Source organism: Eschrichtius robustus, chromosome 19 (assembly GCF_028021215.1).
Source record: "Eschrichtius robustus isolate mEscRob2 chromosome 19, mEscRob2.pri, whole genome shotgun sequence".
In the NCBI taxonomy this organism is placed as follows: Eukaryota; Metazoa; Chordata; class Mammalia; order Artiodactyla; family Eschrichtiidae; genus Eschrichtius; species Eschrichtius robustus.
This window is the reverse complement of record NC_090842.1, coordinates 34,178,998-34,320,799: the sequence shown is the minus strand read 5'-3', so window position 1 is coordinate 34,320,799 and position 141,802 is coordinate 34,178,998. Positions and strand designations below refer to the sequence as shown.

Sequence of the window (141,802 nt, the reverse complement as noted above, 5' to 3'; positions counted from 1 at the left end):
ATTCCAGAAAAAGTAGATAAGTGTCCAGTGTGTGAGAGAGGACCCAGGCCAGGTGGAAGACTGGGGGTTGGGGGGGGGCGGACAATGGCAGGTGAAGGGCTTCTAAGTACAGGAACGCCTAGTTTGGGGTTGTTTGCTGGGTGGTACTGTGATGTAACCCCCTCCATCATCATAAAACCGATCAAGGCTGATGTCCACAAAAAGTTTTGCATGAGTGATGCTAGAAGAGAGAGAGGGTATTCAAGAGAAATGGCTGGGGCTCCTGTCTGGGGCAGGGGCTGGACAGGATGTGGTGGGCAGGATGGTGACTGACCCATCACTGACCAGCTCAGATTAGGACATTGAGGGCAGGGGTGATGAGAAAACCTAAGAGATTCCCCAGAGATTGTGGGAGGGGAGGGGTTTCCCATTCCTAAGGCCCCAAGAGCTGGTGGAGAGATCAGCCTGGATGGTTGGTACCTCAACCAATACCCAAGTTATTTAGTTGAACCATGAGTGGAACCAGGAACCCAGGAAAAAGACAGCCCAGACCTCTTCCCATGTTCTACCTCCCCAAGGGGTCTGTGGGGAGTCTCAGGACTCCCGAGCCATGATCAGGACTCCGGATCACATTTTAAACATCACATATTTGGTCCATCCCTCCCCATTTTACAAAGGGGGAATCATAAAGAAAATGATTGTTGGTCATACAAATGCCCCAAATCCCCAAACCCCACAAACTCTTTTATGGCACAAAAATCACCTTTAGAATGGAAAAAAAGTAAAGTTGGAAAATATCTGCAATATATCTGAAAGGCAAAAGATGAATACCTCTAATATGCGAAAATAAATCCAGTATCCTCAGCAGAAAGAAAAATAGGCAAAAGGCGTGAACAGGCAACTTAGAAAAGAAGTATAGATGGCTAATTAATATGAAACAAGCTGTTCAATCTTACTAAAAAATGAAAGAAATGAAAACATATCTATAATAAGCTGTGATTTTTCACACATCAGTGTGGCCAAGACTGGCAATTCAGATAATTGATAGCATCCAGCTTTGGGAAGTATGGAAGGAAAATTGAACTTTTGTGCTGTTGGAGGGAGAATTAATTGGTCTAGTCGGATGGAGGGCAGCTAGAAAATGTGAATCAAGATGGAAAATGGGGGCTTCCCTGGTGGCGCAGTGGTTGAGAGTCTGCCTGCTAATGCAGGGGACACGGGCTCGAGCCCTGGTCTGGGAAGATCCCACATGCCGCGGAGCAGCTAGGCCCGTGAGCCACAACTGCTGAGCCTGCGCGTCTGGAGCCTGTGCTCCGCAACGAGAGGCCGCGATAGTGAGAGGCCCGCGCACCGCGATGAAGAGTGGCCCCCGCTTGCCGCAACTAGAGAAAGCCCTCGCACAGAAACGAGGACCCAACACAGCCAAAAATAAATAAATAAATAAATTAATTAAAGAAAAAAGAGGCGACTGTTGTAATGACTTAAAATTCTTAAAAAAAAAAAAAAAAAAAAGATGGAAAATGGACCTGCCCTTTGACTCCGCAGTCCCACTTCTGTAAAATGGGGACAATAAAAGTCTCTATTTCAGTTAATCATTGAGAGGCTCAAGTGAGCTAATCCACAAAAAGCATTTAATGCAGTGCCTGGCAGAAAGGGCCAGAAATGTTAGCTATTACTAGGAATTTATCCTAGAACATAAGCCCCCGCCAAGCAAAATTATGTGTATACAGGGGATTGTCCCTGTGGCTTTGTTTTCAACAGCAAAAAAATTGGAAACAAATTGATTTTTCATCGAGAATTAAGGAGGCTGATTCCACGAGGATAATGCTCTCTGTGATTGCAGGATGAACCAGAAAAAGATCTGAAGGTCTTCGACTGACACTGTTTCTTGAGCTGGATGCTGGTTAACAGCTATGTTCGCTTTGTGAAATTTATCAGCCTGCATCCTTGTGATTTGTGCCCTTTTCTGTTCTACTTCAACAAAGAGTAAAAAAACCCTGTCTGTATTAGACTCTGATCTCATCTAAATAAATATGTACATATATATGTATAGAAACAAGTCTAAAGGGACGTTTACTCCATTATATTTAAAATGGTTTCTGGGTGTTGGGAGTAGGAGTCATTTTTATTTTCCTTTGTGTGTTTATCGATATTTTCTGCTGATCTTCAACAAGTATGTATCACTTGTGTAATTAGGGAAAAACATAGCCACCATTACAGCTGTTCGGTTGTAATAGTCAGAAACCCAACTCAATCTTATTTAAAGAAAAAATGCAATTAATTGGCACCTGTGACTGAAAAATTTGGCCATGGATTTGGTTTCAGGCCTGGATGCAGGCTCATATGAGGTCATGGGGATCCCATTTCTCAGCCTTCTTGGACTTCTTGGCCAACAGGGAAGGTGAGAACCAGGGGGTGTGTATCCATAGGTCCAAGTAATCAGAGCTGCTGTACAATGCAGAAGAGGGAGACCCCTCCAAGGGCCTCTTGGAGGAGGAGGCCATTGAGTTGGGCCTTGAACGATGTGCAGGATTTTCATGGACAATTGGGGGAGAAAAGGGTTTCTTGGTAGAGCACAAAGCTCTACAAAGTGCTGGTTGCAGGATGGCATGATGAGCATCTCGACTGGCTGGAGTAAGAGGCTCATTATTAGAGACAAGACTGAAAATGTGGGCTGGGGTTTGATTGTAACGAGCCTTCAATCCTAGGGGCATTAATCAAGTTTCTCTAGGTTTATAGTTGCAGAACGCTTATTCAAATGGAACCATCCAGAAGAGTGGGTTTCAGGCAGCAGCTAGTTCCAGGTGCTCAAACTATATTTGTTATCAGGGGATTGTCCCTGTGGACAATCTGGAATAATGTACTGGATTAATAAGTATAATTAATTAATTAATAATATTAATTAATTATAATTAATTAATAATATTATTTAATTAATAATAAAGGACTGGAATAATGGATGTTATCAAGATCTGATTCTCTTGATCTTGGGTCCAGTTTCCTCTCTTTTGATTTTATTCTCAGAGTGCACCTCCCTGGCAGCATCAGGCCCAAATCCTACTTAGCAACCCCAGGAGACATCGTAACTTTCCCCCAGTAATTTCAGCAAAACTCCAGGATTGATGCTCACTGGTTTGCTTTGGTTTATGTGCTCATTCCTACACCAGCCACTATGGCTGGGGGGCATATTGTCTTGAGGAATCAGGTCTGGTCATGAGGTCACTCCTGGAACCAAGGGCTGGTTCACACAAGTGCTTCACACAAGTCACTCAGGAACAAGGAGCTACGATCAGATGAAGAGCAACACGCTCTCTGGGCAGGCACGACTGCAGTTGTCCAATAAAGGGATGACAATCTCCTCTGGAGGCAATGATTCAGGCTGCCCAGAAGGAAGACAGCCTTTCAATGTGGTGGGGCGCTAGGACAGGAAGTCCAGTTTACCCTTATGTCTCCTCTTCCCCATGAAGCCAGAAGCTCAAGAAGGCTGGGTGCCGTTCTTGACCACCCTTGCATTCGCCGTGCTGCCTGGCGCGTTACGGGTTTGTGTGGATTGCATTTCATGGAGTCCACGTAGTGACCTCTGTTTTAGCCAAATCTCTTTAAGTTGCAAGTGACAAACACTCGGTTCAAACCGACATAAACAAACACGGGGAATTTATTGCCTCTCATGTAATTAAAAGTCTTTGGGAGTATTTTTGCTTCAGGTATGGCTGGTTCAACTGCTTAACAGATGCCATCAGGTCTCTGTCTCTGTCTCTTGGCATCCTCCATCTTTTTTCCATGCTTTCTTCAATTTGGCCTCATTCTCAGGCAGACTCTTGTGAGTTGGCAAACATGGTCCCTCATGGCTCCAGGCTGACATCTTACCAGTTTAGCAACCCCAATGGAAAGCAGATGCCCATTTCCCTGTGATTCCATCCAGAGTCCTGGAACAGACGCTTATTTGTCCAGCATGGGTCACAGGACCAACTCTGATCCAAACACTGGCCAGGGGATAATGCTCTGATTGGACAGCCCAAAACATGGGCTCATCCCTAAAGCTACAGGTGGTTGAAGCTGGTTCCTTAAGGAAAATCAAAGTACTGAAATAATGGATATTATCCAAGGAAAACTAACATGCATCCACCCACACTGACATCAGACCTTTGGGCTTCCCTGGTGTTGGGGACCAGGCAGAGTCAGTAGCTCTGAGCCCACAGTTAACACCCTTTTTTGGAAGGACCCATGGCTCCCACCCCCAGAGGCTCACCCTGAGTGGGGCAATGAAAGGAAAGAACAGGGGAAAACCAGCCATCCCTCCCCTCTGGGGCTGCTGGTGCCAAGTTTCTGGCTGAACTTCTCTTAGAAGACTGGATCACAAAGCTCTGGAAATGGGTGTTTGGGATGGAAACATAGACACACAGTTAATTATGGCGTCCTGCTCGGCGCCACCCTAATTAAGGCAGTTCCCTGGTGGAGGCCAAGATTTAATGCTCTCTTTTATAGTGCTTGGTGGCAAGAGGGCGGCCCTGTCCTCTCCTCTCCCTCTGATGCATCCCCGTCTGGCTGGCCGAGAGCTGGGTGGAGACGGTGGCCTGGCTGGCTGGCAGGGAAATGAGAAGGCAGCCTAGGCTCCATTGGAGTGGCATAGCTGCCCTCCCAGAACAAGGGACAGGACAAGTGGGAGGCAATGTGAGGGGCAGAAATGTCAATCCTGGCTGTCTCCTGCTGGTAGGTGGTGACTGGGCAGGAGTGTCCCACGTTGAAGGCAAGTGTTAGGACTCTCTTGGCTCTGGGGCCCTCCAGGAAGTGGGAAATGGCTCCCAGAGGGCTGGCCAGGAGCACAGGCAGCTCCTGATGTCTGGCTTCATGACCCTCCCTGATACAAATAAAATAAGGAGGGCAGATCTACTGCCAAAAAAATATGTGAAAAAGTCCATAGAATTTCATTTGAAACCAACTGAATTTCCCTCTACTATCCACAATGTAGAATTTTCCAGGCTGCTATTATAGAATTCATTGGACCACAGAGCTGGCAGGGACACAAAAATCATTTCATATAATAGGTAAAGAAATTGAGGCCAAAAGAGAAGTGATTTTCTCAAGATCCCAGAGTTTGTTCGATCAGTGTAGGTGACAGCTGGCAAATAGCTCTCACCTTGCGTACCAGTGCTGAATGATTGGACAGCTGGAGGCTATGATGATATGATTCTGAGGCCTTCATGTGCAGTGGGGAACAGGCACTTGATCGATTAATGATGTCTGTCATGGGCACTGGTGGGAATGTGGTGGTGAATGTGCATAGTTTCTGCCATTCCTGCCTAGATGTCTGAGGGGTGCTCTGAGATGGACCCTGAAAGTAGGCCATCTTGGAGGGTTTTGGCTGGATTGAGAAGATGAAAGTCAAAACAGTTTTACTAAGAGAGACATGAAATTCGCAAAGCCCCTCAATGAACTACCTTCTAGTTACCATGAGGGATGGATGGTCAGGATTGAAAAATGGGAATTCCCAAGGTTTTTCACTCTAAGGAATCTTATGATGAGGCTTGGGCTATGTCTCTGGAGCGTTGGCTGGCCCCCAGAGCTGTGAGTACCCTAGTCCCTTTCCTTGAGGGGCTATGGGTCAGTGGTCTTGGTGGTAGATTCCAAGACCTTTGGAAAAACTGGGTCTTGTGTGGAGACATTGATCTGGGATACTGGTCACAGAGTACAGAGCTGAAAGGCCCGAGCTGAAGGCCCGAGTGTCTCGATACCTAAGTTCTTCTCCTGCCTCTGCTATCACCCCTCTGTACCTGGAACAAGCCCCTTTCTCCATTGGACTTCATCTACACAGTGAATGAAGGTCCCAGTGGTCTTATGGGTTCCTAGAAGCTCTCTCACTTGACCAAATAGTCTAGCTTTTTTTTTATTATGATAAAATACTCATAAAATTTACCATTTCAACCACTTTAAGTGTATAGTTCTGTGATATTCAATATATTCACATTATTGTGCAATCGTGCACCTCCAGAACTTTTTCATCTTACCCAACTTTAACTCTGTACACATCAAATAATAACTCTAGATTTTCACGTGCCCCTGGCCCCTGGAAACCACCATTCTACTTTCTGTCTCTCTGAATTTGCCTATTTTAGGCACCTCATATAAGTGGAATCGTATAGTTTTTACCTTTTTGTGACTGGTTTATTTCACTTAGCATAATATTTTTGAGGTCCGTCTGTGTTGTAACATCTGTCAGAATCCTTCTTTTTAAAGAAAAAAAGCCTGAATAATATTTAGTATATTTTTTAAAAATTTAATGTTTAATTTTTAAATGCTGAATAATATTCTTCTATATCTATCTACCATATTTTGTTCAACTCTTGAAGGATACTCGGGTCACTTCCACATTTTGGCTACTGTAAATAAGGTTGCTGTGAACATGGGTGTACAAATATCTGCTTGAGTCCCTGCATTCACTTCTTTTGTGAATATATACACCCAGAAGTAGAACTGCTGGATCATATGGTAATTCTGTGTTTAATTTTTGAGGACTCGCCATACCATCTTCCACTGCAGCCGCACCATTTTACATTGCCAACGGCAATGCACAAGGGTTCCAATTTTGCCACATCCTCGTCACACTTTTCTTTTTTGCTTTTCAATAATAGCCATCCTGATGGATGTTAAGTGGTATGCCATTGTGGTTTTGAATTTCGTTTCCCTCATGATTAGTGATGTTGAGCATTTTTCATGTGCTTATTGGCCATATGTATACCTTCTTTGGAAAAATATCTATTCAAGTCCTTTGCCCATTTTAAAATCAGATTGTTTGTTTCTAGCTTGGTTTTAATCTTCTAGCAGGGCCCTGAAAGATTGGTACTAAGGAATGGTAATTTTGTTTTCCAGGTTTATTGAGGTATAACTAACAAATAAAATTGTAATGTATCTAAAATGTACAATGTGATGATTTGATCTATGTATACATTGTGAAAAGAGTCCCACAATCAAGTTACTTAACACATCTATTACCTCACATGGTTACCTTGTGTGTGTGTGTGTGTGTGTGAGAATGTTTAAGATTTACTTTCTTAACAAATTCAAGTATATAATACAGTATTTCAACTATAATCATCATGCTGTACGTTAGATTTTCAGAACTGATTCATCTTATGACTGAAAATTTGTACACTTTCACCAACCTCTCCCCATTTCCCCCACCCCTAACCCCCCTGCAACCACCATTGTACTTTCTGTTTCTATGAGTTTGACTTTTTTTTTTAAAGATTCCAGATATAAGTGAGATCATACAGTATTTGTCTTTCTCTGTCTAGCTTATTTCACTTAGCAAAATGTCCTCTTGATTCATCCATGTTGTCACAAAAGGCAGGATTTCATTCATTTTTTTAAAAACTTTTGGGTTTATTTATTTATTTATTTATGGCTGTGTTGGGTCTTCGTTTCTGTGCGAGGGCTTTCTCTAGTTGCGGCGAGCGGGGGCCACTCTTCATCGCGGTGCGCGGGCCTCTCATTATCGTGGCCTCTCTTGTTGCGGAGCACAGGCTCCAGACGCACAGGCTCAGTAATTGTGGCTCACGGGCCTAGTGGCTCCGCGGCATGTGGGATCTTCCCAGACCAGGGCTCGAACCCGTGTCCCCCGCATTGGCAGGCAGATTCTCAACCACTGCGCCACCAGGGAAGCCCCATTTTTAAGGCTGAATAGTATTACATTATATATATGTACCACATTTTCTTTATCCATTCATCCACTCATGGACACTTAGGTTGTTTCCATGGCTTGGCTATTGCGATAATGCTGCTATCTCTTCAAAAATGATTTCATTCCCTTTGGATATATACCCAGAAGTGGAATTGCTGGATCATAAATAGTTCTATTTTTAATTTCTTGAGGAACCTCCATACTGTTTTCCATAGTGGCTACACCCATTTACATCCCCACCAACAGGGCAAAGTGTCAGGAAGGGTAATTTTTGATGGAAGAAGAAACACAGATGAAAAGGCTCAAGGCTGAAACGATATTCTAGACCTGACTTCTCTCTGTCTGAGCGGTCTCTTCATTCCTCTCTCCGTGGTGTTGGCTTCGTCCTTGGGCTTCCAGTGGTGTCTGTCCCTCCCCAGCCCTGGTTGCTCCAGGGCCTCCTCTTTTTTTCTTGGATTTTAAAAGTTTATTATTTAGAAATATAAGCCAACGTCTGCCCAGTAGCTTACAGAGCCCTCATGATCTAGCTCCCCGCTACCTTCCTGACTCTCTGTGTTACATCCGTTTCGCACACCATCCCAGGGCCTCCTCTCGTATCACCAAAATAGAGGGAGCAGCGGCTAGATGAACAGCTCACACACGCTCACTATAGAGCAGGTGTCTTTCCACAACTGGCCAGGCTCAGCCTGAGGCCTGGCTCTCACGGGACTCATCTAGAGGCAGGGGTGGGGCCTCAGGAGCATGCCTGCTCCTTGCAAGAGGCTGTTCATGCCACAGGGAATAGAGTCCCTCAAGTTATGTCGATAAAACTGTCCGAGACTCTAAGAGTAGGGCTGGTCACTGCTACGCCGAGCAGTAGGGGACTGAAAGGCGTTCAGAGTGCCCGGCGGCTGTCCCCAGAGGGCTGTCGGCATGGAGGGCAGGGTCCTCCGCTCAGAGGAAACTTCCAGAAGGTGACTCTCCTGTTGTCTCTCTACCTCGTGTCGGCTTTCTTCTAACTTCTGCCGACTCAAGGCCTCCACCCTCTCGTGGCCCCTGTGGCTCCGTGTCTGTCACAGCCTCTCAGCATTCAGTCCCCTCATGTTTCCCAGTCCAGAGAGGAGAATCAGACTGGCTCAGTGTATCTGACCCTGACCAGATGCATACGGCCCCATCTGCTCTCGGCCCTCGGCCCCTCGCTCTGTCCCCAGACAGAGTGGCCCCGCAATGGTTAGTGCTCTTCCTGCCGTCGGAAAGCCCTGTCTGCCATCTCTGTCACCTCATCTCTCAGCACTGCTGGCCACCTCAGCCTCCCTCGGGGCAAAGCTCCGGCTTCGGTATGGCCTCCACTGTACCTGCCCAGGTGGGAGAGGCCTTTGGGTTTGATCCGACGGGGCCCAGGGAGGCACTGGCTTCACCAGCGGCTGCCTGGAGGGGCTGAGTGATGCACGGACGAAGAGCGACCACCCGGTGAGGCAAACCTGGATGAGCGAGAGTCAGGAGATGAAGTTTCTCACCTGTCTTCCCTCTGACAGACCCTTCTGAGATGCAGCACTTCCCGTGTCCTCTGTGGAGGTGGTCCCACCACGCAGAGCTGGTCAACCCACTGGATCTTCTGGGCTGCTGGAGTCAGCTAGGTCATGCTTACATTTTTATTTTTTTTAATTTACATTTATTTATTTCGTTATTATTATTTTAAATTTTTTTAATTTTAAAAAAATTTTGATTTTTGTTTATTTTTTTATTTAAATAATTCATGCTTACGTTTGAATTGTGCTTTCCCCCTGTCCCTCTGGGTTCCCTGGGAAGCAGTGCCTGAGATGGAGCTCAGCACTCAGGGGGTTTATTGGGGGTGCTCCTGGGGTCACTGCTGGTGGACTGGCCAGATGGAAGCAGTGCTGGGCAGAGGGAGATGTGAGTTGTGATTTAGTTTCCTTGATGGGAGTCTGGAAGCTGGCATGACCTTCAGAGGTGTCCAAAGTTGGGGTGAGAGGTCCGGCTTTTAATGCCTCTGTGCTTATCAGACATTTGATGGGCTGCTCCAGGAAGGGGGCATGACCTGGGGCCAGGTGACTTCAGTGAAAACAACTCCAAAGAAGACTGGCAGCTGGGGGCCGTCTTCCAACAGCACTCCCAGGAGCTGGGGGAAGAAGTTCTTCACTTCTGAAGGGGGAGCCGCTGTGCCCTTCTTCCCTGCCTCACTTCCGGTTCCCCTCCTTCTTGCTCCACTGGGATTATATCTACCAAAGAAGCATTAGGAGATAAGTTTGACCCAGGTTCTGCTTTCTGGGGAATCTGGGGTAAGACATCCACTAAACCACCACCATTGCTATTGGGGGGATTTTTGCATCCAGATGTATCATAGGCTGTTGGCTAACCTATGACATAACTTCCCTTAGGTCAGGTGATCGATTCGACCAATCATCTCTGGTCAGAGGCAGGATGGGACAGACATTGGCCACCCGGGCTCCAGGGACAGTCTGTCCCCTCTTCCCTCAGTAGGGGTCTGTGAGCATGGCAGGCGCCAGCACTGACCCATCCAGTATAGCTGGGTGCCTGCTATTGGATGGACTTGACCAGGCAGGGGAGCAGGGAGAACAGGAGGACTTAGGCACGGTTTCTGTCCAGGATGTTCACAATCCAAGTGAAGTCACCCATCTTTTCTTCTCAGAGCCCTCACGGGGGAACCCTAAACAGTGGCGGAGGCAAACGCTCTTGGTTGCCCCCTTCCCCCTCATCAGCCGTTCCCACCTACCCTTGCAGTCTCAGAGGGTGACTTGTGAATGTTCTAAACTCATGGCAGCCGATGCTTGGTTTGGTTCTGGGTATGGGACTCAGCTTGGTCAGTGGCCCCGAGGCAAAGTCTCAAAAGTTAGATTTGGAGAAGGAGTTGCGGAACTGCGTGTGATTTTCTGAAAATGCTTCAAGTACAATGTGCCCGTCTGCGGGGTTGGTGAGACATGGTGGACGTGATAAAGACGGCATCTTTGATGATGTCGTTGAACCGCAGAACTAAGCCCCCAATAAGAGCTCTGGTCCTGGGCTTGTAGTTCTATGAGGTAATTGCATCCTTACTGGTGCAGCAGCCAAGACCAATGTCTCTGAAGCCTGACTACCTACAATTCACTAGCTGTGTGACCCTGGGCAGGATGCTTAACCTCTCTTGTCTCAGTTTCCTCATCTGTAAAACGGACATAAAATAAGACCCACCCCATAAGGCTGCTGTGAAGTGTAAATGTGTTTGTATACCTGAAGGACTTACAACAGTGCCTGGCACTCAGGAAATGGCATGTAAGTATTGACTGTTATTTAGACCCCCTTTAAAAATAGATCTAAGTTAAAGGGTAGACAGAATTGGATTAATCGTAAGCCTTGGTTCATGACATGCCACTGGTATATTTATTAAAATAACAAACATCTGTGGACCCATTGCTCAACTCAAAACTCAAGAACTAGAATATTACCAATCGTTGTTGCTCCTCCACTGGCCCCCTGACCATCCCACCCCTTACCTGCTCTCCCATTCCTGAATTCTACATTTATTATTCCCGTGTATGTGTGTGTGTATGTGTAGTTTCGTCACATATAAAGGTACATCCAAACAACATATTGCTTTGTTTTGCCTGCTTTTGAGCATTATAAAAAGGATATACACCACGTGGTCTTCTGGGAGTTTTTCTGCAAAGACACGTTTATTTTCTGCTCCACACAGCTGAAGGCAATCCAATCACATGGTGCCTTCTTGAAGGGAGAAAGAAAAGCCCACGTTCAACAGAAAGAAACAAAAGTTCAGTCTTTTCTTCTTTCTTGCCCTTCATTTGGCTGCGGAGGTGTACTGGTCCTCATAAGGGTCCTTCCAGAATTGCCTTCCTCCTGAATTAGTGTGTGAGGAGGTTCATGTCCTTCTGGCCTGGCTGCCCTGCTGGGCACAGGGTCCAGGTGTGAGGCACCAGGAGATGTGACTGCTCGGAGACCTGGTCCATGTGGAGAGAGGCTGTGGCCCCTGTGGAATTTTTCTGATGCTTCTGAATCCCCACTGGGAATCATTTTCCCTTTTCCATCCCAAATATGGGCTGGCTTCTGGAAGGCGTGGGAGAACTAATTTGAGGCGAGTATAAACACTTCCATGCCGGTGGAACCCTGGCCAGGAGGAATTCCAAGCCATTTGAGAAGTCTGCCAGCCTAGAGTTGGACTTTGGCTGGGACCCTCTGGTGTAGCTACTTTTAGCTGGGAACATTTTTTCCCAGACTCTGGAAGGCCACACTTGAAGGATTATGATTTACCCCAAACTGACCGGGAGCATTTCTCCATTGAGTTGGCCATTTACATGCCTGCTTCCCAAATTTTGCCTTTCTAGAGAGTGGAACCTACCTACTTGTTAAGACCCAGAGCTTGGGAGGCATATGAACCTGGCTGTACCTCTGGGTCTACCTCTTGTTGGCTTTGGACCAATTACCTAACATGTCTCAGTCTGCTTCTTCATCTGGAAAATGGCGATAATAATAATAGCTATTTCAAGAGTTGTGGTGAGGATCAAGTGAGATCATATGCATATGAAAATACTTATACATGACAGTGCTTGTACCAGTCAGTTATTGCTATGCTGCAATAACAAATATCCCCCCAGACTCAGCGACTTAACAAAGCAGAAGTTTATTTTTCACTCTTATAAAGTTTGTTGTTGGTCCAGGCCACTCCCCAGGGCAGCATTCCCCCACATGTGACACATGATCCAGAAGATCAAGTTCTGGTTCCACCATTTCAACAAGAAGCCCTCAGGTTCACTAGAGCAGAGGAAGAGATTAACTAAAGAACAAGGCAGAACACTTTTGATTCCCGTTTTAATTGACCAGAACTAGTCACATGGCTCCATCTAACAACAAGGGTGCTGAGATAACATAGTTTTCTATACGTCCAGGAAAGAAAAGCAAAACCCGATGTTGGGGAGCATTTGTAATATCTCCCACAGTGTTCAATAAACAATATTGTCCTGCCTTTATTTTCTACCTGCAGAGAGTTTAGAACTTGTTCAAGGTGACGAGGCAGAGATAGATGAAAAGATAAACGTATTTTCCTAATTCCTTAGAAGGATGCAGGCCTTTGCATTTTGTAGGAGGCTTTTTCAGCCTCATTTCCGTAGTCTCCTGGGGAGGGTTTTTCCTCCGGTGTATAAGGAGAAGGAAGCTGGGAAATAAAGGGCTGGGGGCCTGCTCAGTGACTGGACAGGCAGGTGTCAGAACCAGCTGGCTTTGCAGAGGAAATCCACTTGCACCAAGCCTCAAGGAGGGCAGAACATGAGGCTAAAAGAAAAGGACATCCCAAGTGCCAGGCATCAAGCCAAATGCTATATGTGCTCTCACTCATGTAGCTATAATTAGTGCTGCAATTTTACAGATGAGGAAACCGAAGCTCAGAGAGCCAGGCAGCAACGGCGCAAGGAGGAGGGAGGGATGACAGAGGCCTGGGACAGTCTCTGGCTTGAGGAGTGGACAGGGACGCCGGGGTCCTCCCGTGTCCCGTCTACTCACGCTATGGCTGAAGAGCAAAAAAAAGGAAGTTTTTGGCATAACACCAAATGTGACAACACCTGAGAGGCTCTTAGCAAAAATCCAGAGTGCTCACGGGGATTTCTTACAAATAAAAAATGAGTTAACTTTTCTGTAGTGTAGAAGCAACCAGTTGCCCCTTTTGGATAGAAGGGAGTTGGGGAAGGAGGGAGGGATTGTGCAGAGTGAGGGAGGGGGCTATTCTCCATGTTGGGGTCTTGGGTGGGCCGAGATCAGAATCAAAGTCTCCCTTCCTTATTTGGGGAAACTGAGCGCCAGAGAGGGGAAGGGTTTGTTCAGGGCCACAGAACCAGGAAGCAGCAGAGGCAGGTGAGAAGGCAGGTCTCCTGATGCCCTTTCCCTGCCACGGCCGCTCCATAGCTGCCTCAGGGCCAGAGGGAAAGGGAGGTGTGAGGGCCCCAAGTCCACAGCAGCTCCCAGCAAGCCCTGTATGCAGGCAGTGCTTGCCCAGACCCCCCTTCCAGCCTGGTCTGTCCCTGCAAGCCCACAACATTACAGATAGGAGGGAGCAGGGGAAAAGGCACCTCCACTCACTTCTTTCCCCCCAAGTACCCCATTTTCTATAAGAGTGATGGGGTTGTCATGGCATTTGTTAGGATTCTGATAAGATGGATGAAAACTCAAGGCCAAGAGGCATAAAGAGAAGGAGATCAAATGGGGGATCCTTTTGTTTCTGTGTTTACCAATCAATGCACCAACGAAGCAGGTCCCCCCACTAGCTCTGCTTTGGCCCTCGCCAGGCTTATGTTCCCTCTTCTGTATGTGACCTGCTCCCCAATCCCAGAACTTGGTTTTGCCGGGAGCTGAGATTTGGAACGTTCACACGTGTATAGGCTGCTTGCAGGCAGAGGTGGGGGGAGCTTCCCACCCCTGGGCGTGCACAAGCTGAGCGGGGCCCAGTGTGGCACTCTGCAGGGGTGTCCCGCGGTGGATGGCATGCCCATATGCCCCTCCAGATCCCGCTCTGTGCTCGGCCAGCTTCATCTCTCCATTGGCGCCTCCCTCTGGCTTTTGCTTGGGTTTGGCCAATGGGAGGCACTATCAGGGGATGAGAAGGCGGCAGGAGAGAGCAGTCATGCTGTTCATTCCCTGCTTCTCTCCCTGCCTGGCCACAGTGCCTACCGGGTGGCCTCTCCAGATGCCACCCTCTCTGGGTTCCGGTACCTGCTCCATCATCCCCTTGTTCTTTCAGGCCTAGTGGTAGTACCCACTCTCCACTGGTGCTCACTGTCTCCGGGACCTTTCTGGTTCCCCTTCCCCTGTAAATAGCCCCGTCATAAACTCCCCTCACTTTCCCTTTGGAGGATGCCATCTGTTTCCTGCAGGGATCAGACTGATACAAAGAGGAAGGATGGGACGTCGACCCCCTGGACTTAGTCTTTCCCAGAGGCCAAGGTTCACAGGTCCCACGGTCGCCTTGCCTGCCCACATTTCCGCCAACCCGGCCCCTCCGCGTGCCAGGTCTGCGCCGGGCTCCCGCCAGCCTTATTTATTTATTGAACAACATGCAAGCTCAGTTTCCTTTTGTGTTTAACGTGTCAGCGTTTCAGTGGATTCGGACTTCAAGGCTTGGATTTTGTTGACAATAATGAGATCACCCAGACAATTATCGTTTGATTTTTCAGTTTGCCAGAGAGGGGAAGATTAAAGAAAAGTTAAGAAGCTTTGGCTGTTTCCTGTTATCCATTTGCTGGGAGGGATGGGGGTGGGGTTGAAGGGCTGGGAAGAAGAGAAAATCTGCTTAAAAATGACCACATCGGGAGACATGCAGACTGTCTGCTCCCAGCAGGCTTCGTACGTCTGTGATGGTCCCACGTGGGGTGACCCAGGAGGCACCTGGAAGGCTCCTCAGTCCCCAGCTCCTTCACCACCTCAGGCCACAGGGTCTGAAAATCCATCGGCTCCAATAGGAGCCATAGGAGACTGGAATTCAACAAACATTTTTTACTGTTATGATTATTATTGATAGAATTTTGGTTATTGTTTCAGCTCACCACTCACTGGTCGACATGGGATGGCTTCATGCCTCTGGCCTCAGTTTCCCTTCTGCAGTGACGAATGCTCGAATGAGATGATCCAAACCTACCTCAGCCCTGAATTCACCACCCATTGCTACCTCTTATTTGTGTGGCTGGAGTTTTCAGATGGGGACACCCCGAGGAGAGGGTGCTAGGGTGCTGGAGGGGAGGAGGAGGGTGCTGGAGGGACAAACAGGTGCTGGAGGCTTCCTTCTTCCCATCATGCTCTCCTAACGGGATCCCAGCCCTGGAGGAGCACGCCCCTCAGCCGGGGACTTTCAGAGCACATGTCCCAAGGAATTCTGGAACAAGCAGCGGTGCTGGGAGGGCAGGGCAAGCTGGAGGGTCTGTTCCCTTCTTCCATCCCTCCATCTGGGGTTCCTAGGGGGACTCCTGCTGTGAACTAACCCCACTGACTGCCAGAACATGGCTTTTATGCTCAGAAAGGCCATCTAGAAAACGACTCTACCTCTGGAAATGTTCTCATGGCCCCGTCTACATCACGCCCCTTTCTAGAACACCGCAGAGACCCTCACCCCCAGTGGTTCCACCTTTCCCTCGCTTGTCACCTTCTCTCTTACTCCCTGCCGCCTCCCTGTCTAGCTCGGATGCCTCTGTGGCTTTGCCTCCCTGCCCCTTCTCGCCAGGCCTCACTGCCCTTCTGCTCCCAGGTTGTCACTCTGCTGGTCTGCCTTGGTGTTGGCACTTTCAAACAACCTGCTCTGTATGGGATGTTGGAAGATGACCACTGGGACAAAGCTGTTTGTCACCGAAAAAAAAAAAGAGAGAGAAAGAGAGAGAAATGATGGGGATGGGGTGGGGTTAAGGGGACTCGGAATCTTTGAGCAAGAAGAATGCTAGACAAATGGGAAAACTGAGGTCCAGAGAGAGGACAGAACCCGTGTCTCCTAGTCTGGCTGTGAACTGCAGGCCTTCATCTAGGGTTTGAATTCCCCACAGCCAAATAAGGCCAGTGAGGGCAGTATACTGAATTCTTCATAAAGCTTTTTATTCTGAGTCTGTCCTTCCTATTTTTTGGTGTTTCAATGTCTGTTCTTTTATGAAATCCTGGTGATAATGAATAATTGCCGATTTCCCTTTTCAATGGACTTGCTTGGCATAAGATTTAAATGAAAAAATTGGCAACATCAAATTGATAAGCCAAGTTTGGGGGAGATTTGACTGTTGCCCGACAGCCAATGTCTGCGAACGTATGCCTCCCAGCACTCTGAGAAAACGCAGACCAGCATTTGCTGAATTCCTCTCCTGACGGGGAGCTCCCTACCTCCCCTGCAATGTGGTTCCGAGGAGCACAGGCTTAGGGAAGCCAAGGCTCACAGCTCTCACTGGCCCAGACCCGGGCCCGCGGGTGCACCCAGAGCCCCACCGTGGGAGGGACTTCACAGTTGAGCCCCAGTCACTCTGATTCCCAAGGCCTTACATCACTGTGGGTCAGAAAAAGAAGGACCAGATTTTTCCAGCTCATTCAGTGATTGTGAATGATGTTTCACTTTCTTTGCTGTGTTTTACTATTGTCTGAATTTTACAAGGAGCAGAATAACTTTTACAGCCACCTCCGATAAATCATGTCTATATTGAAAAAACGTAAGTCCGTAAACCTTTGCTCTCCAATTTTAAAAGTAATAATTGCTCGTGGCACTGAACTGAAACACCCAGGGAAGGATGATGAGAATGACTCCCCCCGCCCTGCTCCCACCGGAGTAAATGGCCAGGATTTTGGGTCTCTCCTTTCCATCCTTAGGACCACTTAGAAATGGAGGACACAATTGGCTGTTCTGTGGACGGTCGTGCAGGGCAGGTAGCAAGCACCTTTGCTCTGGGAGGCCCCTGGTGCCGAGATTAAGTTTGCTCCCTCTGGGGGGCTCCCCTCTCTCTTCTGCTCGCCCACCTGTCCTCCACCGACCTCCCCAGACACCGATGCCAGCGTGGCAGGGAGCTCTCCTGCTAGATATTTGTGGAGCTGAATAAAGAAGCAGCAGAGAAGAGCTAGCCCCGCGAGGTGTGCCGCCACTCCCGGCCCCCAGGAGGACTCTGAAGGACTTTGACAGACAGGGGTTTGTTTCTTCACGTTGTTTAGCTCAAAACAGAGCTAAGACTCCTAATCGTCTCAAATGACCTGAAATGGTTTCCCAAGCAACCTGGGCAGACCCTGGGGGGTCCAGAGGGCATTCAGGGGCCCTGGGCCTCTGGGGCTGGAGGCCTGCCCGCCCCTGCTCAGCCTGACACAGATTCCAGAAGGGCAGCAGATGCCTGGTGCCGAAGGGCTGGGGGAGTGAGAGTGTGTGCTCCTTGGTGTGGGGAAGGGCTAGGCGGGGAGCAGGGGGTCCAGCCTGGGCCCAGGGCATTGTCTGCAGGGGCAGGCAGGAGGAAGTGGCCTGGGGTAGCTGGGGACAGCGATGAGCCAGAAGAATGGGGTCATTCTTCCAGAAAGCTGAATGCTCAGAGCTGGGGTAACTCCCAGGGGCGGGGGGTCCCGGCCACCATTTGCACCGGGCAGGGCAGGCTGGGGGTCAGCGCCAAAGCATGGCTGGGTGTGTCCTGCTGGAGCGGCCGGTCCCGGAGTGGAGGGGGAGCTGGTGCTGGCACCCCACGTTGTTCTGGGACCTGGGGCTTTAGGACCTGGGAGGCCTTGCAGTGGTCAACAGGGTGGGGAAGCTGAGCCCCAGGGAGGAACAAGGACTCTCCTCATCTCCCTTATGAGTTAGTGGCAGAGCTGGGACGTTAAGCCCGGAGATGCTGGAGATCTGGGTTTGAATCCCAGGTTGGTGGCTTATGAGGTGTGTGTGTGAACCATGGGGCCTCAACTTCTCTTTCTGCAAAACGGAGATAATTACAGTCCCCCAAGGAGCCGATGCAGGACGCAGGGCTAAGGTGTGCAAGAGAACTTCTCTGCGTGCTCTTTATAACTGATTCCTAAACCTAGTCTCCACGCTCCTGCTTGTCCTTCACGGCCCCTCACAAACGCTCTTTCCTCCTCCCGTCTCCTCCGTTCAGCTTTTCTTGGGGACACTGGTTCTTCCCCTGTTCTCAGTGGACGACTGGCTTTTCTCACCTCCATACTCACCTCCAGTCTTTGTGGTTGCCCTTTCAAAACGTATGGCTGGGACAGAAGCCTTTCTTCCAGTTCTGGGCAGGGCTGATCAGCTAGGGTGAGAAGCAGAGTGACTTCCCAGGGACCAAGGTGACTTGTCACCTGGGTTAATGGCTGCTGAGAGTGAGGGGAGTCTCCACAATGAAATCAGCATCTCTGTGCACCAACCATGTGCCTGCCACATTAGGGTCATTTAAGCCTCACAAAAGCCCTGTGATGTTCATGGTATGTATCCCCATTTTACAGATGAGGAAACTGAGGTCTGACTTGCCAGAATCACTTTCCTTTGGATGTTTTGCATCTATTTAGCCTGAGTCCTCCAGGCCTGGTGCTGGCGCTCTGTCCTGTGTCTCACCTTGACTGGGCAGGGCCTGAGTGCCCTCTTACTGGCCAGAACTGACACTAGGCCGGTTCAACACCAGTTATTGGTGAGAGAAACAGAATTGGCATGATGGATTTAGACTGGTCAAGATTCGTCCTGAAGATGAAGTCCAGTCTCCCTCTAAAATCTATTACCTTAGACCTCTACCTTGAGGAAGAAGAGAGAATTCTAGTAACAAGCAATCAAATGTGTCTCTCTTATATATATATTTATCTATCTCAGACACACACACACACACACACACACATTTGTTTGATTCATTTTTAAAGCACCTATTTAAAAATTATTTTAAAAATTCTGATTCTGGTGCCACCCCCGAGATTCTACTTAATTGGCTGGGTCTCACCTGGGCTTCAGGGTGATTAGCAGCTGCCCAGGAGATTCCAACATGCAGCTGGGTTGAGGATAGAACATAAGACACCTGGGCTTGTTCACATCCCCACTACTACGACAGCCAACGCTCAGTATTATTTTCACCTTTGCCAATGCGATGGATGAAAAACAGTACCTCCCTGCTGTTTTAATGGGCATTTCTCCGGTTACTTCTGAGGATGGGCATCCTGATGTCTCCCCCACCCCATGATTTTCTCCCCACACTCTTGCCCATCTCATCTCTCCCAGAGCCAGAGCCCTTCCATATTCCTGTTTCACTGGGTCTCCTGGGGTCCCTGGGGGACAGGCAGCAAGGGGTGTGGGTCCATTTCCCATTTTAGAGAAGTGGACATAAAAACCCAGGAAGGACCAAAGGTCACACAGGGGATAAGAGGCAGAGGTGCGTTCACACCAGCATCTTCACACTTAGGTCCGCCTCTGTTTTCAGGACGCTGATAGTTTCCAAAAATTTTTACGTAAGGAAGGAATTCTTTTTTGACATCTTACGTGTAACCCTAAGTAAAAACCAGAGAAAAGGCTGTCACTGGGGAGCATGGTTTAAAGTCTTGCCTCTCTGTCACTCTGATCCTTGAGGGCAGGGGCTGGGTCTTCCATGGCCCCCCTTTTGTTCTCCATGACGCCCAGGACAGGGCATGGGCTGGATGTAACTCGCGGTGCTGCTTTGTTTGGCCCACAGAGTGATTTTTATTTTATTTGCCATGTTTTATTAAGGTATATTGTTTTATAAGGTATAATTTTATTATACAATTTACATATAGTAAAATTCATATGGTATATAGTTCTGTGAATTTTGACAAACTACCGCCATAAGCAACGCATAGATCATCTCCATCACTCCCCAAAATCCCCCGCATGCCCATTTTAGTCTATTCCTGCCCCCATCCCCAACCCCTGGCAACCACTGATATGTTTTCTGTCCCTATACAGTTTTGCCTTTTCCAAAATGTCATGGAAATGGAAGCCTACATTAGGAATCTGTTGAGTCAGAGTTCTTTCACTTGGCAGAATGTGTATGAGATTCAGCAATTTTGTTGCATGTGTAGGTGGGTCATTCCTTTTATTGCTGATTAGTATACCACAGTTTGTTTATCCATTACCCAGTTGAGGGAACATTTGGATTGTTTCCAGTTTGGGCGATTACAAATAAAGCTGTTATAAACATACACTTACAGAGTTTTGTGTGAACATAAATTTTTATTTCTCGTGGGCAATACCTAGGAGTGGGATGTCTGGGTTGCATAGTAAGAATATGTTTAACTTTATAAAAAACTGCCAAATTGTTTCCAGTGTAGTGGCACCACTTTGCATTCCCATCAGCAATGTTAAGATTTCTAGTTGCTCCACATATCTGTCAGCACTTGGTATTGTCAGTTTTTTTATTTAGCCATTCTAGTGGGTGCATAGAGTTATCTTATTGTGGTTTTAATTTGCATTTCCCAAATGACTAATGATGTAGAACATCTTTTCACATGTTTATTTACCATCTGTATATCTTCTTTGGTGAGGTGTTCAGATCTTTTGTTTAATTTGTTTTTAATTAGATTTTGAGAGTAATTTATATATTTGGATACGATATAAAGCGTTTTTAAAAATCAAAATTTGTTTATAATATTTAAAAAGATTTCAAGAGATTTCATGTAAAAGTTGGATTTCCGGTTTAATAAAAAATTGGAAGATCTGGCAAGATTGAGCCCTGTATTCCATGAGGCAATAGTGGCTGCGGCTGGGTAGTGCCTGCATCTTTACATGGGCTGCATCCTTCAGTCTCCTGCCTCTTTTACTTGCCAGCCTGGTTCCTCTAGGTATTTGAGATTTGAGACCCTCTGAATAACATGGTCTTTTGTTTGACCTGTGATGTGTTGGCCACATAGACAGCGCCCCCTAGGGCTGAGTTCAGGTTTTGCACTGTTTTTCTTCTCATCTTCCCAATCACCCCTTGCCTGGGATGGAATCCCCAAAACCCACTTATTCAGATGACCACAAGACCCCTCCACATGCCCTCTGGTTCCTTGATGTTCCCACCTTGGTCACCATGTTTTGCCATTCAGGTGGTAGTTTATGTGCATGACGCCCTCTGGAGTTGTGCAGTGCACGACCCACACTGCCATACATGATAGCCAAGTCCTTTGTGCCCACCTAGCCCAAGACTCAGGTGTTTATTGTTTGCTCACCAGGTGGGAGGATGCTATGCAGCGAGACTAGAGCCTGACGTTGTCTCAAGACAGTCCCACCTTCTTGGGTTTTGGTTTTAAACTTATTAATTCACTGTAATGATTATACTGGACCAGTGGTTCTCAAACTTTAGCATCCATTAGCATCACCTGGAAGCCTTGTTGAAATGCAAATTGCTGATCTCCACTCCCAGAGAGTCTGATTCAGCAGGACTTGGAGGGGCCCAAGAATTTGCACTTCTATCAAATTCGCAGGTGATGTAGATGCTGCTGGCCTAGGACCACACTTTGAGAACAATTGTCCTAGATCATTCCAGAGTGAAGGAGTGGGAGGAGAGTGATTCTGAGTGGGGGAGGTTGATTTGGAGAGAGGAGGTGATTAGAGGAAAATTAAATTCCCTGAGGGAGGAAAGGGCTGTGTGGAATTCTCAGATCCTTAAAGTAACAGGACGGAACCTGGGGACAGGGGTATGGTAGCCCCTCCGAAGGAAATGGCCACAGCTTGGGCTGCCGGACTGAGAGACTCCAGACCTCAGCAAAGATCCCATGCCCAGGTGTGGCTGGAGGCATCCGAGCTGCAGTCTCTGAGGGAGTCTTTGGGGTTGTCCAGCTCTGCCTTGGGATGGGGACTGATCAACAGTGACCAGGGACAAATTTCTAGTCAGGCTGCTGGGAGTGTGCTTGGAATCATGTTTAATTTGATTTTAGAAGAATAAAATAAGAACTTTTTTTTACACATCTAAGATCACGGAGTAAACTTCACACCTGCTCTAGATGATTTAGTTGTAAGCACCTCTGTCTCCACGATTGTAGGGTTTTGCTACTGATAAATAATTCCGTCTTTCCTGAGCGTATGCAGAAACTGATGATGGAAAGACATCAGCGGACAATAAAAATTAATTTGTGGATACTCTGCAAAGTGGAATAGTCGGTAGTTGGTTGAAATTACTGCTTGTTCTCCTCATCACTAAAGATTTTTAATGTAAAATAACAACAATGATGATAAAAGCTCTGGCCAGGTGCTGGGGCTCTGCTGCATCAGGTCCTATGTACAAGGATCTCCAATTACATGATTTATTTTGAATCTCTGAAAAGCCCCATGAGGTAGGAATTTATTTCTCCCCCCTTATAAATAGGAGAAACTAAGGTTAATAACCTGTCTAAAAGCACACGGCCAGGGGCAAAGGCAGGATTAAAACCCAGCTCTGTCTTACTCTGTTTACCTGGGGGATTATATGGCTGTAAGGACAGATAATCTCTCAAATCACCTTAAATATAAAATGATGCTCCGCAGGAAGGATACAGGGTGATGTCAAAGGGCAAGGGGCGGGTGAGGCTGCAAGACCTGCACACAGAGAGTTGAGGCTCCTCCCTCGGCTCTCTGGGGCCATCTGGGCTCAGCATCTGTTTCTTTCTGCACACCAGCTTCATCCTTCTTTCCTTTCAGACATTTCATCATCTTGTTTGCCTGTGGTCCAGTTTTGGTCACCTCAGCACAGCTTTTCACAACTGGACTCCAATCTCCTCTCCCCAGGAGGAAGGAACTGATTGGCCCAGCGTGGGTCAGGTGTCCACTTCTGGCCCAATTGGCTGTTGCAAGGGAGGGCATAGTGTGGGGGAGATAAGCAAGGCTGTGGGTGCCTTGGGGGTAAGGAGGTCCAGTCCTGGGTGGAAGGGCTGTCCTCTGAGCAGGCGGCCCCCATGTTTTTTTTAAAAATTTTACTTATTTATTTATTTATTTATTTTTGGCTGTGTTGGGTCCCCGTTTCTGTGCGAGGGCTTTCTCCAGTTGTGGCGAGCGGGGGCCACTCTTCATCACGGGGCGCGGGCCTCTCACTATCGCGGCCTCTCTTGTTGTGGAGCACAGGCTCCAAACGCGCAGGCTCAGCAGTTGTGGCCCATGGGCTTAGTTGCTCCGCGGCATGTGGGATCCTCCCAGACCAGGGCTCGAACCCGTGTCCCCTGCATTGGCAGGCAGATTCTCAACCACTGTGCCACCAGGGAAGCCCCGGCCCCCATGTTTTATAGGAGAACCAGAGGCTCTGAGAAGTAACCACGCAGCTCATGGTGAACCCAGAACAGAACCACTCAGACAGGCAGACCGGGGTCTAACCCTTGTACCCACTGGCTAAACTTGGGCAAGTCCTTGAGCCTCCAAATACTCAGTTTTCTCAGTTGTGAAATGTAGAAACTATAACTCAGCTCATACAATTGTCGTGAAGAGTAGATGATGTCTACTCAGCTCCTTGCACAATAATACACCCCGTGTTAACCTCAAGCTTCCCTACATTACAGGAAGACACTTTCATTGTGCTTTTCTCTTCCAAAATAGTTATATTGGCCATAATATCAAAATAAGAGAGGACAAATAAGTGTTCATTCCCTTTGTCTTGTAAGTTCTACTTCTCAAGTCTATCATTACCCTCTGTGTGACCTCAGGCCAGTTATTTGAATGTCACGGGGCCTCAGTTTTCCCATCCGTAAAATGGGCACAACCGTTTCCCCACTACACCCTACCATCTCCACAGACAGGGCTTAGGTTCTGGTGGGCCCAGGGATACAAAAGCAGGAACTTCAGGGGAAACAGTAGTTTAAAGCAACAGTTTAAAAAAAAAAAAAGACACCTGAAATGCCCCATGGATGCCCCTAGGATGAGGGAAAAACCTTTAGAAAGCTGGTTAGCTCACTCCCTCTGCAGAGGCCCAGTATTGCCAGGTATTCTGATCTTTAAAAGAAAGGAAATAGAAGGGAACTACTCTATTTCTTTAAGAAATATTTAAGCATCTGCTATATTAAAACTTAAAAAAATATTTGAATTAAATATTTAAATAAAAAATCACCATGGGGGTCAAATAAGACCTTCACGGGGGGCTGCCAGTTTGAAAGCCCTCCTTGGAGGCAGGCAGGGAGGTTTGGGGTCTTATTCTGAAGGCCGTCCCCTACTCAAGCTCTGGTCCAAGCCTCTGGCCAGGCTACAGCAACCCCTCCCCAGACCCCCTCCCCTCCTGGTGCCAGGGATGACTTTAGCTGGAAGACAAAGGGGCCTTCATGTTCAAAGGCCGGCAAGACGGTTCATCCTCCGTCCTCCACAAACAAACAGGGCGGCTTTGATCTGGGCGGGGGTGGAGGCAGCAGCTCCAATTAGGAGATCAGCCCGTGACTGGGCTAAAGAATGTTTGTTATAAAATAAAAGATCTAAGTGGCGGTAATGAAGGGTAATAGAACAATGGTGTCACTCGGGATTCTCCCTGAGCTGTCCCATTTGAAGTGGATTAACCGACTGGTACAGGACAGGACAAGGGGCCAATGCCCAGAGTCCGTCCCAGGACTCCGCCTCACCCCTAGTCGGGGTGGGGTGGACCCTCCTGGGTGCATACGGAAGGGCACCCAGAGGAGCCTATTTTCTGAAGCATGCCTCTTCTCACCTTTGCAGAAACTGCCCCTTCCACCCAAGTGATCACCTTCCTTCCGTCAAAGCGTGGGAGTCCAGACCTTCCCTGGTGACCTTCCTGTAGGGAAGACACCTCTGCTGTCCCAGCCTTGTCCCCCCCCTCACCTGCTGTGGGTTGCTTCGCTCTGTGGGGCCTGACCCGTGGAGTTTGGTTCTGCGTTACAGCAGGACTCGGGCTATTTCCTGCTAGAAACGTTTGTTCCTTGAGAGCAGGAGCCCTCACAAATTGGAGATGGCCGTTCTTCCTCGGCGTTGGCATCCACCGTACTCATTACGGAGGAAGGTGCACAGGAAAGACTTTGAGTTCAGGCTGATGGTTTGGTAGGTAAGCTTACACAGACGGAGGCACATGGGTGGTATCTCCAACGGTCCAACTGTGTTACGTTCATCATCAGGGCTGCTGCAGACGGTTTTTCAGATTGTGCACTGCACAATCCTAGGGATGCCATTTACAGTCTAGGGATTGCCTGTTCCCATCATTCCATTTTTCTTCATGATAATGCTGCAAAGCAGTCATTTTGATTCTCAAATGAGGGAACTGAGGCTCAGAGGGGTTGAATGGTATCCCCCAAGCAAGATGACTGAGCTGGGAATGTGGGTCCTCCAGACCCTTGAAGTCCTTATGTTACCACATCAGGATACGACACTGAAGATGACAGCCTGGAATAGGTATTTATTTAGTAGACACTATTCTAGGACTCTATGCATATGAACCCACTGAATCCTTACACATCCTGACGAAGTGATTACAATGATTATCATCTTCATTTTATATATAAATGAGGAAGCTGAGGCAGGGGGTGGACTTGAAGTAACTTGGACATTTAGCAAACAGAGTTGCAGGTATTTGAACTCAAGGAGTTGGACCCTCAAGGTCTTTGATGTTACCCACTCCACCCTCTTGTCATCATTACTACCTTGCTTCTGGCTACTTGGTCTGATTTTCTGGTCTTGGTTATTTCCCCCTTTTAAATTGGTGATTCCATTCACCTGAGAAAGCCTTGGGGAGAATATTTCTTCTTCCCTAGACCAGGTTTCTCCCTTCCATGTGGGCAGGGACCCCTGGGCAGGAACATCCTGGGGTGAGGGGTCTTCCTCCTTCTTGGCACCCAAGCCATGAAGCGTGCCTCTCCCTGCTCTGTCCCTCTCCCCCTCCCTCCCTGAAAGAAGGTCCTACTTCTGGGGAAAATGTCCAAGGACAGTCTGGATTTATCTACAGTACATAAAATAGAAGACAATCCTTTCCTTGACACGGAATTCCTTTAGCTTTTATTTTATTTTTTCAGTTTCTAATTATTAACTTCAACTAATTTGGTATGACTTGATATCCACTGCGTTACCAGCGAGTAGATGTAATGGGGGTATTAACCTTGTTCCTGTCTCCTCCGTGACATGAAAAGCAACTCTTGAAGAGTTTAAGGCGGCTGTCTCCCATCCTCCTGGTGGTGGAGGAGGGAGAGGGCTCCAGGGAGACGGTTCTGGAGTTGTGACTCTGATCTAGCTCTTGAAACAGAGGAGATTTTTGAGCCTGTGTGGTCAAGCCAGTTCCTCTCTGAGCAAGCATAAGCAAATCCAGGAGGTCACTCTGGAGGCAGCTTCCGAAAGACACACATGTGTGTTTTTCTTCACGTTGGTCACAGACTTTTAAAATCCATCAAACTTTTGAGTTAGGTTCACAAAGTCATACCTCTGCCCACTCACACGCCAGCCACGTTGCTGAGCATAAATCCAAGCAGACTCGAAGCACAGTGAAGAGGGTCTCTGCCTTTTCTAGGATTCTGGGTGCATAAGGCTCCTTTGTTGGCAAATTCCATCTGGCATTCCCAGCCACATTAGGGAGGGCAATCTGCCTTACTCAGTTCCCCCGGTTCAGATGTTAATCTCATCCAGAGAGGTCCACACAGACACACCCAAGCTAGTGTTTGACCAGATGTCTGCACACCCTGGAGCCCCGTCAAGTTGACACATACAATTCACCATCACCACTGCCCACAGAAGCCAACTCTTTAAAAAAGAGATGGACATTTGTCCCTGTGCTCGCTGGCTTGGCATTGCTGACGGAAAGGTTTGTGCACAGGGAAAGACTTGAGCCACTCTGTGTGCCACCGTGGGGACTTTTGAGGGTCAACCCAATTTCACCAACCACTCATGAGACCTTAGCACCCCTGCACCCCTGGTTGTTGTGCTTTCCCCATCCCACCCCTCAGGCCTGCAAGTGTTCCCCCTTACCCTCACATCCAATCCCAGAGCCTCGATCCTGGGTGGTCCCAGCTGCCTATACCTCCCGGTTGACACCCCCCTCCCCTCTTGTCTCCCAGAGACCTCCTTCTCCTTAAACCTCCCTGGGCTGCTTGGGTGGCCTTCAAAATGCCCTTCTCCCATTCGTAGACCAGTGTGGTTATTGGAACTGGTAGGGTCTTTAGGGATGGTGTATCTTCTCCAATCCTCCTCTCCTTCCTTACAGCTGGGAAGCTGAGGCCCGGGGAGGGGAAGGGACTTGCTTGGGGTGGCGGCCCTGATCCCCGGGCCATGGTCTTCCTGTGTGTTCCCAGGAGGCAAATGGTGGAGTAGTGAGGAGAGGGTGGTGGGCCTGATGGGGAGAGAGGACGTAAGTAACGTGATTAGGGGTGGAGGTGGTGGAGGAGAGGGGAGTATGTGAGTGTGAGGCGGAGGTATGTGACAGATATACATGTGCCGTGTGCATGAGTCGGTATGTGAGTCCGTGCAACTCCTACAAAGTGACAGTGGATGCTGGTGCGGAAGGGAGATGGGCAAGGGCCAAGCAGTGTCAGCTAGTTAATAACTCAAACCGATTCTCTAGGAGGCTCATGATGGGAGTGAGATCTTCACCCCCTTCAGACACAACCCACTTCCACACATGCCTCACTGGGGGCTTCCAGGGGGGCTATTCTGCTCCCAGATCTCCCGGGAGGGATGGGGTGGGTGTAAGAACTTACCTGGGGTCCTCCTGCCAGTTGGTGCCTGTCTGGAGGCCAACCCAGGGTCCAGCCCCATTGAACCATGTTTAGCTGTGCCGCTGCTAGCACTCAGCCCTCTGGGGCGTAATTTCTCTCATCTGTACGAGAAGGGGTGTGTCAGGCTGGAGGCGGTTTCTAAACACCCGTCTTCTATGCCAACATCTGCCCCCTGGCCTTGGTCAAACCAGCAAAGTAAGGACAGCGCAGTGAGTTGTTCATAAATCTAAATGCATGGAGTTTAATGGGCTATCCTTTCTTCTGAGATGACGTCCTTCTTCTTTTTGATATTCAAATGCCCTTTTAAAAATCAAATGATAGAAGCTGTGAATGTGTGTGTGTGTGAGCGTGTGCGTGCACATTTGTATGCTTATGGAAAAAGGCACAATAGTGAAAGGCAGTGCGTATCAAAGTGTGGTCTGAGAATGCCTGGGTCCCTGTCAGGGAGTCTACAAGGTCAGGACTATTTTCATAATAATACTGAGATGCTATTTGCCCTTTTAACTGGGTGGACATTTGCACCGATTGTTCAAGAGCGAGGGTGGGTAAACCTCCTGGCGCTGGAGCATGAATCAGGCTGTGATGCACTCATGGTAAAACAAACAAACAAAACAGAAAAAGAGACAGTCATCATGTAAGAATGTCCTTGAAGCAGGAAAATTGATTGATTTGTTAATTTCTTGACCCTTGAGTACAAGCCATTTTCATATTCTGTGTGACCAAATGCATTTCTCCTGCTGAAGTACAGTAGTTGTCTTGAAAAGAAGTACTTGGGCAATGGTTTGAATTGTGAGCTGATCTAACTGAACACCATTTTTATTTGGGAAAAAACGACTAAGCGAGAAATTATGGTTATTCAGACTTGAGTATTGGAGACATTTTCCCAAAAAGGAATGAAGCGTGCCTGTCACTTCAAGGAAAAAAATGGACAGTATTTGTTGCCAATGATGTAATTCAAGCTTTCAAGATAATGGATGCCTGGACCAGAGTGGGTATGCAATAAGTGCTAGCTTTCCCTCTTCCCTGCCCCCAGTTCTCTCCTTCTTTTCCTCTCTTTTTGGTGGGGATTAGCTCCTCAGCCATGGCTGGCAAAGTGTCTGAGGATTTGGTATGAACTGGGGGAGGAGTTGTCAGTTAGGGCACAGGTTAGCGGCTGTAAGAACAGTTGCCCCCATATATGGCAACTTAAACTAGGTAGAAGGTTATTTCTCTCAGGTAAAACTCAAGTCAGGAGGTGGTCTGGGAGTGGAGGACAATTGCTCTCCATGAAGTGGGTCAGGGGCCTAAGCAACTTCCATCTTGTTCTCTGCCCATCCCCATGGCTGAAGCTGGATCTCTACCCCATGTCTATGTCCCAACCTGCAAAACAGAGGGAAGGACAAGGTGAAGGGCAAACACACATCCCCTCTGCTCATGTGCTGCTCACACAGGGCCATGCTTAGCTGCAAGGGGGGTGGGAAAATGGTGTCTGTAGCTGTGCAGCCACTCTCTTACTAAAGCAAGTAAGGGAGAGTGGATACTGGAGTAGAGATAACTCTTTCTGCTACAATGGGAATGGTGTAGGATCAGGAGAGAAGAATGTGGGAAGAGCAAGAATGTGGCACGTATAGGCTCTCAGACACCAAGAGATTCTCAAGTGAAAGCCCAGAGAGGCCTATGTAGACTCAACACCCTGGCATTAGTAACTCTCCTTACCTTGTCAGGCTCTTCACGTGATCTAGGCCAGGTGCATTCATGTTTGCCCCAAACATCTGAACCTGTTGGATTTAGAAGAGACCTCAGAGATACCCCCCATTCTATAAAAGGGGAGCTGAGCCCCAGAGGGGGAAGACTCTTGCCCAGTGACTCACAGCAGGTCAAGGGTGTCACTAGAACCAACTGTCCCCCTCCTGGCCCATGGCTTTCCTGCTGAGCCACTCAATTCTCTCTGCTCCCTCCTGGACACATCAGGTGACTCCCTACCTGAGCTGACCACCTGATTCCTCGTTCTGTGTTACCTTGCAAAGCACTGACATACTTTAAATAGGAAAGGAATGAAACAAACCTGTAGCACACAATCAAAAAGAACAAGCAGAGAGATGTAGCTGAAGGAAGGTCATCCACGGAAGGGGTTTTCCCATCCTGTTTCTCACATCTCTCAAGATCTGCTTGGCTGCAAGTGCAAAAATTTCACTCATACTTGCTTACATAACGAAGGGGCATTTATTGGCTTGTATACTTACCAATTCCATATTTTAATGGAAATTAAATTAGGTCCCTTTCAACACCCCACTCCTGGTACCAACTTCTATGTCACTCGAGGTGTCTTGTTGACAAAGTGGAGCAATGGGCTCCGACTAACCTGAGCCTTTTGGGGACTTTTATCGGAATAATCTTGGGGTAGCTCAGAGGATTGACGATGCGGCTGAACAGCTGGATCTGGAAGTTCTATCTCAGAGGATGTCAGCAACAGGAGTGTCTGTCACCTGATGTTTCTGCTGCAGCCACCTTCCACCCCTGAGTTCAAGGGCCAGGTCTGGGGAAAGGAATTCTGATTGTATGCCCACTTCTATCTGATACCAGAAAAAGATGGGGTGAAGAGGGGGAGCTATGCCTGACAGACAAAAGCAATCACCATCACACCTTCCATCTCCCATAGATGTGCCTTGTTATCCATGTTTGTTTAATGGATTGGTTATGGCTTTTTTTCTCAAGTTTAACTTACAGATATGTGTCTAGACCCTACTGATGGCATCTTTCTAATGGAAGGCAGTACATATAGCAGTTAGAAAACCTTGCTCAACACTTATTAACGATATAACCTTGGGCAAGTTACTTAACTTCTCTGAGACTCAATTTCTTCATCTTTAAAATGGGGACAAAGATTCCTTGCAAGGTAGTTGAGATAGTTAAAAGATAATTCATGAGAAGATCTTGAAGTAGAGTGAGCATTCAATAAATGGTAGCCGCTTTTCATTGTTTTAATTTCCCTCCCTCTCTTCTCTCTTAGGTCGGGTTTCCAGAAGCAGATTTCAAAAGAAGGAAATGTGTAGGGGGTTAGGCAGGTGAGGCCAGGAAGGGAAGGTATCAGGGCACAGATACCCAAGCCAGGATGTATTATCTAGCAAAGATGTGATATCAAACAAAGTCCTCCAGAGGGTAATTTGGGCCCACTCCCACAGAGGAGATCTGTAGTCGTATGAGCTGTGTGAGCTGGGGTAGTGATACCCCCAGACTGACGGACATTGGCTGAGGTCTCTGGTTGCCTCTGGGTCAGAGCTCGCCTACCCTGTGGCTCCAGGACTCTCCTCTTGGAGTTGCCGATTTGCAAAGCACTTCCAAGTAGGAGGCTCCCTGTGCTCAGCTCAAAAGCTAGGAGTACTCGTTTGAAATCCCAGCCTGAGGAATTAAGGATTTAGACCCAGAGGTCTATTGCACTGTGGCATTTCACTAGCAAGCCCTGGGCTGGGCCAGGCTGCATACGTATATTAGCCCAAGCTCAAATGGTGTTCCTGCTGCCCACATGTTGAGGGTTTAGAGGCAGGTGGGGCTTTCACAGTTGGCAAAAGGCTCCCTTGCTCAGGCATTCTCCCAGTACTTCCTCAGCACCCACCAGGCACCAGACACCAGCCTCAGTGCCCGGGAAGACCTCAGGCCTCACAAGGTCACAGATGACTTCAGGTCCTGCCCAACATCAGAACAGAAGGGCAGATCAAGTGGGTTGGGATGCTGAGGAAAGAGATGCCACTTCCCACCTGGGGCTTAGGGAAGGCCTCAGGCAAGGGTGACTTCTGAGATAGGCTTGAAAGTATCTGAATTTACTGAGCTGCGAAAAGGCAATCAAAAAGGCCTGATTTAGCCCATGGCCTAGAAGTTATGTCTTTCAATATTTATTTGAGAAACATTCATATGGCACTTACTATATGCTAGAAAAATTCAAGAGCTTTGCGAATGTGAACTCATATCTTATTCGCAGGGAGTGTGGAGGTTCAGAGGATGTTTGTGGGGATTTGGATGCCTAGAATCTGACCTTGTTCTCTTTAGGAGTCCCACCTGTTCTTTCTCTAGTAGCAGCTAGGATGTGGCTGCACCCGTGGGGTGCTTCCCTCTCCAAAGAAGCAGGAGAGCCAAAGATTCCCTCTCTACAAGCAGTGGCTTAAAGATCTAGTGCCCAGAGTCCAGGTAACCAGTGGTGCTCCCATTTTGACTATGCCTCTTCTGGCCTTGGCCCAAGCTGCCTGATTTTCTTGCTTTCTGCCCATTTTCTCAACCTGATTTTACAGGTAACTCTGAGTCCTTTTACTGTTAGGGTTCATCAGGGTTGAATCCTGTTTTAGCACCCAGAGTCTTGACTGGTTCAGAAGAGGAAGCTGGGAGATGAGGCCACAGAGATAATTGGGAGTCAGACCAAGGAAGGTCTTGAATACCAGGCTAAACATTTGTGACTTTATCCTTCTGGCCAGTGGTTCTTAACCAGGGGTGTACTTCAGAATCACCTGATGTATTAGTTAGCTATTACTGCAATAATGCTGTGTAACAAGTGACCCCTGAGGCATACAACAACAAAGATTTATTTTTCTCACTACAGGTCTGCAAATCAGCTGGGGTGACTCTGATGAACTTGACTAGAATTCGCTGAGCTTGAGTCCACACTGGGGGTTGGACTGAGGTCTGTTCTGTATGTCTCTCATTTTGGGACCCAGGCTGAAAGGGTCGCAGCTATCTGGGGCATACTCTTTCATGGGGAATGGCAGGAGTGCAAGAGGAAGGAGTGGAAATATGCAGTGCCTCTCAAGGCCTTGTCTTGGAACTGGCACAGTGTTGCTTCTGTCCATATTCAATTGGGCAAAATAAAAAACATGGCCAAGTCCACTGGTGTGGGAGCATTCCCTCTGCTCACCGGGACTCATGGTACAGGTAGGCAAGGAAGAATCATTGGCAAATAATTTAATCTACCCCACCAGGGGTGTTTTTTCACCATCTGATACCCTGATTCCAAGCCTTTGAATGAAATATCTGTATTTTGATAAAGATGCCCTGGTAATTCTGACGTGCACTCCCAAGGGCTAAGTACTATTGTTATGGCCAGTGAGAAGCCGTTGAAGGCTTCTGAGCAGAAGAGTGGCACCCTCAGTCCTGGGTCTGGAAAATAGCCTTGGGAAATAGATGGGTGTGGAGGCTGGGAGATCAGTTAGTTAGCAAATGATTCCAACAGGAAAGATGAAAGCTTGATCCTGGTGTTCAGGTACTTATTGCTGTGAAACAAACCACCAGAAAACTCAGTGACTTAAAACAACCATTTTATTACCTCTTGTGATTTTGAGGGTTGAATGGGCTCAGTGGGGTAGTTCTTCTGCTCATGTGATGTCGACTGGGACTGCTGTCATCTGGGGACTCTTTCATGCTAGACGTCCAAGATGGCGCACGCCCATGGCTGGCAGTTGTTGCTGGCCGTCCGCTCGAAGCTGAGCTGGCGCTGCTGACCTGCAGAGATACATGACCTCTCCATATGGCTTGGGCTTCCAGCATTGCAAACGGATTCTGAGAGGGAATGTTCCAGAAGTGAGCGTTCCAAGTTGGAGAAAACAAAAGCTGCCTGTCCTCTTAAAGTCTAGGCCCAGCACTTGCAAGGCTCACTTCTCCCACACTCCATTGGTTCAACAGTCACAGGGCCAGCCCAGACTCAAGGAGGAAAACAAACACCTCTGCTCCATAGGGAGAGTGACAAATCATGTGTGACCATCTTTAATCAGTCACACCCGGACAGTGGCAGTGTGGAGGGAGGGGATGCAGATCTAGGGGAGATTTCAGAAGAATGAACAGGAGCTAGCACCTCATTGGTCATGGAAGGAAGACTTGGGATGCCCAGAAAGCCTGGCAATGAGGATTTATTGGGGTGGCCACTTCAAACCTTAGGGCCAGCCTAGGGAACAATCCCTCTGTCATGTATTAAGTGTGTCCCCTGGGAAGGAAAGGTGATTGGCACTTTTACCCAGGACACCTACAATCATTCCAGTGGCATCAGATAGATTAGCCGGGCTCCTTGTAGAGCAGTAAATGAAGAGGGCACAGGAGAGGTAAGTTTGGATAGCAATAACATAGGAAAGGAAAAATACTGGTTGCTCTTGGGAGAAGAGGGTTGCAGAAGCCAACTAAGATGTAGTGTGAGCAGGTCAGGAAGAGGGACAGAGACTGGCCTCTGATTATTCTGAAGAGTAAATTTCTTGCCTATATCATGAGAGACTGAATTATTTGCCCTCAAGGGTGGCACCTGGCTTCCTCCCGGCGGTGTCAGTTGACCCAGGTGATCAGTCTTGATGGCAACGTCCACTTCATCATTTTCCTCCATCTCTGGAGGCCCATGATCATCTGGAGAGGGAGGGCTCATGGTTCTACTCAACAGGAGAGAACCCCAAAATCCTCTTTCTCGACATCGAGACCAGGCCTCGGAGGGCAGCCCTGGGTCAGGTATGGTATATATTTTTCTATCCTTTTTTCGCTAAAGTATTTTTTTCCCCTCTGGTTCCCTCACCAAACCAGCTTTCCTTTAGACCTGAGGATTCTGGTCTCCATGTCACCTGTTTCAAGGTCAAGGACAGCTGCTAACCTGCTCTTCAATTTGCTCGGTCTCTCATTCCTGTGTCTCTACTGTCTTCCCTCTTGCTTTCCCAGGGGTCAATTTCAAGAGGTCGAGTTCACCCATTTAAAAACATTTCCAAAGATCGAGCTTGGTTCTGGATGCAGCTGGACTAGCCCAGCCAGGCAGCCAACTAAGTTGGGGAAACCTGAGTGCCTGTGCGTGGTCAATCTTTCTCTTCTTTCTGAAGAAAGAAAGGGATTAGATGTGAGGAAAACTATGGAGGCAGACGTTCCTAGACTGAGCCCCCGGGCCACCACTTATAGATCATGTGACCTTGGGCAAGTAATTTTATAGATTTGAGACTCACCTTCCCCATCCAATCAACTCCATCTGGCCAAGAGGTTGGCCATCGGACTCAAGTTGGACCCACCAAACTCCTCTAGTGATTGGTCCAGGAATGTGTACATGACCCAAGCTAGACCAATCAGAGTCCTTCCCCAGGATTTTTCTCATCTGAGCGGGGGGAGAATAATTCTTTTTTTACTCTCAACCCAAAGTTGTCAGGTTATAAATTGAAGCTGCCCATGATCTGTCCTCCCAGAACCTGGGTTATGTGAGCCCATAAAATTCCTTTTTGCTTGGATTAGTTTTAGTGGGTTTCTGTCCCTGTCACTTACAACCAAAGAGTCCTAAAGAAAACATTATTTTTTAGTGTTCTTATAATAATAATGATGAGATCCCTTTTACCACGTGTCTGCTATTTGCCAGGCTCTGTGCTAAGCCTTCCCATACCTTAGCTCATGATTCACCTCCATCGATGCTATTGTGTGCTCATCTCCCAAGGTTGGGTTTGTCTCAGCACTGCCTAGAGCACCCAGCGTGGTGCCTGTCCTGCACTGGGTGTAGGGCAGCCGGATGACAGCCCCTCAGTGGATCACCTTGAACTTAGCATCCAGTGTATGGTGGATGGGGTGGTCAGTGCAGACAGTCTGTCACCACATGGGTTCCACAGGCTACATGGAGTTGGTCCTCTGGCCAGGGGTTGGTTTGGGACTGATCTTCAGAGGGTAGCTACTTAAACGTGGGATGGATCCCCATACTGCGAGCCCCAGCCTCGGCACTTCCTTTCTGATTAGTATGTTAACAGCTGGCCCCAGAATTCCATCGGGGGGCTGCGAGAGTTGGGGATGAGTAAGTGTGTTATTAAGTCACTTGGGTTGAAGGAACGAACTCCCCAGGGCTCCAGCTGGGGACTAAGACAGGAGGAGGACTGCTGGTTTATAGAGGAAGAGGTGACATCCAGGCTGGGGCTGAAGGATGAGCAGGAGGCCGGAGTGGGGAGAGCAGTGAGTGGAGCGGCAGCGAGAGGACAAGGTCAGGAGGTCACCTGGGTGTCTGAGGAGCTGGCCAGAGGCTGGAGCTCAAGCAGGCATGGGCAGATGAGAGGGAGAGCGGGCATCCCAACACTTGCTTCCGACATGCCGGCACATATCGCTAATTTTTAAGAACAGAAATCTGGCATTTTTCTTGGCATTTAAAATTTTTTGAAATCTGAATGATTTTCATCTGAAGTTAGAGATATTCAGAATGTTACATGTGCATTAAAATGTTGACTTGTATAAAGGGGGCACTGGGTTTGAGAAGAACTACAGCTCTCCTCTGTTGACATCTCTTTCAAGATATTTTATTGCTGTTTAGCTCCCATTCTCCAGGATTTTAGTGAGGCCGAGGAGCTTTTTAAAGGTTTACTAGTCCTCTGCATGTTCCCTGAGCCATTTGGGCCCCCGAGAGCATCCTCCTACAAAGAGGGAGGTTAAGGGTTTAGGGGAGGAGCAGGGAGCAGAGGGTGAGGGGTTTCCGGGCCCAATTTTCAGCCTTTCCCTCCTCTCTCCTTTTCTTTCTGAGGCCAGCGGCCTGCCCTGCCAACCTTGGATAATGGGTTTTGACCGGCCCTCCTCCCCAGTGTCCTCCCTGGAGAAACCCAAGGCAATGGATAGAGGAGCCTCAGCCCTTGCCCCAGCCCCCCTCTTCAGGAGAAGAGCACCCCAGGATGGAGGGCAGCTGACACGGCGGGCCCCATCCCACTTCACCCTGTCTGGGAGCTCCGTCACGTGACTCCTATGTTGCAAACGTGAAAGGTCAGCTGTGCTGTGCCGCCCAGTGAGTTCTTGGAAAGAGTTGGTCTGATGCCTGATGGGAGCGGGAACCATGGGATGCTTTTATGCAGGAGGGGGGCATGGCCCCCCCGGAGCATGGTCCCGGTGGTGGAAGGTCACAGAGGTGATGATGATGACAAAAGTTAGGCAACATTAACGATGGCTGATGCTTACCGAGAGCCCACCCTGAGCCGGGCGCTGTCTGCCATTTTACAGATGGAGGAAGTAAGGGTAAGCAGCAGGTCAAGGTTATCCACCTGGCAGGTGAAGAAGGCAGAGCTACCTTGTTTAGCCTAGAATCCCTCTCCGGTTGTTTCAGGGATGTTAGAATTACTTCCTAGCTATAATCTCCATTTACAGATGAGAAAACTGAGGGCAAATATTGGAGCCAGGAAGCGTTAATGTTCTGCTTGGCTTCTTTCAGGTACCCATGGAAGGTGGAAAGTCTGGGCAAAGGAGGAAATTTTTTCTTCTCCAGGAGCAAGATTTGTGCTGGGAAGAGGTTCTCAGGGGAGGCCCCAGCCTCAGCATTCTTGGGCTTTATATATACTTTGATGAACACTTAATTTGTTGTAATTTGTCTGTTCTACCACAGGGTTGGCATGTACAGTTGCACAGGTTACACACTGCACAGCACCAAGAGTTATGTGGCATAAACCTGGGTGGTCCATCTTGCAGGTCAGTGTATAGTAGTGGCCACAGGCAAGGGCTCAGCTGGCAGGCAGTGGGGAACCTAGTCTCTGTCACTTTGTTGAGAAGTTTTGTTATTCTTCTTGAGCTCATTTCCTCATCTATAAAGCGGGGATGGTAATCATAGGTCCCTCCTCCCCAGGGGGTTGTAAGGATTCTGTGAGGTAACAAAATGCATACAACCCTTCACACAGAGCCTGGCAATAGTGAGCCCTCAGCACAGCCTAGCTTGCCATACTTCTGTCTGCTTGCCTGGACTTATAGAGTCCTTTCTGATTCGTTCCTGTATCCCCTGCACCCAGCCCAGTCCTGGCACATTGGAGGGACTTGGTACCCATTTGACGGGAGATTGGAGGAATAATGCTGATGGCAGAGAGGGTGTTTGGGGGACGCTGGGGCAGGAGGCACCACTCTGCCATCATCTCCCCTCTTTTCCCCTTTTGGAGAGAGCCTGGGCCTGGTCTGAATTATTGCCTTCCCCCCACCTTGCCTGTCTCCAGTGTACATTTTCTCTGGATGGATTTACCTAAGCAGAGGGTGAAACTGGTGCCCAGGGGCTGGATCCTAGGAGGAACACATGTTTCATTTGGCCTACACTATGACCTACAAATTTTTAAGTTAGCTGCCAATATTTTAAAATTTGGAGATTTCACCTAGAAACCTGGATTTGCAGCTACTCCTGAAAAATCAAAAGATCCAGCAACTATGGGCCCTTGGGCTGGCGTTGAGCTGCAGCTGTCCCTTTAGACTAGGCAGATGCCACCAGCTTTACCTGTCCAAACCCCTCCTTTGTGTTTCCTGACCCCCTGGTGAACCCGTGGCCGCTAGCTCTGTGGAGCTCCTGGGCAGTCCCGGTGACTTCTCAGGTCTGGGTTTGGCAAATCATGGCCGTGCCAGGGCTTTTGCCCGCGTAACAAGTGTACCTCACCAGACAGACTCAGCAGAGGTTCTCTCCAAATGTGCCAGCCAACGTGCTGATGCTCACGGCCAAGCCTCCACTGTAACCATCCTGCTGACTTTCTCTTCCTCTGCTCCCCGCGCCCCTCCCCACCCCGGCTCCATCCATCCAGCGAGGCTGCTGCATTGTTTTGGGACACAAACATACACACGTTATTAGAACCCCAGATCAAAGGCGGCGTCCCACGGCCTGCCTCTCAATGGTCCCTTTGTGCAGACGGAAGCCTGTGAGAAAGAATCAGAACCCAGGGAGAGAGGGAGGGGCCGAGGAGTGGGGCTCAGTACAAAGATACTTGTCACCCAGAGAAGTCCGCAGACAATGATGTTAAAAGAGGCGCCAGGTGGAGATGTACCCCAGCTCTCTGTTGGAAGATGCAAGTGGAGAATTCTCCGTTCTGTGGAGACGAAAACACTCATCCCAGTGGTTTCAGAGAGATGGGATGATGGTGGCGGGGTGTCTGAGCACCTCCGTCTGCCTTCCTGCCTTGGCTGGGGGTTGGTGTGATGCGGGTAAAAGCTGCTTGGAGCAATAGGGAGGCAGCGACCTTCTCTTGGGCACCGAGTCAGAAGAAACAAAAGTGACATGGGAGGGGGTTTTGGAGAACTCCGGGAGATGCCGTGGGAGACAGTGTCACCTCTGGTCAGACTGTCCCGTTTGCTCAGTCATTCCTGCCTACGGCGAACGTTTCTAAAGCCCCTACTGTGGGCCAGGCCCGCGGTGGTGTGAGGCAGGCGTAGGCATGGCTAACTTGGGGAGGGCAGGGTGCTCTGCTGTAAGCGCCTCATCAGAGACAGCTGGCATCCACCGGGTCCCGAGCCGGACGCCCGGAGCGCTTCACGCACATTGTCTCGTTTATCTCTAGGGCTGGTTTGAACAAAGAACTGCTTTGAGACTTGAGATGCTGAGCCAGGAATCCTGCCTGCTCTGGGGAGCGGGGGGTGGGGGTAGGGTGGGGGGGGATGGGTTAGGGCTTCAGGGGTGGGGTGAGCAGGTGTGAGAAGGATTTACTGAGCAGGGGGTTCTCTAGGAGGGCAGCCCATGTAAACTGGATGGGGGTCAAGAAGTCGCGGAGCCACTGAGATTCCGAGGAGACGGGCAGATACTTGCCAGTCCCTAAATTTGCTCTATCCTTGGCCCTCTTCTGTTCTCTGTCTGCACTCATTCTCCTCACTGGATCTCATCCAACGTCAGGCTTTAAATTCCCTCTCGAGGTTTAGGACACCCAGGTGTAGCTCTCCGACCTGCAGCTTCTGAACTCCAGGCGCATGGATCCAACTGCCTACTTGATCTGGCTGCTCGGATACCCAAAAGGCCTCTCAAAGTAACGTGTTCCAACTGAGCCCTGAGCTTCCCTGCTCTGCAGAGAGCTCCCCGCGCAGGCTTCATCATCTCAGTTAATGGCAACTTCCTTCTCCCAGTGGCTCAGGCCAATGATTTTGGCAACTTCCTTAACTCTGCTCTTTCTCTCCCACCCCATGCCAGTGTATTAGCTACTTGTCGCCATTAACTTCCAAATGCATTCAGCCTCCGACCTCTCATCTCCTCCACTGCCATCACCCTGCTCTAAGTCACCATCATGTCTTGCCAGGGCTGCTGCCATCTCCTCTTGGCTGGTCTCCTTGCCTCTGCCTGGTCTCCTGCCACCACCTCCACATCCACACTCTGCTCTCAACCCAGCAGCCCCTTCACTCCCGGTCACAATCCTCTAATGGCACCTATCTCCCTCCAGTAAAGCTGAAGCCCTTGCCAAGGCCCACAGGGTTCTTATGATCTACCCTTGTCACCTCCCAACCTCATCTTCCCCTCCCCCCCACTTTCTCTGCTTCAGAGCCACTGGCCTCCTTGTTCCCAAATTATTCCTGGCATGTCCCCACCTCAGGACCTTTGCACTTGCTGCTCCCCCTGCCTGGACCTGCTTTCCCCTGGCGTCCTTATGGTTCCCTTCCTCATTTTCACAATTTTGCTCAGAGGCTACCCTCTGACTCCTCTACCTAAATTTGCAACCCCTTCCCTGGTGTTTCATCTCCCTCTTTCTTACGTGATTTTTCCCATAGACACACCATATATTTCACTAACTTATTTTTGTCTGTTTTGTTAACATAACAGCCTAGTATAAATTAGGCCCTCAACAAATCTTTGTTGAATGACTTAATAACAGAGAACACCTTTATTTCTCAGGCCCCTCCTCCCTGACGTCTGTCTCTCCTTCTCCTGCCCAGTACTGCTACTTACTCAATGAAGAAGCAAGTTCTATAACCCTAGTAGCTGCTGAGAAGCCTTCACTTTCTAGAGCCTCGAATGCAGTCCACAGACCAGGAGCATCAGTCTAATCTGGGAGCTTGTTAGAAATGCAGATTCTCAGGTCCCACCCCAGACTGCATTTTAACACGATCCCAGGGGATTCATATGCATATTAAATTCCAGAGAACCTTCATCTTGGTTCTTTGACCCCAGCCTAAAACAGAGGGACCAAGGGTCTCTCAGGGACCCAAGGTCAGAACAGAACATACAAGCAGAACTAACAAGGCTAGGAGCTGGGAGCAAGTAGTATCAGGGACCAAGACAGTCTGTGTGTCTGTCTGTCTGCGCATCTCTTTCCACCTGGTTTACTGTCTCTGCCTGTCTCTGACTGCTCCTACTCCTGCTTCTTTCTGCTTGTTCATCAGCCCACATGGACTCCCAAGCAGCTGCTCCAGCCTCTGGGATTACGGAGCCCTTCAGCTTCAGAGACCACCAGCAAACAGACCCCAGGCCCTGGGCCTTGCTCTTCAAATTCTGCAAAAAGATCCTGATTGGTCAGGCTCATGGGTCAGGCATCCAATCAGCTGTGGCCAGGGAATGAAGAGGTCATGCGGTACCAACATGGCAGCAGGGCCACCCTGAAGCTGTGCTCTGCGGGATGGAAGGAGAAGGTGGCGGTGGTGATGGAGACCGAGGAGGAGGAGGCGGGAGGGGAGGCTAAGCTTGAAGGGAAAGCAGGTGAGGCAGGCAAACTGACCGTGAGCTTTGTAACAGTGATGCTTTTCCTTCTTGCCTTGAGCTTTGGCCTTAAGAAGCCCCCCATGGAGCCTCATGCATGGGAGGTGTCTGATTGCTCAGAGGCCTGGGGGTGGACGTATGCATTCTGAGACATGTTAAATGCACATCATAAACACGTGGGTGTACTCCTTCAGGGAGCCTCCCCACACTGGCTTTGTCCCCAGTGAACTTTCCTTCCTGTCACCCTCCTAGGCTAGGTCCCTGGATTTAGTACTTGGAATTTCAGATTAGAAGGAAACTTAGAAGTCACCTAGTCCAGCATTTTCCAAAGCATGTTCCATGAACATCTGTTTTCACTTGCACCTCTTATAAAGGATTCCCCGGTCCAGTGAGTTTGAAAAACACTCCTTAGGATGCCCTCCTCTTGGAGAATCACAAAGCTTCGCTACTCACTGAAGGTTCTGACAAGTCCTGCAGAAAAGGAACCTGTCTCCGTTTGCTAGGCCAGGGCTGCCCAAAGTTTCCTACGGAGCCCTTTCTTTCACATAATAAGAGCATCTCACAACTCTGGTGTTCAGTGGAACCCGTTTCAGCAAATAGTGAATAGTGCCGGACGCTTCCTTCTATTTTGTGGATGTGCAGACTGTGTGCATCTGGGTGATTAGGCCCAGATTGTAACTGAAAAACAAAGTCTTAAAAAGATGGGAGTTTCTTTCTCCCTTTTGTGAAAGAAGTTGGGAAGTAGACAGAGTGGTGCTGTGACTGGAAGGGCTTCTCAGAGGAGCCTGGAGAGAAGCAGAGAGGCAGGGACTGGAGGAGAGCAGGGGCAGGATAAGGCCGGGCTGGCTCTCTCCCTCCTCCGAGGTCACTGGGAAGCCTGCATTCTGAACTTGCTGAAACACCCTTGACCTGGGAAGTGTCGGCGGCACAAAAATGCAATTCATTTAGGCTCAAGTAGCTGTCTTTGGGGAGTCTTTCCTCTAACACCTGAACAGAGTGGCTTGAGGACCCTACCCCTTGTCCTGGGGGAAGCCCAGCCTCCCCCCACCTCATCTCCAAGGACTGATGCTGGGGCTGGCATTCCCCCCGGCTGCCTCTTGCTCCCATCTTTTCCTCTTGATGAACAGCTCCACTCGGAAGACTGTCTGTGACCTGTTGCCCTACGAATGATCTATGTTGGGCTGTCTTTCTGGTTCCTTCATTTTGTCCTCTGCCACTACCCCAAAGACGTGGTTAGGATTTTGCCAAGATTTGGAGGGATGAAGGGCGATTACAGAACAAAGCAGAGCAAGTGACAACTGCCAATCACATTTTAGACTTCACTGTCCTGAAAATGAATCGGCTGCCCCTATCTCACTGCATTGCCCCCTCTTAGGCACTTATATTCATCACTCTCTTCTCATACTCTTTCCCTTGCCACTCTTTCCTTCCCTTTCCTGGTTGCCATCTTGAAAGTTCCTGTGACTTTTTCATGCAGGATAGTTTAACTCTCCTCTTCTCACCCAAACCAGGTTTGGCACTTAGCAATGCCAAAACTCACCAGGGACCTGTGGAATGAAGCAACGCCCGGGACCTAGGGGGAACCAGCAAAATTTGGGCATTCATTATTTCTTCAGTATACCCCAGATCACATTCTTGGAAGCCCTCCCACCCTCTTAGTGATCACAACGCGTCACAGGGTAGAGATGGGACTGGGCCGGTTCCTCTTGTTTCATATAGAGCACCTCCTGTGGGCAATGCTGGGTACTGCATCTAGAGATGTGAGTCAGACAAGACCTCACCTCAAGGAGCCCAAACTCTAGGAGGGAAATTTAACTCCATCCTTAAAAAATAAGGAGTGCCAAGTGGAGAGAGAGGGGAGGGGACCTTGGCTGTTTCAGAGTGGTTAGAGTTCTTCAGATGGGAAGGTCAAGGAGGGCTTCCTCTAGGAAGTGGCATTTGAAGGGGGCCAGAGCAGATGGCTTATCTTGGGGATAAGTGTGGGGCAGCCAACCAGGGTGATTTTTTTTTTTTTTTTTTAAACCTCCCAACTCCACGTCTAACAGATTTCACCTAAACCAGCCTTGCTAAATCTCAAGCCCCATGAAACCCGTTTCTGTTATAATCTCTCTCTTATCTCTTCCTTGCCTTCCTTCCCCATTCTCCTCCCCTACAGGATGGGAAATCTTCAAAGAAAAAGATGTGTCACTGTAAGTATACAGCCCAAGAAGTGGGCCAGATAAATTATTAAAACACATAAAAAGACTGTGAGTTGTGCGGCAGGAAACCGACAAAGGCCGAATAGCCACCCCAGGTGGACACTGGGCTGGTGGTCCCTGGGGAACCCCTCCTCAGAGCCCTGGACAGGCTGAGGTTTTACTGCCAGGCCCACCTCTCCTGTGTCTCCCCCCAGGGCCAGGTTGGTGGGGGTGGGCGTGTCACGATTCCAATAGCAGCGAAGTCCCAGGCGCCTGCTGGGCTGGGAAGGGCCAGGCTGAAGGTGGAGGGGGGCCTTTGCGTCTGGGCTGGACATTTGGGATTTACTTCCCCCAAGACTTAAAACTGGTAACTGCAGAGTTTTAGTTCTTGCTTTTATCTCTTTTTGAACTGTAAAAAGAAATTCCCAAGGGGAGGAGGGGATACTTTTTTCTCATGCAAGAAGAAAGCCATGACCGGTTTAAGGAAGTAACCAACTTTCTGAGCACTGTGAGAAAGACCGCTCAGAGTTTTGCTTTGATTTAGATGCACCCTGGCGCTGGCGGGGGGCGGGGGTGAGAGAGACAGAGAGCACCCCCCAACCGAATTCCATTTCCTTTGGAGGGGTCTGCAGGAAAGCTCCTACTGGAACTCAGACACACAGAGCCCCCCACCTCCCTCCTACTTCTGAGGCCTATCATCCTGCTCTGCTTTTCCATTTTCCTGCAGCTCAGGAGTTCTCACTTTGGCACTATTGACACTTGGGGCTGGATCACTCTTTGTTTTGGGGGGCTGTCCTGTGCATTGTAGGATGTTTAGCCACAACCCTAGCCTCTACCTGCTAGATGCCTTCAGACATTGCCAAATGTCCCCCAAAGGGCAAAACTGCCCACAGTTGAGAACCACTGCTATAGCTGGTGATGCCTTCTAACTTACCATACTGTTTGCCCGTTCAATTATGTTTATTGTTTCTTCTCTGTCTTCCTCCCAGTAGAGTGCAAGATCCATGAGAGTGGGGATTGTTTGTTTTGTTCACTGATGTATCTTATGTGCCTAAAACAGTGCTTGGCACACAGCTGGCACTGAATCAGTATTTGTTTCCAGATGGGTGAGTCTGCCTCTAATGGTGGAATGTCAAGTTTGGACTGTGTTGGGACAGCCTGATGTAGTAAAAACAACATGGGCAATGGAATCAAGAGGCTTGGGTTCAGTTCCTAACCAGGTCATTGACTAGCTGTGTGACCTTGGGCACGTGACTTCACCTCTCTGAGCCTAGTAGTTCCCTCCTTTGTAGAATAAGTACGAGCCTGCTTCAAACAGTGGTTGTAAGAGTTATACATGACTTAGGACAATGGCTGACACACAGTAGGTACTGAATAGAGAACTGCAATATAACATGGACAATAATAATGTTTTGGGGGGTCCCAGCACTCCTCAAATGAAACCAGCCTGCTAGGAGCGTTAATGTACCTGCTTATAAGATTAGCCTTCATTTCCACACAAATGGGTGTGTAGAAAGCAAGTTTGGAGAATGGAAGTAAGACACTGTTGGGTGAAGGGATTTATGACTCTGGAGGGCCACGCAGTTCCCAATATCCTTTTTTTTTAACAAGCAATTATAAATTTATTTATTTATTTATTATTTATTTTTGGCTGTGTTGGGTCTTCGCTTCTGTGCGAGGGCTTTCTCCAGTTGTGGCAAGCGGGGGCCACTCTTCATCGCGGTGCGCGGGCCTCTCACTGCCGCGGCCTCTCTTGTTGCGGAGCACAGGCTCCAGACGCGCAGGCTCAGTAGTTGTGGCTCATGGGCCCAGTTGCTCTGCGGCATGTGGGATCTTCCCAGACCAGGGCTCGAACCCGTGTCCCCTGCATTGGCAGGCAGGCTCTCAACCACTGCGCCACCAGGGAAGCCCCCCAATATCCTTTTGAGACACGTAGATGCTCCAGAGTTATGATGTCCAATACAGTAGCCACCAATCACCTATGGCTATTGGTCACTTGCAATGTGGCCTGTCTGTGTTGAGATGTGCTCTAAATATAAAATACACACCAGATTTTAAACAGTGCAAAACAAAGAATGTACAATATCTCATTATAAGTTGAAATTAAAGCATTTTTGATATATCAAGTTAAAGAAAATATATTAAAATAAGTTTAATGTTTCTTTTTTACTTTTTTAAAAAAACGTGGCTACTAGGAAATTTGGAAATTACATATGTTGCTCACATTATCTTCCTTTTCGGCAGTGCCCCTCTAAGGAGTTGGCAAGAAGGGCAGAATTGAGCCTCCATTTTACAGACCATAAAACTGAGGCTCACACAGAGAATTCAGTCCTAGCACAGAGTTTTCTTTTCCCACGCCTAGGCTACCGAGTACCAGGACGAACTTAACAGGCCCATAGCGTCCCTAGAAGAGCAGGCGTTCTCTCTGAGAACCACAAAGGTGGAGTGGAACCCCTTGATGTCGCCCTCCCCTCCGCAGAGACCTCCCCAGACAAAACAAACAAGCCCTTGGTCTGGCGAACTGCAGCGGGGAGCGGAAACCAAGGAAGATCAAAGACCCAGCGGTTACCCCCTTCCGGGCTGCACAGCTGGCAGCGCGCCCCGACCCCCGGCGGGCACCCACGGGCCCCGGGATGCGGGGACAGCGATTGGCTGGCAACTCGTGGCTTTCGGACACTTGTAGCCGCCGGGAGTTGGCTGGGTCCACAGCTGGCCGGAGGCTCAGTGGGGGCTTCTCCTGCACAACCAAATCAAAACGTAGAGAGTCGGAGGAGAAGGTGGGCGGGCACGGGGCGGGTAATAAGCGAACACTTTCTGCAAAAGTCCGATCGTGCAACGGAAGGGGCAACGCTGCGGGCGCTCCAAGCAGCGTCTCTTCTCCGACCTCAGTTTCATCACCTGTAAAGTGGAGCCGCTGAGTCCTCCTGCCCGCTGCCAGGAAAAATAGAGCGGAGGGAACGCACAGCCCCGTGAGCCAGAGGAGCGGTTATTGTAGAGCGGGCAGGACCGTGTCTGTTCCAATACTCCTCCTGGCCAGAGCTCCTCCGCCTCCCTTCACCCCCCCACCCCCGGTCCCCAGTCCCGGGTCCACAGCCCCCGGCCCGGGTCAAAGACCGCAGGCTGGAGGGGGGCGCTGTGTCCAGCCCTACAGCGCCTCTCCACGCCCCGCCCACAGCCCGCCGGCCCCGCCCACAGCCTTCTCCCTCCGCGTCCCGCCTCGCCTTTGATGCGCCGCGCCCGGCCAATGGGCGCGCGGGGAGGCGCAGGCTGCGGCGGCGGGCTGGGGGTTCGGCGCGCCCGGGCGTCAGTCCGGCCGCGGCGACGGCGGCAGGATCGTGTCGCGGCGACCCTTCGGGATACGCTCGGCTTCAGGGCTGCTCCAGGAGGAGGAGAGCGAGGCGCGGCGCGGCGAGCCGCAGGGCCCGCGGGCCGGGCGCATGGCTTAGGGGCGCCCCCTCCCGCAGCGCCCCCAGCATGGGGAAACTTCACTCCAAGCCGGGTCAGTGTCCCCGCCCGCGTGCCGGCCCCCTGGTCCCCGCCGCCCTCGCCCCCGCGATTGCTAACTCCCTGCCTCTCCTTTCTTTCCGGCTCCCGCCGCCGCCGCGCGCGATGTGCCTGCAGCCGCCGTGTGCAAGCGCAGGGAGAGCCCGGAAGGTAGGGGCGCGCGGGGCACGGACCGGGGGGGATAGACTGGGAAGCACCGCGGACGGCGGCGGAATGGCCTAGCCCGCGGATCTTATTACCAGGGCCACCCCCACCCGCTACTCCAGTCACCAGTCCCACAAACCCTCTCCTTGGAGCAGACTTTGTGTCCCCTCCTCTGTCCATCCTACCCCCTCCCCGCTATCCTGTGCTCTCTCTTCTGACTCTCAACCCCTCCTATTGCGGTACCCCGACCCCGCACTCACTGCACCCCCTTTTCAGGCTCCTAAGCCCCTTCTCCAAGAGCCTGCGCCCTCTCTTTCTGGCCCTCAGCCCCCTCTCCCGAGATCTTGGCTCCTGCGCCCCCTCTCCTGACGCTCAGTTCCCCTCTTCCCCTCACCCCCCCTCTTCCCCTCACCCCGTGTTCATCCCTCCCCTCCGCAGTCCTGGCCTCTGGCGCTCGCTCTTCTGATCCCCAGACGCGTCTTCCTGGGGGTCCTGCTTCCCCCTTGGCTCCGCTCTGGATCCCTTCTCTCGGGGCTTCGCTGAACTACCTTCTCCTGATTACCTGCGTCCCTCTCTCGGGTTGTGCGCGGCTCCCAACACCCTCCGGGTCCCTGCTGCCTCTGCCTCGCCCACTCTTTCTCTCCTCTCTCGGGTAACTTTCAGCCTAGGGGCCAGACTCAGGGGCTTCGTGTCGTCCCCGCCTCAGGTGACAGCTTCGCTGCGAGCGCCGCCTGGGCTCGGAAAGGCATTGAGGAGTGGATCGGGAGGCAGCGCTGCCCGGGTGGCAGCTCCGGATCCCGACAGCTGCGGGCGGCTGGCACCATTGGCAGAGGAACGCGGGTACGATCCCCACCTACGTCCCTTTCAACCTCAGAGATGCGTCTCCGTACCTACCCCCCACACCCCAACTTTTAGCACCCTCTCGGCGCAGCTTCTAAGTCCAGAAATCCCTTCTCAGCTGCCCCTGCCCCACCAATATGACCCTGTACACCCCCTGCCTTGGGGAACCTTATTGGTGACACAGGTGGCAGTCTCCTGTTCAGCTGGGGGCAGAGGGCTGCCCGGGGGGGAAATGTCCTAGGTGATGTGGTGGTGCAGGTCCAGTTGATGGGGAAGCTTGTCTGCGCTGGAGGGATCTGGGGGGGCCTGCTCTGACTTCTACCTTGTTTCTGCGGCCAGCATTCAAAGGTGGATTTGGAGTTGGGGCTAGGGAAGAGGGAAGGCATCTGGGGGTGTCTGGATGGAAGGCAGGACTGTGCCGGTCTCCGAATGTGTTCCAAGTGTGTGACGTTCATCAGTACCATCTGCCCTGCAGCCCCAGTAGAGCCGGCTGTGATCCGGTGGCGGGCAGAATTTGGGGGGTACCGAGATCTGGGAGACCCCTTGGCTTGGCCCACAAGGAGAGAGAGGGCCTCATTCTGCTATAGCCTGGGCCTACCCCTAGCCTTCCCCCAGTGGGTCCCTGAGGTTGGAGTTGTTCCTAGGGGAGCAATAGATGTGACAGGGGAGTGAGTGAGTCCAGCCTCAGCTCCTGGCCTGGCACTGGTGTTCACAGATGTCCTATGGGCTCCAGAACTCTGCACAGGGCTTTCAGATGGTCTGCGTGGAACTCGAGCAAGCCAAGGATCAAAGGATGAATCAACTTTTTGATGTGACATTTAATTTTTTTTTTTTTTTTTTTTAACTTAGAGGAGAACAGACTGAGTCTCAGGTCTGGTTAGTTCTTTGGTCTTGTCCATGGGCTGGGGAGGGGCCAGTGGACTTTTCAGGTGTGTGTGTGTGTGTGTGTGTGTGTGTGTGTGTGTATTTGGTGGTGGGACCTGGACTGGGTGCAGCCCGTTGGAGGAGGTGAGGCCTGTGGATAAAGTCGACTCTTGTGCACGTATGAAATAACCGCTGCATCTGGAAGAAGCTCCCATCTCCTCCTCCACTGCCACTGCTGAGCTGGGGGCCTTCTCTTCTCCATTTCTCTTCATCTGTTGGCTGGGTTAGAATTGGAGCTGCTGTCCCCTGGGAAAGGCCAAAACTTGGTGGGCGGGGGCACTGCAGTTGGGGCCCTTTAAAAACAGAACTACAAACTTCCCTTTCTTCCCCTACCATTTCTAGTTTTTGATCTCCTTATTTATTTAAAGCCCAATGAAAATGATCCGATTTAGCCATATGAACAAATGCATTTGCAGCTGAAGACAGAGGCCAACTGAGTGGATTTCCATTAATCAAGTTTTGGGTTTTTTCAGCCTGTTTATTTTTACAAAGTATTCCTGCAGAATGACATTTATTTGCAGTCCCCCCCGCTTTTTTTTTTCTTTCCTAAACTGCCAGGCAGCTTGCTCCATGCTTTAGGGGAAACTTGAAATACAGCGAGGGCTTACTTCAATTGACTTTTATCTTCAAAGCCATAACAAATGTTACCCGCATGTTTTTGGTAGGTCTCCTTGGCATCCAGTCCTGGAGGATGGGAGGGAGGAGGAAGGAAGGAGAGGAAAACAAAAGTCTGTCGTTTTTAATTAAATAGTAGTGTTCCCAGCAAGAGGAATGTGAGCCAGTAAAAGTTGCCATTGGGGGAAATGAGGGAGGGTAGGGAGGGGGCCCCAGCTTAAGACTGTGGCTTTGGTAAAGTCACGGAATTTTGTTGCCTGGTTTCTTCCCCCAGCTGAGGACAGCATGGGATGGTGCTTGCCCCCTCCTTTCCCAGCCCCCTCTCTCAGAGAAATGCTGAGGGGTCATTAGTGTTTGTTCAAAGCACTTTTGAAGATGTGAGACACAGAGCCATCAGCATGACATATGTTGGGTGGTGGAGCGTGGGACCTGCCATCCAACATATTAAGGGGAGGGAGTCTCTGCTGCCTTGAGAGTTGTGCTTGGTGACTGGGACCTGGGTGCCTGGGTTCCCACCACCGCTGGCCTCGCTCCTGAGCCTGCACAGGTGGGGATGGCCCAGGGAGAAGTCAGGGTGAGCCCAGGGTGTGGGGCTGCACTGTGGAGGCCTGTGAGGTGATTTCAAGTGGTACCTGGAGGAATATTTCTTATCTTAATAGTTACATTTTTTTTTTTACCAGAAAAAAATAAATAACTGGGACATAAAACCCTTGAATTCGCAGATATTATTGCTTAGGAGGAAGCTAAGTGGAAAGAGATAGTCTAAAGTCAATTCTGAGAAAAATATTAAGTACAACTGGTCAAAATTGTGAATGAGAACGGAATGCCCCAAATTTGGGAAATGTTGAGATACTGAACAGGATAGCAGTAGGCAACGCTCGGTCTGTTTAATTTCTGTGATTTCCAGTGGCACGGAAAGGGTGGCTCCAGGTTCTTCCATTATCTCATCAGGATGTAGGAGGGCGTGGGCTCCAAATTGTGTTGAGTTCCAAGGGCTGGCAGAGGTCCCCTCACCAGCCCCAGACCCGTCTTGGGGTTGGCCTCTGTGTCCACTCGGTCACCCGGCCTTTCACCAAAGTGGCGGGGGACACATTCGTGGCTCATCCAACCAGCATTTTTATTGCAACAATAACTACTATTTATTAAGCGCCTGTGTGTGTCAAGCACTTTGCTTACATTATCTTAATCCTCCTCCTAACCCTGTAAAGTTGCCAGCCGGCTGGTGTGGACGCTGGTTTTCTCCCATTCTGGAGTACTTTCTAGGACAGTGGAAGCCATGTGTGGTTAAGTTCCACACCAGAACATCTGCCTGGAGGGGGTCGCACTTATTCATTCCTGAGAGGTGGCACTCTGGCCGGCTGCCGAGTACTTTGGGATGAGGCAGGTTGTGGGGCAGGCAGAAGCATGAGGGGCCCCTGCTTGCCCTCTTCCTCTCTGAGGGAGCCTGAGTAGCTTAGTAAATGTTTAAGTTGGGTCTGAGTTTCATGCAAGATCCTGGGATATGAGAGGGTGACCTCACCGGCAATTAACCCACGCCTGCCCTCCCGAATACAAAACTAAATGAGGTCAGTCTTGGCCACAATAGCTTGTCACCTTGTATAAGCCATTTTACCTTTGTCTACCTTAATTAGCTCCTCTGCAAAATGGGTATAATAACATGCTCATCCCTGGCAGGGTTCTGGCAGATAACTCTTCACTGAAAGTAGAATGTGGGGAGAAAGGTACTGGCAGGTTCCTGAGGCCCTGGGAGAGGTGGAGGTGGGGGCCCATATTATGAAACCAGAGGCTCCCCCTCCCCCATACTCTGTAGCCTCACTTGGAGGGACACAGGCTCGGGCTTCTGCCCTTTCAGTGGGTACATGCTGAACTTCAAGGGAATATGAGCTTGGAGGAGAAAAATAATGAGAAATGTGAGCTGTACAAGTACTGCAGAAGATGACTGATAGGTGAACAATTTGTATGCCAGACAATAATGTGCTAAGGGCTTCCCTGGTGGCGCAGTGGTTGAGAATCTGCCTGCTAATGCAGGGGACACGGGTTCGAGCCCTGGTCTGGGAAGATCCCACATGCCGCGGAGCAACTGGGCCCGTGAGCCACAATTACTGAGCCTGCGCGTCTGGAGCCTGTGCTCCGCAACAAGAGAGGCCGCGATAGTGAGAGGCCCGCGCGCCGCGATGAAGAGTGGCCCCCGCTTGCCGCAACTAGAGAAAGCCCTCGCACAGAAACGAAGACCCAACACAGCCTTAAAAATAAATAAATAAAAAAAAAAAAAAAAAAAAAAAAATAATGTGCTAAACAATTAGAAATTAAAATAAGCATAATAATCTCAGAGATAAAGGACGATATTAGAAACATGAAGCAGCAACAGGCAGTTACAAAAGAAAACCAATTGAAAATGTTGGCTCTGGAAAATATAATGGGTGAAATTAACAAGTTTAGTAGATGGATGGAGTAGCGTAATGGACACAGAGATGCTGATAGGAGAACACTCAGAGAAGCAGAATCTGCGTGTCTGTGTACGCTCCTGCAGCGTGTGCACACGTGTGCATATATGAATGTGTACAACTGGATTTAAGACCATTCCCCTCCCCCACCCCCCAGTTTGGTCCTTTTGTTCTTTTATGGCAGAGCCGCCTGAAGAAACAGGCTGAGAGCTTCGGTGCAGGCAAGTCTGCCTCTGGATCAAAGGTGGCTGCCAGGCGGTTTGGTAATTTGATTAGGTGGCACCTAGTGCATTTTGATGTTTGGGGAAGATTGGGAGGGTGCAGGCCCTGCTGGAGCCCGTGGGGATGTATGGAGCTGGGTGATGAGATTGGAGGCCGGCCCAGCTGCTGCCTGAGTGCCGGATTCCAGGGGAATTACCCTTGAATGATACCAGTTGGCACAATTAAAAGGCCCCATGTCTTCACCATATGGAAAGTGTTAGGCCTCCTTACGTGGTTTCAAAGCTATGTGCCGGGAGGTGGACTTGACATTTGAGGTAAAGCATAAATTAAATATTTGGTGTTTCAGAATTAAAAGATGATTTGCTTTGAGGCTAGTGGAGGCGTTTGGACCTCAACTCACTGGCTTCTTTGAGTTCTCCACGGAGGGTGCCCTCTGCCAGGCCAGCTTCATAGCCCCACCTGGCAGCTTTCTGGACCCCTGGGGAATGGGGAGGAGAGCTGGGGCAAGCTGGAGCTGGGCAGAGTGCCAGGTGGGGCTTCTGGTTTCTGGTAGGTCTGGATCCCTCAGGAAGGTGGGAGGTGGGCAAGGGTGTCATTCTGGGTACTTTAATGCATCTCTGTGATGGGGTCTCAGGTAGAGGTTTCGAGGAGTGTCTTATCCTCCCTACGAAACTTTTCTTCTTTGAGAAGCACACTGGTTCCCCGAGTCAGGCTGTGTGTGTGTTGTGTCCCTCGAACTCGGGAACAGACCCTCTACATTCATATCTTGTACAAACTGTCACAAACTCAGGGGGAAGCTAAACCAGGAGACAACCTCGGCATGTCCCACAAGCTCCTAGCCTTGGGGAATGTTCCATCCCCTCACCCAGTGGGAGTGTCAGAAGTGAGGAGAGAAGGTGGGTGATAGACAGACAGAGTAAATTCCTCCTCATAACAGGAAGCTTGGGCCCCCGGGCTCAGGGGCCAGACTGTCCCTTTGAGGGCTTAAAGCAGCAAGGCTGAGCTGTCAGCAATGGAAGAATCACTTTCTGAGGAGTCCATCTTCCTTGTGGCAGCCCTGGGGCACGTGGTGGGCTCTCATGATACATTTGCTGAATGAATGAATGAATGAATGAATGGAGATAGATTAAGTCACCATCCCTGCCTCTTCCTCCCCCAGATTCTCTTCCCCAGCCAGGTGGAGCTGGAAGTAGGAACAAAAGGAAGAGTGGAATCAGGCCTTTTCTTTCAGACACTCAGCTATTAATTAATTATGATCAATAATGAATTGTTATTAATTATGGATTCCCTAGCTGTGCCGGGCATTGAGGCTACAGTGGCAAATCACAGAGCTGTGGTGCCTGTCCTCCTGTAGCTTCCAGTCTAATAAAGGAGACAAAGAATAAGCATGGCCACAGGCACATTGGCAGACAGTAACACTCCTGAGAAGCTGAGGCAGTGAGGAAGAAAGTGTGGGGAGAGGGGATGGGTTTGTGCAGTGGGAGCTGGGGGAGACCCCTTGCTTGCTAGTGTCTGTGCACAATGCGTGGTGCTTGGGTTGGGCCCCTGAGAAGGGACTGTGGGCTCCAAGTGGCTCTGCAGCCTGTGGGGTCTGGGACTGTCTCTGGTGCTCATTCTTTCTGCAAAGCCCCCCATGTTAGTGGCTCTTGGCACGTGTGAGCTACCTTTCCCTCTGGACAGGTGAGTGGGGTGGAGCCAGGCGGGCAGCAAACCTGCTGCCCCAGCCGCCAGCGCGCTCTGCAGGGCTGATTCGCATGCAGCATCCTGCACAGGGACTTGGGGGCATTACTCCAGCTGTTTGGGTGGAGGGGCGGCCCCTGCTGCCCTGCGGGGGAGGAGGGTCAGAAGCCCAGCCGTGGTGGGATGTGGCAGCCTGAGCGGTGGGATTGGCAGAGGGAGGCACCCCAAGAACCAGGGGGCAAGAGGCAGTGACAAGCCAGTCCCAGAGAGAACCCATCCTGCCCCAGAACTGCTGTGAGCCTGTGCCTGAGGGAGGAGGGTCTCCTGCCTCAGTTTACCAGGTGTGTCTGAGGAAGAGGCATGCAGCCTGACTCTGGGCAAGAGGCAGGGGCCCACGAAGAGATCTGCAGGCACTGGGGAGTCAGGGACCCCTCAGTCCTCCTTGCTGGGGGGGTTCTCGCAGCCTCACTCACTGGCTGTAGGTTCACAACTTTGGAATTTTTAGGTCGCTCGTTGGATTCCAAAGCAGGAACTTCCGGCTGCCTCCCTGACTTACCGCTCTCTTTTCCACTCACGCATGTTCTTTTTGTGGCTCTTGTCTCTCACAGACATTCTTTCTCTTCCTCTGGCTCTCTCTCCCCCTCCCTTCCCCTTGCCTCCTCCCTCCCCACCCCCTCCCCGAGGAAGGAAAAAATTCAGACTCTCACAAACAAAATATCTGCCATTCCATCCGAGGGAGAACTGAGGCAGAAGCCCAGAATATCCTGGAAGAAACGCCAGAGAGAGCTGAAGGCCTCAGTTGTTTAATCTGGAAGGCAGTCTTTGATGTCACCGTGCTCCGTTTATCCTGGGAAGCTGCCTGCTTCTTTATGGCTGGCTTCAGACTCTGTGCATGAAAAATGGCCGAGTTCCTTCAGGAGCTGGAGGGAAAGCCTGATCCCTCCCCAGAGGGCAGGCCTGGGGAAGCTGCCGCTCCTGCCAAGCCCAGGTGGGCTGGAGAACCTTTTCCAAACAAGCATTTCCAGAGACATAAGTAATTCTTTGATAACTTCCCAGGAAAGCAGAGGGGGCTCTTTATTCACGTGGGTACCCGTCACGGGGCTTCGCGAGGGAAGCCTCAGGTCCCTCCACTGAAGTCATCCTTAGACCCAGAAGGGCGGCACACAGGAGCTCTCACCAGGCGGCTCTGCCCTCCAGGGTGCGTCCTGTATGTGTGCTTGTTTAGAGGGCTCCGAGGAATTGCTCTGGGCTTCACTTTCCTTACCTGTTGAGCCACGTGGGCTGCTGTTTGTGTGTGGCTGATGCCTTTCAGAGGATCCCAGGGTAGTGGGTGGGCTTCACGGTGGTGTGGCATCAACTGAAGGGTCCCCACCCCCCTTCTCTGGGCCTCGGATCTTCTGGCTGAGAAGTAGGATAAAATCATTTATTACAATTTAGAAACTATGTATTAAATGCATTCTATTCAAGTCATTCATGCATCTGTGCAATAGAAATTGAGTACTTACTTTAGGCCAGGTGTACATTTGCTCTGTCAGTAGAGCGTGGTCCTGGTTTTCATGGACCTTACACTCTAGTAGGAAAAGGTAAGTATTTTTAAAAACAAATGACACAACCTAAGCTGTGATTTATGCCTCAAAGGAGAAGTGCTGGGTGCTTTGAGAACATTTAGTAGGAATCAGACCTAATCTGGGTGGCTGTTCATTCTACAGATATTTGAGCATGGGTAGGATGTTGTAGAAACTATGAGGAATAGAACATAGTTCCTGCCTCATAGAACTTGGAGCTTAGTGGAACTAAACTTTCATCTTTGCCTCTCATCTATTTTTCTTATCTTATTGCATTGGTTAGAATCTCCTCAACTGATTAATAACTATTAAGTATGATGTTCATTGTTTGTCTAGTTAAGAAAGCTTTCTTCAACTCCTGGATTGCTAGGATTTTTAAAACCAGGAATAATTATTGAATTTTATCAAATGCTGTTGGGGTGTGGATGGAGCTGGTGATTCTTTGCTAATATAATGTATGATTTATATGCCTGATTTACATAACTAGATTTCCTAGTGTTCAACTTTCTTTGCACTCCTAAATTAAATCCCTCTTTGCCATGATAGACTGCTGCTTTAAAATGTTGCCGTATTTGATTTGCTAATATTTTACTTTGCATTGATATTCATGTTTGATTGACTCATGGTTTGGGAAGGTAGCTCTTGAATAATGAAGACAATGTTCAGGGAATGTTAGAGAATGCTCTGGGGGCTCTAGAGCAGGAAGTACCAACTGGTCCAGGGTCAGAGGTAAACTCAGAGGAGCTGTGGTTTAAGCCCAAAGGTGCATGGGGGGAGGGGTGGTGGTGAGCAAGGCAAGGGGAGAGGACATGTAACAGCCATGAGTGTTTGCCGGACAGACGGGCCACATGTGAGAAAGCCCTGTAGAGAAGAGGGTGGTTCATTTGAGATGCTGGTTGAAGTTCAGTTGGCGGAAGAGAGGTCACAGCCTGGGCCTGGGGGCCTTCTCAGCCATGTTATGGAGCTTGGTCTTTGTCCAGAGGGGAGACAAGTGTGTGAAGGGCCTGTGTGAGGGGCCAGCAAGAAAGAGGTGAGCCCTGTGATCTGGGGGACAAAGGAATGTGGGGATGGGCTCTCCCTTGTAAAAATACTTTGGAGGATAAAGAGGAATCAAGTGGCTGTATTCTGTGGGCTCAGTGAGAGATTCTGGAAGGTCTGCATTGGTCCAGGCACAGTGCTTGGTTCTCGAGTGTCACCCAGGGGACTCTTGAGGAGGCCATAAGGAGGTGAAGGACCAGGAGAAGTAGATTAGGACATCAGGCGATGTAGGGTGGTGCTTAAAGAGCGAGAACTTTGGAGCCCGATGTCTTGGGTTCAGATCCTGCTGCACGATTTTCTAACTGTGTGACCTTGGGCATAGTGTCGAACCTCTGTCAGCCAGGGGTCTAGTGGGAAACAGATGCACTCCAGAGAGTTTAAATGAAACTAGCTTCCAGAGGTATGGGCAGGGTTCAGGGATACTTTATGGGGGGTTGAGGTGCCCAGGGACGGATGGTCCCTGGCAACAGTGGGAAGCTGTTACCACCCCTAAGGTAGAAAGGGCCAGGGGAGGAAATGTTGGATATTTTGGATTGGATCCCTGTAGGAGCCACAGCTGATGATGGGTGGAGACCAGGCAGAAGCTATAAAGATGGAGGATTAACCACAGTCAGAGACACGGGACAGAAGTAGTGAGGGAGTGGAGAAGAAGTACCCGAACTCCCATCTCCTCGCATCCTCCCGTTTCCTGCCGGGGCCTCGCATTGGCTGAATTCAGAAGCCAGAGGCCAGAAAGCTCCAGTGAATTGGCCCACAGGGTCAGCTTCCTGGGGGCACAGGGCAGTACAGAGAGGGTGGGGAATGGATGGGGGTGGGGATGGCAATAGAATAATCAACTCTGCTTGTGTTTCCTCATCTGTAAAGCAGGGATGATAATAGTACCTGCATCATAGGGCAGTTGTGAGGACTCAAATTGTAAAACAGTTGTAATGTCAGGCGCACCCTAAGTGCTCAATACAAGTTCGCTCTTACAGTTATAAGGCCAGGAAGAGACACAGGGTTATGGAGATTCGGGGAGGTGTTTTTGAAGGAGGTGGCATGTCAGTATAGCTCTAAGGATGGTAAGACTGGGACTAGGGGTCAGAATCTAAAGGCCAGAGAAGTCATATTCATGAACGCAGCAGGCTGGGAGGGAGAAACCTGGGAGGTGGGGGGACTAGGGTGCCCTGGGGAGCACATGCCCTGAGTCAAGAGAACAGCGTCCCTCAGCCCCAGCCAATTGTTGTCATGTGGGAATGTGGCCCTGGTATTGCCACATCTTCTTATCATTAAGAGAACCCAGCCATCTGGATTTTTATGTGAAATTTTTCTAATTAAAAAAATTATCATCAACTACATAAAATTTTTCAAAAACACTTTTTTTGGGTGGACCCAGACAGCTGGATTTGGCCTGGCTTGTGATTGTTGATTTAGACCTACAAGATTTTGGTGGGGTATGAATATGTTGGTGATAATAGTACATACAAGGGAATATTAAAATTGTCTAATGCTTTACATGCATTCTTTGCATGTATTATTCCCCTGCGTACAGATGAGGAGACGAGCTCAGCAAGTTAAGTCCTGAGCCCAGCCAAGGGAGAGCGGATTCAGGCTGCCTCCAAGGCAGAGGGTACAGCCCAAGCCAAGGCTGGGTGCTGGGGAGTCATGGATAGTACGTTTCAGTTGCCGGGGAACAGGATGGGAGGGCAGGTGGGGTAAGTACAGTATAGATGTGGTTTGGGCCACTTTATACTGAGGCCCAGCGTGTGCACGTAGTAGGTGTCAGGAGTGTGTTTAGAGCTTTCAGAATCAGACTTCCTGGGTCCAAGTTCCCGCTGCACCTCTCCCCAGCCGAGTGGCCTTGGGCCATGTGACGGCTCATTGCTGATCCTGAGCTTTCGCATCTGGTGGAACGGGTAGTCATGGTTCCTACCTCATGGAGTTGTTCGAGGACTGAAATGAGTTCATGCTGGCAAATCAGCGAGAATAAAGCAGACGTCACCCCTCCTCTTGCAGCTTTCTCGTGTGGTTAGCTGATGATCACCCAGATGTGCGCTAAATGTGATGAAGGGGAAGAACAGGGCGTGGTGAGAGAGAATGAGGAGGGTTCTACTATGAACTGGGGAGTTAAGTTGTTGAGACCCAAAGGATAAATAGCCAGGTGATGAAAGGTTTAGTAAAAACATCTCAAAGGGTTTGGGAAGTGCAAAGTCCAGGAGGCACAACTGGCAAGTAGAGAGCCTTCAAGCCACTTCTGGGTGTCTGGCTTAGGACAGAACCCAGTCTCTGAGTTGTTCAGGCAGAAATACGCGGTCCAGCACCGGGGGTGGGTAGCTCTTGAGAGTTGCGGGACGAGATGCTATATGTTGCAACCTGTTTTGGTTCTTTGTCCACCTGCTGCAAATCTTCTCCCACAGTTTTATTTTTATCGATGTCCGATCGCTCCAGCTTCTCTCATTTCTGGCTGGGTGGGAGGTTGGGGAGAACCTCCTGGTCCCATGAAGTAGTGTCAGCCGGGAGCTGATTGGCTGGTCTGCCACGTGCTGCCCAAGCCCCTGGCCTTGAGCTTGAGTACAGAGCTGGGGCCCTGGAGAGAGTAGGGCAGAGCATAAAAGCCCCTGTCAGCAGCAGGATGGGCCTGGCCACCCTCAGGCTACAGGTGAGGCTGGGGAAGACCAGAACCTCCCAAATGGGCTCAGGCCCAGGGTGTATCTCTAACTGCAGAAGTCTGCGCAGGCTGGTGGGCCCCCCTCACGGAGGCTTTGGCTGACGGCGGCTCCACTGTGTAGGTTTGGGCGTGCTACCTTGGGGTACTGAGGCCACTCCAGGCCTGGCTTCCAGAGGTAACCTTGTTACGGGGCAGTTTTTGACCTTGACCTTGTTTTACCCTTCTTTCCCCTAGGGATCTAGATAGACTTCAAAAGCAAAAAGATGATGTCAGAAAACTATTACAAACCAGGAACGAGGTTGCCTTTTCAGTGCATGCTGGGAGCACTTCTCTTGCCCCCCTGCCCTGGAAATCCCGAGGAGCCCCTGCCCCGGTCAGTCTTGGGTATGTGCCTCCTTTCTCAGTGTTCTGTGACGGAAGCCTCAGTGTGACTATTAAGTGCCTGCGTATGCTGAGCCCTGTGCTGAACCATAGGTGCAGCATTAAGTATCTGCTGTATGTCAGGCCCTGGGCCCAGAGCTGTCCCTACCACGCAGTTCTCACAACACCATTATGAGGCAGGTACTATTATTATCCCCATTTTACTGCTGGGGAAACTGAGGCTTTTAAAAAATATTTATTTATTTATTTATTTATTTATTTATTTATTTATTTATATATTTATTTTTGGCTGCGTTGGGTCTTCGTTGTGGTGCACAGGCTTTCTCTAGTTGTGGCGAGCAGGGGCTACTCTTCATTGAGGTGCGCGGGCTTCTCATTGCAGTGGCTCCTCGTTGCAGAGCACAGGCTCTAGGCGCGTGGACTTCAGTAGTTGTGGCTCGCGGGCTCAGTAGTTATGGCTTGTGGGCTCTAGAGCGCAGGCTCAGTAGTTGTGGCACATGGACTTAGTTGCTCTGCAGCATGTGGGATCTTCCCAGACCGGGGATCGAACCCATGTCCCCTGCATTGGCAGACGGATTCTTAACCACTGTGCCACCAGGGAAGTCCTGGAAACTGAGGCTTTAAAGAAATCTACCCAAAGTCACTTGACTTGGAAGTGGAATCTTGTTCTAGCAAGATTCAAATTCAGATCAGTCTGATTTTAGAGCTATCTTAAATCATTATAGGTGAGTTTTTTTTTTCCTTAAACAGTATGTTATAACCCCATTCATGGCTTATGAAATCCATGTAGTGAGCAGCATTAAAAAAAAATGAAATAGACAAAAATAAAAATATGAGAGACTATCCTATATAGTAATAGTAAATATTGCTTTATGTAACTTTCTGTTTAGTTTATAGGTGTGGATAACCATGTCTATAGATGATTGATAGATATGGACATATAGACATGGGTATCCATACTGATAAATAGATAGATCTATTTATAGATAGATATGTGTATATCTAAACACACATCTATACCCAAACCCATATATACAGAGGCCCATTATAAAACATAATTCTTATTGTGGGTCACTGTCAAAGTGTTAGAAAACACTGGTGATTGGTCACTGGTCTAGACTCTGAGTCTGAATACCTGGTTTCAGGATCTAGCTCTGCTTCTCACTAGCTGTGTGACCTTGGGTAAGTTCCCTAACCTCTCTGTGCCAAAGTTTTCTTTCTTGGCTTCAGGGCCTTTTGGTTTGTTGACTTTTTGGTGAGAACACATTCTCCCAGGATTGCCATGGTTGCTGTCTTGTTCATCAACTCCATTTGCTTAGGGTATGATGAGGGCCCTTGGGGACCCCCATGTCCTCTCACCTTAGAAACTAGCCTCTGAACATGACAAGCAGCAGCTGCACCCTGGCAACTAAATCTTTCTGGACAGAACATTGTTTTGGGAATCCTGAGCCTGGGGGTGGCCGCAGCTTAGCTATTAGGTATCTATTGTGATCTCTTCTGCCCTTTGCTTCGTCCTCTCAGAATGTAGTAAAGAAAAGGTGGATGTCTAGGTTATCTTTTGCTGTGTGACAAATTATTCCAAAACTCACTGACTTGATATTTTATGACCTGCTTAAGATTATGCAACTTGAGCAGGGCTTGGCAGGGGCAACTTATCTCCATCTCCATGTGCATAGTTGGGTTGGCTCAAACAGCGAGGGGCCACCTGCCACAGATCCACTTGGCTTATGTGTCTGGGGCCTCAGTTCTCTTCCAGGTGTCCTCACCACTGGTTAGCTTGGGCTTCCTCGTAGTATGGCGATCTCAGGGTAATCAGACTTCTTACACGGTGGCTGGCTTCCCAAGAGTGCAGAAGTGAAAACTGCCAGGTTCTTTAGGTTTAGGCCTGGAATTGGCAGTGCCACATTCTCTTTGTTAAAGCAAGTCACAGGTCCAGCCCAGGTTTAGGGGAAGGGATTACACAGGGGCATACATACTGGGAGGTGTGATTGATTGGGGGCCATCAAAGTAGTGTACCAGAGAGGATGTGGTCTCCTGGAGAGAAATGGCTGAGAGACTGAGTAAGGAAAAGGACTGAAAGGTGTCCATTGGATTTAGGGTCCTGGTGGTCACCGTCCGGTTTGACAGGAGCTGTCGTGGTGGAATGGCAGCCGAGGTGAGACTGGCATGGGTCCTGAAGGGACTGGGGAACACTTACACGGGAGCAGATGCACATACTTGTAAGAACATCCATGGCTACATTATTTGGAAGAAGGAAAATTTGTAACAACTCAAATATTCGTCACCAGGAGACAGGCTAATAAACAGTGGTGTAGCCATTCCATGGATCTCTCTGCAACTGGTAAAACCAGGTTGAGTGAGGGCCACAGGCTGATAGGAAGGAGGCCCTGAGATGCTGTTGAATGAGCAAAGCAAGAGCAAAACATCAGTGTAATGTGGCCCCGTTTTCTGCACTATACAAAGGTCTGTTCAGGCCTATGTCTCTATATATTTGCAGGTGCACATGGAAAGATCTGGAATAATACACTGTCCAAGTCTGTTTCCCTGAGGAGTGAAGTGGTGGGAGGTGGTGAGGAGAGAAGGAATTTCACTTTTCACATTATATATTTCTACATTGTTTGACTTTTTTTTTTCTCAATGAGCATGTACTACTTTTGTATTTTTCAAAGAGCCAATACATTTTATTTTTATTTTCTTTAACATCTTTATTGGAGTGTAATTGCTTTACATTGTTGTGTTAGTTGCTGCTGTATAACAAAGTGAATCAGTTATATGTCTCGGGACAAGCTTTTCTGGAAGGGGTGGAGAGAGAAGCCGGTGGCTGGAAGGGGACTTGGGGCTGGGATGGACTCAGGGTACGGCCCGAGGACCACCTACATCTGAAGTTCCGAGTGCTGTTTAAAATGCTGAGACCTAGGGGCCCCTCCCTCTGCAAGCCCTCTCAATCAGAGCCTCTCTGTGTTGGGCGACCGGACTCTGTAGGAAAGGTGATGGTGGGAGGGAGCTGGAGGGGTTAGGGCGGAGGGAGGGATGGTGCTTCCCATCTGTAGAAGGTTGGGGATCGAGTGTGTGGCCCAGTGGAGAAGCCGGCACAGTTCCTGACTCATGACACGCTCTCAGTCAGTGATTCTGTCTCCTGCGCAGTTCCCTATGGCTGTGGATCCTTACCCCCTATAAGTGGATTTGGAACTTTGCTGACGGTTATTGATACCTGGTCTCTTTTTCAAGACCGGCCAGGCCCCTCCTTTTATAACTGGAAGGAGGGAGATGTTAAAGGGATATCTAGCCTAGCGATAGAACTTTCTGTGATGATGGAAATGCTCTATGTCTGCACTGTCCAATATGGGAACCATTAACCACCTGTGGCTACTGAGTGCTTTGAATGCAGCTACTGGGACTGAGGAGCTGAATTTTAAGTATATTGTATTTGAGTTAATTTAAATGGAAATTTAAATAGCCACGTGGGGCTAGTGGCTTCTGCCTGGATAGCACAGCTCTGGACCAGTGGAGGAGATGCAGCACTGCAGTGCATCAGGCTAACCCCCATCCCGAGGCGGGTGGAAGGGGCTATTTGCAGCAGGTGATGGTGGAAGGCGAGCTCTGCGCCCAGGAGGCACTGGTGAAACCCTCCCTGGGGCCTCTCCAGACCCTGCTCCTGGGATGCACAGCTTCCCTTGAGCTTGGAGGGAGGAGGCCCAGGCCGGCCACTGCTGTGGTCAGTGATGGGAAGGATGGTGGGTCTCCCAGGTAGGTGGATTGGTGCACCTTCTCCTGGTGTCATAAATTGGGGCCTTCTTAGCCTTCTCAACCTTGGAGGGCCCGCTTGGCATCTGCTTCTGGGGTTCGTGGGTGAGGACTTGTCCCCTTGGCTCTGGTCTGAGGAGCTGGAAGGCAGAACCCGTTCGTGGGGCTGGAGCTCAGCACTGAGTGGGATCAGCTTTTCCCCAGGAGTCAGAGGCAGCATTCATCTCGAGCTTTATGGTTGGCAAAGCCTTACTCACAGTGATTTGTCAGGCATTTACTATTTGCAGAAACCTGGCCAGGGTCAGTATTAATACTATGGGGAAACTGAGACCAGACTGCAGAGTCCATGGGGCAGGCCCTGTGTGTCTCACTGCTGCGTCCTCAGGGCCTTTTGCACTGCTTGGCACGTGGTGGGTGCTCAAGGAACATTTGCCTGGTGGATGAGGCTCAGGGAGGCCTAGCAACTTGGCCAGAGGGCACATAGCCTCTGGAGGTCCTGTCCCTCCAAATTCCACCTCCTTTTGGCCTTTGAAGAGAGCCTCTGCTTGCATCTCCCCTGCCTTTCAGAAAGGGGCCTCGCCAGTTTTCTTTTGGTAAACAAAATCATGCACACGGTGAAAAACAAAAGGAAAAAAATTCAAAACAGTACTAAAGGGTATGTAATAAAAAGGCAGCCTTCTTCCCACCTCTGCCAATACCATTGGCCTCCCAGCACTCCTCTCCCAAGGCATCTGCTTTTTCTGGTTCCTGGAGGTGCTTCTAGCCGTGCTCTGTGAGTATGGGCCCTTATCCCTGCACAGACAGTAAGCAGTCCTCTTGGCCAATAAGACTGGGAAGCATTGGTATTTGTAGGTTAACTGAAAAATTCATTTGAGGTGGGGATGCATAAGAAAGTGATAGAGACTTTATTTTCTATTAACCTAAGTTGCATGTTATAATCTCGTTCTGCACCTTGCCTTTTTAACTTAACAGTGTATCTTGGAAATCATTCCATATCAGTGCATATAATCTAACTGCCCTTCAATCTTATTGTTCTTCATGGCTCTCAAGGCCTTCCATTGTAGGGATGGACCATACTTCATTGCACTGATTCCCTGTTGTTGGGCATCTAGGTTGTTTATGGGCTTGTGCCTATAGTCTAAAGTAGACTATTAGATCAATGTGGTGCATTTTTGTAGCTGTGCTTCTGCACACACCCCTGCCGCCCCAGCACACACAATTCACACCCGATGTGAGCTCCAGGCATGGTTCTACTTCTTTTCTGGCAAAGCCAGAGTTTCTCCCGCAGGCCAGGGTCTTCAAAATCCAGGAGGGCAGCAGCTTCAGGGGGGTCTGTGGTTAAGTAAGTGCGACCTTTCTCTGTGTGGGTGAGTCAGAATCCTTTGGGTTTTAAGCCCATCTCAGCTGTTTCGTACAGAAGCACGTTATTGGCCTGTGTAACGGGGAAGTTGGGAGGGTGAATTGAATTCAGGGACAGCTGGGTCCCAGCTCCAACTCTGCCCTCAGCTCTGGTTTCTTTTGGGTCGGCTTCATTCTTGGGCAGACTCTCCCCAGGTAGTGGCAGTTCGACTCCCAGCGGTCTGGGCTTCCATCTCCAACTAGACGAGAGAGTTTCAGCCAAAGCTTAGTCTGGCTCCCATTGTTTTGACTTGAGTCACATGTCCATCCCAGAACCAAACCCTCTGCCTCTGCCGGTTCTGGGTCATGCGGCTACCCTCGAGTGGGGGCTGGGATCAGCTCCCCCAAACCTCAAGGGCTGGGAGTGAGGGGGTGGTTCCCTAAAGAAAAACCACCTGTGAGGAAAAGGCTGCAGAATGCATACTGGGTGGACAGAACCAACATCTGTGCATTGTATAAGACTCACCGACCGCAGCTCCAGTCAGCAGCTGGCAAGCGTGGGTGGGAACAAGGCAGTCTGACAATTAGCTGACTGTCCGGGGAGAACCACTCCTTGCCACTGGATCTTGGAAGAGCCTGGGTGATTTGCTGCCTCCTCCGTGCAGCCCACATGGGTCACAGCTTTCCTTTCAAGCTCCTAGCCTCTCCATTATGATCATAGGTGATTTTTAACCCTTAGTGGGTAGGTAATAAGACCCTTTTGGGAATCTGCTGTATTGGATGGTGTCTTTCTCCTCCAATAAGTGCTCTTACACATTTACCCCCAATTTCAGGGCCCCCAGGTTAAGAACCTCTGCCTCAGTTTGTATGGATATTTTTAAAACCTCATTATTTAACTTTTTTTTTTTTCCTATATGGGTCTTATCTACTCCAGGGGGCACAGAGCTTTGGACCTGGTCTTCAGATCTGGGTTTGTACTGAACTGTATTCACTGTGGGCTTTAATTTTTTTTACCTGTAAAATGAAGGAAAAAAGTATCCATCTCTTGGAGTCATTTCAAGGATTAAGTGAAATAACTTATGTTGTGATTTAAGGCTTAGCATGCAGTAAGCACTCAGTAAACATACTCAGTAGTCCGATAAGGCCTCTGGAGCTGCTGATACGTTCTGGAAGATTCCCAGTGAACCCACGCCATCTCTCTGGGGCCCATGACAGCCTCTGGAAGGGGCTTGATTGCTGTTTGATGGATGGAGAGGTTCAGAGAGAACATCTTTGTTCACTCAAGAGTTCCCTGGAGTGATTGTTTGCCATTTCCAGGTGGGCAAACTAAGGCCAAGGAGGTTTCAGTGACTTATCCAGGCATCTTGGGGTTAGTTTGGGTTAGTTGTGAGCACTTTTACATCCTGATCTTAGGACACCCCTCACTTATTTTATAAACTGTGCCTCCTGCATGGCCATGGACAGGCCACAGGTGACCGCTCACCTTTGCATGATGCCTGCCTGCAGGAGTCCCCTGATCTCAGCAGAGTCCTTTCCGGCCCCTGAGCCCCAGCCAGTGGCTCCTCTGCCCGCCTGGCTGGACACCAGGTCTCGGGCGGTGGGTATTGTTCTGTAGAAATGCAAACTGGTGCTTTGAGAGTATTAAGACACAAAGTCCCTGTGGTTAACAGCCAATTAATCACAGCGTTAAGGAGGGAATGTCTGGGTAGACGTGACTTCATGAGCTTGTCATAAAGTCTGTCCCTGCCATGTTTCACTCTCCAAGATTTTTGACTCTCAGAAAAGGAACCACAGATAGAGTTACCAAGTTTTACAGAAATATTTTTACTGGGCAGAAGATTGCTTTCTGGTGAGAGCCAGTTATTTCAGGAGACAAGCAAAGAGCCCTTTATTCTCACGTTCTGTGGGAGGAAAATATTATGCTAGGAAGCCCGCTTCTTGGACGGGCTGTTTGAGAGGCCAGGCTGCATTTCTGGAGTTGGGAGTGGGTGACATGAGATGGTGTGGGTGCCTGGGGGGCTGCTGGGTGTGCCTCCCTGGGGATTTGGGGCTCGTTGTACGGGCATAAGGGAGCCTAAGCTATAGAGCAGGGAAGGGAGGTGATCAGACCTGGGTTTTGACCTGGGAGTGCATGGCAGAGAAAGGAAGAAACAGGGTTGTACGCCAGTGTGGGAGCCCCCCAGCTGGAGAGCAAGCCTGGGGTCAGCTGGCTCTGCCACTTACCGGCCGTGTGACTCTGGGTCCTCACCCCTCTGAGCCTCCATTTCCATCTGTAAATTGGGGATAACGAAGTTATCCACCACACGGGCTTGTGTGAGCGTTAAATGCGATCATCTATGTCAAGCGCTTTCTCATTTACTCAATCTGTGATATCCAGTGGTGATTGTCAGAGGGAGGGAGATGGGCCTTCCTCGTCCACATTCCAGACCAACTCATCCTGCAGTTCATCCTTTGCTGGTGCCTTGGAGTGCAGTGGGCATGTTTCCTGGTCCCAAATGTGACTTCTGGTTGGATACTGTGGCGGGGGATTGGAAATCTGGGTCACTCCAGCAAACTGGAGATTTATGAGCCTCATTCCTTGAGCTCTAGTCTGTACTTCAGCTCATGGAAGGGACTGTTTTCTCCTGGAAATTAGGGGAAAACAATATGGGCTTGATTGTATTCAAGGAGGATGGGTTTGACCTTTGCGTATTAAGACTTTGTTCCCCCCTCCCCCCATGATGTGGAAGAAGGATGCCTGCCAAGAGTTTTGTTTGTGTCTGGAGCAGCCATGTGTCTGATAAGGAGACGGCATCCTTGCCCTCTTCTTGCTTCTGAGCGTAATCCCTTTTAAGTTGGGCAGTTGGAGAGGGTTGATTTATTTCGTTCTCTTCCTCACCTCCCTGTCATTATTTAGAATGTGAGGGAGAGTTTATCTTGTTCTCCGGGAGATCTATCGTTTCAGCTTTGGAATGGTACCCAAGTTTATAGAATGGAGTCTGGTGCCCAGAGCCTTCTGGTAAATATTTTGGGAAGTGGGATTCCTCTGACATTATGGCCCGTGAGTTGGGCAATGGGTGCTTTTCCACGACTCGAAGATTGAACTTGGCCTCTTCTCATACAATGCCCTGCACATGGGCTACTGGGGGCTACTTGCTAAGGCATCTCAGCTCCCAGAATTCCTGCCTCTTAGGGGTCCTCTTGTGCTGTGCCTTCCGCCAGGAATCCATGCATTGCTTCTTCATTCCTTGCAAATGCACATGCCCCTTCTTTATCCTCAGAACCTGGCTTCCTTCTTCCTTCTCATGTAGCCTCCATCGTTCATTCATAACCCCCCCAAAGCCTTCCCTCAAGGCTGCCCTCCTTGTTGCTAAAAGCCTTTCCATTGCTTTGCTGATTCCTCCTGTGTTCTGCCCTGGGTTGGCCAAGTCAGATAGGAGGGCCCTGGACGAGATCCATGTTCTCTCAATCTGTTTCCTCATCAATAAAATGGGATGGTAATATCAAACCCTGCCCACGCCCCCCAGGATGAGTGGAAGGATGAAAAGATAATACGTGGGAAGCCTCAGGGCCTGGTGTGCAGTAGGGTTTGGTAACTATTTCGCTCCCCCTCTTAAATTATAAGCTGCTCGAGGGCAAATGCCAGTTCTTAGTCATCTTCATATCTCCTTGAGAGCATCTTAGCCTGGTGTCTTGTTCATAGTAGGCCTAAGGACACAGTAAGTATGACCCATTGGTTAGGAGTGGTGGTGACTCTCCAAAGGGTTCCTTGGTTGAGAAAGTCTCTCAGAGCAATCATTTTCAAGGCTTTGGGGAAGGTAAACAATATTGCTTTAGCTGAGTGGTTAGGGCATGGGGGTCACCGTCCACTATGTGGCCACTAGCCTCACATGGCTGTTGAGCATTTGAAATAGGGCCGGGCTGGGTTGTAAATACCCAGCAGATTTCAAAGGCTTCGTGTTAAAACAGAGAATGTAAATTTCTCCTTAATAATTTTTACAATGATAACAAAGAATGATGATATCTTGAAATGGCAAGATTTTTGATATTTTGGCTTAAATAACATTATTAAAATTAATTTCACCTGTTTCTTTCTCTCTTTTTAATGTGGCTACTAGGAAATTTAAAATTACACATGTGGCTTGCATTCTATTCCTATTGGGCAGCACTGGTCTAGATTCTAGTCCATTCTCAATGGTGATGATATTGCCCCCAATATATGTGTGTGTGTGTGTGTGTGTGTGTATACACACACACATACACACAAATAGACAAACAGTATACCTATGGTATACCCAAATTTCATGTAGGGGCAGATAATAAAGAATGAGAAGTGCTCCAGAGACAGCCAGACCTGATGCAGTTGCTGGCTTTGCCACTTACTAGCTGTGTGACCTTGAGCAAGTTCCTTAACCTCTCTGTGCCCCTGTTTCCTCATCTGTAAAATGGGAGGAGAAATGATACGTACCCCACAGAGCTGTTGTGTAGATTGAGAATGCCCGTGAAACACTTAGGACCTGACACATACAGAGCAGGCAATCAATAGGGCATTTATTACCATGGTTCATATTGATATGTAGTAAGCGAGCCCTCTGGAGGCAGAACGCAGTAGGACTTCCACTTCCAGAATTTATAGTGACCGTAATGTTTGTTAGCCTCGGTTTTTCCATCTGGAAAATGTGTCACTGCTGGGGGGACTGTAACATCTGTGCAGCACTTCATGCTGAGCGAGGAGCATGGCTGCAGAGTATTTGAATGATGTGTTCCCCCTACTCCCAGCCGTACCAGCACCGTGCCAGGCACTGAGGGATTTCACACCGAGGGCTGGTCACCGGTGGTCTTCTCCGGGCTCCCGGCAGACCCTTCTGGCCGTGCGGGCGTGCAGCTGTCAGGGCTGGGCCACGGCTATGCTGGGCAGCTCCTCCCTGGGGCTGCCTTCAAAGGGAGAGCTGGAAGGAAGGTGGACGGGGAAGGAGGGGCTGCCCATTGACTGCCTGACACAGACAATTGGATTAAAGGTCCCTTTCAAGGCCTTGGAAATTGTCAGTGACACGGGCCCTGGCTTGGGGACTGCAGATGGCAGCCTTCCAATAACTAAACCAAGTTCCCTCTTCTGAGATCATGATTTGCGAGACACAGTTGCTGAGGCTCTGCCTTCTGTGGGAGGAGGTGATGGAGAGAGGCCGGTCAGCAAGGCAGCTAGGATGAGGATGACAGCCGGCTGCGCGGCTGGGTGGACCCAGGCTGTATGTACGTGGCGGCTTTGGGGGTTGCGCGGGGGCCTTGGGAGTTTCAGGTGGACTGGAGACCTGGGTACCACGGCTTGGTACCTCCTCTCAGTGTCACTCACACATCCAGACATAAGCTGTCTGAAACTACCCTCTTCATCTTCCTAGGGAACCTGTGAAGGTTCCTAGGGACCTCCCTGGCCCAGTGACTGGCCCTCTGTTCATCTGCTGTTGTTCAGGTCAGAACCTGGAGGTCATTCCCAACTCTTCCTCCCTGCCCTCACCTGAGTAGCCAACAGGTGGACAACTTTTGTCAATTAACCAGTGCTTTTTCTTCCACCCTACATGTTATTTGGGGGCAGGCTGGAGGTTGGGTGTTGCAGGGTCATGTGCCCCACCCCCTTCCTTAGTGCTCTAGCAGGGCAGGGGCTCAGGGGGTCTGCAGTGGGACCGTGGAAACAAAGAAATCCTCTGTGCACAGCTAGCCCATCCCTAACAGTGGGTGCTCAACACCCCCTCAGTTCCTCTTAACCAGCTTAGCAGCAGCATGGTGTTGGGGCCCAAGTGTGCCTCTGAGTCAGGCAGAGCTGGATCCAAAGCCAGTCTCTGCTGAGCCCAGAGGATGCGGAGGTTAGAAGGGGTGCTGACGTGCCCATGCAGAAGAGGGTAGGAGAGTGGGCTCTGGAATTGCATGAGTTTGAATCTGGGACCTGTTACCTACTAGTTGTGTGACCTTAGGCAACTTTCCTAATCTTTCCTAATCCTCAGTTTCCCCACCTGTAAAATGGGACTACCGGTTGACCCTCCCTCTTGTGGTTGGTGTATGAATTCAGCAAGGTCATGAACCCCCGTGGTCTGGCATAGATGGTGCTCAGTAAAGCTGCTCTTATTATAACTACTAACTATTCCCTTCAAGATTTCTTATGAGGGAGAAGGAGATAGAAGAAGGAAAAGTCTTTCTGGAAGTTTTTTTCCCCTCGGGACAAATGTTTGTTATTTCCCTCCTTGCTGGAAAAGCCCCAGCCCTATCCTTCAGTACCACCCTATCGCTGTCCCGCCACTGTCCCCCTGCACCCTGTCTGGTCACCAGGTAACTCAGTTTCTCCAGCTGGAGGGTTGCTATGGAGACCTCCTTATGCTGAAATTGCCCTGTGGCAGGGTGGATGTCCCCAGTTTCCCCTCTCAGGCCTAGGGGCTATGGTCAAAGGTTAAGGGGACAAGGGAAGGCTCAGTTTGGAGACTCTGGACATCCATCCTTCCCTTGATCTGCTCTGGGGGGTGAAGGCGGATCATGGGGGGAAGAGCCAGCGAGTACTTTCTCAGGTCAGATCAGAACTCTGCCTGGTCTCTGCCCCGCAGGAGCTCCCCTCGGGGACGCTCATCTTGGCTCAGGTCTGGGAGAGGATCCCATCCTGACAGCCCTTTGGAATCTGAGACCCTTTGCAGATGTGCAGCTTCCTGGGGGGATTAACACCCTCTATGAGCACAGCCTCTGGGCCGTCTTAAGTTTTTCTGGCAGCTGTTCCTAAGGCTTCCTCTTGTGCACCTGGGGAAATTAAACAAATAAGTCGCTTCTGGGTTCAACCCCTGGCAATTCTGATTCAGTAGGTGTCTGAGAACCCTTCTGGAAACAGGTCAGGCCCACAGCCACAGGGACTGAGAGAGAGGAGGCAGCAGCCCAAGGCGTGTCAGGGTGCTGTTACCCCAGATGGGGGAGGGGTATCTGGCCATGGGAAGGACAGCTGTCAATCCTCTATATCTGGGGTGCGGCCCAGGAGTCACTTTTTAACACATACGTACATACATGTATATGTATATACATATACCTCTCCACATTTTATTTGTGCCTTATCACAACTTTTTGAGGGAAGCATTCTCACTCCCATTTTACAGATGGTAAAACTGAGGCTCTGAGTGACAAGGCGCCTTCTTCCAGGTCACATGGGTACAGCATGCTGGGACTGTGTATTGGATCCAGCCTCAAGACTGCCCATGTTCATTCTGCCTCACCACTGCCTCTCTTGGGACTCAGTGTTCCTGCCTGTCAAATGGGTATCCTGCACTGACCTTGACCACCTCCTGGGCAGGCAGCGCTTGGAGAGTGGGGCTGGGGATTGGAAACTGGTGTGTGTGAGTCAGCCCTCCCGGCTGAGTGTGAGCTCCTTGAAGTCAAGGCTTGGGGCTGAGGTGTCCAGGGAGGGCCTGTTTGGTTTGGTTGACATTTCTGAGGGATGCTGGGCCTCACTGGTGCTCTGGCTGAGCAGACACAGCCGTCTCCCTCCAGGGACTAAAATTAGGATTCCTCGGCTCTTGGCTGGGCCTCGTCTTGTTTTTGGAAAGACTCCATTTTGTTCCTTCTGCTGCCGGCGGCCGAAGCCCAGCCATGGCCAAATGACTGTCCTGCCTGGTCTCCACTCACACGCTCTGGCCTGCATTGATCTTGTTGGAGTTAATTAGCAGCTGGCCCCACAGGCCTGGCCTCCAGCGGGCAGGAGGAGCCGGCGGGGGGGTGTGCCAGGACCAGGGGGTCCCCTCCCCACACCCCTGCCTCGCAGCCGCCTCAGGCAGAGGCCCTCTGAGGGAGGCTCCGGGGTTTTCTTTGGCACTCAGGGAGCTAATGGCTCCCTCTCCCTTTTCTTTGGAGCCCTGTAAAAATAAAAAGTTAAAAGACCCTCAAGTTTGAACAGGAAAACCAAATACATGAAACCAAGCTGTTTCCACGTGGGGGCCACGGACTGTGAACACCCAAGTTTGAAACTTCCTCTCGTCGGAATTTATGGAAGCCTTGGAAACTTTTCCTTTTCCCTTTAAACATCAGAATTGGCTCAGGGCATTCTTTAAAAGCATAACCCCGGTGCTGCTCACAGCTTGATTTAATACAGCTTGAATACAATAGTAACTTCTGAACCCGCTCTCTTCAGAGAGAGCTGGAAAGTTGTTTCATGACACCAGTAAGTAGGGTTTTTTTTTTTTTTTTTTTTTCTTTTAGCCAAAAAGTATATTCTAAGATTTATTAGATTCTCCACTTCCCTCCCCCTAGTAACCCAGATTTTCACTCGAAGTAAAGGAAACTTGCTTAGAACAAGTTCTTTAACTAGGGGCTACAGAGCCCGGTCCTCTGGGGGAATGTTGGCACTAAAAGATTCACCAGTGCCCAGAGGCTGGCTGTTGTTATAGGTGGGTGGTTCACAAGTATCTGCTTCATAGACCAGAACCACACAGGGCCTGGGCTCTAGAAACATCGGCAGGAGGGTAACCGTATTTTGGGGAGAGGGGGCTAAGTCGGGGGTAGGGACGCGAGTGAGGAAATTCTCTCAGTTTTTCTGCGAAGGGAAACTGTTCTTCTGGGGGTGGTTTGTCAGTCTGTGTTCCTGGGAGAGGGTGTTTGCAAAGCGGGTGAGGTGGTGACATTATTCCCCCAGAAATAACTCGATTCCTCGTCCGTCTCCACCTTTGGAGGAGGAGGAGGGCTCTTCCAGGCTGTGGGGTCTGAGCTTGGCTTGTCGGGAGCTCAGGGCCTCCAGTGTTGGGAAGTGGGTTTATGTCCTTTCTCGCTGTCCTTCTAGACTTAGCAGAGGCTCGGCCGGTGACCTGCACACACGTTTTTTGGCTCTCACAGCATAAGCAGATTCTTTTTAATTCGTTAGTTGCCAAAATTTAAACACTGGGACATTTCACGTGAGAATCCAGGTATGAGAAGATGGAAGATCTGAAAGCACGAGGCTTAAATTTTGGCCTGACCACCACTGGTCACAGCCTAATTTAGAGCAGCGTTTCTCAATGGGATCGCGGACATTTGGCAATGTGTGGAGGCGTTCTTGATTGTCACAGCTTGGGTGGGTGTTGCTACTGGCATCTGGTACGTAGAGGCCAGGGGTACTGCTAGACCTCCTACAGTACGCAGGATGGTCCCACAGCAAAGAATGATCTGGCCTCCATAGTGCCATCCTGCTGTAGGGGGCATGTGGGCTCCACTTGGCTGCAGAGTTCCCACCAAACCCACCTCTGGCTTCTAGACAATTCTGAATTTCTGAGATTGGTCACTAGCCTCTGGGCTTATTCCTGCCTTTTGTTCAAAGTTGGAACTATGTGATAATTTGCCCTCACTCCCCCCAGGGCCCTGCTCCGGCCCTGGGTAAATGGCTGCTTGGTGGCTGGCAGATGTGTGTACTGCTAAGCATGCCCCAGAACTGCTGGGAGGAGCAGCTTTCCCTAGCCCCCACGTCAGATCACATGAAGCCAGCTGGCCACTCACCCCTCCTCCCCTCCCGCAGGCTGCAGAGAAGATGCAGACCCCCCACCCCAGTGATAATAATGCCTGGTTTAAATATTGATAACTAGTGACTAATAAGATTGTTGGGAGAGCTGGGTTAGAGAGCTAGATTTGGATGTGAGCCTCCCAGGTGGGCTCAGGAGACACCAGAATTTGGCCCGAGAGACTGTGGGTTGACACATGACTCCCAGCAGTGACTGTTGAGGGCCCCCCTGAGCACAATGAGGCTGCATGAGACACGGCCTCAGCGTCCCCTTTAGGAGGTACCAAGTGTGGTGGGAGGTGCACAGAGTGAATTGTGGGAAAAGGTGTGAAATACAGGAGGGCTTGATGGAAGGAACAGGGGCTTAGATCAAAGCCCAGCTCTACCTCTCCCAGCTGCTTGACCTTGGACCTGTCATTGCGTCTCTTGACCCCATGGTCCTCACTTGTCGATGGAGATGGTGGGAATACCCTTCCAGCAGGTCGCTGGGTGGGTGGGCTGAATACACGTGGAAAATAGCTATTTTTTTTTCCAAAATAAGTTTTCATAAGGCATTCTTGATCAAGGTAGTAGGTGTAATTAAGCACCCAGGAGTCTTAAAGTTGACCTCTATTTGGGGGCTTTCAGGAGGGCTGCATGTAGGAGGAGGTGGCTGATCTGACTTAGCAAGGTGAGTTTTTTCTGTATTGCTTTGGCCTTGAGCTGCTCACCCTGGTGAGGATCTCTTTTCTCAATCCATGGCATTTTCCTTTCTTTCTTCCTCCTGGTTTAGATGGGGTAACCTTAGTTGTTGTAGCAAAAATGTAAACCTTGATAGTTACAGTGGCTTAACACATAAGAATTTTATTTAACACTCATGTACCAGTCAAAAACAGGTATCTTAGTGAGAAGTTGACTGTCACCCATGTGGTGATTCAGTGGCCCAGGCTCCTTCCATCTTGTGGCTCATTCATCTGCTTCTCTGGTCCTCTGCTTCCGGCTAGTGACAGGGAATGAGAAAGTGGAAAACTGTACGCACTACTTAAGATCCCTGGCTGTGAGATGGCGCGTCATCACGTGGTCCCATGATGCAAGGGGTGCTGGGAAATGTAGTCCTGTCTGGGCAGCCACCTCCCACTGACAACCCCACACTGTGGAAGGGGGAGCGTGACTCTTTGGGCACAGGTGTCCATCTCTGCCACCATCCCAGCTTGAGTCCTGTGCCCTTTGCCGGGGTTGTTTGTGCCTGGGCCTCCTTTTCTGCCGATTTCCTCACCTGTCTGTGTCTAGCTCCGTGCTCCAGAATTTTCTGCCTCTTTTCCCATGTGGAGTGGTGTTGCCCCTGGGGGGCTGCTAGTGCTTTGCTGAGAGACTCACACTCAGGTTCCAATTGGATGCCCACTCTGCATGCATTTCTTGCACTGCTGTGGTTGTCCGTCTGATTCTGAGAAATGTATGAGATGAATATACCTTCCCTCATGGTTCAGAAAATGCCCAGGAAGCCTCCTGCAGGCCTGGGTCCTCCTGGGCAACTTGGGGAACCGGGCTGGTTGCAGCACAGGCTGTGTCTGGTCACTGCTTTCGTGACGCCTCCACCCGTTGGGAATGCAAGAGTTGCCACGTCCCTAGGGAAAAGTCATTTTACATCCATGGGCCTCATCTGTGAAAATAAGTAAATAAGCATTCAAAGAAAGCCCTGGCTGTGTTATCGCATGGGCCGTTCTGAGGATCCAGCAAGCTCGTGGTTGTGCACCTACTCCTGTAGTCTGACCTGCTACACCCAGGTTTTCTGCCTGTCCCCTGAGCTAAGCCTTCCTTTGTTAAGTATTTCCAGGTGGGCTTTTTGTTTTTATTTTTGGTTTGAGAATGGATCCCATTTCTGGAAGGGACCTTAGCGTTATGATGCCATGAAGGGTCCTCTTGATGGCCCGGCCACTCTGGGCTCCCACTGTGTGCTGGGCTCATAGCTCACCCTTGCCGCATATGTCAGGGTGAGCCCAGGCAGAGGAGAGAGGGCCCGGGGCTTGGGGTGGAGCCTTCGCAAAGGCAAAGCCCACATCTTTGGGAGGCCTTCACTGGATCTGGCATAAGAGCAGGTCCACATAGGGAATGCAGTACACGTGCTGCGTGAACGCAAGGGACAGCACCCAAGATGGCAAGGACACTCAAACCCTACAGCTCTGCTTCCCAAGGGTGCCTTAGCCAGAGAAGCTTGGGAAACAGGTGATAGCACCAGGTTAATGAACATTTTACTCTCTTCCTTTTGGCAGAGATTGCAAATTGGTGGCCCAAATCTAGCCCCCAGGAATGTTGTATTTGACCCACTCAATTAAAAAAAAAAAATAGAACCAACATCTAAAAATGGGGGATTTCACTTAGAAGTCCAGATTTCGGACTTCTTGTTATTTTTTCCACTTTTTAAAAATTGAAGTATGGTTGATGGATAGTATTACATAAGTTACAGGTGTACAACATTGTGATATGGTGACACTAGCATCAACTTCTTAGCCTGGCAATATTCAGCTGGAGCCGAGAGTGGCCGGGGCTCTGGGGGGCGCACGCCAGAGCCCAGTAGCGCCCACCAATCCTGCTTCTCTCTCTTGCCCTTTGTCGCTGCTCTTGCATATGTTTTCCTGTAGAGATATGTTTCTTTTCAATAAATATTTCTATTTCTCTCATAGAAAACACATTTCCATCAGAGATGGGAGGAAAAGGTGAACCAAGATGGTTCTTTGTTTTAAGAAAAATGAGAGAGAACATATTGCACCTTTTCATGGAGATGAAAGTTTCTGTATGTTTCCCATGCAAATATTAAACCTGGCCCACTTCACTTATTTGGATAACTGAATTCCTATAGGATTGTGGCTAAGACATCTGCCCTATGCTGATGCCCTCTGCTTCCTGTAGGACAGTATTTCCCAAATACAGTACCCCACTAGGGTTTCTGGGGGTAGAAAGATCCTGTGCTAAAATAGGTTTGGGCAACAATTGATACAACAACCAATTAAACAAGTTTCTTTACTGCAGGACTTTTCAGAGCCTTTGTCGTGCTAAGGTGCATTGTGAATCTCGAATATGGGGTTTTAGTATAACTCAGTGTTCCTTCAATTTGGGGACCAGTTTCCCAAGCTCCCCGCTGAGATTTCGAGTCCTCCTGGCTATGTGCGTTCCCCAGCCACTTGCTCAGAAGCAACTTGGATTGGGCAAGCTGGCTGAACAGCCAGTGCCCGCTCTCTGTGGCGGGTCTGTGGCTCTGTGTACTTTGTGGGCTTCCACAGAGCTGGTGACTTGTTTTTCTGATCCACGATGATGCTGGGCAATTTTGCAACAGCTCTCGGTCTCTGTGAGCCTACAGGGCTGGAGGAGGGGGTTCTGGGGAGGGTGGAATTGTGGGGGTGGGGAGATTGCCTGGTTGACCTCCCTGAGCTATGCATGCTGTAAGGTGTATTTCTTGCCCAGTAATGCATTTGTCTCTTTGCCCAGCCATAGTGAGGCAGCTCGTGGACCAGATGCCAGCCTTGATCTGCTGAGTTCCCTGGGATGTTTCCGAGAAGGCCAGAGTGCGTTGCCCGCCCAAGGATGTCTCAACTAATTAGTCCATTTGCGCCGATGGGCCTCAGATCATGAATTTGGAGCTGTCTGCTAATTATGCCTCAAATGTGATTTTAGTTAAACGATTAAGGACTCTCCCGGGGCGGCCCTCCCTACAGCAGTCCCTCAGGCCTCTGCCTAGAGCTCTTGCCAAGATGAGATTCTTTTCTGTCCCAGGGCTCGAGGGAGGCTAGGTCTTGCAGGTACCCATTTCCAGACTGAGGTCTTTGCAAAGAACGTGGTGGCCTCACACCTTCCAGATGTCCCCGTGTGTATGCAGGGATGGGAACAGCCCCGTTCACGGGTCATCTCACTCATTCATTCTGGACAGGACCTCAGGGGCCTCCGGTGACCCAGCAGGGATCCTGGGGTCCAAAGCCCGCTGCCTTCGCCTTGGTGTTCTTTCCAGACCTGCCTGTGGTTCTGGTGGGAATGCCCATTTGCTTATTCAATGTATATGCTGCAGACCCATCCCGGGCCTGCTGCCTAGTGTGGATGAAGGTATAAGATGTGTGACCGCTGCACTTCAGGATGTGGACTGCTGCTGACCCGGGTGTTGGGCTGAGTGGGCCGCGTGTAGGAGGTAGGAGGTTGTGATGGATGAAAGTGGCTGCAACTTCTTTGTCACCCGCCCCCCGCCCCCCGACAGTTTATTCTCCTACCTTGAATCTGCACAGGCCCTGTAACTGCTTTACTCTGTAGAAGGCACTGGAAGGAACATCTGAGAAGGCCTGGCAGCTTCTGCTCTCGTGCTTTAGAGAGCTCCAGGCTGCCCTGTGAGAAGTCCAGCAGCCTGGCTGGAGAAACCACGTGCAGAGGTGACACAGAGAGAGTGAGGCTTGGAGGCAGAAAGGAGCAAGAGAGAAGGCCGCTCTCCCAGCGTCTCAGCTGAGCCTGGCCCTGCAGCCATGCCTGCCAAGGGGCCAGACACAGACTCACGGACTGAACCCTTTTACGTGCTCCAGCCCAGTTGATCTCCCAGTGACGGCAGCCGCAGCCTCCATCTGCCGGCAGCCACGTGAGAGACGTAGATACGATCAGCAGAGCCGCCTGGCTGAGGGCTGTCCACCTACAGCATCATGAGAGATAAGGAACTGGCAGTTTTAAGCTACTACGTTTTCGGCAGTTTGTTACACAACAGAGAACCAAAACAGAGTTGTAGCTTAACATCAGCTTGCATGGGAGAAAGCTGATGTGTCCCCTGGCACGTGCTAGAGCATTGCCTCATGAGTGTGGAAGAGAGCAGGGGCGGGGCAATAAATGGTTCCACCTAGGGGACACGGTGCACAGGTGTGATGGAGTGATGAGGGTCACGGCTGCAGATGTGGCCTGATCCCTTCATGGGTGTTGTCAAGAGTTCTAGGCTCATCTAAAAACAGAAACTCATTGACAGTCCCTCATTTAGCATCAACCCCTTGGTTTAAACGGGTTTCTCATTCACAATAGCATTACTATTCACTTTGTTAATCTCAGGAGGCTTTTTCCCTTTGTCAAAGAGAATAGGCAGTAAGAGAGAATATGTATGTGTGCATATATATATAGTGAGCTATTGCTGTGTAACAAATCACCCTAAGACTTAGTGACTTTAAACAACCATTAGTTATTCCTCACACATCTATGAATTGGTTGGAGCAGTTTTATTGATCTGGGCTGGGCTGGGCTGATCTGGATTGGGCTTACTTGTGCTTCTGAGGACAGTTGGCCGGTTGACTGGCAGCTGCCTGGTCTAGAAGAGAACTGTATGGGACAAGTTGACTGTCCTTCACGTGCATGTCACATTCCTCCAGCAGGCAAGCCCAGACATTTCTCATTATAGTGACCGGCATCTAAGAAAGGAAGTGGAAACCCTAAGGACCTAATCAGGTCTTTGCTTACATCATGTTTGCTACAGTCCGCTTGGCCAGAGCAAGTCACATGGCTAAACTTAGAGTCAGTGTGGAGGACACTGCCAGAGGGGGTGCATGCAGGGGGCTGTGAACAAATCGGGCCATTAATGCAATCAGCCTGCCACAGCTGGGCTGAGGGGTCTTTTCCCTGCCTACAGGCCCTGGAGTTGCCACTTTCTAAATGTATGTGTAACTTGCATCATTATTCAGCCTGTGTCTCAGGTTTTTCATCTATAAAATGGGCATAATAACAGAAGGGATGTTGCAAGGGTTTAAAAAGAAGGTAAGTAGAAAGCATGTAGCACAATGCCTGGCACACAGAGTAAGCACTTAGAGAATGTCAGCAATTGTCATAATTATCGGGCAACTTAGAAGTAACCCTAGGTCACAGGCACATTGTAATTGGTAGCGACTGGGGCTGGTTGGTTTCTCATCTTTGACCTCCATGAATGAACGAGTGGTCTGTTCCACCTAGGGTGGCCCCCGCTGAGGCCATCGGTCCCTGACTGTGGATGGCAGGGGACTTGTGACACCCTAGCCCCCATCCTGCAGCCCCTGTGTCCCTGAGGGCTCTGGATTGTCATCTGTAGGTGGTAACAAGTCCCAGACACCCAGACTGCGCTCCCAGACATGGGCCTGGGTGCACACGGGCTGGCTGCACAGAGCCTCCTGATGAATGGACCTGCGGTGGGACCAGGTGGTGGCAGTTGCTTTGGCTCCCTTGAAGAATCACGGACAGTGGTAGATTCAGGCTCCTGCTCTGGGTAACAGAGAGGGTTCTTTTTTGTTTCTTTTTCCTTAAAACTTGGCCTTTCATGGGATTTTGTTCCAGGGTGGGGATACCTGTCTTTAGATTCTGATTTTGACCACACGGTGTCTGCCACTGTAAAGGCACTGAGGGCTCAGGAGGGGTGGCCAAAGCCCCTCGCTGGCGTTTGTACCAAACATGTGGCTGAAGCGGGGCCTGGGGACACTGGCGGTTCCAGTCCCGTCCGCTCAGGAGCTGGCGGGACCTTGGTGGGAGTGCAGGAGAAGGCGCCCTAGCAGCTGGGCTATGTCAGCCTCGTGGAGGCGAGGTCCCTGCCGGCCAAAGAATTCTGGGTCTAAGTCTGAGATGAGGCTGCTTTGGAAGCACATCCCGGGCCCTGGAAGAAACTGAGCGCCCTGGGCAGTGGGCCTGACTGGGGACTTAGGGCCGGAATGCCGGGAACTGAAAGCTGGCCTGACTTCTAAGGCCTGAGGAGCTGGCTCTGTGGAGCCACTGCCTCACTGCCTCCAAGATCCAACCGCCCAGCTCTTACCCAGGCAGGGCCTTCCCTCCTCCCCGCGCTGCCCTCCTCAGCTGTCAGGGTCTCCCGTCCTTCCTCTCTGTGACCCAGCCCCCTGGGCTGGACACTGTGATCTGTGTCGACTTTTTTTCTCTTCTCTCCTTCGAATCTGGTAATAGTAATAAAAATGACAGCAGCAGGATCTGCAGTGATAACAGCCACCGTTTACGCAGAGACTTCCGTGTGCCCCGACATGCCAAGTGTTTTTGTTCGTTATTTCACTGAGTGCACTATTTCATGAACATACCCAGTAAAGCTCACCCTTCCTTTGTATTACAAGGATGTGTTGGTCCACTTTTTTGTGTTTGTGTTTCAACGCAGTGCTTACTGTGTGCCTGGCACTGTTCTAAGTGTGTTTCACGTGATAGATGCTGTTACTATCCTCATGTTCCAGACAAGAGTCTGAGGCCCAGAGTGGTCCATTCACACGGGGAGCTGTGACTTCAGCTCCAGCGGTCAGGCTCTGAGCCTCGGCTGTGCTGCCTTCAGGCCAGGTCTGTGTCCCTCTGAAAGATCTCCATGCTCTGACATTTTTAGAAGATAAGTTCCCATCAGGGTTTAACATTTTCACCACGTTCTGTGAGCCAAGTCCAAATTGCAGTTACTTGAAGATGCCAGTGAGTGGGGTCTGCTTACCTACAGCCCTGGCCCATGGGTGAGGGAATGGGGGCTTCTTTCCCGGGTGAAAGCTCGAATCACTGAGCCACAGAGGTATCGCCTTGCTTCAGAGTAGGGGTAGGGTGTCTCCCCACGCCCCCTGCCATCCCCAGCCAGGGGTCAGTTAGCTCTCCTGCTCTCTGAGGACAACCAGTGCCACATGTCTGGGATCCAGGATGAGGAAGGTGCTTGGGCCAGAGGGCTCACAACAGGCCCCACCATCTGTTTGGATTCATAAGCCCACAGAGACTTCCTAGGTTCCCATCATGGATCATTATCCACAGCCAGCTGTTGGTGGGGAAGGAGGGCATTCTCACCTTCCAGTCCTCCAGCAAATTTAGGAAACATCTTCCTGGCCTTGGGATTAAAGAGGAAAGTCCAAGCCATCAAACTTGACTCCTTCATGAAGTAGGAATCCTCTCCAGTACACTTTGGACAGAAGGCCACCCAGCCTCTGCTTGAATGCCCCCCTGTGATGGGGAGCTCACCACCTCAAGTAGCCTCTTTCTTTGTTGGATGGCTCCAGCTCCTAGAGGGATAGAATGTTTGAGTCCTTTCTGCAATGAGTTCTGCTCTACCTTGAAGAGGCACCCAGAATTGACCTTCTCCCTCTACTGAAGGGAGGAAGCCAGACTCTCCCACCCTCTCCTGCAGGTCAGCTTGAGTTTCCACCTCTTCACCATTGTGCTGTCAGCTCTGTCACTCTGAAGCTGTGTGCTCTGGAGTAGGTTACTTAGCCTCTCTGAATCTTAGTTTCTTTATCTATGAAATGGGGATTGCGATAGTTCCTACGTCAGATGCTTGTGAGGATTACTTGAGTTAATATTGTAAAATACTTAAAACAGGGCTTGGTACCTGCTGAGTAAATCAATATCAGCTCTAACTACGCAGTCATCTTTCTGGTTATCATTAGACTAGGGCTTCCTGAACTTGAAGGTGCATATGAATTGCATAAGGATCGTGAAAAAAATGCAGATTCTGATTTAGTAGGTGAGGTGGGGCCTGAGACTCTGCATGTCTAACAACTTCCCAGACTATGTGGAGACTGCTGGTCCTCAGGCCACCCTTTGACTAGCAAAGCTAGTGTACCCATTTCTTCACATATGAAATTTCATTTTCCAGGCAGGGTCTATCCTATTCTAGTGAGAGTAGAATCATCACCTCCAATGATACAGAGGTAATACTTCTCTTAATGCAACCTAACATTGTATTATGTAGGGGGGAAAAAGTATTATCTTGAATATCAAGATGGCTTTAGTCCTCTGGCCTCTGAATCTGAACTAGTGATTTAGGGAAAAATTGTCCTGCAGTTTGCATGTATCTTGATGGATCTGAAAGAACCTGAGGATCTCTGAGAGACATGACTTGCTTCTGGACATCCTTTTGCTCCTGGGATGTGTCATGTGACTAAGCCCAAAGCTGAATCAGTAGAGGGAGTCCCAGAGGGTCCAATAGAGCAGATTTCCTCAGGGCAGGGGTGGCCAACTCAGGCGGGTAGTGAGTGAAGCAGGCCCGGTGTGGGTGATGGGTCAGCACCCTGGTGCTGATGGGATTCCCTAATGTCCCCATGACTTGCGTGCATGGAGAGGGGGCACCTACGCCCATTCATACTTCTACTGCTCAGTTCATTCAGCTTACATGTCTAAGCGAGGAGCCAATTTTTCTTAAAGATTTAAACGCTAATTTCAAGTTGAATTCCCATAAACAAGTGGGGCTGAGAGTAGACAGTAGAATGACAGATCAGATACCCTAATAGTGGATATCATAGTTATCAAATTTTCTCTGCACTTAAAATGAAATCCGTTCCAAAGCTATGGTGATACTACAGCTTTGACCCATTGTTGTTTCTATATCTGACCTTGCTGGACCACGATCTGCTCTGGGCTGACACGGAACAGCAGTTCAGTATGGTGGTTAGAGCACAGCCTCGTGCACCACGTGGCCTGGGCTGACACTTCTTAGCCACTTGCTCAAGTTTCTTAACCACTTCAGGCCTCAGTTTCCTCACCAGTAGAAAGGGGGAAGTAGCAATGTCTACCTCACGGTTGTTGTGATGGTTAAACGAGTTAGTCAGTGTGAAGCTCTTAGGATGGTGTCTGGCTCATATTCAGTGCCGCACAACATCTAGCCCCTCCTGCTTTGCTGTGATCTCACTGTGCCTAAAAGAAATCTAGCATCTTCTCAGAACCCAGCATCACAGGACCTTGGTTGTTGACTCACTGATGCCTGGTGAGCCTTGGGCCTGGCTTCTTCTCCCAAGAGGATTCAAAGTCATGTTCTTAGTCTTCAGGCTAAGCTGCCCTTCCTCCCAACCTCTCAAAAAGTATTCCTTACAGAAAATTTCAATCATACACAAAGTAGAGAGAATATGGAAATGAGTCTCCTTGAACCAGTCACCCAGGTATACCAAACAGTTAACTTTATTGACTTCCTTTTTAAATGTTAAACTTTACCTGTGGCTTAATAGGGCTTTTTAAGGGGTTTTCTTACTTATTTATTTATTTACACCTTAGACAAATTTTTTTTTAAATTTATTTATTATTTATCTTGGGCTGCATTGGGTCTTTGTTGCTGCGCGTGGCTTTCTCTGGTTGCGTCAAGCGGGGGCTACTCTTCGTTGTGCATCTCGGGCTCTAGGTGCATGGGCTTCAGTACTTGTGGCTCGTGAGCTCTAGAGCGCAGGCTCAGTAGTTGTGGCGCACGGGCTTAGTTGCTCCACGGCATGTGGGATCTTCCCGGACCAGGGCTCGAACCCGTGTCCCCTGCATTGGCAGGCGGATTCTTAACCACTGCGCCACCAGGGAAGCCCCTAGACAAATTTTTAAATTTTTATTTTATTGTGGTAAGAACAGTTAACATGAGATCTACCCTCAACACGTTGTCAAGTGTCCAATCATACATTTCTGTTGACTGCAGGTACAGTGTTGTACAGCAAATCTCTAGAGCTCATTCATCTTGCTTTACCGAAACCTTATGGCCACTGATTAGCAGCTTCCCCTTTCCCCCTGCCCCAGCCCCTGGCAATACCACTCCACTCTTTGATTCTATGAATTTGCCTATTTTAAGTACCTCATATAAGTGGAAGCATGCAGTATTTGTCCTTCTGTGACTGACATTTCACTTAGCATAATGTTCATATGTGCGGCTCATCTGTGTTGTTGCATATTGCAGAATTTCCTTCTTTTTAAAGGTCGAATAATATTCAGTTGTATGTATATACTACATTTTCTTTATCCAGTCATCTACTGAAGGAAATTTAGGTTGTTTCTGCATCTTAACTACTGTGAATAGTCCTGCGATGAACATGGGTTTGCTAATATATCTTTGAGATCTTGATATATTTAAAGTGCTGAAGGAAAAAAACCCCTGTCAACCAAGAATGCTATATCCAGCAAAACTGTTCATCAGAAATGATGGAGAGATAAAGTCCTTCCCAGACAAACAGTAGCTGAGGGAGGCCGGTAGACTTGCCTTATAAGAAGTGCTGAAAGGAGTCCTTCAACAGTGACACCATAGCGTAAGAAAGTATAAAACTCGTTGGGAAAGATAAATACATAGCCAAATACAGACTACTGTAATGACAGTGGGTAAGTCACTTTAAATTCCAGTACAGAAGTTATAAGACAAAGTATTAAAAATACCTATCACTAGAAAATATATTAATAGATACACAATATAAATAGATGTAAATTGTAACAACCACAATGTTAAGTGTGGTGGTGGTGGTGGGGGAAGTGTTGAGTTTTTGTATGCTTGAGTTTTCAGCAACTTAAAATAGACTGTTATAACTGAGATAGTCTATGCAAGCCCTCTGGTAACCGCAAAGAAAATACCCAGAGGAGCTACACAAAAGAAAAAAGACAAAGGAGTACAAGCGTAACAATACAAAAATTCACACAAAAATTCAACAAAACAGGAAAGAGGACAGCAAGAGGGGAAAAGATGGGCAAAAGAACTGTAAGACTAACAGAAAACAGGGAACAAAATGGCAATAGTGAATCCTTCCCTTTTGATAGTTACTTTAAATGTAAATGGATTAAACTCCTCAGTTGAAAGACACAGAGTAGCTGAATGGATTAAAAAAACAAACAAACAAACAAAAAACAAAGAAACTATGGGCTGCCTACAAGAAACTCCTGGGGTTTTGTTTGATTTTGCGTTTCTGCAGTCCAGTGTGCCCAGTAATGCTGTGTGGCAGAAGCCCCTTGTGGCCGGGGCTTGCAGGCCCCTCCCCCAGCCTTGCGGAATATCAGCCCGGTCAGGGGCACTATGAAGGCAGGGCTCTGCCTTGCTAGTGCCATCCTGTGATTAGTGGAGCTACCTTGAGGGTTCATCTGGGAGGTGGTGGCTGCAGTCTGGGCCGTTCCTGCTCCCCTGTAAAGGGATTGCGCAGATGGCTCACGTGGGATCCCTCTTTTGACCCTGGCATTATAAGTAACCTCTCCTGCCAGTCTAGCCTTCCTGTTTCTGGAAGAGGCCCAACCTTTTCCAGGACTGTTGGGCCCAACCTCATCTCCCCATATCGATCCTTTTGTGCCTGTACAGATAATACAAGAACATATCAGTACCTCATGTAAGGCTGGCATACACCCAACGGAAGAAGCAAAACTATCCACGGACATTTATACCTTCCTATACGTCAAAGCCAACCAATGCTAAAGATATTCACAAACAGTCATCCTTTTTGGTGGGGAGGGGAATCATCCTTCTTTTCTATGACGAGTACCTCTTTATGTATTTTATTGTAATCTTTAGTTTTATTTATTGAACAAAACTTTATATAAGAGCTTCTGATGAGCCAGGCACGGTTTTAAGTACTTTACAAATATTACCGAATTTAATCACCACAATGACTGCATGAGGTAGGTATTATTATTTCCCTATAATTCAAAGGTGATAACGGAGGCACAGAGAAGGTAACAACTTGCCCAGCATCACACAGCGGGTAGGTGACAGAGCCAAGACCCAAACCTGGGGAAGACTGGGCCAGAACCTGGGCCGCACCCCACTCAGTGATACTGCTGGTACCTGTGGCACCGTCTGAGCTCGTGGCCATTAGGACTCAACCTACTGTGAGATTAACCTTGATGAGTATTATTTTTTGAGGTGCGCGTAGGCTGAGCTGCTGGGGTCCTGCCTTGGGTGTTTCATGTGTTTGCTGTTTCTCAGGCTGTGAGCTGTCCATTTCTCACTCCTGGGGCAGGATATGTGGGGCTGGGGGAGCTACGTGCTGGGCTGATCCAGAATCTGATTGAGGGAAGCATTCAGATCCCACAGATCTCCTTCCTTCTCCTCAAGGCACTTTTGCTCCTGAGAGCTGACCAGTGGCTTTGCAAGTGGACAGTAGCCCTTCGTGGTGGCCTGAAGAGCAGAGGAAGGACGGAGGTCAGGTCCTGGCTGGATGGGCCCTATCGTGAGCCCATGGAATCATGGACTGTTGGAGCCCCCTTTGTACAAATGGGGAAACTGAGGCAGAATGCGCAGCTCCCAGGCTAGTATCCCCCCCACGCCCATAACCACTTGTCTCCCAGTGGGCAGGACTGGGAAGGTAGGGCAAGACTACAGCAGGATTTGAGTTGGTCAGGAATAGGGAGCCACTGAGGGCTGTAGAGCAGGGAGAGGGAGCCTGTGAAAATAAAGCGGTGGTGTGCCATCTGAACGGGGTGTGAGTCAAGGAGCTAGTGTGGCAGTGTTCTCCAGGTAGCTGACCTCAGGCTGGGAGCCTGGCTGGACCAAGAAATCAGTGAGGAGGCTGCCCTGGGGTAGGTCAGGATTGCTGTGTGGGAAGGGGCTGAGCAGCCCAAGGGGACGCCGTCTGCTCATGAGTGGAACAGTTCGGGCTGTGTGTGGGATGTCACGGCCTTGGTCTCTGGTTGGAGAGGCCCTTTGCACCTGCCCAGTTTGCATTCTGGGCAGTGACTTGGCTGCCGCTGCCGAGGACAGAGCTGGCCGGGGCTGTGGGGAGACGCCGGGCCTGTGTTTTGAACAGGAGCCAGGGCTGGATTTCTGGAATAGGCACCCGGCCTAGGTCCAGTCCACGCTGGCCCCAGATCAGTGAAAGCTGTCGCAGGGCCAGTGAGCTGCCGCCGCCACCGCCTAGGGGCTGCCGAGCTGGGCGGGGCCTCCTGGGACTGGTGTCCCCAGAGTCCCTGGCTCTGAGATCATTATTAGCATGTCCTGGCCGGCTGGGGGCAGGCCGTGCCCCTGCCCCACACCCTCCCTACTCCGTGGTCCTAGTCCCATTTGGCCCTGCTTGACATCTCACCCAGGATGGTTTTATCAACGCGGAGAAAATACAGGATCTGCAGAGAGGAGGAAAAGGAGGGTTAGCTGTTTACTTTTTTGGCTGTCGTTTTATGTGTTCCAGGCACTGTGCCAGGTCTGTAGGGCCTTCAGTAATGAGGAAGAAATGTACAGTCCCTGTCCTTGATGGGTTTAGCCACGAGGGGAGACTGGCCATCCACAAGTAGTAGTCATACTAAGGACACTAAGGACAACGAGGGCGTCACAGATGGCCGGGGGACACAGAGTGGGGGACCATACTGAGTCTGGAGGCCTCAGGGTGGCTTCTCCAAGAGGGGACGTTAAAGATGAGGCAGAAGTACCTAGAAGGAGAGAGTGGGGGGGGGGGTGTCCTGGGCAGAGGGGAGGGTGCACAGGTGGGAAGGCGTTGACCGTGGGTCAGGTGGAGGTGGGTAAGGTCAGCTGTAGGTCAGGCTACCACTGGCCTGTCTACCCAAGACAGTTCCAGCCACTCCAATTGTCCTGGCCTGGTTCTTAAAATTGCCCCCTTTCACTCTCAGAAGTGTCCTGGTTTGGGCAGTGAAATTATATGGGCATAGCAGGTATAGGTACTAGTATCTTTGTTTTACAGAGGAGGAAACTGAGGCTCACGAGACTTGAGCTATTTGTGCAAGGCCCTGGAATGAGGATGGGACAGAGCTGGGATGGGAAGTGAGCCTGCCTGACTTGAAAGCCCAGGCTTTCCCATAATCCGACACGACCTTGCACAGTAAGGTGTAAAGTTACAGACATATGCAGCTGAGATACTCTCTGATCATGGGCTCTGTGCCCAGCATTGTGCCAGGGGTGGGCAGGGTGCGAGGAGGCTGAATTGAGCAGGACTCATTCATGACAGAAAACAAGCTCAAACTGGCTTAAGCAAAAAGGGGAAATTTAGTGGCTCATGTAACTGAAAGTCTAGGGGAAGCACTAGCTTCAGGCATAGTTTGATCCAGGTGCTCAGACAATGTTGTCAGGACACGTTTTCTTTTGTTTCACCTCCTGGTTCTCTTTTCCTCTGTGATGGCTTTTTTCTTAGACAGACTCTCCCTGTGAGGAGGTAAAATGTTTTCCTCAGTGTCAGATCCCTACCCTCACATCTCATTAATGTCACCAGAAAGAGAGCAGATGTTCTGGGCAATCCCAGAACATCTCTCTGGCCTTCTTGGGTCATGTGCCCAGCCTTGGCCAATCCCTGTGGCCAGGGATGTGCAGAGTTCTCATTGGTCAGGCCTGGGACATGTGTCCATCCTTGTTGGGTTAGGGGGAGAAATCAGCCCTGTCCACACCTCTTGGATGAAAATGGTGGAGGGGTGGGGTTTCCAGATAAAATATAGGGTGCCCAGTTCAATTTGAATTTCAGATAAACAACACATTTTAAAAAATGTAAGTATGTCCCAAATACTGCATGGTACATACTTATACGAAACAATTATTGAATCTGAGATTCGAGTTTCACTGAGCGTCATGTGTTTTTATTTGTGAAATCTGGCCAGCCTATGGAGGCGTGCCTCTCCAAGGAAAATCAGAGTGTTGCCAGAAGAAGGAGGAGTGGATGCTGAGGGGAGGGGGGGAGGTGGTTCAAGTCACAGGTGCCCAGTGCAGAGGTGATGAAAGGGACGAAGAGCTTTCCTTCAGCCTTGGACTCCCCCTGAAGGCCCCATCTGTGAAGGCTGCCCTGAGAGCTGTGGGTAGTCAGCAAGAGAAGTCCTGGGGGGTGAGGTGCTCAGAGAGGGCTCCCAGTACTTGAATTAGGCCTCAAAGAAGGGGAGGCTTTCTTGAAGTGGGGGTGGGGTGGGTGGTGCGTGGGAAAAAATGTCTGTCCTCACCTGCCTGCCACTCAAGTCTGAACCCTGACATTAGGGCCCCTGGTACTTGACCTTGCTGGCCTGGCCATGGGGTGATGCCTTTGTCCGAGACTAACAGGCCTGTCTGCTCTGTGTGAATTCACCAAATGTGTCAGGATTCCTCCAACTACCCAGGTAGTTCAGTGGAGAGATGGCTTAGGTCCACAGGTACCACGGAAGCAGAGCCTGAGACGAGGATTGTGTGCCAGTGATTCATGGAGGCCTGTTCTCTGTCACTCCCAGGACAGACCAGTACGGGAGGGGAGGAGACAGGGCAGAGAAGGGGAAGAAGGCAAGCAAGGTGCAATTGCAGGCAAAGTCTTGGTTTTAGCCTGACCCTGTGGGGAGCTCTGGACTATAAACTGTGGCTCAGAGTCAGTCCCCACTGGAGGTGTGGAAGCTGGGCTTTCATCCTGCTCCAGGCGGTCACTGGCGCAGGGCTACCTGGTGGGGGCGGGCTGTGGGGTTTGGGGTTCTTTGACCCCACAGACAAAGCCCTAGGGCTGTTCTCTGAAGAAGCCTCCCAGGTGTGGGCTGATGGCGGGGACTGCACAGTGGAGGAGAGGGTTGGGGGGTAAAAGAGACTGAGAGGTGAGCCTACATCAAAGGATCTAGAGAAGTCGGGGAAATCCCGCACGTGGTGGACACCTTGAGGGGGTTCCTAATGCAAATAGTCTATAAAGGCTTGAGAAGTTCCCCAGCAGAACCCAGGATCTTCCCCAAACTACATGGACCATGGAACCCGGCTCACGGAAATGCTCACTCCCCGGCCTCCGGTGGAGTTGAGGGGCTCTGGTCTTTATTTCTGGCCCCTGTGGGGGCTGATCTTTTGCTGCCTCTTTTGCTGCTGGTTTTGGATGCTCGGGATCTGATCATGGCTCTGCCACTCTTCAGCTTTGTGACTCTGGGCAAATCCTGTCACTTTTTGAGGCCTCAGTTTCTCCATCTGTACTCTGAGAGTCCTTAACCTAAAGTTCGCAAAAAGGTTCAATGTGCAGTTTTATCTATATGGAGTTTTTCTGGGGGGACATTCTTAGAGGGGTTTGGACCTTTCTGAATGAGGGTTCCAGTCTGGCTCCAACACCTGTGGACCAGGAGGCTGTGTGTGCGTGTGTTGCAGGCTTCTCTCCCGCTACACACAGGCACACACCAGGTGTCCTGTCCCGAGAGCCTTCCTCCCAGGAGGTCCTGTACCTCCCAACTGCTCACGTTCTCACCTCCTCTCCCAGAGCCTCAGTCTCCTCATCTGTAAAAGGGGGTGATAGCTCCCTTACTGACCTCCCAGGGTTGTTGGGTGAGTCAGAAGACCCAAAGGCTGCAGAGGAACAAGGTACAGGTGTGATGGATGAAGTGACTGCCATGGATGCCTTCTTGTCCCCAGACCCAAAAGCATCCTCAGACCTTGAATGCTGGCCACACAGCATCTTCCAGACCTCCGTGGACTTCCCAGAGGACCACTCTGTAGCGACAGTGGTCCTAGACGTGGGTTGCTGACCAGACCAGCAGGGGCTGCCCTCCTGATCCCCCAAACCTACATTTTCCCCTCCCTCCCTTCCTTGCCTGAGAATGGAAACAGCAGAATTTGGTGTTCAGTGGTTGGGTTGGGAGGAGGGAGCTGCCACCCTCCCCCACTCCCAGTGACAACCCAGTTTGACATGCTCAGCTGGCCTCATGCCATTTCTGGAATCAAAGCCTTGTCTGCATTACATGACCACAAAGAGGGGTCTTGCCAGCCCCTCGGCTTCCTATGTGTGTGCAGCCTAAGGCAGTGGGAAGTGGCGGTTTTCTGGCAATGGTCTCTTCACGGTCGGTGAGCGTGGCGTGGCTGGGGGAGGGAGCGGTGGGGTCTGGGGTGCAGGGAAGCCCAGCGCCTCCACCTTCCCTCCCAGCTAGGACCAGAAAACCACCCAGTTCACTGGAGAGTTGCAAACCTCACCATCTGCTGGGGCCAGGACGCTGCTGGCACACTTCCGTGTGCCAGTCCTTCTAGAGCCGGCTCGCGCGCCCATTTTTGTTTGCTTTCATGTGCTTTCTTCCAAATGCCTTGCTATTTATTACTTCTGATCGTAGAAGTCCTCATGCACGTTGATGGCAAACAACTGACGACCTTGAATCCGGCACCCAGGAACAAACCTCTGGGAATGTTCTGGTGCCCGTCTCTCCAGATGGGTCTCTCTGACTACATTGCATGGAAACACATGCAGATAATTTTAGCAGATGCAGTCGGGTTCTCTCTGCTCTTTGGCAACTGCTTTTCTCTTTCAAGAAAATGCGGGGAATGTCTTTCTGAGTCAGTAAATATAGAGCCGCGTTTAGTCATCAACACGTATGCGTTGCACGCCTCCTGTCAGGCACTGATGTGTGTGTCAGATGGTGGTAAGTGCCCCAGAGAAAACCGAGGCAGGGAAGAGGGTGAGGGGGTGGAGGGGGCGCTGCAATTTTAAATAGGGGGGTTTGGGACTTCCCTGGTGGCGCAGTGGTTAAGAATCTGCCTGCCAATGCAGGGGACATGGGTTCGAGCCCTGGTCCGGGAAGATCCCACAAGCCACGGAACAGCTAAGCCCGTGCGCCACAACTACTGAGCTTGCGTGCCACAACTACTGAAGCCCGTGTGCCTAGAGCCAGTGCTCTGCAATAAAGAGAAGCCATGGCAATGAGAAGCCCGCACACTGCAAGGAAGAGTAGCTCCTGCTCGCCACAATTAGAGAAAGCCCGCACGCTGCAACAAAGACCCAATGCAGCCAAAAACAAACAAACAAACAAATAAATAAATAGGGGGATTTGGAAGACCTCACCCACGTGATGAGGTGCTGGTGACGAAAATGTGAAGGAGGGGTGGGAGGACGGGACATTTGGCAAAAGAATTCCAGGCAGAGGGAACAGCAAGTACAAAGGCCCTGAGGTAGTGCCGAGCATGTTTGAGCAACAGCAAGGGGGCCTGGGTGGCTGGGGCAGAGTGACAGGAGAAGTAACAGATGAGGGTAGGGAGGTGATGCGACAGATTAGGTGGGGCTTTGCGGGGCGTTAGGAGGACTTGGAGAATGGGGTGGGAGGTGGGTGCAGAGAATAGAAAATGATCGTCATCATCCTGGCGAGGGAGGACGGCCTCTCTGCATGGCCTGGAGCACGGGGTGGATGTGGAGGAGGTGAGGACCTGGTGTCAGGGTACCTTTTGAAGGTAGAGCCAACAGGATGTACGGTGGATTGAACAGAAGGGTTGGGAGAGACGTGGCAGGATGACTCCCGGATTTCTGGCCTGAGCAACAGGAAGAAGGAAGCTGTCCCAGTTGGACACAGGGAAGAAATCGGGGGCAGGGCTGGGACACGTGAGGTCTGAGATGCTGGCCCAGTGGCTTGATGGAGCTGTCAAGTAGGCAGGGGAGCCACGTCATTCTTCTTCATGGAACAAGTTTAATTTCAAATTTTAATTTCTTTCTAATAGAAAAACGTCGCATGTAGGGAATTCCCTGGTGGTTCAGTGGTTAGGACTCTGCTCTTCCTCCGTGGGGGGCACGGGTTTGATCCCTCGTCAGGGAACTAAGATCCCGCAAGCCGTGTAGCGTGGCCAAAAAAAGGGAAAAAACCCCAAAACAAAAGCAACAGCAAAAAAACATTGCCTGTTCTCGGTTTAAGAAAGAGAAAGAAGAGAGGCAATACAAAATCCAAACGGTCTAGAAAGCTGGACAGCTGGAGGGACGGCTCCTCAGCTCCCCAAGAGTAGCCACTACTACTGCGTGTCCTTCCGGAAACATTCCGGAGAATATGCCTCTTTTCTTTATAAAGACAATGGGATCAGACTCTAGGCTGTTCCTCACCTGCCCACCCACCTGACGGCACTATGGACCCTGGGACCCCTCGCTCCCAGTGTCTTTAACTCTTCTGTTCTTTTATGGCGACCTCTTGTGTGACCCTCAGGGCACTCCTGGGTCACAGGCCCATTTTACAGATGTGGACACTGAGGCACAGATTGGGCGACACATCATCAACTAGGATCCTGAATGAACTGAGTCCTCTGGGAGTCCAGAGGGGTGACCCTTGATTCTGCCCCAGTTCGGTGGAGCGGGGATGTTGGGAAGCAGCAGTCACACCAGAGCGGGGCAGGGGTAAGACTTCACCCGGCAGTCAAGCGGAGAGGGCTCTCCCTGCAGAGGAAAGAGCGTAGGCAAGGTTTGGAGGCCCCGAGGCAGGCGGTCCAGCCGGTGAGAGTGATGGTGAGGGGTCGTCAAAGCTGGGGTATGGGGGTGTGGTGAGGGACCAGGAGAGAGGAAGGCAGGCCTGGTGTCAACTAGGATCAGAGGGGCAGGAAGATGACTCCTGCAAGAACTTCAGGGCCAGATGGGGTGGGCTCTGTGTGTGTGTGTGTGTGTGCGTGTGTGTGTGTGTGCGCGCGCGCCTGTGTGTGTGTAGCAGGACGGTCCCAGAGTCTGGCCCAAACCATTGTTCTCTGGTTCTCTCGTGAAAATGTTGAGGACTCTGGATATTCGAAACAAGAGGATCTTATTCCATCTATTTATTTAAATTAGCAGAAGCAAGAGCCTAAGCGTCTCACTCTCAAGGCTGAGAGAAATACCACACTTCCCTGGGTCCCCTGGCCGCACGGGGCCCCCGACTGGGCTGGCCTTGGCCCCGGGCAAGGGCACACAACCTCTCCCCACAACGAGTGGCCCATGGTCTGGGGAGGCCCCGTTTTCTGCTCAACAGACGACAGCGCCGTCTGTCATAAGCGGCCTGGCTCACGGCCACCCTGCTCAGCAGGGCACACGCGCTGGACCCTGGCAGCAGACCTGGGGCCTGTCCCAAGGCCAGGAGCTGCTGGCAGAGGCAGGCCCAGCTGCTCCATCAGAGGCGCACCCCAGCCCCTTTGGCCTCTCCCGTTATCAGCACTCGGCTGCGGGGCGCGGCAGGCCAGCGGTGTGGCAGGCCGGTGGCGTGACGACCAGTGGCATGGCGGACCAGTCGCGTGGCAGGGTCAGCTGGCGGTGGCACGGCTGGCCAGTGGCCAGGCAGGAGGCAGAGACTCTGAGAGGTGCTGAGTGCAGGCAGCCTGCCGGGGATGCTGCTTGAGGCCTCGTAGGGTGATTGAGGCCCTGCTGGGTCCGGCTTTGATCAGCTGTACGGCGTCCCGAAGACAGCGGGGGGTGGAAGAGGATGGGAGGGCAGAGAATGAGAGAGCGGGCCCAGAGAGAGAAGGAACAGCTGTGTTGACGACATGCTGACTGCCTGGCGTGTGTGTGCTCCCATTTCCCCTCGGCAGCTGCCCCGCCAGGTGGGGGCCGTCATTTCCATGTTCAGATGGGGAGACAGAGGCACAGGCAGGTGAAATCATTTGTACAGAGTCACTCAGTGCACAGCAGAGGAGCCAGGGTCAAAATCAGACCGTCCAGTGAGTCACTTAACGTCTCTAAGCCTCAGTTTCCTCGTGGCTGAAGTCGGGCGACGACGGCACCCGGCTCGTAGGGCTGTTTGGAGCATTTAGCAGCGCACCTAACGTGCTGAGCAGAGCATTGGCACGTGCCGGGCCCTAACCAAAGATACGCTGGTTATGATTATCACTGAGTCCTTTATATTCGTGACCTCAGTTACTCCCACGCCCTGACAAGCCCGTTGGATCCTGGTTTCCATTGTAGAAACTCCTTTGAACACTGACTTGTAGGAAAATTCCAGTCACGCAGCAGCAAGCCCCATTCTCCGCCCAGCCTGGACAATCTGCCTTGCATTGGGTCATCTCCTCCGAAGAGCTCTGAAATCCCGGGGGCCGGAGGTTAGGGCGCGTTCTGGGTCATGCTAAACTTTGCCATTTTCTGCTGGCATCAGCCATTTTCTCCATGTCCAGAAATCACATTCCAAAAGCATGAGCTCTAGAAGGAGGGCCTGTGGTTGGGGGTGGGGAGGAGCATCTGTTGGGCCGTGAGAACGTTCTTTCATCCAACCTCACCAGCTGCTTGCCTCACCCGCCCGGTGCCTCCCCTCTTCCCACCTGTCAGAACCAGCCTGATCGCTCAGAGTGGAGGTGGGCAGACACTTCAGCTTTGGGCTCCTTAAACCTTGTGGTTCCGGGAGCACGTCCCCCATTCTGCAGGGGGGGGATGGGACTTGAGGTCAGTGGTGGACATCTTGTATTTCAATGGTCCTGTATTTGTTTCATATGCATGATATCTTTTAAAACCCCAACTCTAACTAGGACATCACACCCACGATTTTATTGATCTTCTTGCTTACGGCAAGACGGGGTTTAAAAAAAAAGAGAGAGAGAGCCAATTTAAAGAAAAGTATGAAGTTCTCGTGGTAGCCCAAGTGGGACCCAGTTCCGGGGGAAGATGGGACGATGGCTTATGGATGCTGACAGCTCGCTGGGGTGACAGCCCAGGGAGTGGACTTTGCTGGCTGTTTGCTGCCTGGGGCCGGCCGTGTCTCCAGGACGGGACAAACCCATCTTTGGGGATTGTTTGTACCCTGTAGGGTCTAGGACCTGGGGCTCAGAGGAAGGGAATGTGGTGGCTCCAGAGTCTGGCACCAAGGGTCAGAAGTCCTCCCTGCCGTCCCACTCCCTGCCCACCGTCCACCTTCCCCAGTAGCAATCCTTCAAGTCCAGGAAGCAAGCTCAGGCTGGAGTCCCTGGGATGTGGGCCCAGGGATTACACCTCGAGCAGATTAAAAGCAGCCAGGGAGAAATCTGAGGAATTTTAATTACTGCCTCACATCCCTGGAGTCCTGCAGTCCTGGTCCTCGCAGGCCAAACACGCCCGCCGCCGGCCAGCTCTGCGGGCCCGCCTTCCCCTCCTCCACACAGCTCGCTGGGCTCCCACGGTGGGGCTGGGCTTGGGGACACTCGTGGAGGTGCTGCAGCAAAGCAGGCGGTGGCAGCTTCCTCCCTCTGGCTTCCAAGCTTGGCTGGGAATCTTGGGCTCAGGTTTTAGAAGACTGTGGCTTCGTGCTGGGGGTTTTGGGGGTCGGAGCTTCCGGCTGTAAGTAACCTGAATTGGTGTGAACAAGGAGGGCAATTTAGTGGCTTCTGTAACTGTCCTTCCCCAGGAAAGGCCGGTGAGGGTGGGCCTGACTCAGGATTCATCCAACAGATATTTATTATCTACTATGCATCAGGCCCTGTCCTAGAGCAAAACAGACCCGGATCCCTGCCCTCGGGGAGCCTACTTGTTACAGAAGGCTGGGCCTGAGGCCGTGAGCGAGCGCCCTCTCCCAGCCTTGGCCTCTCTCTGTCCCTGTGGGAGCTCTCTCCTGGGGTGGGCCTTCTCCCGCAGCTGGAGAGGAGATTAGATGCAGCCTCGGCACCAGAGAAGACATCTTTCCCGCCAGCTCCCGTGAGAAAGATCCCGGGATGACTCCACTTGGCTTAGCGGATGCTGGGGGACAGGTGCTGGGCCTGTAGCGCCCACGGGTGACCTGTGACCACGGGAGGCTGCGGTGTCCTCAGGGGAGTGGCTGAGGGCTCTGCCCCATTTTGCTTATTTGAGAGGAGGTACCATTTCTCTTTGGAAGCTGCCCCTTGAGATCTGGGTTCCGCTGAAATCAGGTCCAGGAAGAGTGAGTCTGTTTCCCTTCCACACCTGGGGAGGAGGGAATCCCCAGCCCCTGACACTGGAGCCAGGGTCCCCCAGAAGCCCCCCCCTAATGCTGCTGCCAGCACCCTCTATCCCTTCCCCCTGCCCTTGTGGGTAGAGCAGACTTGGGAGGCCAGAGAAAGCTCTCAGGGGCAGAAGTATAAAAGGTCCACAAGTTAGAGGCATATGTTGGAGTTGGGGACGTTGAAGCCCAGAAAGTGGACGGCCCTGGTTTTCCTCTCACTCTTGATTCCTGAGTGTAGCCCAGGAGAAGGAGCCGGCCCCCTGCTGGGCGAGGGGGCTGGAGCCCCAGAAGGTCTGTGCTCGAGGGGACCACGAGCATCGTCGTGGCCTGCTGCCCCATTCTCAAGACGAGGAGCCCGGGGCCTGGGCGCCCTAACCCAGCCCTGCCACTTTCTCTCCTTAAGTGACCTTGGACCAGCCACTTAATCTTCTGGCTGATCCTCAGTCCCCTTTTTTGTCAAGTGGGTTATTGTGCGCGGTTTTGTTAAAGTAGGTTTTAATGACCCAGGTGACACATGAATATACTTATCTTAAAAATTAGAACAATTCTGATAAAGTTGAAGTTTGTGACTCCTATTTCCCTCCATCTCGTCTCCTTCCCCTCCTTGGGGGTAGCCATGGATGTTGGGTACCATGGGATATTGGGATGTGGGTGACCTCATGGTACATGTGTGTGTTTGGTGTTTTCCTGGGTATGCAAATAGCATCATACCCTGTGTGTCTTCCATGTGGCGTGGGCTCTGTGTGTCAGTGTGTACAGGTCTGCCTGGCTCTTTTGAGCCGCTACGTGGTTTTCCACTGCATAGATCTAGCATACTTTCCTTTGATGGGTGTTCAGCGTGTTTCTGACTGTGGGTTAATAGGAACAACGTTGCCCTCAACATCACTGATCTTGAACATGCCTCCCTGGTGCACACACGTGAGTGTTGTCCCAGGGCGGACACTGAGACATTGAATCACTGGGTATTAGGGTTTGGCAAAGATAAAATATGAGACTGTCCTGAGCACGTGGCAGGAGTAGGGTGCTACAGAAGGAGGAGAGAAGTTCATGCTTGTGTTCCCACCTTTGCATCAGACACCGTCCTAGGTACTTTGTCTGCATTTTCTTACGGAGTTCTCTTTGACATCGAAATCCCCATTTTACAGAAGAGCAAAATGGGGCCCAGAGGGGTTAAGTAGAGCATCTGCTATCGCTCAGCTCCCCAGGGCGGGCAGGCAGGCGCCTGCCTCCCAGGTCCGGCTGGGCTCTGGGAGTGGAGCACCCCTGCCCTGACCGGCCAGAGCTTGCTCTCCGAGGGGCCTGCCCACAGCAGCGCCGGCTCCCCAGGAACGCTGCCTCTGTGCAGTGTGCTGGGAAGAGGGAGCTCGCCAGGAATTTCCTGGATCAGGTCCAGGGCAGACTGCTTGGATCTAAGGGTTACAGGGTGGCTGGGTCCTGCCTCCCACCCTTCTCTTCCCCCGGCATGTCCCAGCCCTGTGCATTCTTGGAATCTATAAGTTGTGCCGTGTTCTGTGGGCACCAGGAGTTTCCTTTGAAACCCCGTGGCACCAACATCTGTTAGCTCTTAGAGAACAGAAAGATTGACAAAGAACTGCTGGGGCAGGCGATGGGGAAAGATATTAAGCTCAGGGGTATGAAGTCTCAAAGACAAAGAGGAAAAACCCCAACCGAACTCCAGCCCGCTCCCCAAGGCCCTGTTTTGATGTGGGTTCCCGTCCCCGGAGGCCTTATAAGGCATTGTGCCTGCAGTTCTGGGCTCTGGGCTGGTGCTGGCTGCACTCTTGGCACCCGGAGGAGCTGCCCTCTCTTCCTGGGGCGCAGCGTGGGGCAGAGGAGGGGCAGTGCTGGGACTTGGGAGGGAGGCAGGTCCGGATCCCATGGCCTGAGAGGCCACCAAGCCCGGCCACTAGGCAGGAGGCAGCCTGGCACCAGGCTGGGCGGGGCAGGAGGTCTGGGGATCCAGGAAAGTCTTTGATGAGAACCTGGAGCAGAGGCTGAGTCTGACTGTCCTGGAGGCCAGAGCAGAGGGGGCCTGGCCCCAGGGGGCCACAGGGATGGCTGAGTGGACAAAGGGAACAGTAAGGGAGATCACTGCATACCATGCCCCGAGTGTGGGCTTCCTATAGGGCAGTGGTGAAGGGTAAGGGTTTTGGAGCCAGGCAGCCTGCCTTCAATCCTGGCTCTGACACAATCCTAGCTGTGTGACCTTGGGCAAGTCACTTAACCTCTATGTGCCTCAGTTTTGTCATCTGTAAAGTGGGGATAATAGTGGTTCTACCTCAAAGGACTGCTCTGGGGATTAAATGCAAAGCACTAGAAATGTGCACCAGGCAGGAGAAGAGCGTGTTTCTCGGTGTCTGCAGGGGCACTTTGGGTCTGGTGAGCTTTGCCCAGAAATGTTCCGGTAGCCATTTGACAATAAGAGTCGGAGTAATAAACAGTAAATACTGTCTGTTGAGCCCCCATTGTGGTATCAGCTGTAATGCTAAGTACTTTCCGTGAAATGGCTTGCTCGATCTTCACACCCACCCTGAAACAATGTGACTGCTCTCATCCCTGTGCACAGATGGGGAGACTGAGTCACACTGGAGATAAAGCTCCTTCCGCCAGATGACCGGCTTGTGCGATGCAGAGCTGGTATTTGAACCAAGGTCTGGGCAACGCCACTTCCATGCCCTGCACCCTCCGTGCTGGGGCTCCCACTGGGGCTCCTGGCTGTCGAGGGGTACAAGTGCCTTCCTGCAGGATGGTCCTGAGGGCCTGGCCCCAAACCTTGCATGCAGGGCTCCCGGCTGACGCTTGGCCCTGTCTCAAATCTAGTGGGGAGGAGCCGTGGGGCCTTTTGAGTCCTGCAGGACAGATGGGAGTACTTGGCCCCTGACCCACTGGAGCTGCTGGCTGGGCTGTTTCCTTGCACTTCTTTAAGCATGATTCTTGGTCCCTGGCAAGTGCCAGGACTCTTGGCCACCCCTGTCCCCATGCCCACGGGAGCCCCGATTCCACTGTACAAGCTCAGGCCAGGCCCTGGAAGGAGGTGGCTCAAGTCTCGGCTCTGCTGATGATCCAAAGCCAGTCGCCTGCCCTCTTGGAGACTTCTCCTCATTTAAAGCCAGGGCTATTGGGAACCCTGTTCTCCGTAGGTTCTGGTGAAGATTCCAGTTGGTCGGTGCCTCATACATCACGAGTGCTTGGTGACGTAAGTGACTGTCATTGGCATCATTTTCCTGGCTCATTCCTTGAGGGTTGGGGCAATTTCTTTGTATAAAAAAACAATAGCAATTATACCTCTCACTTTACACCTTGCAAATCGTTTTTATGAGCATCTGTTCCTTGAGAGATGGAAAGAGCAGGGCTGCTATGATGATAAAGGGAGATAATATAAAGTGCCCGGCACATAGGAAATGCACAGTGAGTCTCAGCTGTCTTCTTATTGTTGTGGTTTATCACCATGCCCATTTTACAGGTAAGTAGATTGAGGTTCGCAGAAGGCAGTGGCTGGCGCCACATCCAGGGCGAGGGCGGCCATGGAGCCAGGATGTGATCCTGTGTCTGGCTCAACATTTTACGTTGCCTCTGGCGCAGTGATTCAAAGCTTGAGGACCACAGACACGGCACTCCTCAGGCCCCGGGCTGTCTGGGTCAGTGGAGGACACGAATTTTTGCCAGAGTTGGGCACCTGCACTGCACTGTGTGTCAGCAGACCACGGTGCTGAGGAGCCTTCGATGTGTTATACAGAGCAGGGTGAGGTTTAGCGGGAAGAAACCGACCCCAGAACTTGCCAGAACTCTGCTTTAATATGCAGAGACGTATCTTTAATATGTCAGAGAGCTGGGTCCTCTCAGCAGACAGTTCTTCTCAGAGAGCATTGAAGCCGTCATCAGAGTGATGACTGTGGGTGCGTTATACACACCGCGAGGCATAGTTATAGGGCTTCCAGACAGCTGCTTTGCTGCTGGTGACATTTGGAGTCTTTAAACTCCTCTGAGTGTGCCAGTAAAAAGATGCAGGTGCCCAAAAGTTTCCATCTCACAGGTCCTGTCGGCCTTGCCAGGAGTGGTCAGGGTGGCACAGAGGTCAGTGCCGGCTCCCAACCTCCACAAGGCCCCAGCACAATCAGGTGTGTCGTCTCCCTTGAAGATGGTCGCCCGCTCCTGTGAGGAAGCGCTGCCTGCCAGCCTTTCCAGGGAAGCGGCATCCGTCTTCCTCTGGCATGAAAGATCGGCTTTAATTGGCTGCTGGGACATCCCAGCCATCTAATGATGCCAGCCGAGTGCGGCCCTTTCCTGTCACCGTCTCCCAGTTCCCCTGTCAACTCCAGCTCTGTTAACACAAACAGCCAGTTTACAAGCCCAGGAAGTGTTTGGTGATTATAATAATTGGCAGAGGAGGAGAGAGAAGACATCCTGACTCGAGGAATAAAGTAGCCTGGTTTTGAAGTCCATGGGACACCAGGAGTCTGAATGACCACATTTGAACAACCTCTAAGAAAGAGTGTGTAATGCCCCAGAACGATTTGAAAGAAGAAAGAGAACGGAGAAAACCATCTCTAATCCATAAAACGTTAGCTGTTCATCTTTAAAAAACACGCACGCAAGAGACTTATCTCCAGCTGTGTCCAATTGATAAGATCAGCTATACAAAGCATTGTTTTTCCTTTGTTAATCAAGGCCAGCTCTGGTTTTTCTTTCAAGCATCTCCAGTGCAGGATTTTTTTTCTTCTGATTTTTCAAGAAGAGGGTGTTTTTTCTTTTTCTTTATACTTTTTTTCTTTTTTTTTCAAAAGGAGAAGTTGGTGAGAGCTGCTGAGTTTGGGCTTTTTTATTGCTTGCCTTTTTGTGGTTCAAGAAGCACTGCCATAGCATCCTGCGGGCATTAAAAAAGATAAAGCAGTGTGACCAACCCCCCCCCACCCCCAACCTCATCTCTCCTCCCTCAAAGAGGAGCATTTCCCAACGTGGGTTCCTCAGAACACAAATGCCATGTGATGCTTTTGAAAAACAAAACTTCATGGTCTAAATAGGTTTGAGGGATGCAGCTTAAGCTACTACTTAGATATCCGCAGCATCTGTTACCATAGTAAGTCCTGCAGTAAGGGATCTCGTTTACCTTTGTTTAAAACAATCTTTTTTCACTTTACTCCTCCTGGCAGAATACCAATAAATACAGAAGACGGTTTGACAAGCGCTGGTCTGTTCTCCTCTGTACCTAGAGTTGTCCTACTGGGGTGGGGTCAGATAGATGGGACCTTTATTGCCATCCCAGAAATTTCCCAGCCTCCCAGCCTGTGGACCAAACAAACTTCCCTTGCCAGCCTGACAACACCTGAGTGGCAGCCTCACCACTGATTGGGAGCAGCTCTGCTACGTGGGATGAGATACCGGACATTTTTAACTCATGCTTGGGGACCAAGGTGAGGCGTGTGCAGGCCAGTAGCTGGAAGGTGTGTGTGTTAGGGGAGATGCAGGAGGCGTGATTGAAGGTCAGTTGAAGGCAGAGCCTATAGCTTTCTAGACATTGTGCTGAAGAGTTTGGGTTTGTGTTAAGGGAGCCCGCCCTATAGCACACCAGGTCCTCTGTATAAACCCACCAAGACAGCCCACCTGGGACCCTCTAGTAGATAGAGGAAGGATCCAAACTGAGGTCTCTTCTTGGGACCCACAGGGGTGGCTATGGTCCCGAGTCCATCAAGTTGGCTCAGAGGGATAGAGGAGGGACGTTTTCTGATCTCATCTTTGTCTTTTTCCAGGATGGAGGGTGGAACTCCCTTTCCGGGGGAGAAGCGTGGTCCTGTGTAATGTTTTGTGGCGGGCTATAAGCTGAGAATAACTTACTTCCTAAAAAGTAGTGCAGTAATTAACTTTTCAAGTGTGATAGGATCTACATAGTTGACCTAAATTCCAATCAGAACAGGGCCCCTGCTTCTTTGCGACCAGCCACACACACGTTCACAATGCCACCTTGACCGTAATGATGCCAGGTTCCTACCTGACCCCAATACCCCTTTAATATCCCTGCTTTTTCTTCCTATAGGAGCTCGTGGGCGAAGTTTTCAGAGAAACGCTCAGCGAGGAGGAAGAGGAAGACTTTCGGCTAGAAGGTATCGGAGTCCATTGCTTTCTTCCCAAGGGCAGTGAGGTGGGGAAGGGCCATCTGGTCTACCTCATGCCCCAAGCACCCTCCAGAAAACCTGCAGACCAGGTGGAGGAGGGCAGGACGCTGACTCTGGGTGGGGGTGGGCTGGGAGTGGGTGGGGTGAGAAGCAAGAGGGAAGTGTAGCATCTCGTAGGTCCACTCCGGGAGTGGATTCAGACCACCCAGGCTCACATCCTGACCCTGCTCCGAGTTAGCCGTGGGGTCTTGAACAGGTTGTTTGACCTCAGCTTCCCCGTTGGGGGTGATCATAGTGACCACTCATAGGCCCCTCAAGCAGAGTTAGGTATGTAGTAAGCACTGCATGGAGTAGCCCTTGTGTTTCTCTGTTTGTGTCACTCACTTGGAGCACGGGTATGCACACACACACGAACACCCCCAGCCCCTCCCCGCTGTCTTCTGTAGCTCTCACTCCTTTCTTTCTTCAAGGAGAAGCACTGCATTGTAGAAAGAATTAGGACACTCGAGCAGAGGGCCGGCCAGCCACTGGCATGCTGATTTGACTTTGGGAAGCCATGTACCCTTTCGGAGCCCAAGTTTCCATGTTTGTAGAATGGGAACGAGGACCTTTTCCTGCGTGATTCCCCGAGTTGGTGAAAGGACCGGATGGGATCGGAAAGCGTTTGCTGAAAGGGATAGCGTTTCCCTTTTTTACTCTGAATCAGAGGAGAGCATCACCGAACTGGGGCAGCCTTATGACAGTAAAGCCCTCTCTGCTGGGACCAGGACAGGCAGCTGTTAGGAGAGCTGGGTGCCCAGGGGTCTCTGGGGGGAATCTAGGCCTTGGAGGCCTTGTAGGGCCTTGAGAGGAGAGGAGACTGTGCCGGGAGGTTCTGGAGCGGAGCCTGGGCCAGACCCGAGGACTGTGGCCACGTGGGGCCTGAGAGCTGTGATAAATGTAGAATCCCTGGCTCCACCCAGGCTACTGAATCCAGTCTGCCCTGCAATAGGCTCCCCAGATAACTTGTATGCTCATTGTACTTTGACAAGCACAATTTTGAGAGATTCATTCAGTAGCCCGGGAGTTGGAGGCTGGCTGGAGACCCAGATATCTCTCCGACTTTGCTCAAATTCGAGCAGGTCCTGAATAGAAGGGGGACAGACAGCTCTGTCCAGGCTCTGGGGTGTTTCCCTTGAGCATGTTTGCCTGTGGATCTGGTGGCTACACTCAGGGATTCAGTGGCTTTGATTCTCATTGTTCCCTGGGCTCCCCCGAGCCTCAGCTATTATCCTCAGCTCCATGGAAAGATGCTGGGGCTTGGTACCTAGAGTAGATCTGGGGAGTCAGGTAAAGGTCTGCAGGATGTAGGGTCTGGAGGCTGAGGTGACCCCAGACATAGATTACATGGGCTTCAGCACTCATTCCATTTTCTATTCATTTGCTCATTCACCTGGTAACTTAGCAAGTTCATCCTCTTGTTCATTCATCCTTCCATCTATTCCGTCCACCACCTACTCACTATCCATCCAAGCACCCACCTGTCCTCTCATCTATCTATCCATTCATCTACCCATCACTCACTCATCACCCACCCAATAATCCATGACCCACCCCATCCAGCACTCATCCATCCGTTTGTTGCTCCCCCTATCACCCAGCCATCACTGCCTATTCATTCATCTACATACTCTTTTGTCACCCATCCATCAGCTGGCCAGCCCTTATCTATCACCTACCCACCCATAATCCATCCTCTGCCCATCTCTTCATCATCCATCACTCATTCCTTCACCCATTTAACCGTCCTCCAGTTACCATCCATCTGTCTCACCATCTGTCTATCTATTCATCATTTATTGGGTCCCTGGTCACTACCCCAAATGAGGCACTTCTCTGGCCATTGAGGCTCAGTCTGAAATCATGTAATTGATTTCCCATGAGGCATCTTTCCCTGCAGACATGAAATGGCCTGCCCACAAAATCCACCTCTCTCTGCTTTGTTTGATCTCTCTGTGCAGAGCATGAGCCCTGTTGTAATGAAGTAGGAAGAGCACTTGGCCAAAGAGCCCATAGACCTGGCTCCCCTGCCAGCTCCTGCAGTGACTTGCTGTGGCTCTTGGCCAGGCCCCTTCACCTTGGGGCCCCTTCGCCCTCTGTGACATGATGCATGGGGATGTGGACTCTGTGGATGGTCAGAGGACGTGGGCACCTTGTAGGGAGGATGAACTGCTGTGGGGTGGTACTTACAAACATTGGTTGATGGATGGGGGATGAATAGGAGGTGCCCGAGGGTCCCAGCTCCTGTCGGGGAAAAGTGTGGAGATTGGTGGCACTTGTTCTGTCCCTACGGCCCACCAGCTGCAGGTCGAGCTTTGCGGGCAGCCTGGGCACCTTGCCAATCACTCATGGTGTCCAGGCACATTAGTGCCACCACTGACGAGGGGAGGGGTTGGGAGCCACTAGCCTGACTCAGTTTCCCAACTGAGGGTTTAGATCAGGTTGCTGGTGGTCAAGTTTCCAGCCCTTTTCTTCAAACAAAAGCTTACACAGAAGCACAAAAGGTAAGACAGACCAGGTTGCAGACAGATGCGATGTGTTATATTCAGTATGTTATCTTTTATGTAAAAAGGGTACCAGACAATACTCTGTATTTCCTTGTATATATGAATGCATACCACATATGTATGTATATTATTGTGTAGCTAGAGCTCTAGACGGACAGAAACAGTAGTTCCTTCTGGACAGGGGAGGAAGAGACTAAACTTGGAAAGCGTGGTCAGAGGATTGTAGTATTAACTGTAATTAATGTTTTAAGTTTTGCGAGAAGAATGTGATCATATATTCCTTTGAAATGAAAGACTAATAACAGAATTAAAAAGTGAAAATAATAAGTATATAAAGCAGTAGGGTGGGACTGCTCTGGGCCTGCCTGTGTGGCCCCTGAGACTCCTTGGAGGGGATGCTGGCCCCAGTGACCGTATGTGGTTCTCTGGCCACCGTTGGCGCCAGGTCCGAGGCGCCCCCTCCCGCCCCAGGATGAAGGACATGGCTGTGGACGGCAGGCCACCCCACGGCTAGGCCTGGTGAGAGTAGTTCTGCCGAGTCTGGCCACGGAGAAGCGTCCACCTGGCCTGGAGCTGGGGCTGCGGGTATCCCTCTGTGCCTCGGGCCAAGGGAGAGCAAGCTGAATCCTGAATCTCTTCTTTGTCTTCCTGTCGGCCAAGTTCATTGCCTCTTGGCCGGCTGGAGGGCTGTTAAGGGAAAAAAAGGCCATCTGAGGCGTGAAGATAAAAAGAAGTCTTTTAGCCATCCCAGGAGAGGATGGCTTTAGCTCCTGCGTTGTTATGTAAAGCCGGCCCTAATCCAGCGTCTTAACTGCCTTAACTGGCCAGCTGGGAGCTCGCGGGATGGGAGATTAAGGCTGGGCTTGGAGCTAGGGCTGGGGCTGTGAGCTCCTTTTGAACTGTGCAGAGAACAAAGTAAGCATGAAAAGTCCCGCACTCCAGAGCTGGCCGGTTGTGGAGGGCGGGACCCGCGGCTTGGGGGCTGTGGGGGGGGTGGCGGGGTGGCCAGAGGGACCTTCCTCTGCTGACCCAGCAGGGCGCTGAGGACTGGGGAGGGTCATCCCACACTTCACTCCAGTGCCCACCCGACGTCCCCACCTCCCCAGTTGGGCAGGACGACAGGTGGTGGCAGCCTGTAGCTTGTGGCCCGAGGTGGACATTGGTGTCAGGCCTCCGGGAAGCACTGTGTCTGGGGGTGTCCTCCCGACCCAGCAAAGACTGAAGTACTGTGCCCGTCAGGAGGGAGAGACCTGTAAATGGTCGCAGGCCCCTTCTCTCCAGGTCCCCTCTGTCTCCCACCTTGTGCTGTCCTCACCCCTGCCCAGCGTCTTAGCTCTCTCCCGCCTCTCACCCTCAGCCTCTGCCCTCTGAGTCTCAGTATCGTGGCTGTTTCTTGTCTTTTTTTTTTTTTTTTTTTTTTTTTTATAAAGAAGGTGGGTGACTATAACTGCAAGGGGTCCTAGCTGTCCTTTGGTGGTCTTGAAAGTAGGACAAACTCTCTTTTTATTTATTTATTTATTTATTTATTTATGGCTGTGTTGGGTCTTCGTTTCTGTGCGAGGGCTTTCTCTAGTTGCGGCGAGTGGGGGCCACTCTTCATCGCGGTGTGCGGGCCTCTCACTATCGTGGCCTCTCTTGTTGCGGAGCACAGGCTCCAGACGCGCAGGCTCATAGTTGTGGCTCACGGGCCTAGTTGCTCCGTGGCATGTGGGATCTTCCCAGACCAGGGCTCGAACCCGTGTCCCCTGCATTAGCAGGCAGATTCTCAACCACTGCGCCACCAGGGAAGCCCTGTTTCTTGTCTTTTGACCTCTTTGCTTGGAGGTGACAGCGGGCAGAGCGCAACCAGCTTGGCGTCTGCCATAGAAAGTTGACTCCACAGAACCCAGTCCTGCCTTCATTAAGGACCAAAAGCCCCTGAGTCAGGCGGCCCTTCCCACTGGGGCCAGGCCCTCCCTCCAGGCTCCCAGTTGGCCCAAGCCGGGTTTCTCCTGGCAGAGTCCGTGGGGTCTCTGCTTCCCTGGCCCTGGTCCTGCCGAGCAGAGCAGTGGTGTTCGGACTGAGACCCGGACAGCTGAGTAGCCAGCCCCACTGTGAGTTCAGGGCCTGTCCCAGTCTGCGTGGCTCGAACTTTGTCTTCCTGCAACCCCATCGGAGGGCATGAGAGGCACCCTTCTCCCTTTATTCTGAAGTCAGACCCCAGATCCAGCCTGGCTTTACCACCACTCACTGTGTGACCTTGGGAGAGTCACTTCACTTCTCTGTGCTTCAGTTTCTTGTTGGGGGCAGTCATAGTATTCCTTCCTCAGAGTTCCTGTGAAGATGGAGAGGTTATATAAGCCCCAAGAGCAGCCCTGGTTCAGGGTATGCCCATGTCGGTGAGCTGTCCTGACTCTTGTCTCGTGGGTTCCTCTTTCTTGAGGAGGAGTCAACTGGTGTTTGTTAATTATTTACTAGTCCAGATCAAAGAAGGCCTATTTTCAAAGCTTCTTTAATCCTATTAGACTCTCTGAGTGTCTCCTATCACTCTCAGTGCGCAACATAGCCTGGCATGCCATAAGTGCTCAATAAATACAGATCTTCCTTGACTTATGATGGGGTTACACCCCAATAAACCCATTGTAAGTTGAAAATATCGTTAGTCGAAAATGCATTGCGTACAGCTAACCTACCGAACATCATAGCTTAGCCTTGCCCACTTTACATTAGCCTACACTTGGGCAAAATCATCTAACACAAAACCTACTTGTAATCGAGTGTTGAATAGCTCCTGTCATTGATTGAATGCTGTACCGGAAGTGGAGAACAGAACGGCTGTCTGGGTACAGAATGGTTGTAAGTGTGTGGATTGTTGACCCTCGTGATCGCGTGGCTGACTGGGAGCTGGGACCCACTGCTGCTGCCCAGCATCACAAGAGGGGTCGTACCGCGCGTATCGCCGGCGCGGGAAAAGATCCAGGTTTGACATTCCGAGTACAGTTTCTACTGATTGTGTATCATTTTTGCACCATTGTAAAGTTGAAAAATTGTCAGTGGAGTACTGACTGTGCTCACAAGAAGAATGAAGCCAACACCATGAAGTCACTGGAGTCAGGCCCCCAGGCAGGCCCCGTGTGCCCCCCTCCAGTCCATTCAGGCTCCCAGGTATGAGATGTCAACCATTCACAGAGCAGAGGAGCCCTTGGGAGGCCGTTAGTCCCCTTCCTTTGCAGTAAGAAATCTGAGGCCCAGAGAGGGGATGTGACCTGTCCAAGGTCACACAGCAGACTGAGGACAGTCTCTTCCTCACTCAGCAAGTATTTACTGAGTACCTGCTGCAGGTGTGGGGCCCTGCTGGGCTCTGGGTTCGAACCACCCACGAGGTCTGCGGACCTTGCTGTCAGGGTGTCAGCATGGGGGAGGCAGGGTAGTGGATAAATAAGCCAGGGGGTGAGCACGCAAGGTTCTGGGAGTGGCACTCTGTGAGGAGGTGACACCCAGGGAAGGGTAGAGTGTGACAGGCCTCTCTGAGGAGGTGACATTTCAGCGGAGATGCAGGTACCAGGAACGAGCCGCCACAGGAGGATGTGAAGGGTGAGCCGAACCCCAGATGGGAGGAACGTGGGGTTTAGGGGAGCACAGAAGGGAGGCCCACGTGGCAGCAGGAGACCTGGGGGATGAGCATGGGGCCATGGGCTTGGGTTTCACGCTGCTTTTGGAGAGAAACTGTTGGAAAGTTTGAGGTAGGAGAGTGCCAGATTCTGACTTCCATTTTCACCAGTTAATTGTGGCTCCTGGGAAGGATGGGTCATTCCCAGGAAGGAAGGAAGCAATGAAAACAGGAGGTGATTGCGCTAGTGCAGGGGAGAGGTGATGGCCTTGGCCTAGCCTGGGGTTGAGGGGCTGGAGAGAAGTGGATGGGTCTGGGGGAGAAGGGGGAGGGCTGGGAGACAGGAGGTGGGCGGTCGGGGTGGGGAGGGAAAGAAAGGGATCCCGGGTACACCTTAGAGTTTTGGCTTAAGGAACTAAGGAAATGGTGCTGGCACTTCTGAGGTGGAGGTTTTGGCAGGTGACAGTCAAGGCTTTTGTTTTTGGATATGTCAGTTTCAGGATGCCTGTTTGACATGCAGGTATAGGGATTCTGAGTAGACAGGTGGACACTGAGTCTAGAGTTCAGGGATCAGTTGGGGGAAAGAGAGACAGAGACAGAGAGACAGAGAGAGAGAGAGAGAGGGAGAGAGTGAGGACTTCTCAGGAAGTGGCCACAGATAGCTCCATGGGAGTCCTGGGTGAGGCTTGTCAATCGGTGGGGCTGGCCGGTGGTTCCCATAAGTCTGGGAGGAAGGGGAGTTCACTGCAGAGCAGCAGGGACCCCCAGACAGAGGGGGCAGGCAGGCCACACCCCGCTGGCTTCTCTCCCTCAGTTCAGAGCCTGTCCTGCCGGTGAGTGTCAGTCGCCCAGACTCCACTCCACTGCAGTCCCCCCAGAAGCCCGGGCTTCAGCCGTGACAGCAGTTTCTCTCAAGTCTGTTCTTCATAAAAGCTCAGCTTGAACAGTGGAAATTCTGACTGGTGTCAGATACCGAGGAGGCTTTCATAGTTTCAAGTAGCTCGGGGTTAGATTTTAAAAGTTGAATTTCATCACATGTTTTAACTTGGGCGGGGATGGGGGAGAGTGGAAGGGACATGATATTTTTAGCCCAAAGAAGGCTTTTTTCCCTTTCCCTCTCCCTCTCCCGGCGTTTCCCCCCTCCCTCCCCCAACAGATGTTTCGTCTCAATCCTATTCAAACCTCAAAGCAGAGTGGCCATCAACCTTATGCTCTGATGAGAAAAAAAGGCCAGAATGCTATTTGTTGGGAAGGGGGTTTTTTTTTCCCCCTTTCTTCTTTCCCCTCAGTCACAACTGGCCCTTAAATAAAATCTACTTACAGAAAAATGTAACCTGGGGAAGCAGGAGTGAGGAGAAAAAAACGCAGGAAGGAGTAGACACCTGCTGGTGGAAACTGCCAGAAACCAGCTTCTTCAAGAGTATTGCACTGGGTCAATTGTATGTTGTTGGTGGTTTTGTTTTTCCTGAAAAGCAAGGGCTCCAAGTGATGGATAGTTAAGTCAGGATTCTTTGGGTTCTTTTGGATATGCAACCCAAACTCGCTTAAGATCTGGCTCATGAAATTTAAAAACTCTGGGGTAGATCTTGCCTAAGAAGGGCTGGTTGGATCCAGGAGCTCAAACCATGTCATGAAAACACACACACATACACACACATAGTTCATCCTCTCTCTCTCCATCATCTGTCCCTCTGTCCTCTGTTAGTCTCTCCTGCTAAGGTGGCCAAGATGACCACCCTGCTCTGGGTGCTCACATCCTACAAGCTGAGCCATCGCAGGTGAAAGAGAGCTCCCAAGTCCATTATTTCTTGCAAAAGTTTGATTCTTAACTTTACTGGACAAAGTAGGTATAGATTTTGTGGGACCCAAGCTTATCCAGTTTGGGGGGGGGGTCTTCTTTAAGAAAAAGAAGACATGCTTCTCTTTCATAACTATGGACCAGTTATATACAAATATATGTATTTATATCTTACTATTTACAATATATTTCCCACTAAACCTAAATAAATATATCCCCAACTCACCCTCCCCTTAGCCTGATTCCAGAAATGCTCGTGTTCACTCCAATACCATGTGACACAAGGGGACGTGTGGGAAGTCAGAATGGGAAGAGACAGTGTTCTTAACCGATTGAGGATAAAATATCTAATTTTGAAAGTGCCACAAAAACAACCAAACAACCAATGTCAACACATTCCAACTTGGAAGAGGCCCGTGCAAGCGAGAGGCCCAGAAGCTTTAGCTTCGTCAGCTTCACGATGAACCGTCCTTTGCCACTGAGCTAGGTCACAGGGCCATCAGGATGAAATAAGCTGGTCGGGTCTGGGTGCTGGGCGCACCCCGGAAGCTTGGAGTGGGATCAGCCCCTGGTAAACCACATGGCTTGAGATGGGGGAGGGGTGGCCCCCTAGAGAAAACCCAGATGCTATTATCAGAAGGGGAGAATTGTTGTGGGACAGGCAGGAACAGGTGTTAACTATTGTTGTGTGACAGAATGGAGAGACCAGTGGCTGGGGAGGCAGGAAACTGGGATTTTAGTTCTGTTCCTACACCTTCTGCGTTCAGATCTTGATTGTGCTGCTTCCTGTTGTTTCATTTTGATGATAATGATGATGAGACGCTTCTGTGTAGGGTGACAGGCACTGTACTGTATGTTGGAGCTGCAGCAGGAGTATTCAGTCAAATGAATAATGATACTAACAGTATAATCGGGGATCACTGAGCAGGGAAATCTAACCTAGCGCCTGAGGGCATGAGGGCATTGCTTCGCAGAGGTAGGGACATTTACAGTGAAGACCTGAAGGATGAACAGGAGTTGGAGAGACAGAAAGAGTGCTCTTGGTGGGGAAAAGCAGCTCTGTGGAGAGATGGGGCTGAGAGACAGCAGCAGGGAAATGGCTCCATCAAGTTTGCTTTTTACACTTAGTTTCCTCTTGTAAAATGCAAACGGTAACATACCCTGCATGGTGCTATTAAGAGGACTTAATGGAATAATGTGTGCACCCACTAACTTGACCAGCTTCCACGTACAGCCCGCTGCTGTGTGCAGGGACAAACAGATTTGTACATCTCTAGACCCTAGTTCCCCGAGGAGAGCCTCATGCAGATAATGCAAGAAACCATTTGGCCTGGAATGCACATATGATATCTTTCTCTTTTTACTGGCAGCAGATTTACCCTCCTAATTATATTTGGCATAGGCTAATATTAAAATTCATCTGCATTCCCTCTAACAGCTGCTTTTGGAGGGTTGGGGAGTCAGAAACATCCTGGCAAGCCACCCTGAGCCTAAAATATTTGTGGCAGATAATCCGGACGTGGACAATTGAGAAAGGCCTGTGGCTACATTAAGGCCAGGGTCCAAACTCCAGCCAGGAAGCTCTGGCTTGTGTTAAATCTTACTTACATTGTATCAACTGAGGAGAACTTGCCAGGTAACCAGGCTAAGAGAGGTGTGCACCTGGCATTTCAGCATTAGTATTTTCTGGTCTTTGGTGGGGCTGATTTAATCATACCATGTTTCAAATTTGTCTCTCCTTCCAAAGTTTAATATCAACCAGGCCTTTCTGGATTGTGTTAAAATAAGCTGGCATTTGCTGATATCATCCAGGGTTTGGATTTTAGCCGACGTCTGGGATTCAGGAATAGACCTACCCCTTTTAAACCACCCCCTTTCCCATGCCAGTTCGCAGCCTCAGTCACACCAGAATTCATGGTGTTTGTTATACAGCCTGCCTTCCGTCCACCTGTGGGGTTTGGCGCAGTGGACCTCGCTGGGATGGAGTATCTGCTCTGTGCATGTACGGTACGTGCTAGGCACTGTGGGCAGCCCAGGAGGCAGCAGCCAGCAGAGCCAGCTCTCTAGAGAAACCTGCATTCTGGCTGCGTGGATGTGACCGGCTCCCGTGAAGCCATCAGGAGATCCCAGATAGGACTGCAGACTGAATGGGTTTAGACAGCCCTCTGCTAGCAACAAATGCATTTGTACAAATTGGAAAAAGGGGCCCCTCCTCCAGACATCTTTCTGCCATCTGTCCGAAAACTGTCACAAGCAATACACAAATCTAGGATGTCCGGCATGTGAACAGCGCCCCCTAGAGTTGTACCGTGCACAGCTGGCTTCTCAGAGCTGGTCTCCCAATGACCCCAAATGACCCTGACCCCAAGGCCAGGGGGGAAGAACCCTGGGGCGTTCCTCCTGCTCAGGAGGGTGGGGCCTCAGGAGGCTGGATCTGTTTCATTTCACAACCCTTCTTCTTCTCATGCTTGGGCGGCGCCAGCTGTCAACAGCTCAGGCTGGGTGGGCTATGCCATCCTGCTCCCTGGGTCACTGCTAAATAGTCCCGAGAACGTGACCGTGGCTCTCCCAGTGTGAGGTCCCAAATAAGCCTCAGATGCCTCCCATTAGGTCCCTGGGTGGGTGTCGGGGACCCATGATCAGAGTTGCGCCCATTCCGGCATCTTCTACTCTCCCCGGTGCTCAAGGACTCTCCTCTCTCTCTCTTCCTCCCCACCCCCACCCCCTTTTTTTAAACTGGGGGAGGGGAGAGGGAAGAGACTGTCTTTGATCTCAGCGGAGGAAAAAAGTCTGTTCTGTTCAGGCTTTTGGCTAACACAACAAACAGTGTTTAAAATTTAACTTTGCTTAATTAATTAGTAATTCTGTTTAATGCTGTCTGATCTCCCTCCAAAAGGTATTTTGAAGCTTGAGAAGGGAACATCAAAGGGAGCCGGGTGAAGATGGTCAAGTAATGCATTTAATCTGGCAGTTGCTAGGGGTGGAGAGATGCCAGGTTGGGAGCTAATGTGGGACAGAGCCATCATCTGGTAAACACAGACGGCCGGCTGGCTCCTCGTGGCCGTGGCCGTGGTGAGAGGAGGGATAGGGAACAGCTTCCAAAGAGAAGGCGCTCCACACGCTGCCCCAGACTTGTTTGAGCTGAGACCTGGTTTTAAGAAAGCAGAGTTGACGTTTTCTTTCTTCCATGGCTGCTGTGTATGGTTGGGCAGGTTGTGGACTGCACAAGGATTTCCAGTCAAGCAGGTGAGCAGCAGGTGAAGCCTGCACCCTGCCTATCAAGAATGTATCCTCGTAGGTGCGCAGAGCTGCACTTACCTAAGGCACAGTCCACATGCTTTACTGTAAAGGGCTGGGAAAGTACATGTTTTAGGTGTTGTGGGCATTAGAGCCTCTGTTACAGCTACTCAACTCTGCTTCACCATAGACAATGGACGTGAGTGTCTCTGTGTCCCAGTAAAACTTTATTTACAAAAACAGGCGGTGGGTTGGCTTGCCTCTCGGGCTGTAGTTTGCCAACCCCTGCTCTAGGTCACCAAGGGTACTTCATAGGCAAGTGAAAGGCTTTGCTTCCTCCTCACTCTGTCCCTTCCCTTCCCTTTTCTCCCACCCCTTCCACGGCTTTCCTTTCTGCTTTCAAATTAGCAGTGTTGTTACTGTTGCAATTGAAGAGTGATCAGAGTCTCCCTGAAACTATGCCCCACAAAAGATCACCTCTGGGGGGAAAAAAAACTGCTGGGCTGAACAGGAGTAAGAGACAGGGAATGCGCTTGGGCTCTGGTGCTAAAACCCCTCTTGACAAAAATATCTCCAGTTGATTGGACCCAGGCAACCTGTGGCGAACCCCATTCACCCTTCTCCCACCTGCCCATGTGCCCGAGGACAGATGCACGGAGGGAGGGCGATTTGTTCTGCACAGGGGTGGCTGGGGCAGGTGGCGGTTTTTCATTGTTTGGTTTCAGTGGGTTATGTGGATGGAGAAGCAGGGCCCCTGAGTCCCAGCCCAGGCCTCTGGCATTGGGGTCTGCATGGCTTTCTGATTGGTTATCTGCCACCTCTTCTGGCCACTGGGCAGGGGAGAGTGAAAGGGAGAAAGACTTTCTTTGGTGGGGACAAAGGGGCACTGACTGTTCCTGGCCCCCAGGCCCCAGGGCAGATGGCTCCAGTCCTACTACCCGCCTGTACCTGTCCCCATGCTGGGAAGGGGCCCCGGGTGGGTGTCCAGGTGGTTTTCTGAGCTAGGGTGGGATGAGGGATTGGACCCCCTGGTGAAGAAAGGACAAAGCCCTGGTCTTTGGAGAAGACGTACGATGAGGATAAGGGATGGAGGGGGATGTCCCCCTCCTCCCTGGGACAGGAGAAAGGAAGGCAGGAGGGGAGGACCTGAGGAAGGACCGGGCTGTTTGGGTGTCAGGGGGAGGGGTGGTCCGGAGAAGGAGAGAGCAGGGACAGAGGTTTCTTTTCTTTGGGTTTTATCAAGTGGAACTTGAAAGGCAACATTGAACCTGAAGGTGGTTTTCTGATAACTTCCCTTTGAACTTGAAGTTTGGTTTCGATAAGCCTGGCCGGCTTGCATCTCCAGCCAGGACCTCGGCAGAGGGAGGCAGCAGCTTTGAAGATGGAGCTGGCCTTTGTTTTTCTTTCTTCTTTTTCTTTTTCTTCTTCCCATGATGGTGGCAGCTCTGGCCCAGCAGTGCACCGATAGATTTGAGATGGAGGGGTCAGGGTGGCGCAGGCTGTATGCTTGGCTGTCCTTGGGTCACTGGCCAATCTCCCACCTGACTTCCCTGGGGCTCGGCGTCACACCAGAGCGGGACAGCTCCTGGCCCTGGAGGTGTTTGCTTTGGAGGAGCAGGGAGGGCTGGACTTGGTTTCATCCACTACCCCAGGAGCGGTCAGCACCAGTGACCTTCCCCTTACAACCACCCCAGTGATGAGGATGCCAAGTGCCCCCACCCCGGAGGAGCCGGATCTTTTAGGTTTATTCTCATTGGCCTCATTCTGCGAAATGACCAGGGAGGAGCCAGGGTCTGTGATCTCTAGCCAGAGCCCCTGACAGCTCTAGGGAGTTGTTGCCTTGCTGCAGGGACGTGCAGAGCTGGGGGCTCCCTGCATCCCACTGGGTGTAAAGAGAAGGATGGGGACACCCAGCAGTGGCTGCCTCGGCCCCCAGGCCCAGCCGAGAGGGGAGCTGTGATGGAGCCCGGTCAGCCACTGGCCGCCATGGCCTTCCTGTCCCCGCCTGTCTGGCCTGTGACTGCAGCATCTTTATCTTTATCTCCTTCCTCCCTGTCCTGCTCCCCACCCAGGCTGATACGACGCTTTGTGTCTGTTTGTATCCAAAAGCCTCAGTTTTTAAAAAGCTTAGCTGCCCACTTCATGATTCCTAAAAGATTAAATGTGTCGGGATGTCATTCCCCAGACTATTACTACTAATGGCTGGACCCCGTGTGCTGGCCCTGGCTGGGTCTTAGCCCTTTCAGTCATTGCTCCTTGAATCCACACAGGAATCCTCTGGGGAGGGGACTGTTACCATCCCCATTTTACAGGTGGGGAAACTGAGATGTCTAGAGAAGTTATGTGACCTGCCCAGGGCCACACACAGTGTCGGGAGCATCAGAACCCAAGCAGAGACTAACCTCTCCCTGGGCTGGCACCAAGCCTCCTGAACCGAGCCAGGAATGGCATGGAGTGGTCGAGAGCATGAGCCAGGTCGCTTGGGTTCAAATCCCAGCCCCGTCAATTAGTAGCAAAGCACTTAGCCTCTCTGTGCCTCAGTTTTCCCATCTGGAAAGTGGAGCTGATAGTAGTAACTGCCTCACAGGGTTGCTGTGAGGACCGAGTGAGTCGATGAACGGTGCAGTCAGCACTGTGTGAGGTCACTGCCTCATCTTTATGCACAGAGGCCACCAAGCTGTGCGGGGCCCCACGGGAAGTGCTTCGGATAACTGCTGGGCCCACAGGGCAGAAGCGAAGCAGGAGAGCTGGGGAACTTCCCCAGCAGCCACTCCTGGGTCCTGGTATGCAAGGGTATGTGAGTGCGGTGTGAGGACAGGGGTTGGGGAGGGAGGCAAAGCCCCCCACCTAGTTTCCTGGCCTGGTGGCTGCATTTCTCCAGGCTCCTGACTTCCCAAGAAAGTCCACCCATGGTTGGGGCCACTGCCCAGTCATCTCAGCTCCTTACATGGCCCTCCTGGGCCACCCTGAGTCAGGCATAAGGGGACAGTTCCTCAAGTGGGAGCCAGGCTCCATTTGCTCCCCTGTAAAACAGGACAACAGAATCACTGCCCCAGGGCAGCTGAGGGAATCTAAAGAGAGGCGCTGTGAGGCTGTTTTGGAAAGCACATTTTTGAGCAAACTTGAGTCCCCTTTATCAGGCAGAGACAGGAGGGGCTGAAGGGGTCTTATGGGACTTTCAAGATTTGAGGGAACCTCGTGGGCTGGGTCCTAGCTCAGAGATGACGGCTGCTCCCCTGGCACCTCTTAGGGGTATTCACGGGAAAATGCTGTCCACCGGCCCCGGGCTTCCGTGCCCACCTTCCCACTGCTCCTGGGAGGACGCACAAGGACCATAGAACCCTCTGCTTAATACCTTTGGCAGAGGGAGGACCCTCTAGGTGAGCAGAGGCAGAATGAAAGGCCCAGGGTGAGCTGGCTCCTGAAGATACCATGGTGTGCATGCCTGCGTGTCTGTGCGTGCGTGTGTGCTCGTGTATATGCCCTTCACCTACCCCAATGAACTCCATTTCTATCACTCCCCATTTCTATCCCTCTTCCTGACCACCCACCAGTGTGCCACATGCAGGTAGCATGCAGTGTGCCCAGGCAGGTGGCATCTTTGAGGACACCACAATGTCCTCCTGGAAGGCAGAGACTGCAGAAAGTGGCTGTGGTCCAGAGCTCCCCCTGGGGGCTCCAAAAGCACCTCTCTGCCTTCATTCACTTGCCCTTTGGCCCAACACTGCCCTGGGTGGCCTCAGGCTGCTTATCTGGGCTACCGAGAACAGAGGCCTGAGAGGCCCACTGGGGTGACCTGAGCAGCGGGCAAAGAGGCACCCTGGGAAGAGGGTCTCCCCTGGGACAGCCCTGGGCATTAACGGGGCCAGAGGACAGAGCAGTTAGACTCCAGCAAACCGGCAGGGCAGAATGGGCCCCGCGCCGTGGTGAGGACATCCTCGGGACAAAGCCACAGGGAGCCGGTGGCCCCGCAGCCCGGCACCTGGGCTTGGGAGGCTCGGGACCCACCTCCTCACGCTTTCTCCCTCGCCTCTCCCTGCAGTGGCCCTGCCTCCTGAGAAGACGGACGGGCTGGCCAGTGGAGATGAGAAGAAGATGGAGAAGACAGGCGAATCCTGCCTGGGCTCCAAGAAGCAGCTGAAATTCGAAGTAAGTTTCCTTTCCTGGTGCTGGGCCCTGGATGGAAGGGTTTTCTCTTCTCGGTGCTGCTTTTCGAGGAGGGAAGCTGATGCCCGTCCAGATGTGAAGGCCCCTCCCCTCCTGGGTGAATAGCCGCCCTCTGGGAGAGGTTTCTCCTGCTACATCTGGGGCCGCCCCAGCTCAGCTCAGGCCCTGGGGACTCACCTCTGCCCTCCCCTCTCAGCTTGGGGCCCCTCTCAACATGGGGTGGTGGCCAGAGGATGCCCCTGGGCTGTGGCCTGGTGGCCTGGGGGAAGGACAGGAGAGTGAACGGGGGAGACGGCACCCTGGCCCTGGTGCTGCTGTTACTGCCTGGGTGACCACCCTCTTCTCTGGGCCTCAGTTTCCTCATTGATGAAAGAAATCTTTGCTTCTAGCTCCCAAGGCTGTTCTGGGGAGCATGTGGGGACTCTCAGGTGGGGTGGACGACCAGGAGACCTGGGGCAGGTCCCTGACTCTGTCTGGGACTCAGGTGGTCAACACCAAAGGGGACATGCCCGCCCAGAGTCCACAGTCTGTCTGTCCTGCCTCCCCGAATGGAATATTAAGCTCCTTCTGTGTACCAAGCACAGGGCCAGGTGCTGAGAGCAAGACCTAGACCTGCCCTCAGGGAGCTTACCGGCTTCTCCCCGCCCTCCTTTTACCCTCCCTCCTTCCTCCTCTGTTTCCTTCATGAGATCACTAGGGCATAGCTCTGGGGCCAGCAGATGGGGGACAGTTCCCAGCTCTGCCGCCGCCTCACTTGCGCCTCCCCCTCCCCCCCATGAAATGGCGATATCTATCTTATTGGCATGTCGGAAGCATGCTGAGTTAAGGCATCTCAAGTGCTTAAAAGGGTGTTCAATTCAGAATGAGTACCTTCTTTCCTCCTTCCAACCAGTGTTGATTGACAACTGCGGGTACCAGGGAACCCGGCAGTGAACTGGACATGGTTCCTGCCCTCATGGAGCACAGCGTGGCAAGGGGGACACATGAGTGACCCAGGCCCAGTAACTGCACAGTTGGTGACGTGATGGGGATCTGGGAGCACGGAAGGGGACAGGGAGGTCACCTAAGTGAGGCCGGAGGGCTGCGGAGTGATGGGCATTTTGGCAATCCAGACACTCGGTGCAGTGCCCGGAGGAGGGAGCCGCGGCTGCAGGCAGAGGTTGGAGAGGACGAGTGTCTATGCTGAGCCTCTGGGCGTAGGAGGTGGAGTTGGGAGAGGTGATGCACGGGGGTAGCCTTTGGGCTCAGGAGGACACTTCTGGTGGAGGCAAGAGGAGGAGCAGAGGCCTGGAGGCTTGGCAGTGCCGGCGGGCTGTGCGGGGCTAGCAAGCTGCATTGTGCAGGGAGTCAGGGGGATGTCGCAGGAGTGTGGGTAAGACAGGTCGCCAAGGGCCCTGAATGCAGGAGCTGAGGGGTCAGGCGGCATCTAGTTGAGAAGCTGTGGGTGCTGAGCTTCTTCCTGAGCTCCCCGACCCCAGGTCCCTGCTGGTCTTCTGGGGGTGCTTGGCAAAGCCAATGCCAAGCCCAGCGGCAGAGGGAAGGCCCAGACCCAGACGTCTTCCCAGGAAGCCCAAGTGGGTCCGGCTGTTGCCTGTGACTCATCCATGGTCCCAGAGGAAGACTCACCTGAGAGGTCCGGGGCTGGGGGGGACAAGAAGGTGCACGTGACAGAGGTCACGGGAGGTGGGGGTAGTTACTTAACCCGTGTTCCTGAACTTCTAACCCGAGCTGTCTTTGGAGCCTAGAGGAGGGGCTGGGAGAGGGAAGCAGGTAAACACTGTGTGTGTGTGTGTGTGTGTGTGTGCGCGCGCACGCGTAGGTGTGTGTATGTGTGTGCATGTATGTATGAATGTGTGTGTGTGCACGTGTATATGTATGTATGTGTGAGTATGTGTATGTATGTGTGGGAGTGTATATGCATACGTATACGTGTCCGTGTGTGTGTGCTCGCAAGCACGCACCCGTGTACAGGCATGTGTGTGGGCCGATTGCTGTGCTGCACGACGCGGTGCCTCAGAGAGCAGAGTGGGCACTTGGCAGGTATCAGACAGGCATGTCACAACTGAGGGAAGGCCGACTTTGAACTCAGCGTGGGCTGCCCAAGAACTGCTGGAGGGAGCCGGCTCTGAGCTGCGGAAGCCAGGGGCAGGGTTGCCGTGCTGGGGCTCACTCCCACCAGCCTTGGGAGGCCGGGCACCTCCGCTCTCTGGGGGCTTAGCCTGTCCTCATGCAGAAGGAGAGGTGGGCCGAGGCAAGACGTGGAACAGGATGGTCTGGGGGTGTCGTCGCTTGTTTTCATAGAACTGTGGATCTTAAAGGCCATTTAAGCCTTTAAGATTAAGGCTTGTGGATTCTCCTTCCCCAAACGGCCATCCTTTCTGGATCTCTTTGTCTGGGGTTCCGCCGGCCCCGGCGTATGTGCCGCCAGTGACGGAGCTCCCGCTTCCCAGCTCCAAGTCCCTGTGGTTGGACACCTCGGGCTGTGGGAGTGATGATGATGATGTCATCGCTATATTAATCATTCCAGCAAACACAATAGCAGCTACCACCATTAATTAGGCTTTTCTCTGTGCCAAGAGGCATATGTACTTGTTTCCAGTTCTCCTAAAGCAGACCCTGAGACAGGACTTGGGAGGTGATCCCAGGGAGCAGCAGGGAAGGAGGGGCGCCCGTGACTGGGGGGGGGTTGATGAGCGGGTCACAGGCAGCTGGGCTCTGTCCGCTGGGACCCCTCGGAGAGCCACTCCGAACGCGCTCAGGTGTGTCCCCCGGCCCGGCCCCTCCCTTGTTCAGGTTGTCGCTGGGCATTCAATCCTTGACTCCTTGGGGCTGCCTTCGGACAGGGAAGCCGGGCGCCTGAGGTGGGAGGTCAGGGACTGCCCACCGCAGCTACAGGGGAATGTGGAGGGGGCCGAGGGGACGTGGGACAGGGCAGTTAACGCTCCCAACAACCTTCTGAGGTCGATACCATCATTTTCCATAATTTATGTGAGGGGAAACTGAGGCACAGAGCAGAGCAGGGCCATGTCCAAGGTCACGCAGCTGCAGAGGGCCAAGCCCGGGCTGGCACCTGGGGCAGACTCTTTAACTCTTAATGCCCCTCCTGTCCTACCTTCCAGGTCAGGTGGCCCCCCTGGGTGTCCCGTCACGGCTCCCTGAGTCACCCCTGCGTCTTCCAGTAGCGTCTAGCCCTGGGTGCAAGTGCATTCCTCCTGAGGCCACAGAGCCTCCTCCCAGAGCCCCCCTTGTGTTTCCTTGGCCTTTGAAGACCCAGAGACTGTCTGCACCCGGCGGGCACCTCTCCCCAGACCCAAGCTCCCCTGCCCGGCTTGGCCTCTCTCCCGGGCCCGTCACGTCTTGGTCATCACACTCTTCTTTTTTTTTTTTTTTTTTAATAAATTTATTTATTTATTTAATAAATTTATTTTCTTTAAAAAAGTGTTTGGCTGTGTTGGGTCTTTGTTGCTGCGCATGGGCTTTCTCTAGTTGCGGCGAGCGGGGGCTACTCTTCGTTGCGGTGCGCGGGCTTCTCGTTGTGGTGGCTTCTCTTGCTGCAGGGCAAGGGCTCTACGTGCGCGGGCTTCAGTAGCTGTGGCACGCAGGCTCAGTAGTTGTGGCTCGCGGGCTCAGTAGTTGTGGCACGCGGGCTCAGCAGTCATCACGCTCTTCTTCACACAGAGTCTGGGGAGGACAGGGGGAGGTGGCAGCCCCATGACGTGGCCTACGGGTGTTCCAGCCGCCACATGATCAACCACATTCGTCTGTTGTCTGTCTGTGTCCAGGAGCTGCAGTGTGACGTGTCTGTGGAGGAGGACAGCCGGCAGGAGTGGACCTTCACTCTGTATGACTTTGACAACAATGGCAAGGTCACCCGTGAGGTGAGTGCACCCGCCTGGCCTCCCGCCAGGCCACGCCCTCGGGCGCAGGGCGTTCATCATGAGCCCGCCACTGCTGCCCCTTCCCCTTCTCCTAAGGGTAGGTGGGGAGGGCAGGAGCGAGGCTGCTGGGAGTGTCACGGAGACCTGTGAACGGGGAGAGGAAGGGCTGCCGGGCTGCTCTTGGCCGAGGCGCCATTCCTGCTGCAGAAGGGGCAAGAGGCAGGCACAGAGCCCAGGCCTCCCTAGAGTCCTGTCCTGCCTCCTTCTCTCTCTGGTCCTGGAGCTCTGAGATCACCCCAGGCCACTTCCCACCTCGGCCAGTCTGCCCAGGAGCTGGGGTGGGCTGGGCAGACAGAGGCCGGGCAGTGCCTACCCCCACTGATGCAGGAATGAGCAGCCCCAAGGGCCTGGCCAGCAGCTCTGTTCACGAGCCCGTTCCTCCTCCCCCTCCCCTCCGCCTACATGCCTGTGTCTCTCTCTGCCCTCAAATCTCCCCCACGTCTCTTTCCTCCCTCGGTTCCTCGCGCCCTCTCTACATACCTGAGTCTGCATATGGCGCACCTGCTGTGTGCATCTCCTATGTACTGGGTGCGCAGTGGGCAACAGCACAGACGCAGTTTCTAGCCGTGTAGCTCCGACTGTCTGCTGAGGGAAGCAGAGCCCGAACAGTCACGGGATCATTGTAAGCTGTGACGTGTTCAGTGACGGAAATGAACAGAGCGGTATGAGCGAGATGGGCAGGAGTGTCCAGGGAAGCCTCTTGGAGGAGGTGACGTGGGCGCTGAGCTGGGCAGAGCCCTGGGCCGGGGAGAGTGAGAGCGCTCAGGGCATTTAAGGAACCAGAGGAGACTGGTGCGGTGGCTGTGTATCCAGAGAGGCAGGGCTGCAGCCGGGAGCCGGCAGGACAGCTCACGCGGGGCTTTGCAGGCTCCAGCCAGCACCCTGACTTTGATTCCAGGTGTTAAGGGAAGCCAGGGGAGGGCTGGTTTAAGCTGGCGAGTGATCTGATCTGCATTATTGCTGACTGTTGCTGCCTCTCTTTTGCCTGGGTCTTGGTATCATCCCTTCTGCCTCCTTATTGCCTTTTCTGTCCTGTTTCTCTGTGACATCCTCTCCCTCCCCAGGAGGCCCTGGTGTTCAGGTGCGCTACCTGTAACAGATCTGCATGGAGAGAGGTCTGAGATGAGCATGGCTGGCTCCTCGCCCACCTCTCGCCCAGCACGAGAGGGCCTCAGGGCGTTCCCAGGGAGAATTGAAGCTTTGCTCTCTTATCTCCCTGTCCCGGTTCAGGGCTCAGTATTTTCTTCTCGGTAGATAGTGCAGGAAAAGCTGCCAGAGGGGAGACCTGGGTGAAAAAAGCCCACCTCTTCCTCAGGCTGCGGTTTAGGGGATGTTAGAACAGGTCAGAGGAAGAAGCTGTGAGTGAATTTTAATCATTCAGGACTCTTTGGGGCATCAGTGACAGAATCCCAGCACAAACTACAGTAAGAAAAAAAATAGAGGACTATATTGGCTCATGTAACTGAAACTTCAGTCCACGGGCACTGACTTCAGGCATGGCTGGATCCAGAGGCTCAGTGTCTTCAGGACTAGCTGTTCTTCACGGTTCTCTTTCCTCTGTGTTCCTTTATTATCAGGCCGGCTCTCCCCTTGGCAGTAGCGAGATAACGGCTGATAGTTTCAGTCTATATCCCATGCTGTTTGCAACCCTCCCAAATTCAGAATGTCAGCTGGAGTTCCAGAACAGAATCTGACTGGCTTTGATTGAGTCACATGTCTGGTCCTGAACCAGTCATTTTTGCCATAAGTTTGTGATGCTTTTAATGGCCAGCTCTGGGTCCATGTGCTCATTCTGGAGTCAGGGGAAAGTTATTTGACCCGTGAGTCACATAGACTGAAAATGGGAGGGGGGATGGATTTGGCTCCCAAAATAAAATCAGGGTGCTGTTATTAGGGGAAGAGAGAACAGATTCTAGGCAGGCAAAGCCCCCAGAGGGACCTGGGTGTTTGGGAAGCAGCGGAGACCCTTCCTGGTTTGGGACCCTGGGGAGATGGGGGATGGTTTAGGTGAGACCCCCAAGTGCCCTCCAGCTGTGATGCTTTTTGTTGGGGGTTATTATTTTTCCAGAGCGAGGAGCTCCTGTTTCCCACCCCCCGCCCCCGCCTGTTAGGGAATGGAGTCATTATCTTCACAGGGGAACACATGACAGACTTGAAGCCTGCGTAACAGAACTGAATTGGGGTGGCAATAGGGGGCAGCCAGGCTGGGCTTCTCAGAGGCGTGGTGGCCTCTCCCCTCTTCTAACACACGCGATGGCTCAGACGACTCAGCCTCTGGTAGCCGTCCTCTTCCCTTCCAGCTCAGAAGAGGCCGAGGGAGCCTCAGCAGCTGACCGTAAAAGGGTTTGCCCCCCACCTCGGAGACCTTACAGAAACCTTGCAGGCAGACACTGCTTTCTGATTCTTCATTCTGCTTTCCTTCACCCCTTGCTAACAAGACGAATCGTAAGGAAGTGAGGCTTTCCAAGGAGGGTGCCCCAGCCCGGCCCCTGGGGAGAGCCTTCACTGGTTTCTTTCTCCTGCCCAGCAGCAAGGAGGTTGGCTTCCCGTCCAGGGAAGACCCAGCCTGGTGTTTCCCCTGGTCTATTTTTAGCCGCAAAGCCACTCCTCAAATCTGGCTATAAATACCGTTCCCCTCCACACCCTCTGGCCATCAGCAGGCATGCTCCGGTGTGCTGGGGCAGACGGGCTCCCGCCTCCCTGAAACCACAGCCTACAGCCTCCCAACTCAGAAGAAAGAACCTGTTCATCCTTCAGGTGTTCACTTGTACAGTATTTACAGGCACCTACTCCTCTCCGTGCCGGACCCTGTGCAGTCAACAGGGCTGATTTTCCAGCTGGGATAGAAAAAGCACACTTGTTCCTAGACCCTGAATCAGCTGGAACCCTCGGGGATCACACACCAGCGCCCCAGGCCTGGTATATGATGCTTAGGTGATGACCTTGGTGGATCTCACTTTCCTCACCTGTAAAATAATGACACCTCCTTCACAGGCTTCCTAAGATGATGAGAAAGAGTGGGCAATCATGGTGGTGCAGAGCAGCTCAAGGGAAAGAGAAGGGGGAAGAGGGGTCCTCCGTGGGCCTTGCCAGAAGAGCTGGGATCCCCAGGGAGCCAGCAAGTGAGTGGCTGGAGACCAAGTCTCAAACTGGCAGCCCCACCATCCCAGGCTAGCCCTCAGATGTTCTGGCCCAGCACAGGCAACAAAAGCAAAAATAGATGAATTGGACTACATCAAAATTAAAAACTTCTGTGCGTCAAAGGACACAACCAGCAGAGTGAAAGGCAACCTATGGAATAGGAGAAAATATCTGCAAATCATGTGTCTGAGAAGGGATTAATGTCTAGAATATATAAAGAGCTCCTACAACTCAACAACAAAACAAACAACTCGGTGAAAAAATGGGCAAAGACTAACTAGATATTTCTCCAAAGAAGATACACAGATAGGCAATAAGCACATGAAAAGATGTTCAACATCACTAATCATCAGGGAAATGCAGATCAAAACCACAATGAGATAGTACCTCACACTGTCAGAATGGCTGTTATCAAAAGGACAAAACAATAACGAGTGCTGGTGAGGATGTGGAGAAAACAGAACCCTTGCGCACTGTTGATGGGATTATAAATTTGTTCAACCACTGTGGAAAATAGTATGGAGGTTCCTCAAAAAATTAAATAGAGAATTACCATCTGACCCAGAAATTCCACTTCTGGGAGTATACCCCAAGGAAGTGAAAGCAGATTCTTTAAGAGATACTTATACAGCCATGTTCATAGCAGCATTATTCACAATAGCCAAAAGGTGGAAGCAACCCAAGTGTCCACTGATGGGTGAATGGACAGGCAAAATGTGACATATCCATACAATGGAATATTATTTAGCCTTAAAAAGGAAGGAAATTCTGACACGTGCTACAACATGGATGAACCTTGAGGGCATTACGCTACGTGAAAGAAGCCAGTTACAAAAAGACAAATGCTGTATGATTCCTAGAGGTTATCTATGAGGTTCCTAGAGGTAGTCAGATTCATAGAGACAGAAATAAAATGGGGGCTGCCCATGGCTGGGGGCAGAGGGGAATGAGTTGAAAAAAGTTAATTAGTTGCCAGTATCAAAGATTCTGAAGATTTAACAAGAGATTCTGGGTTTCTGGCTTCTCTGGAATGACCATCAGCCTGCACTGCCACATTGCAAGTCAGCTGAGCTGGGTGGCTGTCACCTCCTGTGGGCGGGGACAGTACCCCAGTTGGCCCCAGCACTCCTGGTCATCCATCCATCTACCTGCATGGCCATGGCAGTGCTTGGTGTCACCTCTGCCTAAGGGCTTATGGGTGAGGGGGCAAAAGGGGGCTGAGTCTGTCCGTGGTCATGAAGAGTCTCTGGGCAGATAATCGACCATCTGTGAGCCTGACCTATAGAGGGCAAATACCTTTTCCAGAGGTTTCCAACATCATTTAAAGCAGAAAGCCTCCCCTCAGACCAAGGACCTTAGCAGGTGCCCGGAACAAAGGGAGACCTAGTGAGGGGAACCTGCTTCCCCCTCCGTCACCCAATCAGGATTGGAGAGCGCTGTTCTGGTTAAGGGGGTAACTGAGGCCCAGAGAGAAGATGAGATTTGGTCAAGTTCTCACAGAATAGTTCATCTTTGTGGACACTTCCACTTTTCCGTTTTTCATGCAGGAGGTGCTCATCAGACCAGAAGTAGATGCTGTTGACGCCCACGCCCACAGTATCCGAGGCCCTCCTCCAAGTTTACCTGTTGGTGCCCAGCATAAGAGCTTTCTCTGGTGCCTGGGAGATGGCTTAGGCTTTTCAGTACAGCCTGGAAGTCTGGGGGATGTAGCGTCCCTGGTGCAACTCTCCACCCATAGCATCCCTGGGGCAATTCTCTACCCGTGAGGGATGATAGCATTTTTTTTTTTTTAACATCTTTATTGGAGTATAATTGCTTTACAGTGTTGTGTTAGTTTCTGCTGTATAACAAAGTGAATCAGCTATATGCATACATATGTCCCCATATCCCCTCCCTCTTGCGTCTCCCTCCCACCCTCCTTATCCCACCCTTCTAGGTGGTCGCAAAGCACCGAGCTGATCTCCCTGTGCTCTGCAGCTGCCTCCCACTAGCTATCTATTTTATATTTGATAGTGTATATATGTCAATGCTACTCTCTCACTTCATTCCAGCCTACCCTTCCCCCTCCCCATGTCCTCAAGTCCATTCTCTACGTCTGTGTCTTTAGTCCTGTCTTGCCCTTAGGTTCATCAGAACCATTTTTTTTTTTTTTTTTAGATTCCTTATATATGTGTTAGCATACAGTATTTGTTTTTCTCTTTCTGACTTACTTCACTCTGTATGACAGACTCTAGGTCCATCCACCTCACTACAAATAACTCAATTTCGTTTCTTTTTATGGCTGAGTAATATTCCATTGTATATATGTGCCACATCTTCTTTATCCATTCATCTGTCAATGGACACTTAGGTTGCTTCCATGTCCTGGCTATTGTAAATAGAGCTGCAATGGACATTGTGGTACATGACTCTTTCTGAATTATGGTTTTCTCAGGGTATATGCCCGGTAGTGGGATTGCTGGGTCATACGGTAATTCTATTTTTAGTATTTTAAGGAACCTCCGTACTGTTCTCCATAGTGGCTGTATCAGTTTACATTCCCACCCACAGTGCAGGAGGCTTCCCTTTGGGATGAGAGTATTCTGAAGCAGCTTGCACACGGTCTCTCCGAGGTCCCCGGTGTCACTGAACCCCGCTGCCCACGGCCCTTCCTGTGCATTCAGGTCATTCACTCTCCCTCTCCCTCACTCTTGCTTCCCCTCCTTGTGGACCTCTGACATCCTAGTGTTTGCCTGAGGCTGGGCCTTGGGGGAACCAGGGAGATTTCGGCCTTTCAGATTCCGGAGGCCCTCCGATTCCTTTGTTTTAAATGCATGTGGGTCTCTGCTTCCCTTGCCATCCAGGACATCACCAGCCTGCTGCACACCATCTACGAGGTGGTCGATTCCTCCGTCAACCACTCCCCGACGTCGAGCAAGACGCTGCGGGTGAAGCTCACCGTGGCCCCCGATGGGAGCCAGAGCAAGAAGAGCATCCTTCTCAGTCACCCCGGTGAGGGCTGGAGGGCCGTGCTGGCCACGGGAGTCGGTCCACTCCCAGCTCTCAGGGAGGGTCAGAGCCCCACCTGGGAGGAGTGGGAGGGAGTCCTGGGGCCTCTCCTGCGAGCTGCTCTGTGGGCAGGTGGGATTTGAGCGGGTCTTTGAAGGTTGGATAGGGAAGGAATTCCAGATGGAAGGCCCTGCATAAGCAAAGCGCTGGAGGTGGGCCTGGGCGTGGCAAGCAGCCCCAGTAAGGGCTTCTGTGATGGGGAGTGTAGGTGGGCGGGGCTTCGAAGGCAGCTAAGGAGTCTGGGGAGGAGGTGAGTCTGGGGGAGGCATCAGGCAGGGCAGGTAGCTGCGAGACCCCTCTATTTAGTCCTGGCTGGGAGAACGCTCCCCGCAGAGCCATCGCGAAGCTGCTGTGGGCCAGTTTCAAGGGCTGTGTGCTAGGCAGCCTGGGCAGGGCCGGGAGGCCGACAGGTGCGGGAACAAGCTGCTCACCGGGCTCTTTCTCTGGTGGGACTCAGACCTGCAGAGCACCAGGCCCAGAGCGGAGACCAAGCCCGCCGAGGAGCTGCGAAGCTGGGAGAAGAAGCAGCGGGCCCTCCTCAGGTAGGGCGAGCGCGGGCAGAGCCGGCCCAGTGCCTCTGAGCACGGATTGAGCACCGGCTGTGGACCTGCCTCTAAGGGATTCCAGGCAGGAGGCTGCAGTCTACATTCTCCTCGGGGGCAGGGCGTAGGGGGGTGGGCAGTGATTTCAGAGGGCAGGTTCACAAATCAAACTCAATTGTCCAAAAGAGCTAAATGTAGGTCCACGTTGCTTCATCCAAAATGCTTTGGGCCAGATTCGTTTTGGAATTTGGCATTTGTCGAGTTTTAGAAAGGTGCTCCCAGTGTATTTCTATCTGGGATCTGCACAGCACCCCAGGATTTAGCACATAGATATTTCTGCAGGGACACATATAAATATTCATGCTAAGTGAGAGAAAGACTGTAGCTACCTTCGCATCTGTTTAGAGCAAGCTTGGCTGCCAAATGGGTTGTGGAAAATCTTTGCTTTCAGGTGTTTTGGACTTCAGAATTGTGGATCGGGGGTTGTAAGGCTGCAATTATCTTTCACCTGTTGTTATTTAACTGCAAGGAAGGAAGTGAAGAGAGGGAGGGAAGGAAAGAGAGAGACTGGGTAAAGAAAAGCTCTGAGTAAACAGTAATATAAAGTAACAGTAATGTGGGACAGTATCTACTGTGAACATGGAGAGGTAATGGCTGGGACTTGAGAAGCGCCTAGCATAGGGGAAAGAGAGAAGGTGGTCCAAGCAGGTGTGGGGAGAGGGCTAGGAATTGGGGGTGCCCAGGCTGGCTACAGATGTAGGGGGGCTGCCCTGGGGGAGCAGGCACGCTAGTGTGGGCAGATCACAGAGGCCCTTGAAGGGGAGGGGCAGGGAGCCCAGAATCCCGCAGTGGGAGAAAGGTCACCTCCCTCCCCCACCCGCCCCTCCTCGCACCTTACACCACCCTGGGAAGGCCCATTCTGAGCTTTGGGCAGGTTATGGAGTCTTCCAGCCTCAACTCCAATGGCTTGGGGGCTTCTGTTCTCCCCACCCCGTGGGGAGCCAGGTAGACGTTAGGAACACATGGTTTGAAGCCTGGCTCTGGAGCATCCTGAAGTTTTGACCAGTTACCTTCTCCTTTGCTTTGGGCCTGTTCAAAGCTTAGTCCCTATCCAGTCCTCCTGGAAGGCCCAGGGAGGCCCGGCAGGGGAGGAAAAGGAGGGACAGAGTGCTGACGTGGTCACTCCCTCCCTCCCTCCCCTGCTCCCAAGACCCAGACAGAAATTAACAGAGGGTCCAGAAGGGTTTGTCCTGGTGGCTTCCCAGGAGCTCGTGGGACCGCTCCCACCGCGAGGCCAGGGCCCACCCTCTCGCTTGCCTTCCCTGATAGGTTCCAGGGTGACAGCCGTCTGGAGCAGTCCGGCTGCTACCACCATTGCGTGGATGAGAACATTGAGAGGAGAAACCACTACTTAGATCTCGCTGGGATAGAAAACTACACGTCCCAGTTTGGGCCTGGTAAGGGAGCTCCTTCACCGGTGAGGGCAGCCAGGGCAGGGCGTGGCTGGGCGGGCAGGGGCGCTGGTGGGCGAGTGGGTGTTCGCTGGCCCCCTGGGGCTGGGGGAAGGCCTAGCTTTTACTGGACAGAGTATAGAGTCTTCTTGGAGGAGATGGCATTCAAAACGTTTAAAACATTAAAGTAAAACATGCACAAAGTCGAACAAAATCAAATAGTATCCAAGGGCTTTTAATTCAATGAAAACAACAGTTCGGTGCTGCACCCCGACCCACCCCTCTCTTGCAGTGAGGACCCTGGGCTTCGTTAAGCAAAACAGTGCTCTGTCTTCATCAGCCCTTGACATCTCAGCTCTTGCTAAGATAGATGAAGACACAGTCCACTTAATTTCACTCCCCACAACGTCCTTCTCCCCTTCCCCCTGTGTTTAATTCCTCTCTGAGTTACCTCTATACGTTAAGGAACATGCTTGTAGATTTCCTTTGTGCTCCAGTGACCTTAGACAGTTTTAACAATGTCCCTGTCTCCTCTCTTTCCAAGCTCTCAGAAGGAGAATTAATTATCTTTAAAGACCTAACACAGAAACAGTTTTTCCCACTTAGCAGATGGCAAAGTTCCATTCCAGAAAAGTTTCCTCCAAGGCAGAGGGAGGAGAGCAGTCAGTGGGCGGGGAGTCGGGGCGTCGGGGTTAGCTGTGATAAGGACCAGCTGCCTCTATCAGCCTGGGAGAACTGGGGGTGGAGTGGTTTCCAGGGCACTGTGTGACACCAGCACACAGTAGGTGCTCATCAAACATTTGTTGGATTGGTTCCTAGGCTCCCCGTCAGTGGCCCAGAAGTCAGAACTGCCACCCCGCACCTCCAACCCCGCTCGATCTCGCTCCCACGAGCCAGAAGCCATCCACGTCCCACACCGAAAGCCCCCAGGCGTGGACCCCGGCTCCTTCCACTTTCTTGACGCCCCATTCGCCAAGGTCTCGGAGGTCCAGCAGCGGCTCCGGGGTGGTACCCAGGACGGGAGCAAGCCCTTTGTGAGGTCCCCCAAGGCCCAGGGCAAGAGCGTGGGTGTGGGCCACGTGGCCAGAGGGGCAAGAAGCAAACCCCCCATGGGACCTGCTGTCCCTGCGGTGTCCCCATCCGCCCACCTGGCTGCCAGCCCGGCCCTCCTCCCCACTCTGGCGCCCCTCGGGCACAAGAAGCACAAGCACCGCGCCAAGGAGAGCCATCAGGGGTGCCGGGGCCTGCAGGCGCCCCTAGCCGTGGGCGGCACCGTCGTGGGGCGGGACCACATCAGGGAGCTGCCCGCGGTGGTGGTGTACGAGAGCCAGGCCGGCCAGGCGGTCCAGAGACACGAGCACCACCACCACCACGAACACCACCACCATTACCACCACTTCTACCAGACCTAGAGCCCCGCCCCTGCCCTTGCCCCACCATATGAAGGACCCCCCTCCCCCTGCCCCCAAGGCATTATTATTCTATTAATTATTGTTATTATGATGATTATTGTTTATTAATAATTATTGTTACTCCACTAATATTCAGCTAGCCTCCATGTAGAAGATATATGGAAACACAGAACTAAACTTTTATTTATATGTCGTGGGGACTGCATAACTTACCCGAGAAACGACTCTGGGTTTGGAAGTGGCCTGTAGTGGCAGAGGCTCCCTGGGGCTCCGGAGCTGCGGTGTCCACGCAGGCCATTCCACACCCTTCCCAGCCCCGGGCAAGCCCTCGGCCAGAACTCTGCCCCATCCCAGTCTCTTCCAGGAGAACACCCTTCCCTGGCCCGGCTTCCAGAGACCCTTGAAATCTCCGAGAAGATAAACAGCTGCTACCTCTTAGTATGATTCTGATTTTATTTTGCCCTTAACGGATTGTAATGTGCTACAAGGGATTTCGGCGGACTGCGCGACCTTCCCAGCTGTTGTGTTTTTATTTCCCAACCTAGAAAGCTTAGCTGTCCTTTCTGGAGTTATCTTTCACACCTTTCCAGTGGGATCGCGCCCCTGCCCCAAACCAGCCCCATCTTTTCTGTCATGCGCAACATGAAAATACATTTCTCTTTTTTCTCTCCTCCTCCTCTCTTCTTTAGAAAGGTACACACCCATGTTTAAAGACTGCCCCTGAAACCAGCCTTCTCATTCTGGAAACCTCCGGAGAGGGAACCAACCACATAAACAAGTGTGGTTTTCCAAGATCAGGCAATTGTGTGTTGTTGGTTGTGACCGAAGATGTGGAAACCTGGCGTCCTACCATTGGCAAATATATACGTACCTACGTGGTTCTTTAACAGAGCTTTCTGTATCTGTAGATAGATGCCATCTGTCCATTTCTATGTATCTTTCTATAAATATACAGTCTCAGGTACCTTTTCTGGTGTGCAGAAGTCTGTGCTTTGCTTCTCAAGACACATCCAGGGCCCAGACGTGACCCTGTGTGCCTCCTGTTGGGGCGCTGTTCATTAGATGCCAATGGCCACTTGCCTTTCATCAGGGATCCTTTCTCGAGGTTTGGGACCTGGCAGATTTTGGAGAGGACTGTTGGAGTACAGAAGCGTGGAGGGAAATGGAGACAGTGGCCAGAGTTGGGACCCTGGAGCATGTCCTCTGTAGAGCAGAATTTTGTTTGATTGAGACCCGGGGAGGCCAGGGAAAGGACACCTGTCAACTAGTCAGGGACCCCGTGAAAAACGGATGACACTGATGACACACACACTCTAATTGGGTAATGGGGTGAGCTTAATAAAGGGAATATTTACATAGTGTGGGCAAAGCCTCCTAAAAGCGTAAAAAGATCCTGCGTTGGTACCGTGGGTGCCACTCCTACCCCTGGAGTGGAGGGTGTGCGAGAGAGTCATCCTCAGCAGACACAGAGGGGTGGGGGCACCTGAAGGAGCCGTGACCTTCGCTGGAAGGATGCAGCCAGCCTGTGGGGACCCTACAGGGAAATGACTTCCTGCCCTCACTCTCCTGCCCGCCTGTATCCTGCTGAGGCACTGTTGGCTGAAGCCACCGGGAGCCAGAGAGCGAGGGAGCTATTGATGGGGGTCACACAGGCATTCTGCCGGGGAAGAGGAGAGTGGAGGGTGAATCTGGAGGGACACAGGAAGAAAAAGTGGCTCCAGCTGCCTGCCTTTCTGCTACTTGCTCTCCCAGCTGGCACCCCATTTTCCAGAGCCTCTGGTGTTGGTTTACCGTGGTTGGTAAGGAGTTATTTTTTGAAGATAGCGTGCTGAGTTGTTGTCACTGTATTAATTTTATTAGTTACTGGTGTGCCTGGGACTGGATTAGTACAGTTAATCCTTATGAAAACCCTGAGGCAGCCAGTGGAAGCTCAGGGAGCACAACAGGCTCAGGGAGGTTGAGTAACTCTCTTGAGACCACACAGCAGGTGGCAGAAGTGGGATTCTAGTCTATCCCAGGATCCCTTAACCAGTGGATTTGGGCTTCCCTTGTTTAGGGCTATGGGCTTCTGTCTGTCAGGAACCAACTCAAATGGACAGGAAAGTAACCAACCCAGGGAAGGCAGGGAGGGAGCTGGCTCTGAGACGACAGGACGGGAACGAAGCTGAGACTCGCTGGTTCTTACGGCTCCCTTTCTGGATTTCTACTTCTCCCCCGACATGCTTTGCCATGGTGTGGGGACTGCTGGCACTTTGGGCCGCACAACCAGATGGAAAAGGATTTTCCACTAGGGCAAGCCCAGGGAAGGATTCTAATTGGCTGGGCCTGGATCCGGTACCCATCCCTGGACCAATCACTGTGGCTCCCCTGGAGTCACATGCCCAGCCTGTGGAGAGGGGGAGGGGCCTGTGCCAGAAGAAGGAAGAGGAGGGGTGCTGAGCAGACCAGAGCAGATGGCGCCCCAGGCCCAGAATTGCTGCAACCATGGAGACAAGCCAGGCATTGGGTCCACGCAGGGAGCCTCTCTGTGGCCTGGTGGGCTGAGAGCGTTTCCTCAGCCTCTGAGAAGAGGTCCCTGCCATCTCTCCCAGCCCCACACCTGTCAGGGTTCTGTTATTTCTTGGTACCTGGAATTTACCTAACTTTAAAAAGTAGTAATGTGCACATGTAGAATATTCAAGTAGTACACAAAGGTGTACAGGAAGAAGTACACATCCCTCTGACTTCCCCGACCCCAGCTTCCCGGGGCCTTTTGGATGTGGCGTGGTGGTGTGAGCACAGATGTTGGCGCCCAGCCGCCTAGTTCAAATCCTGACTCCTTCCCTTAGTAGCTCTGTGTACTTCTCAAGCCTCAGCTTCCCCTTTATAAGGGGGATCAGAAGAGACCTACCCCACAGGGTTGTTGTGAGAATTCAGTGAGTTAAAACGGTGCCTGGCCCACAGGAGCACTATGAAAGTGTCACTGCCATTTTTGTTATAAGAATAAATACATTTAAATGAGATATCTCCCCATTTAAATTCTGTTGATTTTTTAAAAAGACTTTATTTTTTTTCAGAGCAGGCTTAGATTTGCAGCAGAATTGAGAGGAAGGTGCTGAGATTTCCCATATACCCACTGACCTCTCTGCATGCATTGCCTACCCCATTGTCAACATCACTTAACAGATAGTACATTTTTTACCAAGGAAGGACCTATATCAACACATCATAATCACCCAAAGTCCACAGTTTACCTTGGGGCTCACACTTGCTGTCGTACATTCAATGGGTTTGGACAAATGCATAATGATGTGTACCCATAACTATAATATCGTACAGAGTATTTTCACTGCCCTAAAAATGCTCCATGCTCTGCTTATTCACCTCTCCCCCACCCCCAATTTTATTTCCAAAAATATTTCAAAGTTTGAAACAGAAAACCGTGTAACCGTGAAACTCACCACCCAGATTTTACAAATGCTGACATTTTGCAGTACTTCTTTCAGATCTATTTTTAAGAAAGAAAACATTGCAGTTACTGCTTAATCCTCTTCCCACCACACCCTTTTATTTTTACCCAAGGAGTAGCATAGTATTCATACTTCGGCCCTTTTTCTCTGTGACCTAATGTATTTGAAGAGCTCCCCGCATCCATCACAGAGCTCTGCCCCCTCCTCTCTAACAACTGCTCAACCCTCTCTTGGTCCAAGGCGCTGTCGCGGGCTTGCCCATCCCCTCCTGCAGGCAGGTGGGTCTCATCCTAGGCCATGGCACATCCTTGTGCCTGGCTTGTCTCAGTGCCCACAAGCCGGAGCAGTGGCAACAGACTGCCCATGCGGAACAGCTGAGTTCAAGACCATGTGTGATTTCAATGTTGATCGGTTGTAAATGAGCTCTAAAAGAAGTTGTACCAAGTCATTGGAAGTTGAAGGAAGAAGAGAGGGAAAAGGAAGAGAAGGAAGGAGACAGGGGGGAAAGAGGGAAGGAGGGAGGGAAGGAAGGGAGGGCAGGAGGGAGGAAGGAAGGAAGGATGGAACGAATGAATGGTCAACCATGCTTCTCGGTGAGGTTTTGAGCACATTTTCCTGCAGGCTGGTGGGGGTGAGTTTTGTCTTGTGTGCAAATCTGACACCCACTGCGCAGGAGCCACTCCCGCTTCCCCAGGACCTGAGCTCTGAGCACCGGGGCTCCCTCACTTGCGGCTCTGCCGGCCTCACGCGCACTTGCACAAAGCACTGGCTGGTCGCTAGGATGCCCAGTTCTGCTGATCTGTCACTGGCACTGTGGACGGCTGGTTAAGGCAGCCAGCTGGGCCGAGGCTCTCATCACCCAGGGTGCGCTGGGGATCGGGGAGCCCAGGGGGGCTGTGCATTTCACACCCAGCCATGCCAATTACACTTTTAGGCAAGGGAAGCAGCTGGGGGCAGTTTCTTTTACTCTCCCCCACCCCGCCCCACTTTATTCTCAGTGTTTAGATGTCAAATCATTACTGAGCCAGAAGGAAGGCAACCTTGCAGGTGACAGGAGGAGGGGAAGACCGCCTGCCCTAATAACCCGGCTTCTGTGAGACCTGTCAGCGCTCCTGGGAATGAAAGGGGGCCCCGGAGCTGTGCTCGGTGCCAGCGGGCTGTGGCATCCCACCCCTACCGTCCTCACCTCCTCGCCGAAGGTAGGGCTTCACCAGCACGTACAGGAGACTGCAGGCCCCAGAGACCCCAAGGCGGCCTCGCCCCTGGTCCAGCCAGCCCCAGAATCTGCCCTCCCAGCCCCTTCCTTTGCTCCCCAAGGCCCGTGGGTGTAGCCCCAGCCTCACCCCTGCTCCCTACGTGTGCATATGGCTGTGTTTTGCAGAACCGATACAGGCGGTTCAGCCAAATGCCTTACAGCCCCTAAAAGCTGTGCATTGACTCCTAAATGCTGTGCAAGGGCACCCTTCTCCGATCATTAAGGCTTCATCACTTCCTACAGTCATGCCTCTTATTTGGGGGCTCTGATCTGGCTATTGGTCTTGTCACCTTCTCCCACACCAGCAGACCTCTGAACCTGACCCCTCTTCTCGGGGGTTCACACCCTTGAATAATTTTACTGGTTAATGCATGCCCCTGCCAAGGGCTTTCTGCACCCAGCATCTTCCTTTAGCATGAGAAGGGGGGATGGGAGTGAGGTCCATCTCCTAGCAGCAGAAGGTGACCTCAGAAGGGGAGGAAGTAGCAGAGGCTGGCCTAGACTCCCCGCCTCCCACCGAGCAACCCCTGCCCCCGCAAGGGGTTTCCTCTCCCCTCCGCGTTCTCTCCATAAAGTAGAATCGTGGTGCATCCAGTCCGTGAGCCTGACAGAGACAAGAGGATCTCCACCTCGACCGAGACCCTCCAGACTTGACTTTGGCATAGGACAGCCTGCGGGTGGGAGCTGGGGGCGGGCAGGATGGAATGCGCACAACCAGTAATTCTCGTCCTCCGAGTGCTTCCGAATCACCCCGGGGAGATTTTTAAAATACCGGTGCCCGGGTCCCGCCTCTGATGGTGCTGATTCCCTGGCCTGGGCACCAAGATGTTCCAAGCTCCCGTGTGGCCAGGCTGAGAACCCAGATGACCTCAGAGGGCTCCTGTGAGGGCAATGCCTAACTTCAGGGCACATAAGAATCTCCCAGGGAGCATGTTAAATGCAGAGACTCAGGCCCAGCCCCAGAGACTGAGATTGCATGGGCCTGCGGGTGGGAGCAGGGATCAGTGCTTTGAACACGCTGTCACCCCAGGAAATGATGCTGCAGCTGGGCCCATAGAGCACAGTGTGAGAAACCCAGGGCCTCGTCACAAGCAGGGTGGGACCCCGGCGGCCCGGCCTTAGGGAGTATGTGCACTGAGGTATAAGCGAGACAGAGGGAGCTCCCCAGGCCCCTGTCCCAACCCCCGGAAACCTCCAAAAAGCCTCACGATGTTGGGGCAAGTGGCCATGACCACGCCAGAGGACAGGGCGGACACTTCAGTAACAGCCCTCCGGGGGGCAGCCCAGTTCTTTTCCTAGTTGCCCTGCCTCCTGGGCCCTCAATAATCTACCACCCTCCCCTCATAAAGCTACAGGCGCCGAAGAGACGGATCTAGCGGGACTCAAGGCCTGTGCTCCAACGAGGGCGGGTCCACAGTGAGCCCTGGTGTGGGGATCACGTGCTGTCCTGCCTCCCTCGGCTCTTTAGGGAAACGTCAGTGGGCCCTTCCCAGTCTTCCTGCCTTGCTTTGAGGCCCTTGCTCCCTGGGGAGGTACTTGTGCAGCTGGTCAAAGCCAGCCTTGGGGAAGGGGGGCTCCGTGCAACCACCTAGCCGTGCTGCTTTGCTGCGCTACAGACCAGAGCTTGGTTCTCAAGCCTACGGGCACCCTGCCGAGCCCCTACTCAGGCCTGCTTTGGCTTGGTGGATGGAGTTTGAGGAGGTGACCGGATCCAGTAGCCAGACCGCAGAACGCAGGCTGGGGGCCTCGGCTCAGAAGGGCAGAACCGCCCATGGTTGAGAGTATGGACACTGGAATCAGGCAGACCTGAAGTGAGTCCTGGTCCTGCTACTTCCTAGCTGTGCCACCTTGGACAAAGGACCCGGCCTCTCTGTGCCTCCGTTTCCTTCTCTGTAACATGGGACTAATTAGAGTATCCAGCTCACTGTTAGGCTGTTGTGAGGATCAGATTAAATGATCTCTTGGGCCTGAAGTGTTCAGCTCAGAGCCAGGCAGAGCAGGCCTTCAGGACGTGGCTGCTACTGTTATGAGAATCTGGCCCCGCCGGGCTTGTGGGGAAGGAGGTTGAGTCCGGACTGATGAAGGGTGCAGAGCCCCTGATCAGCGGCTGCAGCGTGCCACCTCCCCACCTGCCTTGTTGCTTCGTGCCACCTCCCCACCTGCCTTGTTGCTTTTCCCTTCCACATTCGATGAGTTCACTCCATTCCTTCCAGACCCGACCTGCAGTGTGAACTTGGGCAAACCCCAGCCCACTCTGGGCCTTTAATCCCAAATTTGCATGATGAGATTGCCCTTGGCTCTGACAAGCTGGGCCTTGGGGTGGCAGCTCTGTGCCCTAAACGGATGGGGCGGTGAGTGGTGGGACCGGCAACCTAAAAGCCGTGCCCAGCAGCTCCTTCCCCCGGGTCGGGGGGAGCCCCAGGAACAGTCCTTGGCTGTCCTGCATCTGGGCCTCTCCTTGTCCTCCAGGAATCTGGCCCAGCCCCTGGGACCAGGCCCTGAGCCCTAGGACTGCAGAGAAATCTAAATCGCCGTATCTATCACTCACGGAACCCTCACTGTACGTTCAGTCTGCATTTGCTGACATCCTTAGAATAGCCTTGTGAGGAAACAAAGGAGGAAACTGAGTTACAGTCGAGCTAAATGACTTAGCAAGGTTACCGTTAATGTGCTAAACACAGTGTGACACCTGTCCCTGGGGACAAGCTGTTAGTCACTCAACCCTCGCTTGCCAGAAACCTGTGGGCACTGGCAAAGATTAGCAAAGACCAGTCCTACCCCTCCTCTGCCATCACCCCAGTCAAGTCCAGGGACATGTGAGTGAAAGGAAGGTCTGGGAGGTAGGGCTGCTGGCCTGGCTCGAGGCCCCAGCTGCAGCCAAGCGGTGCCCACGCTCTCAGGGTGCCCTGCCGGTCCCCTTCATTCACAGCGCTGTTCCCGTTTGTAATTACAGCAGAGCCTCGTTACTCACAGTATCTACTCTCTATAAAGTTATTGCCAACACTGATTTAGCCAGGTCTTAGGGGAAACATAGGGTTAGGTTCCTGCGAGCCTCTGGTCACAATGTTTCCATCAACTTTGTTTTGTGTTTTTGTTTAAAGACACCTGGTTTATTCTACAATGTTGATTGGTTAACATTTGAACTCAAGGCCATCAGCCACAGTAACTCATGCCTGAATGAAGCTTGTCTAGCACACATATTCATATTTTCTCCGTAAGGCACACCACAGCCTTCTTGCTCGTAGGAACACTAGACAGCCCTTCAGCCACGGCTAACGCAAAGCACACAAAATGCAAAAAGCGCAGTGCTGAATAGGCCACGGAAAGAACACGTTTATAGTATGAGAGCTGAAACGGAAAGGCAGAGTGTTGCCTTGTCTGATGTCAGCTGAGAACGCACACGACTAGTGGCTCAAATTTTTCGGTGCTCTGCGCATGACCACGAAGGACCATGAAAGCGCCATGACTATTGATTTTGAGGTTACAAATAAATTTTTGTGAGTAGGTGAATTCACAAATAAAGAGTCTGCGAGTAATCAGGATCGACTGTATAAGCTTGTTTGTGCCTCTGATTATTTGGTTAACATCTGTTTCCACTAAAGCACTATCTTGTTCACCAAAGATTATTTTGTAATCCCAAAGGCCCAGCAAAGATAGGTGCTTGTTAAATATCTGCTGAGCTCCTGAACGATAGCACGTTCCTGGCCTGCCCACCCGGCCCCAAGCCAGATCCAGCATATGGCCGGGTCTCGGCACTCAGCACATCTCTGTTGATTGGATTCATGAGGACGACTAGGCAGGGGACACCCTCTCACGGGGTCCTGCTCAGGCTCCTTGACATGCTGGTTCAGCCTCCAGGAAGGGGTAGCAGCCTTTGGACAGCCTGAAACCCAGGGATGTACCAGGGATGCCCTGGGTGGTGCAGAGCTGAGGGCAGCCTCCCTGGGCTTAGCCAGTGGGCTCCCAGCACAGACCAGGGACATGGGTCCCAGGTGACTTTGAGTGGCTCTGTCCCCAGGCCAGATCCTCTCCTGATGGAGAGTGTACTTGGCCATCTTAACAGAGGTCACCCGATTCCATTTCCTCTGGCTCTAGTCTCAAAAAGCAGCATCTGATTGTGATTTGTTCAGAAATTCCTAGCCAGAATGCCAGAATATTCTAGTGTGGTCCATATGACTTTTTTTTTCCTTCCTCCTGCCTCCCTCCCTCCCCTCCTTCCTTCTTTTGTTGTGGAGAAAGGATCCAGCATTTGAGTACCCCACTCAGTCTTGCTTTGCCGTTTGGTGACTGCAAGTCAGTCTGGGGTCAGACCACCCCTGTGGTGACAAGGAGCAGCCAAAATCAAGCCTGGTCAGAGCAAAGGGTGACCCAAACTTGGTACTCACTGCTCAGAGAGGTCCTTCTCAGGTCCAGGTGGCCTTTCCCTGGACCACACCTGTCTCAAGTTCATCGCCAGATTCCCCTATCCATTCATACTCTCAGTTACTTACTGATCAACTGCTACATGTCAAGACCATGCTCAGCACGAAATAAAACAGGCCTCCTTCCTCCCTCCCTTCAGAGCTTTCAGTCTCCTCAGGAGACAGCTGTCACACCAAAATTATATTGTTATCACCTGTGATAACTTTTGGGGAGACATGTGAGGGAATAGCAGAGGGGGCCTGATTGAGATTGGGGCTTGGAGAGGGCCTCTCCAGGAAGCCACATTTAGGTGGAGACCTCAGCAATGAGGAGGAATTAGTCTGGTGAAAGCTAGAGGAAAACAGCTTGTACAAAGGCCCTGAGGTGCAAGAGAGGGTAGGCCATTGGACACATGGATGGAGGCCAGAGAGGCTGAGCACAGACAAGAGGGAAGCCCAGGGTGGGCAGGGTCTGGGGGGCCACGGTGGAGAATTTGCTCATGACTCTGAAGAAACATCAAGAAGTGGGAGGGGGCTTCCCTGGTGGCGCAGTGGTTGAGAATCTGCCTGCCAATGCAGGGGACACGGGTTCGAGCCCTGGTCTGGGAAGATCCCACATGCCGCGGAGCAACTGGGCCCGTGAGCCACAATTACTGAGCCTGCGCGTCTGGAGCCTGTGCTCTGCAACAAGAGAGGCCGCGATAGTGAGAGGCCCGCGCATCGCGATGAAGAGTGGCCCCCGCTTGCCGCAACTAGAGAAAGCCCTCGCACAGGAACGAAGACCCAACACA

The 141,802-nt window shown here is 51.3% G+C and overlaps 1 protein-coding gene across 2 annotated transcripts; it reads left to right on the top strand.

Annotated features, from left to right (window-relative positions):
* The first annotated feature begins 46,543 nt into the window (after nt 1–46,543).
* Nucleotides 46,544–132,871, top strand: NKD1 (NKD inhibitor of WNT signaling pathway 1). Of its 2 annotated transcripts, XM_068529105.1 has the most exons (10): nt 46,544–46,724; nt 46,847–46,879; nt 47,580–47,713; nt 102,960–103,026; nt 118,251–118,357; nt 122,158–122,253; nt 128,298–128,445; nt 128,960–129,044; nt 130,374–130,501; nt 131,315–132,871. In XM_068529105.1, the coding sequence occupies exons 1-10, from the start codon at nt 46,700–46,702 to the stop codon at nt 131,905–131,907; spliced, it is 1,416 nt and encodes a 471-aa protein (XP_068385206.1). In that variant the 5' UTR covers nt 46,544–46,699; the 3' UTR covers nt 131,908–132,871. The 2 variants fall into 2 exon arrangements, with proteins under 2 accessions (XP_068385206.1, XP_068385207.1); XM_068529106.1 differs by lacking the exon at nt 46,847–46,879.
* The last annotated feature ends 8,931 nt before the right edge of the window (nt 132,872–141,802 follow it).

What these genes read in the sequence shown, in the direction of transcription:
- NKD1 (XM_068529105.1), top strand. Translation starts at nt 46,700, where the DNA reads ATGGGGAAACTTCACTCCAAGCCGG. An exon ending in GGAAGACTTTCGGCTAGAAG is followed by an intron (nt 103,027 to 118,250) that starts GTATCGGAGTCC and finishes CTCTCCCTGCAG; the next exon opens with TGGCCCTGCCTCCTGAGAAG. An exon ending in CACGTCCCAGTTTGGGCCTG is followed by an intron (nt 130,502 to 131,314) that starts GTAAGGGAGCTC and finishes ATTGGTTCCTAG; the next exon opens with GCTCCCCGTCAGTGGCCCAG.